At 57.2% G+C, this 140,696-nt stretch overlaps 2 protein-coding genes across 8 annotated transcripts; both read right to left on the minus strand.

Moving 5' to 3' along the window:
- Positions 1-7,359: 7,359 nt before the first annotated feature.
- Positions 7,360-76,749, minus strand: SPSB1 (splA/ryanodine receptor domain and SOCS box containing 1). 4 transcript variants are annotated; one of them, XM_047873257.1, is made up of 4 exons: positions 28,154-28,158; positions 23,571-23,574; positions 20,051-20,893; positions 7,360-9,430 (listed from the first exon to the last, which is right to left on the minus strand). In XM_047873257.1, the coding sequence occupies exons 3-4, from the start codon at positions 20,742-20,744 to the stop codon at positions 9,303-9,305; spliced, it is 822 nt and encodes a 273-aa protein (XP_047729213.1). In that variant the 5' UTR covers positions 20,745-20,893; positions 23,571-23,574; positions 28,154-28,158; the 3' UTR covers positions 7,360-9,302. The 4 variants fall into 4 exon arrangements, with proteins under 4 accessions (XP_047729213.1, XP_047729212.1, XP_047729211.1 ...); XM_047873256.1 differs by lacking the exons at positions 23,571-23,574; positions 28,154-28,158 and adding an exon at positions 76,588-76,749; XM_047873255.1 differs by lacking the exons at positions 23,571-23,574; positions 28,154-28,158 and adding an exon at positions 76,561-76,749.
- A 21,314-nt stretch (positions 76,750-98,063) lies between these two features.
- H6PD (hexose-6-phosphate dehydrogenase/glucose 1-dehydrogenase) lies at positions 98,064-127,748 on the minus strand. Of its 4 annotated transcripts, none has more exons than XM_047870882.1 (6): positions 127,693-127,748; positions 126,107-126,256; positions 117,007-117,643; positions 115,837-115,954; positions 103,794-104,063; positions 98,064-102,674 (listed from the first exon to the last, which is right to left on the minus strand). In XM_047870882.1, exons 1-6 carry the CDS (start codon positions 127,731-127,733, stop codon positions 101,311-101,313), a joined length of 2,580 nt encoding a protein of 859 aa, XP_047726838.1. In that variant the 5' UTR covers positions 127,734-127,748; the 3' UTR covers positions 98,064-101,310. The 4 variants fall into 4 exon arrangements, with proteins under 4 accessions (XP_047726838.1, XP_047726837.1, XP_047726839.1 ...); XM_047870881.1 differs by lacking the exon at positions 127,693-127,748 and adding an exon at positions 126,710-126,835; XM_047870883.1 differs by lacking the exon at positions 127,693-127,748 and adding an exon at positions 126,672-126,718.
- Positions 127,749-140,696: the final 12,948 nt, after the last annotated feature.

Genomic DNA, 140,696 nt, shown 5'->3' on the forward strand with positions numbered 1-140,696 from the left:
GGGCCCCCTGCTTACGATCCTCTCTCTTTCGGGTTTCCTGGAGGACTCTGAATGGGGGGGGGCAAGGGCTGGGGGTGGGTGGTAGGAAGTCGGACTCCTTAGGGCTGCCGGGAAAGGCGCCCCAGGGGGCAGGGTCCCAGGGCCGGCATGCTGTTCCTTCTGTCCTGCAGCCACCAGGCCCGGCTCCTCCCAGCGTGGCCCTCAGAGGCGGCTCCTTCCAGGGAGAGCCAGACTCCAGCCTGCTAGCAGAGAATGTTTTCCTGAGCAGTGGACAAAACATTTCTGGCACTTTCAGGAGGGGACTGAACAGTCTGTCCACTTCGGCTGCGTTCGGGGTTCCTGGACGGGCGCAAGTGTGCTTTCACAGGCAACAAGATTAATCACACAGCAACCTCCCTCCCTCCCGGCTCCTCACCTGCCCCGCCCCGTCCCCTGTCACCCGCGCTGTGCTCCGGAGCAAACTTCTGAGAAATCATTCCAAGTGGACTCAGGAAGTGAACACTCGAGTCACGCGCCTCCCGCCACAGGCCTCCTCGGTGAGGGGGAGGGGCTGGGAAACACCCCCGACCCCGAGTCCCCCGTGAACCCCAGCCGTCTCATGTGGGGCACGTCCCATCCCAACTAACTGCTTTGGCCTCTGACCTGACGCAGTGGCCTGGATCCGACGGCCGTTCCTCCTGGTGCCTCTCTGGTGGAAGTTCATCAGAATTTCCAGAGGTTTGGGAAGCTTCCAGAACCCCCGGATGAGATGTGGTCCCAGCCCTGGTTCCCTATGTCCTTCCACGCTCCATTCAGAAAGGTCTCTGAGGCACCTGGGTGGCTCAGTTGGTTAAGCGATCACCTTCGGCTTAGGTCATGATCAGGTTCATGAGTTCGAGCCCCGTGTGAGGCTCGGAGCCTGGAGCCCGCTTCCGATTCTGTGTCACTGTCTCTGCCCCTCCCCCGCTCACGTTTTCTCTCTCTCTCAAATATAAATAAACATTAAAAAAAAATTTTTTTTTTTAAAGGCTGGTCTCAAGTGGCCAAAGTGAAATCAGTGGGTAGGGCCGGATAGATCAGGAGAGAAAGGGAGAGGTCTATGTCCAGAACTCCTGGGCCACGCCTAGGGCTGGGTGGGGGGTGTGGTGGGGGGACAACCCTGGCCTGGAGGGCCCGGTCCAAGGGACGCCTCGTTGCAAAGCTGTTCTCAAGGTCTCGAGGTTTGCTCTAGACCCTGCCTGTCCCAGAGGGCCCAGCAGTAAACATCAGACAGAACATTCCACGAGCTTAGGGTCCTGGCAAGACACCCCGAGGCCAGGGCCACACGGCCACCCCAGGCAGGTCTGACGCTTTGGAAATTGGGCTCCCACCCTGGCTGCACTCGAGGCAGAACAGGTTTGGGCGGCACGGGGGTGGGGAGCAGCGAGACCACTCCGCAGAGGCCCGTGGGCCGGCGCCGGGGCCCTGAACCCGCCGGGGCGAGCTGAACTCCGGCGGGAGGCAGGCTGCTAACCAGTAAGCAAGTTGTAAAAACCCAAGTCAGACACAACATCTGGCAGCTGCTTCAAATAGTTCTCCGTCTGAAGGTGGAGTCGCTCGCGGCCTTCCAGTAAATCAAACCATGTGCGACGAAGGGCCTGTGCCGGCCTGAAGCACCCTGCTTGGCCGGGCCCCAGCCGCGCCTCCGGTCTCCCTGGCTCTTTAAATAGCCTGGGGTTCACATTCCATTTCCTTGTACGATCACTGTGGAGCCGGCCTGGCCAGAGAAGCTTCAGGATGCGGGCCGCCTCCTTTGGTACCCCCCGAAAAGGATGGAGGGAAACGGGCACCGAGACGCCACCCAGTCCCCCGGCTCGGCCTCCGAACAATGCCCGTGTCTTCCTAGACCCCGGGACCCCTCACCGTGGCTGGTCAGGGCGAGACCCAGCGAGGGCCCGGGTGCCCTGTCCGCCGCCAACTTGCAAGGCCTGTGCCCGGCCCCGTGGCTTCCACGCGCTGCCTGGGCGCCCACCCCGCGGAAGAATGGTCATCAGTGCCGGAGCAGACGTGCTCCGGTGGGACCGGCCCTGAGAGGCGGGGGCAGAAGGGAGGGCTGCCGTAGCCGATGACGCTGGAAATCCTGTCGTGTTTCCAGCACCTACCACACCACGGGCCCGGCGCTGGGGTCTGTCTTCCATGCGCGTCATTTCGTAAATCCTCACGGCCGCCCTCAGAGGCGTAGAGGGTTGACTGTGGCCCTCAGAAAGATTAAGTCTACGTCCTAAGCCCAGAACTTGTGAATAGGAGCTTATGTGAAGAAGGGGGTCTTAGCCGAGGCCATTAAGGATCTCAAGGTGGGTTCATCCTGGAATATCTGGGTGGCTCCTAAATCCAGTGACAGGTGTCCTTGCAAGACAGCCACAGAGACACAGACGGGAAGCCCGTGTGATGACAGAAGCAGAGGTTGGAGCGACGTGACCGCTAAGGGCGGCGTGGAGCCACCAGAAGCTGGAAGAGGCAGGAAGGATTCTCCCCTCCGAGCCTCCGGAGGGAGCGCGGCTCTGTCCACACCTTGATTTTGGACTTCTGGCTTCCAGGACTGGGAGAGGATGAACGTGTGCTGTTTTAAGCCACCCAGCGCGTGGTGATTTATCGCAGCAGCCACAGGAAACTGATACAATGTGGAAACTGGGGGTCAGAGAGACGGAGCACGGCCACCTCTCTCCTCACTGCCTCGGACTCTGCCTCCCTGATGAGGAGGCTGATTTTGAGAAAACTAATCTCATTCCCATCCAGCAGGACAGAGGTTCCGGGACCCAGGCAACTTCCGGGCAAGATGCCTTCCTAGGAAAGGCTTGTTCACAAGACTTCCGAGCACACGAGAGTCTGTGTGGCATATGAGTCATTACATAGCTGCTTTTTACTGACCAGTTACGATGGGCCAGGCTGCACTCTAAGTTCTTCATGGAGACTGAATCCTCACGGTGACCTCAAGAGAGGAAATTTTCTCTCCGTTTCATAAATGAGGAAATCGAGACCAAGGGAAGCACTGGGGGAGGGTGTCGGGGAACACCCCCCTGGGGAAGCAATTGGAAGTGAAAGCAGCCGGACACAAGAGGTCCCACAGGGGGTCCGATCCACCTGACATCAGCTGTGCGCAACAGGTGAATCCATCGAGTCAGAAGGCAGATTGGTGGCTGCCAGGGGCCGGGGGGCGGGGGGATGGGGAGGGACTGCCAATGGGCACAGGGTTTCCCCTGGGTGGATAAAAATGTTCTGGAACCAGACAGAGGTGGTGTTGCACATTGTGAGCGTGCTCACGGCACTGAAGCATACACTTTAAAATGGTCAGCGTGACGTTACGTGAGCTTCATCTCAACTTTTAAAAAAATATTCATTTAGTTTGGGGAGAACACCAGCGGGGGAGGGGCGGAGAGAGGGGGACACAGGATCTGAAGAGGGCTCTGCGCTGACAGGCTGACAGCAGCGAGCCCGATGCAGGGCTCAAACCCACGAACTGCGAGATCATGACCTGAGCTGAAGTCAGACGCTCGGCCGACTGAGCCACTCAGGCGCCCCAGCTCAATGTTGTAAAAAACCAGTGGAAAAGGGTGAGGTCGGAGTCCTGGCACCAAGGACCTTGAAGCGCCCAGCCCTAAGCTCCTAGTGTCTCAGCAGGTCCCCCGGGGAGAAAAGTGCTCCTGCTGGGTCACAGACGGGGACAGCAGGGCGCCTGAGAGCCTTGCTGGAAGTTACCGTCCCGCGTGGGTCGGGGAGCTGGGCGTGAATCGCAGGCTGCCCCGGCTCCAAAGCCCAGGACCCTCTCCGTGGCCATGAGGACGACGCACGGACGAGCTCGAAAGTGAAGTTCTTTGCTTTTTGGCTGAAGTTGGTTCTAGGTGTGGTGGTCACAACCCCGATGGTGACTTTGTGGAACAGCAATCAAAGGGAAGGAACCTCACAAGCGTGGTTTGCTTGGAATATCTATCAAAAGGTGGAAGGGAGAAGGGACGGTCTGCTCTTCACGCTGTAGACAGTGGGAACACGATCGGGGAGAGACATGGTCCTGGGTGATGCTGAGGTCGTGGGAAATATCAGGGGCAGCTCCTGGGTGGACAGGCCTGCTGCAGGGTGCCTGGGCAGTGGTCTAGGACCTGCAGGCCAGCTCCGAGCTCCTGCTTCAGCTTTCCAGGACTAATTGCCTTGGGGAAACTGAGGCTCGCTCGGGGGACCAGCCCCAGGCTGAGGTTTCCTCCCCCCACTCTGGTATTTTCCTCAGACTGCCTGGCTCATGAGCACTTCCTCACCTGGGAAGGTGCTGGCCACGCAGCCCCCGCTCTCCAGGACATTTGCACGCGCTCTGAAACGAAGGGTACGGAGAGCTGATTTCCACCCACACCAGTGGTCTCCACGCTTCTCTGAGTCACAGCCCCAGTGAGCCTCTGAAGGGAACGGGGAAGGTCAGGGGGTCTGCCTGGGTCCAACTCTGCCTTCACCCCAGGGCAGGGCGTCAGACTCGGTTCCAGTGTTTCGAGATGCAGGTTCCTGGGCTCTACGTGCTGCATCAGAGTTTCTGTGGGTTTGCTTTTTCCCGAAGGTGCCCTAGTGATTCACGTGCAGGTACCTGTGAACTTCAGCTTCGGGCCCCCAAGCTGGGTCCTGCTATTCGTGAGCCTCTACAAGACACAATCTTAGGGACGGCTGGAAGGTCCACCCTCAGAAGAGTCCGGGGAGGGGTAAATGAGGTCTTTGCATTTCCCGCCTACAAGGTGGACCCAGGACGGGCTGCAGCTGGGTCGAGTGGGAAGACAGACCCAGGGTAAGTCAGCACCGACTCCATCCTGCCAGCTGCCCTCAGCCTGGGCTTTTCCACCGGGAACATTCCCTCTGCTCAGCAAAATCACTATCAGACTGGCAGCGGCTGCTGCGTTCTGGCCCGGGAAGAAAGGTTCCAAAGAAGTGTTAGCTTTCTGTTCTCTTAAAACAAGAAAGGAAACGAGAAAGAAAAAAGGAGAGAAAGAGAAAAGGTCAGGGCCCCGCCGAGGACACGGAGGTCCGAAGCTGGGACAGGATGCCGCTGAGGACACCGGGAGGACCTCAAGGCCAGCCCGGCTGCTGGCGGCTGAGCCCCGCGAGGCCCTCAGAGAGCCATGAGCGGCTTCCTCTGGGCCTCCTCGGCCAGGACATCATTTGTTGATTCTAGAGCCCAATTCCTAGCTCATGATTTCTCTCTGGTTGCCATGGCCCCGTACAGAAAACACAGCAAACTCCTGGCCCCGGGCAGCTCATTTATTTCAAATATTCCCTGCAGCTGGACTCCAACCATGTTTGGGTGTCTGGACTGGAGCATGAACTAATTGCTCTGTCTTCGGCCCCCTCCCCAGCTCCCCCGGCATACTTTATGGTTCAGTAAAGTCCGCATTCCACATCTCGCCGCCGAGAAGGCGCGGGAGGGAGGGTGGGTGGGGAAGCCTTGTGCAGGAGGAGGGGGGGGGGGGGGCTCTTCCCATCCGTGGCCAAGGCCCAGGCCGGCTACCTGCTCGAAGGCAGGGTATTAATTACAACCACATGGGCCGCTCTGCAAGATGGTTTTATTAAGACTGCTCCCTTCCACGCGAAACCCTGCTCCCCCAGAAGTCTCCAGGCCGTACAAAGGCCCTTATTTTCCCCGGGCATCCACAATCCCCAATCCCACCCCTACCCCCGCCCACCGCCTGACCCCGCTCCTCCCCCTGCTGTGTCCTTCAAAGCTAGCGGAGTCCCGACTGCAACCCACACGTGAACTCTCCGACCGAAAAAGAACTTCAGACCACCCCTTTCCTCCAAACACACCCGGGGAGGGTCTCTAGGGCTCCCTGTCCCCCAGTACCCACCTGGATCTCTGGAGACCCGAGAAGAAAGATCGGGAAGCTGGTTTCGGGCTGGTTGGGCCATTCTCAAAGACCGATTCCGGTCCAGGAACTGCCATTTTCCAGAACAGAAGTGCACGAGCTTTTAAAGCGTTTGTTAGCGCCCTCGCTAGTGTGCTGGGCCCTGTTCTAAAGCCTCATTTCATCCTTGCTACCCTCCCACGAGACGGGCAGGGTGAGGACTGCCATTTGATGGAGGCTCATCCAAGAGCACGCAGTGAGGGAGAGTCAGAGCCAAAATTTGAACCCGGGTCTGACTCAGGAGTCCCTGTGCGCGTTGCTGGGACAACCCACCGACACACTAGAAGAATTTCCCTTTCCTCGGCGACCTGTCCTGCAAAAGAGCTGATACAGTCACAAACAGTGGTCTCCAAACTCTCTTAGGCAAGGTCGCTTGGGGAGTTCGAGACAACTGCAGATCCCTGGCCTGGCCCCAGGAACGTCGATCTGGTTCATCTCAGGCGGGGCTCTGAGCAAACGTGCGTTTCAGCCAATACCTCCCTTGTGGTGCCAGTGCTGGTGGTTCGAGGAGAGCTGACCAGGAGGCTGACAGAGGCAGGGACACGGGACTTTGGTCCTGAGGGTCTTGGGCCCTCAGACCAGGGCACTTTTCACAGCACCGCGAGATCCTGACAGGCCCCCGGGGAGCTGAAATTCTTTCTTGCCAATTCTTTGGAAACTAGTCAGGACATGAGATGGTATCTAGTAAATTTCTTGCAGATTCACGGATCACTCACCGATCCTCTGAATAAGCCTGAGTCTCCTGTCTTCTCTCTCTTTTTTTGTTTTAATTTTTAAATATTTAGTTTTTGAGAGGGAGAGAGACAGAGTGTGAGTGGGGGAGGGGCAGAGAGAGAGAGAGAGGGAGACACAGAATCCGAAGCGGGCTCCAGGCTCTGAGCCGTCAGCACAGAGCCTGACGCGGGGCTCGAACCCACGAATCGCGAGATCATGACCTGAGCCGAAGTTGGGTGCTTAACCCACTGAGCCACCCAGGCGCCCCTCCTGTCTTCTCTGCTAGGGGATGAGGGGCGTGTCCTGCCCTCAGCAGCTGGCCGGACGAGGTTCACGGTGAAGTCTCATTAGCGTCATGCATGCTCGGCACGGGGGCACAAAGTAAGTGCGGGACAGGTTCCTTCTACCGAGTGTGCAGAGCGGGGACTCATATCTTGCCCCTTAAAAAGCCCACGCTGTCAACTCAAACCATAGGGCACTGATGAGCCAGGGGCTCTCACTGATGTGCAGAACCCTTTCCATCAGGCTCAGAAAGTCTCAGTCTGGGCTGCAGGCTCACAAACCTCTAAAAAGGGATGGGGACATTCTAGGATCACCTCTCTAGGATTCTCCTCCTCACTGGGCCTCGGTGGGCATCCCACCCTCTGCCAAAGGGTCCTGGGGATCACCTTAGTATCTACTGAGAACTGGACGCACGCAGGGAGGGCTTGGCCACAGCCCCTTCCCTTCCCCCGAGACACAGAGAGGGAGTCAAAAGTGGCTTTGTATTTTTAATAAACTTTCCTTTATTAGGTTACTGACTATTATTAACCATCATAAAATAGAACGGGAGTTTCAAAACTGTACAGGTCACAAGGTTCTGGGCTGAGGGGGAAGAAGGGTGGGGCCGGGGTTTGGGAAGCTTGGGGACAGAGGTGCAGAGAAATGACAAAGAGCCCGCAATTCATCCAGCGTCGGTGGGAGACGGCTGGGCCAAGGCAGTAAGGCTGGGAGCGGCAGAAATAGAACTCTCTCGTGTGCAACATTCATGAGAACATGACCCACCCCGAAACAGGAGTGAGGAAAAGTCTTTAAAAGTCTTACAGGTAAGATTTCCTCCCCACTCCCCCCCCCCCGCCCCCGCCCTTGGAAAAAAACCTCAAAATAATAAGGGGGCAATTTACATTCCTCACCCAGACTTGGTACCAATTTTGTGCTTTAAAAAATATACTCCACTGGAAGACTTTTTGTTTTTTTAAAGGTACCCTACAGCAGCTGTTTAAAACATAATTCTTACAGACAAATATATATGTATATATATTAAACATTTAAACAAATAAAGTCATCTATTGTACTGGTACAGAAATGAACAGAAGTCCGATTTGAAGAGAGTTGACCTCAAGATAGAAGGTGGTGAATGCGGCGGCAGGGGCCGGGGGCTGCTACGTGGGGGGGGCTGTGGCAGGGCGCTCGTGACCCTCTTCTGTTGGCTGCCCCGTCCCACCCCGCCCTGCACCTCGTGTGGCTCTGGGTGGGGGGGGGGGAGAGTTGTGGTGAGCTGAGGCTGTTCCACTCGGGCGCAGAGCCCAGACAGGGGCACTAAGTGGGGGCCTGCGCTGGCTTCCGGTGGGGCACCACCTCTCTGTGGTCTCCCCAGCCCGTCCTGCCCCTGGTTCCTCTGGGGATGGAGACCCACTCAGCTTCCCTTCTTGGTTGAGGCTCCAGAAGGCCAGGGCTTCTGACGACGCACATGGGAAATCTCAGCTAGGAAAGGAAAGGCAAAAGCAGCAACACCCTCCCCCAGAAGACTGAAGAAATAAAACCACGTGCAAAGATGTCCGAGTCCGAGGGGTGAGTGGCTACCTGGAGAGACACAGGGAGCTGCCACAGCCCTTGCAGACGGGACCCCCAAGATTCTTGTATTGCACGTGAGGCGAATGTTCCCTGAGGGGCGAGCTCGGGAACTCGGAGCAGAGCCCCCCCGGAAACTGTAGGTCCAGAGCCCCAAACAAAGACACCCTCGTGCCCCTGTGAGGACACGGCCCACCGAGAGGGGCAGGTGAGGCACACACATATCCCGGGGAGGGGCAGGTGGAAGGGACCACCAGAACACTCCAGAGAGAGGGTACTGGAACAAGGTTTCCTTTCTAAATGGAATAAATAAGTGGCTTTTGTTATTGTTCAAAGAATAAATAGAGGGTACCAAGGGACTGACAGCCGGGGCTGATGCTGGGTGCTGCGGAAGGTCCGATCTTGGTTTGCTTCTGCCTCGGAGTCCGTGGGGAGTTCCTGACGTCCTGAGCGTTGTCTGCCGTGGCGTGGCCCCACCGGCCTCAGCACCAGCCTTTATCTGAGCACCTCTTAGCACCCCTGGGATCTGCGCTTGGCGCTGGGACCCGGCAGGTGGCAGGGGTAGCCCACGCCACCCCGAGGGCAGATCGGAGCTCAGCGCAGGGCTTCCTAGGAGTCTGTTTTATGTGTCCTTTTCCAAAGAGGGACCTTGTGCGGCATGCAGGGGACTTCTGCCAACGTCAGGACGGGGGACAGGGGGGCCTGGGTCGAGCTGTCCGTGTCCGGCAGGGGCGCTGGGCAGGATGAAGAGGGAGAGCAGGGGCTTCCTCCCGCGGCCAGATAGATGCCAGCCCGCGGCGCGGGGCACGGCGGTAGCTCGGTGAGGTGGCACCAGGTGGCTGTCGTGCTGGCGATGCCGGGGCTAGAGCGTCACTGGTAGAGGAGGTAAGCCTTGAGGGAGGCGGGCAGCGGCAGTGTGTGGATGTCACCCAGACGCTCCTTCCCCAGGGCCAGGCGCACGGAGCGGCGGCAGAGATCCATGAGTGGCAGGGGCTCGGCTGGGGGGGGACAGAGCAAGGACAGCAGGTTAGCGCAGCTCTGGGTGGCTCCAGAACGAAAATGCTGACAACGCTGGCGATACTCTCACTGTTCGTTTCAACACACAACTGGTGAGGAGACCATTCTACACGTTAAGTCAACTGTTATTAGCTGATGCAGAGAACCTGCCCGGGGCCGGCCGCCTTTGTGAGCCCTCCGCAAACACCAGGTCCCTTAGTGGTTTGTTATTTATTTTTAGTTTTCAAATGCAGCCCCGTACTTTGGTTTTTCTTTCTTTTTTTTTTTTTTTAAGTTTGTTTATTTCGAGAAAGAGACGGAGAGGGCGAGTGGGGCAGGGGCAGAGAGAGCGGGAGACAGAGCGTCCCAAGCAGGCTCCTTGTTGTCAGCGCGGAGCCCGACGTGGGGCTCGATCTCATGAAGCGTGAGATCATGACCTGAGCTGAGATCAAGAATCAGATGCTTAACCGACTGAGCCACCCGGGCGCCCCTCCCTTGATGGTTTATTATGGTTTGCTTGCTCAGAGGGGCTTAACAAGCACAGGGAGGCATTATTATCATCATCCCCATTTCATAGATGAGGACACTGAGGGATAGTGAGTCCAAATAACCTGCCCAGGGTCACGGTGCTGGTAGGAGGTGGAACTGGGTCAGAACCCAGGCCGTCCCTGCTCTTACCCACAGGACGAGCAGTAGCCTTCACAGCGCGTCCGTCTGGGCACACGGAAGCCAGCCCTTCCCCCCACACGGCCCAGCTCCAGACCCCACGTGGGCATCCAGGAGGGGAATCATTCTAGGTGAGCCCAATGCTCGTGGGTCCTGCAGTCGTCCCCCTGCTCACTGCTGAGGGCACCGAAGCAGAGGGGGCCTAATGTGCCGGGTTACGCTCTGGGGTCCAAATCCAGGCAGCCCGGGCTCAGCAACCACATCCTTTAGGCTCCAGACCCCGCCGCCAATGAAGACAGATGGTGAAGAAAGGGTGGAGGAAACGCAGCCACCCTGCAGCCTGGAGGTGTGATGTCTGCAGAAACCCCTCTGTCCCAGCTCTTCTCTCTCTGACGGAGAGAAGCTGAGAGCCCAGGCCAGGCACAGTGGAAACATCAGCCCAGGCTCGGCAGCCGGGACCCTCGAGACCGCCCCGGCCACCGCCGGGGCATCTCATCTCGCGGCCAGGGAAACTGAGGCTGGGGCTCACGCCAGTGCCGCCTCAGGCACCTGGATTTGAGAGGGACCTCTAGCTGCAGCCTGAAGGAGCACTTCTGTCCTTGTGTCCCCAGACAGCCGGGGCCCGTCTTCCCGCAAGGGAGGCTCCATGCATGCAGCCTGTGTGCTCCAGAAGGAGTGTGACAGTCACTCCCTCCCAGGCCCTGGAGGCCGCCGGGGGCAGAGTGGGCCTTGCTCTCCCCGCCTCCCTGGAACTGACCCTTCCTGGCCCTCCTCCCAGAAGCAAGGAGGAGGTGAGCCCCCTTGGAGCTGCTCAGGGCCACCCTGCAGCGTCCCCGACACGGGAAGAGCTGAAGTGATGGCATCCGTGGCTTCGTCCAGGGTCTCCCCCTGACACCGAGACTCCTCTGTGACCAAAAAAAAAAAAAAAAACCGCGAAAAACCCAGCATTTCCCTTGAGATCCCCTGCCCCCAATGAGAAGCAGACCACCGTTCTCTAATACTCACGAGTGTGTCCCAGAATATGAAAAATAACATGAAAAAACCTCAACTCTTGAAGAGCAAACCCTATGGCTGGAGGTGTTGGGGGGAAATGGGGCGTTGATGAGTACGGGGCTCGCTCGGGGAGACGGAAGTGTTCTAGAACCGATCACAGTGATGGTTGCACAACTGTGACTACACCAGAGCCCATGGACTCATACGCTTTAAATGTGGGGATTGTATGGCCTGTGAATTACATCTCAACAGAGCTGTTATCAAAAAACAGAATCCATCCGAGGCTTGAGAATACATTTGCTAAATTCCTGGCTTTAAATGAAGGCGAGCAACCCCCACGGGTGGCCAGCCACAGCGAGACGGCAGAAGGAGCTGAAATGGTAAATGTTTTTCGTGAAAAGCTTTCTCGGTTCCTGGACAGCACAGGATGATTAAAGGCAGCCCTGCCTGGAGGCAGGAGAATGCACTAAATGCTTGGGGGCCAAACGTTCCAGACTCCCCGGGGAGCAGGGCCCGGTTCCTCCCACCTGTGAGCCCACAGAGACAGGAGTCTCCCCGGCGTCGTAAAGCGTCCTGTGCCAGTGGCCTCACATCTGGTCCTCACTTCTGCCCTGCACAGCAGCCTGACCTCGAGCAGACCACTCCCTCGGCCTGGGCCTCAGTTTCCCCATCTGTACGATGAGGAATCCAGACCAGATGCTTCCTAGAGTCTCCTGCAGCTGAGATCCTGACGGCCAGAAATGCCTCCCAGTGGTTCCTGACCTGGAAACGCGCTGAGTGGCCCTTCTATGGACCGAGTGGGGGATTTCGGTGGCCCTTCCTCTCCTCCACTCAGGAGCTCTCTCCATCTGCCCCCATCGGGCCAGTCCCTTCTCCCTCCCGGATGTGGCTCCGCTCCCATGGGGAGCCCGAGGGGCTTCCCCTGGGGGCTGAGGGCACTTGAGAAAGTAGTTAAGAGCCATGCATGTGGCCAGAGAGCTGTGCAGGGCTGCAGAGGGAAGACTGAGAGGGAGTTCCCATCACACCCTCTTGGCTTAATGGTGTCCAAGGCATCCCACGGGGACTCTCACTGAGAAACGTTTCTAAACAGCAGAGCTCTGCAAACCCGCAGTCCCAGCTGCCTACCTGAAATTAACATCACAGCACCAGCAGCGGTCATGGCTTGTGGAACACGTATCGTGTGCCTGGCGGGGACCGCACCCCCCCTCAACCTACCGACGGGGAAACGGGCTCAGGGAGGGGAGAGCCACGGGCTAGAAAGTGAACATACACCCAGGTCCAGCCTATTCGGCAGTCGGGCTCTCTCTAGGCCAACGGGAGGAGGAAGTTCCCAACGGCCCCCTGCAGTTTACCCAGACGGATGAGGACCTACGTCTACCTCCTTCCACCCCCCACGCCCCCCACCGAAAGCACTATGTGATATGGGGAAGCCTCCTCTGCCTGACCATCTTTGGACCACACTGAATGATCCAGTTATGGGGGTTGTGAAACCAGAAAGATGTGTCCTTCGGACATAACCGACCTGCCAGGACCAGCTGCGGAAGCTGCAGCTGACAGGAGCCAGTGATGCGTTAGGACCCGTCACCCGAGCATCCCCCGATGGGCCCACTCTTGGGGACCGTGAGGGCACAAACAGGTCATTCCCCGCTGGATCTTGTAGGAGGTCAACAATGATGCACAGGGCCACAGTCTGATGGCTTTCCAAAGGCCGGGCAGAGACCAGGAGTGCACTGGCCACGGAGAGGGAGATGGGCACCGGGCCGGGGAAAATATACATCCTGATTTCTGTTGGTCACTAACAGAACCCAGGAAGGCCTCCCCACCTCAACACTTTTGACGGGGGCCTGCGGGCTCTGCCTCGAGCTCCACGCACAAAGTAAGGGACCCAGTGAAATCCCACTGAGGAAGCTGCCCGGCAGGGAAGGCAAGAGTTTACTTATTTGATGACCGTGCAAGGTGCGTCGGCCGCCCTGCCCATCTCCAGGAAGCTGAGGGGCTCGTCACAAACTTTACATAGTTTGTATGAATGGGAGGGGCGGGCACTGAGGGCACCCAGTCGGGAAGTGAATCGGGTGCTTTTATGGGAGCAGAAGGTTGAGGAACTGGACGGTTTGTGCGCCAACTTCCACATTTCAAGGAGCAATGGATACCTGGTGGCCTATCTGAACCCGCACGGCCCAGCACGCCGACCGGGAGCTCTCCTGCAACCCAGCTCACGCCTCCAGAGCCCGGGGCTGTGATAGCTCACAGGCTAAATGGACACACTCTGCGTCCGGGAGGTCAAGGACAGTGTCTCGCTTCAGGAAGTGCCCCTGATTCACCACGTTCCCATTCCCACCCGTCACCTTGGCCGCCCCTGTGACTGCAAGCAGCTTCCAGTGCAAATGCTCTGTGAGCTGGATTCTAGACAGTCGTGGCTGGAGGATGGCCATCCCAGGGCATGTGGGCACCTCTCCTTAAGGTGAAGCAGGTCTCACCAAACAGAGGCAAAACAAAACCCCAACCCCTTGTCCTTGGCCACCAGGGAAGGAGGCCTGACCCCTGGCTGGGTAATGAGGCACCTTTGGTTCCCGGCTCCCCCGACTCTGAGAGCCAGTTGTCCTCATGTGACCAGCGTTTTGGGGGACAGGGCGTCTAGAACAATCCCTTCCCTCCTAAGAGGTCTCTCTCCCCCAGAAGGAAACTCTTGCAGGTTGGGTGATTAGTATCCTTGACTAGGGCTCTTCTCTGCAGTCCAGCTGGAATGGAGATGTGGGAGGGACCCTCCAGCGGGTGAGGCGCCCCGGGAGGGGACCCAGGGAGGCCAGGAGGACCCCAGGAGGAGGTCACCAAGTCAAAAGTCTCCTGAGGAAAAGAGTTGAGCCGTCTCCAGACCCACAATCACGACAGACCTCACCAAACTTACTTATCCGGGAGCAGTAAAAGGGAGACTTTGAAAATGCTGGAACCGCAGGGAAAATGCTTCCTTAGTGGGAGACGCTAAGTGGGAGCAGGGAGGACCCATGAGGCAGGGACTCTCCCTTGGGGGACGGTCAGTCTGCGGCTTGCAAGTAAGTCTTTTCATTTTTGCATCTCCGGGGGGGGGGGGGGAGGGGGAGGGCGTGTGGCGGGGGGAGGGGGTGGACAGGCAGGCCCAGGGCCCAAGCTGGGTCCTGTCTCCCCAGGAAAGAGGAAGGGTGACACTACAGTCCCTCTGGCTGCAGCTTCAGCCCCAGAAAGGCTCAAGGCTGGAGGAGTCAGAACAAATGGGCTGTGGTCAGAGGCGGCTGGACGGTGGGGGAGGTCACCCAGGGGCAGGAGGGCCGGGTGAGCACGGAGGGCGGCCACGCTTAGCGACTTAGGCTGACGGGCTCTGCAAACCGCTGGTCCCTGTTGAGGGCAGGACCTGGTGGCTGGGGTGCGGTGGGGTGGCGTTGGGCGGGGTGGGGTGGGTGGGGAAGGAGGGCTCAGACAACTTCCCAGACTAATAAGTCAGACCGCCCCAGAGGCTGTGACCCTGAGAAGACGTTATCTAGCCAGCCCTGGCTAGACCTTCTGCCCCTCACACTCCGCTCCCCCCATGGACCACGGACCTGGGCTGCCATGACAGTCTCCCTTCCTCAGTTGCCTTGGACGGTAAAGCAAACCCTCCTGGCAGAAGACACAGGCGCCCTTTGACCTTGCCCAATGAGCACCCCATCTGAGTGCAGTCTCACCTTCCCCTCAGGTGGCAGGTAGCACGGGGGTCTCGTGGGAATGGTCTGGAATTGCCGCCTCCACATCTACAGTGGGCGGAATAGTGTCCCCCCCACCCCCAATTCAGAACCACTTGGATCCTCAGAATGTGACCCTCTTGGAAACAGCATCTTTGCAGATGTAATTAGCTAAGATAAGGTCATGCCGGAGTTGGGGGGGGGCCCTGAATCCAATGGCTGGTGTCCCAATAAAATGAGGCCATGTGATGACGGAGGCAGAGATGGAGTGATGCGTCCACAGCGAGGACAGTCACCAACCAGCCGAAGCCAGGAGGGAGGCCTGGGAAGGGTTCTCCTTGGAAGACCCAACCCTGGGCACCTTGATTTTGGACATCTGGCCTCTGGAACTGTGAGAGATTACATTCTGTTGGTTTAAGCACCCGGTTGGTGGTCATTTACTCCAACAGCCCAAGGAACTGAACACACCGTCCTTCCTGCTCCTCTTCTGAGCCTCCCCCCACCCCAACCCTGACGACTTCTGTCAAGGTCACCGGTGATGGCCTTGTTGCCAAAGCTGATGGACAATTCTCCGCCGTCACCATACTGGACCTCGTCCTTCCTCAAGTCCTTCCTTCACTTGTTGTCCAGGATACCACTCACCTCCCAAGCCCCACGGCCACTCCGCCTCCTCACCCCTCCGTCCACCTGACCCCGCAACACTGACGCGCCCCAGGGCTCCGCCTCAGCCCTGCCCGCTCACTCCCTGGGTGAGCTCAACCCGGGGTCCCAGCGTCACACACCGTCCAGCCGTGGATGACCGTCCCACCGACTGTCTAGACTGGCAGAGCCATCTAGATATGTGCGGTGAGCACCTCAAGCTCAACTTCCCTACTCTGGCCCAAGCCCCGGTCCCCTTTCCCCTGGACAACTGTCATGGCTCGACCCTGGCCTCCCAGGGGCCACTCTCGCCTCCACTGTTCATTTCTACGCAGCAGCCAGAGTGGTCCTTCCCTAGAAGGAGAGTGTGAGGTGCTCTGTCGGTACGGAACCGAGGTGTGGGTGAGCGGGTCGAGGCTGGCACTTATCCTATTCTGTGTGCGTGTCGGGCTGTCGGCGTTGTACCAGCCTCATGGGTCTTCCTATCTGCATCCTCCAAAGTCAACCGGTTGTGCAGAATGGGGCCCATTCATGACGGACTGGGACTGGGGGAGCCGAGAAGGCAAAAGGGCATCCGGATATTGCCTGGCACCAAAACCCAGGAACCAAAGAGTTCGTGGACTGATCGCAGCTGCACACTCACAAGCCGGCTCAACTTTTTACCCGGACCTTTTCCTCTTGCCTTTAAATTTCCCTGACTCTCCCTTCAGGGAGGCGGATTTGAGGCCTGCCCTCCCGTCTCCTCGTCTGACTGCCTCTCGAGTAAACCCTTTCCTTGCCGCGTCCTGGATGTCCCAGGGATGTCTTCAATGCCCATCGGGGAGGCAAACTTGGCTTTGGCTACAGCATGGCATTTCAGGGGAGGGAGGGGTGCTCATCATTAGTCAAGAGAACCCAAGGTAGGCTCCAGCCACCTGGTACTTGGGGGTCTCCACCCGAGACCTGGCTCACAAATGCAACTCTCAACAACACATTCCAACGCCCGCTCCCCACTCCCCTCAAGCCCTGTACATTTCCCCAACAAGAAAAGTTACAGAAGCATCCGACTTCCCACCTGAGGCAGAGCTGACAGGGCATCCCCTTTACAAGACGCCCGTCTGGGCCTCCAGGACTGTTTTGGGCCTCGCCCTGACTCAGCAGAGGAACAGTTCGGGCTGAGTGTGCCCTGACTTGCCAGGGTGAACAGGCTAGTCCCCTCCGGGCCACTCAGGGGTCTGTGTTCTGTATTAGAGCTGGCCACGGGAACAGTGGAGCCCTGCAAACACACAACACTGATGGACCTGTTCCTGGAGGGCACCGGGGGGCTGGACAGCTTCATGGAGACCAATAGCCCCAGTGGCCTGGGGACAACACAGGGGGCCCAGCAATTCATTCATCTGTCTGGCTGCACAGAATGGGCATGAAACGATCTGGGGCTGTGGTCATTCTTCTGCCAGGGCCAGGGCTCCTGAGATCCTAGGTCCTGGGCAGGATGTGCCTGGTTCTCCCAATCCCTGTCTTTCCCGGCCCAGGGCAGATATGGCTGTAGACTTTCTACTACCATCACCTGGGGAGACAGACTCACAGAACTTGCTCTCCTGGTTCCCTAGACCAGGTCTGAGATAACATCCTGGGGGGAGGTCACCTGCTGGACGCACACCTGACTGCTCCTGCCAAGAGTCCCGTGACCTAGGGGTACTGGGTTGCACAGGTGAGTTCATTGCCATCACCCAGCCAAAGCCAGGGGCAAGGAGCGAGGGAAAGAGGCGGTGGAGACTTCCAAAGAGAAGTGTTTAAAACTTCCCTCTGCCTTATGTCCCCGGATATTTTCTCTGGTATCTTCCAAGGCTGAAGTAGGGAAGGGACGTGGGAGAAGCTGAAGGTTTGGAGGCAGCATGACCAGAGTCAGCGTTTGTGCTTCTGACCCCAGCAGGGGCTTCCCCCACTGCTCACCTGGCCTAAGGGTGGGGTTAGATCTCGGGGTGCCAGGCCAAACCTGCCCCTTAAAAATGGTCAGCACGTGGGGGGGCAAAGCTTTCTGTATTGCCCCCTTTCCAAGGTGGGGTTTGCAGATGGTAGAAGGGACCCATGAAAGAGGGAGGGCCAAGCATGGGGATGGACAGTTCTGGAACTCTGGGACCTCCTGCCACCATGGGGTCCCAGCCACAAAGCCACCCACGGAACCCTCTACTTCCTAAACCAGGAGAACAGTGTGGCCACATGTGGGCTATTTAACATGTGGTCTGAGAAAGGCCATTACCTTTTCCAAAGGACCTGTGGGAATCACTGCTGATTCAGCCTCCTTCTAATCCACATGATCCTCCCCCAAAGGCCTCCTGACATCCTGACTGAACAAATCCCTCCAGGGGACTATGTCCCGAAGGAGCCAACTCAGAAGACCCCAGCACCAGAAGAGAGTGACCCTACACCTGTTTAATGAGCAACAGAGAACACTGGTTTTCATTTCTGTAAGAGGTCCTCATACTCCGAAGACTGCAAACCCCAGCTCAATAATAACCCCCCAGCTACTATGCCAGATTTTGGTCAACTGCAGATCAAAACTGGAGACAGACCAACCAGAAAAAAAGAGCATCTATTCATGCATGCATGCATCCATCCATGCATCCATCCATTCATCCAACCATCCACTCATCCATTTATCCATCCATCCATCTATCCATCCATCCATCCATTCACTCATCCATCCACCCACCCATCCATCCATCCATCCATCCACCCACCTATCCATCATCCATCCACCCATCCATCAACCATCCATCATCCATCCACGCATCCATCTATCCACCCATCCACCCATCCATCCACTCATTCATCCCTCCACCCATCCAACCACCCATCCATCCATCCACCCACCCACCCACCCATCCATCCACTCATTCATCCATCCATCCATCCAACCACCCATCCACCCACCCATCTACCCATCCATCCACTCATTCATCCATCCACCCATCCATCATCCATCCATGCATCCATCCAACCACCCATCCATCCACTCATCCATCCATCCATCCATCCATCCATCCTCCATCCATCCATCCACCCACCCACCCATCCATCCAACCACCCACCCACCCATCCATCCATCCATCCATCCATCTACCCACCCATCCACCCACCCATCCATCCAACCACCCATCCACCCATCCACCCATCCAACCACCCATCCACCCATCCATCCATCCACCCACCCATCCATCCATCCATCCATCTACCCACCCATACACCCATCCATCCACTCATTCATCCCTCCACCCATCCATCATCCATCCATCCAACCACCCATCCATCCATCCACCCACCCATCCATCCACTCATTCATCCATCCATCCATCCATCCATCCAACCACCCATCCATCCATCCACCCACCCATCTACCCATCCATCCACTCATTCATCCATCCACCCATCCATCATCCATCCATGCATCCATCCAACCACCCATCCACCCACTCATCCATCCACTCATCCATCCACTCATCCATCCATCCTCCATCCATCCATCTACCCACCCATCCACCCACTCATCCATCCAAACACCTATCCACCCATCCACCCATCCAACCACCCATCTACCCATCCATCCATCCACCCACCCATCCACCCATCCATCCACTCATTCATCCATCCACCCATCCATCATCCATCCATGCATCCATCCAACCACCCATCCTTCCACTCATCCATCCATCCATCCATCCTCCATCCATCCATCTACCCACCCATCCATCCAACCACCCATCCATCCACCCATCCACCCATCCAACCACCCATCCACCCATCCATCCATCCACCCACCCATCCACCCATCCATCCATCCACCCACCCATCCACCCATCCATCCATCCATCCATCTACCCACCCATCCACCCATCCATCCACTCATTCATCCCTCCACCCATCCATCATCCATCCATCCATCCATCCATCCACTCATCCATCCATCCATCCATCCACCCATCCATCATCCATCCTTCCATCCATCCATCCACCCACCCATCCATCCATCCACCCATCCACCCATCCATCCACTCATTCATCCATCCAACCACCCATCCACCCATCCATCCATCCACCCACCCATCCACCCATCCATCCACTCATTCATCCATCCATCCATCCAACCACCCATCCATCCATCCACCCACCCATCCACCCATCCATCCACTCATTCATCCCTCTACCCATCCATCATCCATCTATCCAACCACCCATCCATCCATTCACCCACCCATCCACCCATCCATCCACTCGTTCATTCATCCACCCATCCATCCATCCACCCAACCACCCATCCATCCATCCACCCAACCACCCATCCATCCACTCATTCACCCACCCATCCATCCACTCATCCATCCACTCATCTACTCATCCATCCATCCATCCATCCGTCCATCCATCCATCCATCCACGAGGTGCTATCAGGTAATCTGGCCGACTCCAGCTAGAATTCTTCATTTAAGCAGAGGAAGGCAAGAGTGACCTCCGAGGATCTGAATATGCTGGGATGTCTACCTAAAGACAATTTAGTTCCAATGACTGTGAACTTTTGGCCAGGCCCAGCCAGGATCCCGGGGACACAAGAAATCCAGGAATGCTGCCACACTGGACAGCACAGAGGACACTTACGGTCGAGGCCATTCAAGTAGCGCATGCGGATCTCACAGTGGCCCCAGACGGCACTCACTACAGGATACAGTTTTTTGCCCTTGAGTCCTCGAAAAGCCACTCCCATGTACTGTCCGTCCACAATGAAGCTCAGAGTCCCGTCATCCATGTCCAAGGCCACAAGGAAAGAGTCAGGGACAATAAATGTCTCATCCGGCTCCAAAAAGGCCGGGTACGTTTTGCTCGGCTGGTTTTTGCCATCGTGATAGAGCCGGTTGCGCCCCAAGTCCCAGCCCCAGGACTCGTGGTTATTCCCCACGAGAGTCGTGTACCCAACGGAGTGCAGGGGGGCGTCCGCCGTCGCCACTCCCACCACGGCGTGCGTGCCCCGCTGCCTCATGGCCCACGTGATCTGCCACACGTGCAGCCCACGCGTGTACCCGACTTTGCCCCTGATGGCGTCCGTGCTCTGGGCCACCGGATGCCGGTGAAAGATCAGCTTGTCGTCCTCCTTCACGAAGACGTTGAGCGATCGGTCGTTGTTGTTCCACGAGTGGAGCAGCTGGATGTCGTAGGACACGGGGGGCATGTCCAGCAACAGGTCCAGGCGGGTGGGCTTGCAGTAGTCCAGGCCCTGGAGCTCCTGCTTCAAGGGCCGGTACGTGGGGTCCCTCATGTCCACAGTCTTGATGCCTCCGGTGACCTTCTGACCCATGTTCGCCTTTGGTTTCACCTTTGCACCGACTCCCAAGGCAAACTCATCAATCGTGGGGTCTCCCGTCCAGTTTTCCAACGAGGCCCAGACAGACGTCCCAAGGAAGGTTTCCAGGCGGCCTCTGTGGACTGCGGCGCGCTCAGTGTTGCCTATTGGATGGAGAGAGAAAGAGCGGGGTGAGCAGGGCGTGTGGGAAGAAGGGGAACCTGGAAACCAGGAGCACAAGGCTACCCACATGGACACGTCCCAGCCACCTGGCCTCTGTGCTCCCAGTACACCTGATGCGGGCTCTGGCCTCATGACTACACCGCCAGGAAGGAGAGGGGCTGTTCACCAGCGGTTAGCACGGGGACGCGGGCCTGGGGACCGGGCACCATGCTCGATGGTGTCGGCTACACGACACTCTCCAAATGCCTCATCACGGTTTCCCAGGGCAGAAGGCCAAGTTGGCAGGGATCCTGAAATCAGCCCTGGGGCAATGGGCATCTTCCTTGGGCAAAGCAAAGGGAGGCTTGTGTCCCTTCCCTGCTGTCTGCAGGGAAAGTGAAGCCCTGACAGGCAGCAGAAGCTTCCAGACTCCATTTCCCAGCACCTCTTTTCTAGCACAGTTGTTTGCAGGGGTTCGCGCTAGGGGACGCGACCCGGGCGTAGGCGGAAAGCCCCCCTCCCGGCCTGCTGGTCCCTGAGGCTACAGCGACCTCCCCAGCAAGTCCTGTGTCCCTCCTGGGCCGCGGCCACCAGTGACACTCTTCTCATGGCCCCCGGTCAGGTGAGAATGAAGACTCTCGCCCCCCACCCCCAGGTAGTTCTGGACCAACACTTAGAGGACCGTCACTTTTCCCCGCCCACACCCTTCAACGAGCAGCCGGTGTTTGGCCCCTTGGGTCCCAACAGCCCATCTGGGGAGGAAGCCCGACTCCAAGACTTCACCGTGTCATGGGGTTGGAGGAGAGACCTCACTGCAGGTGTCCCGTCCGCTCGGCTGGCAGTGCCAGGAGGGTTACGACCAAGGAGGAGCGTGTGACACGTGGGTGCCCGGGGGCCGGCAGGGCCAGGAGTCGGGGAGGGCGGGGGCCATCCGCAGTGGGCCTGCTGTCTCTCCTGGGCCTTCCAGCAAGCCCGGAGTTGCCTCCCTCCCCTGGGACCACGTCTTCAGGGTGACCTGGCTTCTAGGAGGCTGGCTCTCGGCAGAGCAAATGTCCCTGTGTGGGAACACTTGGACCCGACCCCCTTATCTCAGCGAGCACACCAAGCTTCTCGCCCTCCCCTTTCTGGTGTGGAATGGAAGGCTTGATCGCTCCCCGACGCATGGTCATTTCTTCAGAGACAGGCTAGGACTTCTTATGTCGAAGGTATGCAAAGCTGGTATAAAGCAGAGGTGTCCCTCTGCAGCCAGAGGGCCACCCTGGTTCTGGAAAGTTCTGTGGATATCGTGACCTGATGTCCCGGATCCCCCAGTTTCAAGCTTTCAGGCCCATTGAGTCCTGAGAGCCATCGAAACCCCCAGGACTCACCTGTGGTCCCGCGGAGGGTTTGGCACCTGCTTGCCAGGCTGTGTGGGGGTGGGGGTGGAGAGAGCCAGGGTTTGGGGGTGCAAACATGGTCCTGGTAATTACAGAGACTGGGGCCCACCAGGCTGCAGCCTTCCCTGAACCCCCTCTTCCATGTCTCCCCAGACTCCATTCGAGTATTTTCCTGAGCTGGTCCGGGGCAGTTCTCCAAGTCGGAAGCACCCAATCCATCTCTGCCTGGGCGCCTCCCTCGGGCTGGTGCCCAGTGGCCTCCCCGTGCAGGACGCTGGTGGGGACCCCAGTCAGCCCTCTGGAGGACGGGAGGGAGCTGACCTCCTCAGAGAGCTCATTTCACTGCTTCCTGGAGCACAACGGCCATGGCCCTTTGGTGGGATCTATCCCAGCACCTCAGCGTTCCCATGCCGGGCACAGATGGGGGAGTGAGGAAGGGGCTGGGGGTCAGGGGAGACACTGGGCAGGCAGAACATGCGGGAGAGAAATGTGGCGGGGAGAAGTCCCTCCAACACATTAACTTCAACTACTTGGAGAGACGGACTCCTGGGTGGCTCAGTCGGTTAAGCGTCCTGACTCCTGATTTCGGCTCAGGTCGTGATCTCACGGTTCATGAGTTCGAGCCCCATGTCGGCTCTGCACCGGCAGCGCGGAAACTGCTTGGGATTCTCTCTCTCTCCTCTCTCTGCCCCTCCCCTGCTCTCGCTCCCTCTCTCAAAAGAAATAAACCGTAGAAAAATAATAAACTACCTGGAGAGAAACAGGTGGAAATGGAGCATGGGGGAGGTGGGGAGAGCTGGCACAAGTCAGGGGTGGAGCTGGGGAAGGGATGGGGGTGACAAAGGGAGAGAGGAAGGGAGCTCTCAGGCCTGTGAGCCGGGGCCTGCACACCTATAACTCCTGCTTCAGCGAGACCAGGGATCAGCAAACTTCTCGGATAAAGGGCTAGATAGTAAAAATTTTAGGCTCTGTGGCCAGGCAGCCTGTGATAACTACTCAGCTCTGCCTTGTGGCGTGAAAGCAGCCCCAGACGGTGCGTTGATACACGAGCATGGCTGAGTTCCAATAAAACTTTATGAGAATAAGCTGGTCCCTATTCTTGGCCGAGCTCGGCCAACCTCTGGGCTAGACAAGGGGCCTCGCACCTCATCTCCGCCGAAGACGGAGGGCCGAAGTGGAAGGCAGAAGATGTACGTGGGAGGGGATCTGGCGGCCACAGCGTCAGGCCGGCCTCAGAGCGAGCCAACAGAAAAGACGGCATAAGCTCGCAGTGGCAGGGGGCGACCTGTTCAGGTCAGTCAACCGCGCTCTGAGATTCCACGGCCTGCCGGCAAAGTCCGTGTGCGCGGCCCTTGTGCTAAGCTCCCACCCTCCCGGGCCAGCAACCCAGGGCACCGTCCAAGAGGGAGGGTCCTTTCGGGCCCCCGGACCTCGTGACCTCGAGCAGCGGGAGTCTCTGGGAGGAAGAGGGGCAGGGTAAATTGTCTGCGGCACCGCGGGGTGGCTCCCGCCCAGGGGACGTGGCCCACCCGCTCTGCTGCCTCTGGGCCGGCCCGTCTTCAGGGTCACCCCCAGGTGGTCAACCACCATAGCAACCCTGGAGCCATTCTTGATTCACCCGTCACCTGCCTGCCCCCACCCCGTGTCCAGGCTATGGTCCAAGTTGACACTTCCTTCTTGTAGAGCTCATGCTGTCCACGCCTAGCCACTTCCTTGCCTCCCTTTCCTTCCATTTTTAAATGTGGCCGCAGAGATCTGCCCTTCTGGGGGTCTCCAGAAACTCCACTAGCCCCTTCTTGGGAAGAGCCAGTAAGGTTCTCCGCCCCCAACGTGCACTTCCCTACTCTGCTCCCATCAGCGCTGCCCCTGGGGCTTCCAGTCCTGGGGGGGGCACTCACGCACCTCGGGCCACTGCCTAGGACTCGCCCTTAGCTTTTCCGAGGCTCTGTTTGCTCCTGGGACAGGGCTGTCCCAAGCTCACCTCTCCTCAACAGAGACAATGTTCCAGAGAGGACCTAGTACAACTGGCAATTTCACTTCTGCTTTTGTTTTTATTTTTATGTTCCAGGCTGTGCTCTGCACACTGAACAAAGATCCCTGTTATCCATTTTCTTGGTCACTGCACTTGGTCCTATGATGGACGCTGGCCTTGAGCCAAGACCCAGGTGTCTGAAATGTTGAGCAAATCAAATTTAACGTCCCCCCCGCCCCCCCTTTTTTTTTTTAACTTTTATTTATTATTAGAGACAGAGAGAGACAGAGCATGAGCATGGGACGGGCAGAGACAGGAGACACAGAATCCGAAGCGGCTCCAGGCTCAGAGCTGTCAGCACAGAGCCCGATGCGGGGCTCGAACCCACAAACCGCGAGATCGTGACCTGAGCTGAAGTCAGACGCCCAACTGACTTGAGCCACCCAGGAGCCCCTAACGTCCCTTCTAAGCCAGGGGTTGGCAAACTTGTTCTGTGAGGGGCCAGATCGTAAATATTCTAGCCTTTTCAGAGGATATGTAAATGAACGGGCATGGCCATGTTCCAATAAAACTTTATTGCCAAAAAACAGTGGGCCAGATTTGGCCCGAGGCCACGGTTTGCTCACCTCCATCCTAAACCCATGCCAACTGCTGACGTTATTTCCAAAATGCCTGGACGCGGTTCTGGGGGGCTGGGGAGGGCACGGAGTAACAGAGGCACCGGCTTGGCCTGTGCAGCAATCGCTAACACTGGGCCAAGGAGTCGGCAGGGGATGCCAAACTTCAGGGAGGAACCAGAAGAAACAGTACAGTCCCCAGCTCTGGGACCAGTCCCCTTTCCTGCCTTCTGAGAGGCAAACGCGGATGTCCAGGCCTTTCAGGGCCTAAAGTTGTCACGGGAGTGTCAGGGCCTGGAATGGCCCAGCGAGTCCCTAGTGAGTCTCCACGCATTGGGAGGACCCAGACCTTGTCCCCCTGGGAGAGAAATAAAGCTGCAGCAGGTGTGGCCGTGTGTTGAGCTACCGGGCTGGAACAAGAGAGGCCGAGGACAGAGACGGCCCGCGGCCATCGCCACCACCCACTGGTCCCACACACGGCATCGACCGGGGCTAATGAAAAGCGGTGCTGGGCTGCGGCTCCTTCACTCTCTCTGCGGGGTGCTCGTTCACAAAGCTCGTACACACAGGGGCGCCTGGGCGGCTCAGTCGGTTAAGCGTCCGACTCCCGGTTTCGGCTCAGGTCATGATCTCACGGTTTCACGAGTTCGAGCCCCGCATCGGGCTCTGTAGCTGGCAGCTCGGAACCTGCTTGGGATTCTCTCTCCCCGGCTCTCTAGGCCCCTCCCGGACTCACACTGTCTCTGTCTCTCTCAGGATAAATTAATCAATTAAAAACAAAAAGCACCGGACACGGGGTCCCCAAGACTACTCCAGACCGTCGCGAGCCAGCTCTCAAGACAAATTCCTCGTTTGCACCCCTCCCGCCCCACCAGCCTCTGATTGCCCAAGTAACATACTGTCCCCACTGTCCTCAGTCCCTGCTTCTTCCCCAAGATCAAAGACATGCCTGGAGCAGGGGTGAGCAGGACTCCAGGGTGACCTGGGGCGGGGGCGGGGGGGGGGGGGGGAACCTGTGGTTTTGGTGGGTGGGGTGTTGCCCTTGTAACGGGCATAAATACAGCAGCAGGATGGCCCTCTGAACCAGGAGCAAGAATGCACGCGTACCTAGAAACACGCGTGTGTGCGCACGCGCACTTCAGTGGAAGCAAAGTAAAATATGTCCAAAGGAGCTCTGACCGTCGGACTGTCCCTCTTGCCGGTTCCGGGGAGTCGACAAGTCATTCTGGGTTGGGAGCTCCTGGCGACATCTTTTTCGACAGGTAAAATCAGATTAAAGATCAAACAGGGTCAGAGGAGAAAACTAACCACAAAAGGGTGGGTCGGAAAGCCCGCGAGGGAAAGGGCCCCCTTCACACAAAGGGCAGAGAGCGTGCAAGTCCTAACACAGAGCTGCACCTCCTGTGGGGTCACGTTCTCGAGCCGTGGCTGGCACGGGGCCCCGTGTGGTACAAGTCACTGGAGGGGGTCCAGGAAAGGCCGTGTGGACGGCTTTCTCACCTGGAACAGCAGGCGAGGCGCCCACCCCACTACGTCTCCCTTGTCGGGGACCTTGACCTCGTGGTCAAGTTCGCCCACGCTGATGAGCGGCTGTGGCGCCGTCCCTGAGACCGAGGGTGCTCCTGGGGCCTCAGTCTTCACGCTCCACTTCCCTCTGCTCAGCCGGGGCCCTCCTCCCACTCACCAACCTGGCACAGCACTGGCCCCAGTATGCCGCAGGGGTGGGGGGGGAACAAAGGGGGGAGGACCCGCCCCCAACATCAAAGCCAAGCACCTGGTTCTGTCTGGTGCACTGGAGGGCTGCCTGGGGGCGTCAGAGAGGAGCGGGGCAGTGGGAGGGAAGCAGGAATCAGAGCCAAGGGGCAGGGACACTGGCCCTGTCAACTGCCTCGTCTTTCCCGGAAGAGGGACACAGAGGGGCATGAGCAAACACACCTCAGAAGCTTTAAGACTCTGCATTTACTTAACAATCGCGTGCACGAGATTAAAGGCTCTGGGGCCAGGGGTGGGGGTTGGGGGTGGGGCACAGAGGGCGAGTGCCTGCTGTCAGGCCAGATGTCGCCGAGCCCTATGGTTTGACTTGGGGAGACCCCTTTCCCTCTCCTGAACCCCGCCCCCCAATTCTCCCCCACTAATGCTACGCACACATCATCTTTGATGGGTCAAAAGCCAGCTCATCCACTGCAAAAGGGGACGCCTCTCAGACCCTCTAAGGGGCAAAAGCATCCCACTTCAGGGAGCCATGCGGGATGCACGGGGTTTAAAAGCTTGAGGTGGTCTAGAGAGAATGTGGGGGAAAGCCACCCACGCACAGGTACGGGGTGCGTCCGCAACACGCACCTGGGCACGTGGGGCCACGTGGCGGCCGCCATCCAGGCATACGACACCCAGCAATCACCCGCCAGCTGCTCTCCCAGGATCTTGCCTACGGAACCCGAGAGCCCTGCACGGGGACACGGGGACACGGGGACAGAGACGCTCACGGCCCTACGACGCCCCCGGCCTTGGAGAGGAGCAGACAGCCCCTCGGACGGCTGACTTCTGCAAAACCTCACGTGACGCTGTTCCATGGAGAACAAGATGCAGGACGGGATCCTATTTCTGTAAGAACGGAATTTAAGAAGATTCTATCTGCACATGTTTATCTGTGGGCAGGCACAGAGAAAGGTCTAAAATGAATAAACACCAAAGCTTTCACAACGGTTAACCCCGGAGGGGGGCGGGGTGGAAGGAACGATGCATTCACCGTGAACACTTTTTGAACTGAGTTTTTTTGTGTGTGATGCACGTATTACTTGGGTAACGGAATGATTTTTAAGCACACGGAAACGAATAAAGGCTGGAAAAGAAAACTGGCTTTACACTTCCACAGAGGAGTTGTTTCCTAAAGTAACTCCTGAAGGCTCTCCACGTGTGTGTCACTTCTTCTAAAGCGGACAGAGGATAAATGTTTAATTCAGCCGGCAAAGACGCACAGGAAGGATCCAGAATCGGGAGGAGGGCGAGAATCACCGGGTACAGCCCAGGGGGCCGTCCCAAAGAGGGACGTTATTTCCACAGTGATTGCTCCCAGGATTTCCAGTGGCACGGTTTCTAACTCATAATTTGAAATTGCCCAGTAAAAATGGGGTGGCTCCTGTCCCCCCTGGACCCATACGAGCTCTCCTAAAAATCATCCCTTTGTTTTGTGGTTTGAGGAAAAGTCTGTTGAATGGGCGGAGGGACGGCTCTGATGGAGACACATCCAAGGTGACCGGTGACAAATGGATGGGGTGGGGGAGGAGGGAGGGCACACACCCAGGAGGGCCGCCGGGGAGAAGAGTGGCAGTCACACACTCACCTCCTTTTAACTCAAGTCCCCCTCAGCTTGTCCGATTGACCCCAGAACAGTAAAACCATTGTCCTGACCCAAGATGGGGAAAGAATGAAATGCAGGCTATGGAACAAGGTGACCCATTTATAAAGCCTCCTTTCACCTGAAGATCAAATAAACCCCCTCCCTCCGCCTCCCCACCTCACACATCGGTGTCTGCAGCCCAGAGTTTTGCAAGAGAGGCACGCCCTGAGCGGTCTGTGATTCTTTCAGACAACTTTGCAGCTTGTTGACTTGCTGTCCGGCTCTGCCTGTCAGTTAGGGTTTCACGCTCCCGTGAGCCAGGACTCGGGGACACGCTTTGGTGGTGAGCGCGCTCGGGGCGTGCTCCGTGCGAGCCTGGCCACGGAGCCCCTGGCAGAGGGGTTCGCACCAGCAGGATAAGGCCGCGCGGCAATGGTCCCCCGCACCCCCCGCCCCCCCATTCCACCTGCCCCTTTGAGGAGACATCCCCCGGAACACCCAGGAGAGAGCCGTGTTCTTCTCAAGCGGGGATATAAACGTGAAGTCTCTGCGCCTAGAACCAACAAAACGTATCGGTCCCTTCTGGAAAGTTCTGACGGGTGACTTTGGAGAGAAAAGCCCGCATGGTCCAGAGCTCTAGCCTCTGACCTCAAAAGACCAAGAATGCACCTGCTGTAAACACCTACGGAAGGACCCAAATTACTCACGGCACTTTCAGAAAGGGCTCACGTCAGTTGAACCCTGCCCCTGGGAAATCGGCACTACATTCATACAGAGACTGAAAATTAAAATAAAGAGCCACGGCTGCACCCAATCAAGGTTGTGACGGCAAGCGCCTGCACTCCGTTCAGATGAGAACCCCTGTTCTTGGAGGGACCTCGGTGACACACGATGATGACCCACGGACACCTCGTCAGAAGGTTGCCGAGACAGCGGCCGAAGAGCCTTTGAGAGGAAGTGGGAACGGAGCCCGTAGCGGGGGCTGGGCAACCATCAGATGGCACCTGCCTGGTGCCCTCCACACAGGGAGCGGGAAGCCGGGCAGAGAGCTTAGGCCACGGGGACAGCCCGCGGGAGCCCAGGGGAAAGGCTGTCTGTGGATGAACCACCTCAAAAACTCCAAGCATAAACTCCCCGAGTCCAGAGCAGCGGTCGAGGTCCCAAAAACTTGCTCCGGGAAGAAGAGGCTGTTCTCCTGGATGATGCTCACAGGAGTGCTCCTCCAAGTGGGGTCCCCCGACCCCTTCATCACCTGCCGGGAGAAGCGAATGCCTGGCCTCCCTTCCCCGACCCACTGAATCAGGGGCTGCGGTCCAGCGGTCTGCATTCTAAGGGGCCCCCAGCAACATCAGGACACTGCTGGTTCAAAGGAACGACAGCTCAACGTTCTAGAACCTCAAATCCACGCGAAAGGAGAACCCCCAGGCTGAGATTCACAACAAGGATTTTTAAAAACCGCGTGTTCAGTCTTGATGTGAGATCTTTTAAATGTTACACATGCTCATCAGAAATCTCAGTCCAGAGGGGCGCCCGGGTGGCCCCGTCAGTTAAGCAACCGGCTCTTGGTTTCAGCTCAGGTCGTGATCTCGCGGTTTTGCGAGCCCCGGGTTGGGCCGGCTCCACGCTTGACGGCGTGGAGCCCGCTTGGGACTCTCTCTCTCCCTCGCTCTCTCTGCCCCTTCCCTGCTCCTGCTCTCTGTCTCAAAACAAGCAAACAAACAATAGAAATCTCAATCCAGAAATGTATAAAGTATAAATTAAAGTGTCCCCCTCCCACTGGGGACAGTCCACTTTGAGCAAAGGATCACCCCCAAATACTACTCACCAGTTTGCTTTCTCCAAGTCATAAGAGACTAGTCCCTGTGCCAATTTCGTGTGGTAGGAGCCGCATAATATCCCACTACGGGAATTTCTGTCACTTGCCTTTAGAGATGAATGTGTGAAGGTCACGCGTGGGGTGAGGGATTCTCCCTAGCGGGGTGGCCTTGAGCAGCTTCCTCTCATTAGTTTGTGGCCACCTCGTCTCTCAATACGCCCCAAATCTTGGACTTCAGAGCCCCCACCCTACGGTCCACCTCTAGTAGAAGAGTCTACGGCCGTAGCACCCTGAACGCGCCCGATCTCGTCTGTCCATTTTTAGTAGGACAAAAGCGGAGGTCACGGGAACCTCCCACCAGGCTTCCTGGTCTTTGAACTGGCCACAGTGGCGGCGAGGTGCCCAGGTTCCCGCACAGCTAGTTGGACTGAAGGCTTGTCACCCGGACCTTGAATGGACCACAGCCAAGGAACTTGGAAAGGATTCTAAAAGGAATCAGGCCTTGTGTGCAACCTAATCACCATTCCTCGTGTGCGATTTCACAGAACTGAACAGGATGCTGAGGGAGAGGTAAAGCCCCACGCCTCGCAGGCCGGTCAAGAAAAGGACTTAACCCTACTTCTAAAGCCACAATAGCTCACGGACCTCCTCCTCCTGTCCTGTCAACCTGGAAAGTCCTGGACACTGGGCCGCCAGCCCGATGGGAGGGCCACCTAAGCAAGTCCAAAGGTAGCAAATCACTCAATCCTAAATTCCCAGGCAAGCAGAAGGGTCCAGCTGCCAGGTCCCCATGGCACCAGCTTGTCACCGGGGGGTACGGCGAGGAGGCAGGAAGTGGCCTCCCCAGCTGCGCCTTCTCCTTTTTTTTTAATGCTTTTATTTATTTTTTGAATTGTACTCTTTAAAAATGTTATATTATGTGAATTTCACCTCGACAAACAAAAAACCATAAATGGATGAAAAATGTCCACCTGCCCAAAACCCACACGGCAGGAGGTGGGTGTGGAAAGGGCTGCAGAACGGAGGGGGGCCCGGAGCTCAAAGAGGTCTAGGGTCACACACAGGGACCCGGCCAACGACGTGCCTCTGTGGGGAGTAAGGAGCCTTCTAGAAATGGGCCACGGCCGTGCAGTTCTCCACTCTCCACCCCACCCCCCTTTCTTTCCTCCAAAAGAAAAAGCGCAGAGCTGTGCGCCTGGAAACGGCACCCGTAGATGGAGTTTCTCTGGAGGGATCTGGAGTGCGCACCTGCACCTCTGTGCCCGCTCCCTCTGTCGATGACTCTGGTGCCGGATCGGTCAGCTGCGACCGTACCTCGGGGCTTCGGCCCCGGGCTGACGCACGGTTTGACTGGACCTGTCGCCACATGAAAACCTGTTCCGATGGGCTGCTTCTGAGTTCTCGTGAGGATTACTGCTCACAGATCTGGAGAGATCTGGGCCTCCCGCGTCGGTCACCACCACCTCCCCCCGACCCTCTCTGGCCAGACGCTCTCTCGTAAAACCCGGCAAGTTGGCCAGGCGCTCAAGGCCTGTGTGCATCTAGCAGGTGTCTAAAAAAATATCGGGGTCGCAGGCTCGCCCCATCCCACCAGCACCTGCTGAACCCTGAGGGGCGTGGCATGGGCTTCCCCAGACCCCGTCTTTGTCCCTCAGTCCCTGAGTTTCCCAAGCAGGTGGACAATTCAAGAGCATGGGCTGCGCACGGTCGGCGTTCAGGGAAGTAGGGGGCGGTGCTCCACCTCGGCTGCCAGAGCGCGTCTTCCCCGGGGGGAAACTGGCAAGAAAGTCAGCAAGACAGTCACCTGCAGAAGTGATCCACCCCGAGAGGTAGTCTGTACGCGTCCAGCTGACGAACACTTGGAAGACACCCAAGTCCCAATAAGGTGCCTTAGGGTTGGAATGCGGTCCAAAAATATTAGGTCCCTCCTGTATACACACAGGTAGAAATCACTGGGGGAGACAGGGAGCAATCATTTGAACAGTTAATGCAAACTTCAGGGGCAGAAATTTTTTAAAGTTTATTTCTTTATTCTTGAGAGAGAGAGAGAGCATGAGTATGTGAGCAGGGGAGGGGCAGAGAGAGAGGGAAAGAGAGAATCCCAAGCTGTGAGCACAGAGCCCGATGTGGGGCTTGAACCTGCGAACCGTGAGATCGTGACCCGAGCCGAAATCAAGAGTTGGAGGCTTAACCAATTGAGCCACCCAGGCGCCCCTTCAAGGGCAGAAATTTTTATCTGTTGTGTTCCCTGTGGCAGCCCCAATGCCTAGCACAGTGCCTGCAACACAGTAGGTGCTCAATAAATGTTAAATGACTCTATCTCTAATACAGGGCCAAGTAATAAGTGTCAAAGAAAAAACAGAGTAGTGAGGACAGAGAAAATGATGGGAACAGGCTTCTCTGATACCGCAATTTATGGACGGAGACCGAGATAAATGGAGGGAAAAAAGCACGAGCCTACTCAAGAGGAAGAGCGTTCTGGGCAGAGGGAACAGGATGTGCAAAGGCCCGAGGTGGCAGCACGCTTGTGCTGGGAGAGTAACAGAGGAGCCATGCAGAGGGGCAGGCGCACCGGCCTTGCGGGCCACAGTAAGGACTCTGGATTCTGTCTCCAGTGTGATGAGAAACGGGCATAGGGCTTTGAGCGGGGGGAGGACACAGTCTGACATCTGTTCTAACGGGATCCTTTTAGGCGGCTGTGTTGAGAAGAGGCTGTTGGCAGCCAGCGTGGAAGCCGGGAGACCGGCTGAGAAGTCAATGCGAGGCTGCAGCTTGAACCTGAGGGTGGCCGTAGCGGGAGGATCCAGAACGTAACCCGAATAAACTATAGACCCAGAGCCCGGGAAGCCGGTGGCCTAATCCGTGAACCCAAGGACTCCAGCTCTTACCCCCTATGGTGACAGCAGAGATATCGGGTTACAAAACAGGAGGGCCACTCGACCGGTTTTCCTGAGCTCTGGTTCTGGGCTTCCCACGTGTCACTTTTGGAGGCGAACACAAATCTTTTGCACACTTGGCTGTCTTACTCCTTACTGTATGTGAACGCATCACCTCAGGTTTATACCTCAGTCTCCTGTGAGTTTGGTAAAGATCTCTAAACTGTGTCGAAATTGGGACGCCGGGGGAAAAAAATCCAGTTCCCGAATCTACAAGACGTGGGTAGACCATAATGACCCCGAGGGCTCAGCTGGCCCCCTTGGGATCCCTATCGGAGCAGCCCGGCTGCCTCTACCTAAGACTTCCTGGGGCTGAAAGGGGGTCAGTCAAGGGTAACTTGTTTACCAAGTGCCTGCAAACACGGAGAAGACACGCGAAGTCTGGAGTTGGACCACTTGGGCTTAAGCTTCAGCTCCACAAGCTGGGCGACCTTGGGCAAGTTGCCTAACCTCTCTGAGCCTCAGGTGCTTCTCCACTGGAATGGGGGTGGGGGTGGGGGGGGTGACTGCCTGACATCATAGGTTTGCTTTGAGGATTAAGTGAGAAGCCCACAGAAAGCCCAGCCCTTCATAAAGACCCACGCTGGTGATGCATCTGTAATTTAGTGGTTTGAGGAGAAGGCAGGAAGGCAGGAAGGAAGGGAAGCTGGGAGGGTTTCTTGAGAAGGCGTCTCTAGTGGAGGAACAGACAGAAGAATGGTCACTTCGGGGTGTCCGTGACTCAGCCAGGTGGCCGCCTCTCGTCATCTCAGGCTCATTCCTGACGACAGAGAGGCCCCCTCGGGAAGCCCGCAGGTGCTGGTGCCACAGGCAGGCAGTGGTCTTGCCCGCCTCTACCGGATGCTCCCTGGTGCCTCCCCCACGTCCCCCGCTGTGCCTGCTGCAGGATGCGGTGGCAGCTGTGGCGGTGGGCCCGCGGTGTCCCGAGTCTGCTGTGGCCTGGGCTCTACTGAGGCCAGGTGGCAGGGACACACACATCTGGGGAAGTTTCTCGGGAGAGCAACTGGATTTGGGCTGGGTCTATCCCACTTGGGAAAGCAACTCGGATCTGGGCTGAGTCCGTCCCACCTATCACATCTGAGAACACAAAAGGAAGAAAGGGGAAGTGGGGAAAAGGGAAATTGGCCCAATATCCATTTAATGGGCTAGTCCCGGATGGCCATCAGGGCAGAGGGAGGAAGAAGCCAGAATGAATGAATGCGCTCGCTTCTCCAGCAAACTTTGGAAACGTCGGCAGGCGCGGGACCGGCCACTGGAGCTGGGCCAGGTCCCCCTCCACCCCCCCACCCCCTCCCCCGGGTCCTAGGTACACGTGAGGGCCGCGAACGCACGCGGCACCTGCTCGCCTCGGCCACATCAGACAGATCGCGTTTGGAAAGGTGTTTCCTCCGCACGCTGGACTTGCCATGAAATACAACCACCAGCAGGTGACCTTCACGGGGAAATGGGGCCACCCCAGGCCAAGCGGCCCACGCTCCTCACGGTCACGGCCGTGGGCCGTGCAGACCTAGATGCGGGGACCCCTCTACAGACCCCCCCCCCCCCCGGCGCAGCGGTGGGCCCCGGGACTGCCTTCCTGGCCGGGCAGCGAGTTTCCAGGGCCGGAGGAAGACCACAGCTCCTCTCCCGCCCGACACACCGAATATTTCTAAGGCCGTCCCAAGTTTCCGTTCCCATATCAAGAGCGCCTCTTTTCTGCTGAGGCAGCGAGAGCCGTCAGCGAAACGAGCTGCCGGGACCCACGTTTTCGTAACATAACGCCTTCCCTTGCAACGCACCAGGGTGAATCACTGAGGTTTAATAGTATCGGCAGCTGGGCTGGTGGAAGGAATCCGCGCCGAAGCCGGACGGCTCGGCTCCGGCCGGTCCCCACGCGCCTTGCCCCGCCCCCCCCCCAGATACCCCACCTCTCTTGATTGACAGCACCCCCTTTCCAGGCCCCCCAATGGAAAGGCGCACGTGACTGCGGTTCTGCACGTGCAACAATCCGACTCCTTCCTTGAGAACAGTCCCTTTAGGGGCCAGGGGACGGTCACCCTGTGCCCCGCATCTAGGCATGCCTGGAGCTGGTGGAAAATGCAGAGTCCGGGCCCTTCCCGGCCGATCTGGGCCCAGGGGGGTGGGGACCGTGGAGCGGGCCCTCCCCAAGGCAGAGAGAAGCCTGGAGGGAACACGCATCAGAAAGAAGGAAAACAGAGGGGCGCCCAGCCCTCTCCAGCAAGCAGTCCTGAAACATAACTGGCCCCGAACGAACCAAATCTAGAAGCTGACAAGCTTAGCAGAAGTAATGCGCAGAGCCCGTCAGGGCCTCATCCTCTTGCCAGACCCCCCGGAACAGGGGGGGACTTAGAACGGGCCGTAGATTCCCTGGCCCACAGCTTCCAGAAGCCCCCGGCCACTCAGGGTCTGGGAAGACCATGGTTTTGGCAACAGCATTCCAGACCTCTCCTCCTCTCGCAGCTCATCGGGGGCTCCCTTCTGCCCACCCTCCAAGCCCTCCTCAGCTCTCCCTTCTTCTCCAAATACCCTCCATTCGCCGGCTAGCCACGCCAGCCTCGCCACTCTCCGGGAGCCTCACGCGCTCTCGCGGCCACACCTGCTGTAGCACCGACCCTTTCACTGCAAACAACCCCACCTGCTGGAATCCCGTCCATCTGTCTGTCCCGGCACCCCTGTCTCCCGCAAAAACCTCCCCCAGAATCACCTCGGGACGCCGGGTCCTGCCAGAACCTAGAATGCAGGTCCCTTGTGGCCCCAAGTAGCATCCTGGCTGAGGCCCACAACCTTGCCCGAGACCCGCCCCTCACGGCCGGCCAGCAAGTGGCCTCACGGTCTTCCGGACACCTACCGCCGGATCCGGAGTTCTGGAATGTTTCGGGCCAGTGCCTGGGGAAAGCGCCAGGAGAGGAGTCCACGGGCTCTCGGGCTGGGGGCAGATCTGAGGAGGGGAGGCTGCCTCCCTGCCAGTGGCCGGGCCTGCGGGTCCCCCAGGCCTCCTCCGCTGGGGCTAGATCAGCCCTGGCCTGAGCGAGCTCCGCCGTCACCAAGGGGAAGCGGCCCTTGGTTACCACTGGCCGGGAGAACACAGAAGGCAAAACAAACAGTGGGGCCCGCTCCTCCACGGACTCACTCCTCGCTGCTGGGAACGATTACAAGGTAACAGGCCAGTTTTTAAAAGCCCTCCAGAAGGGAGGCTGCGGCCCAATGGGAGGCCACTCTGTAACCCGTTCCCTTCCTCCTGCCACCGCTGCACCCTCCCCAGGACCCAGGGGCCCTGCGTCCACCCACTCAGGGAAGCCCAGGGCAGCCAGGCTGCAAGTGCAGAGGAAGCCGGGGGGGAGGCAGAGTCTCAGGCAGCCACGGCAGCCACGAAGCCAAGGTCTCAAAACGACAGGTGGGCCCACGTTGGCAGGTGTGGAGGCGACTTCCCCGAGGACCCTGGCCGGGCCTGCAGGGGCAGGCTCAGGATAGCACTGTTCCCTCAGCCCCCTTCCCAGCCCCCCCCACCCTCCGGAAATGACCAGCTCTCTCCTCCCCAAACAGGTTGCCATGAAATTAACAGAAACTCACCAGTTTAAGTTGCCATGAAATTAACAGAAACTCACCAGCTTACCGGGCTCACCAGCGTGGCTGGCGGGTGATGGGCCCGGACTGCCCCCGGGCCACAGCCAGCCCCCCAGGGCTCTATCCTCAGGCCCAAGCCTGGGCGCTGACCCCCTGTCTGCCTCCAGCCAGAGCAGACCTGGCAGCCAGGTCTCCCCCATGCGGAGGCAGCTCACGGCCGGGGCCTGGGCTGCGTCCCAGGCCCCCATGAGGGAGACTCCAGTGGAAACCAGGAAGGGTTAGAGCCGAGTGGCACTCCTTGCCCCCAGGTGGCGGCGGGGGTTGGGACACGTTCAAGGCGTGCAAGGAGAGGTTTTCTGGCTGCCTGCCGCACCCCCACCCCGGCCCCCGGGGATTTACACCTGAACCTTTAATATCTTCCTGCACTGATTCAAGCCCTGCTTGCTCTCCCCTGCCTCCACACTGAGCAGGTGGGAGCGTCCCGAAGTGTCCCCCTCAAGGGACAGACCGCTAACTCTGGACAGGGAACGTGGTGGCAGCAGGTCCAAATCCCCAACAGAAGGAAAAGCCACCACATTGCCTGTCTTTCCCTCGGGAATTACCCCATCAAGCACGCGGGTCAGGTTTTCCCCGTCTTAGAGAAGTCATGCTGATCACGGGCTAGAAGAGCCCACCGTGGCTCAGGAGCCTCCCGGTGACAGAAAGAGAGACAGAAAGACAGAGAGAAATTCAGAGACACAGAGAGAGACAGAAACACACAGAAACAGTGAGACAGAAACAGACACAGAGAGACAGAGATAAACACACAAAGACACAGGGACAGACACACAGAGAGATAAAGAGAGATAGAGACACAGAGACTGAGACACAGACAGAGAGACACACAGAGAGACAGGAAGCACAAGGAACAGGAGGCGGGAGGGTGCAGGCCCTGAACCCTCCACAAATGTCCACTCGGGGCCCCAAGAGGCCAGAGTGTCCTCGTCAGGAGGGCAGGGCCGAGGATGGGAGTGGGGGACCCTTCCCCAAGCCAGGCAGGAGGGTCAGAACTCACAACCGGAGGGGAGAAGGGTCGCAGAGAGCTGGGGAGCCCCTCCGCCCACCCCCAGCGTCACCCTGCTCTCACCCCCACAAAGAGGGGTTTCTGTCCCCAAACCGGCAAAGTGTTGAAGTTAAAACGAGCCAACGAGCTCAGTGACCAGGCAGGCCAGGGGCTCCAGGGCCAGAGAGGGGTTACCTGGGCAGGTGCAAGGTTCCCGCCTGGGCCGTGCTCTGGGCAGGGGCACCGGTGGCAGTCACGCCTTGAAGGGTCCCCTCCCTCCTTTTAAAAGAACCCAGTACCTTCGGAGGTGAAGCCCTGGCTCGCCTGAGTATCAGGAGCCAAACTCCCGGCCCCCCTGTCCCCCCTGGCCAATCCCTGCTTGTCTTAGAGGGACCAGGGGCCAGCTTCTGCCCCCACCCTGTCCCTGTCACCGAGCTGTTCTTTCTGGGGGGTGGGGGAGCTGAGCAGCGGGGGTGAGTCTCAGACTCCCACTCTGACATGCTGGAAACTGAAAGGGAGCATTTCTAGGGCAGCCAGACAGAAACTACTAGAAAGCCCCCCTCCCCAACTCACTTGAGTTGACGGAGAAGTTTCTTCCAGAGCTTCAGGCGTGGACTCTGTTCTGAGGGGGAAGTGAAGGGGCCAAGAATCCCTGGACTAAGACCCCAGACCCTCCTCGGAGCCCCTCTCCCTTCCTCCCTTGAGGACTCCCCGCCCGTTGTGATTAGAACAGCGGGGACATTTAGGGCGATAATTAGCAAGCATGTGCAGGAGACAGGGTCTGGAGCTGGATGGCCTTGAATGCCACCACACGGAGTCAGGACTCCGACACTGGGACCAGGTGACACATCAGAAAGTTCATCCAGCCCCTGGGCTTCCAGAAAGCGCTCCAAAGGGAAAGCTCATGAATGTCCCCTGTTTCCACGGAGCAGGTGAACTTGCTCTGCTTAATGAAAAGTGCCGTGAGGGGCAGTGGTTCTATAAACACAGCAACTGATGCCCCTTTCATGCCTCAAGCCTTGGGGCCTGTTGGGGGGGGAGGTGGCCTCCCGTGTGCCACTCCCCCAAACACTTCCTTGAATGCTCTAAGAAACACTCTTGCTTGCTTGGTTTTACTTTGGGGGGAGGTAGATTAAGAACCAGGAAGGAAGAATGAGAACATTCCTTTTAGGTAAACAAAGTTTGCAGTGGGTTAACAACACGAGAAACACCACTTCCAACAACAGCATGAGAAAGCGTCGCTAGTTTTTCACCCAGAGAAACACGAGCAATAAACACATACGGTCTGTCAGAGGGCTGAGAGAAACAGAGGCAAGAATGAATACACACGGAGAGGCCAACAGCTGCCCGCACATAGTGGGTCCTCAAACAATACTGGATGCTCACACGGCCTTCACTGTGAGAGGTCGGTGGGGGGCACTTGGGGGCACTTTGCACATATTCCTGAGTTAGGTGATGTCATAATGATGGCCCACGTGATGTTCAGGTGGTCAAATCTTAACTCCAAAGATCATCTTCCAGCCACTGACCCCAGAACCAGGGAAACCACCACCTTCTTTTAAAGCACAAAGACACCATAAAGACCATTCAATCAAAACGCTTTGTTTTGTGAAATGGGGCCTCCACCGCGGGAGATAGTAAGGTGAATCCTCAAAAAATTAAACACGGAATTACCATTACCAGCAACTCCACTTCTGGAGTTGCTCAAAAAAATTAAAAAATTAAAAAAAAAAATTAAAAGCGGGGCCTCGAACAGATGTTTGCACATCCACGTTCACAGCAGCGTCATTCGCAACAGCTAAACAGTAGAAGCCACCCAAGCGTCCGTGGACGAGGAGTGGATAAGCAAGCCACGGAGCATCCATGCCACAGAATATTATTCCGCCTGAAAAAGGAAGGACATTCTGAGGCGCCTGGGTGGCTCAGTCGGTTAAATGTCCGGCTTCGGCTCAGGTCGCGATCTCGCGGTTCGTGCGTTCGAGCCCCGCGTTGGGCTCTGTGCTGATGCCTCGGAGCCTGGAGCCTGCTTCAGATTCTGCGTCTCCCACACTCTCTCTCTCTCTCTCTCTCTCTCTCTCTCTCTGCCCCTCCCCAACTCGTGCTCTCTCTTCCTCTCTCAAAAACAAGTCAACATTAAAAAAAAAAAGGTCTTGGGGCGCCTGGGTGGCGCAGTCGGTTAAGCGGCCGACTTCAGCTCAGGTCACGATCTCGCGGTCCGCGAGTTCGAGCCCCGCGTCGGGCTCTGGGCTGATGGCTCAGAGCCTGGAGCCTGTTTCCGATTCTGTGTCTCCCTCTCTCTCTGCCCCTCCCCCGTTCATGCTCTGTCTCTCTCTGTCCCAAAAATAAATAAACGTTGAAAAAAAAAAAAAAGGTCTTTAATAAAAATAAAAAGGAAGAACCCTATGACGTGTGCTACAACATGGGAGAACCTTGAGGGCATGAAGTAAACCAGTCCCAGAAAGACAAGTGGTATATGATCCCACTTACAGGAGCTACCCAGAGTGGTCAAATTCCCAGACAGAAAGCAGAACGCCAGGGGCCGCGGAAGGGGGAAGGGGAGTGAACGTTTCATGGGGGCAGAGTTTCAGTTTGGGAAGACGAGAACGTTCCGGAGGTGGATGGCGGTGACCACAACCCAGCAATGTACGTGTGCTGACTGCCTCTGAACTGTACCCTTGAGAGTGGTAAAAACGATAAGTTCTGTCCTGTGTCATGTGTATTTTACCGTAATAGAAAATGCTTCGTTTTCTACGCAAATCAGGAAGAAAAACCTGAAGCCTAGAAAAATTAAGTGAGGGAAGAGGGGTCCCCGCTCCCCCGAGCTACCAGAACCAGTGATGAACGAGGCAGACGCCCTTGGCCAGCCATCCCTGTCCCCCCCACCCCGCCTCTCCCAGCCGACCGTGGCCAAGGTTGTCCACACACGGATCTGTTTTCCCAGGAGCCACGCGGGAGGGGGGGATCAGCCCAAGCAGCGATAGGATGTCACCACTGATTTGGCTAACGGGCTCCCTAGACCTCTTTGCCAACTTCCCTTCCTCTCGGTTAGAAGACCAGAAAGGGCTTGACTACGGGCAGGCCGCTTCCGGGCCCTGCGCACTCGGGGTGCTCACATGGGAGCCGGTGCTTCGACAACCTGCCCGGGCAGCAGAGCTGGCAGGAGATAAAAGTGGGCTTGCGAAAGAAGACAGCTTAGAAAGACCGAGCCCACAATGGCTAAGGGGCTGGGACAGGTTGCTGTCCAGGAAATGACTCGTGTCTCCCCTGGTCCCTTGGGGCCGCTCCGGGAACAGACACTGCGAGAGGAGACCAAGCTTCTCGAGCTTCTCACGGGAAGGCGGCTTCCGGCAGCTTCCCCCACGGGCTGGGAACCTGTGAGACACCTGAGCTGGCTGGTGGCTGGCGGGACCCAGGAGGGCAGCTTGGTCCTCACTCCCTGCTGAAGAATACTGAAACTGAGCTGGAAGCCACAGGGCCCAGGGCGCCCCGGGGGCTCGCTGCCGTCTCCTGCCACCACCCACACTTCCCGTGGCCTCTGTCACCCTCCACACGCTCAGGCTGCAGAACCTAACAAGCTGAGGTCAGGCCCCAGCCACTTTAGGGAAAGTGCTCTTGTACGGTCAAGACCTCCTAATGAATAAACTGAATGGCCTAAAACAGCATCTTCTCAATCTCTCAATCATGTGTGAGAATACTGACCGCGTCCTTGACCTTGAAGCGTCAGTTTCCCACTGGGCGAGGCTCCCACTCCGGCTCCTTTGCCAATTCTGCCTCCTGCCCCCTAAACACAGAGGTTTTTGGCAAGACTCTCCCTCTGCTCTCCGGGTTCCCCTTGACCTTGACCCAGCCGGCACACAGCATCTCTAATGGCAACCCCGCCCCCCACTCACACACAGCTGCCCCAACTCAAACGCGGGTTCCTCCCAGCCTCTACGCCTCTGCCAATTCCTGTCCTCGCTCTCATGATGAAGTCACCGTCACCTGCAAGGCTCCCCCCCAGCGTCCCCAGACTGGCCTCCCTGCCCACAGCGTCTCCCTGACCCAGCCCACACAACCGACCGTCCTCAGACACTCTCACTTAGACAGCTTTTGTTCCTTCTGAAAACCTGCAATCCACAAATGTATAAAAGGGACGCGTATTTTCGACACGTAAAGCGAACAGCTGCCAACAGCGTCGCGTCCGTTTCTGCGCTTCCTGCACGGTGGCCAGAAGGCCGGATGACTCGAACGGGCGACTCGGGGGAGAGGTAAATGCAAGTGGCGAACACACTCGTATGGAAGGAGGCCCCAGCTCCCCGGTAGACGGAGAAACACGGAACCGAAGTGATAATGCACTATAGTTTCGCACCCCCCAGGGTCTCTACATAGTCAATGCAGAGACAGCACCAACCGCTGGGTGTGGGGGGGGGGGGCACGAAGGGGCACCCGCATGGCTGGTGAGGGCTGAAACGGTGCCGCTTTCGAGAAACCAAATCGGAAGAGAAATCATCCTAGCGAGTGCACTCCTGGGGGCCCGGGCCCACAAGAACGAAAGCGCCCTCACCAAGGACGTCCGTATGGGGTGCTTATTACAGAGCCGCTGCCGAAGCCCCTGCTCCCGATCCCGCGGTTTGTGAGTTCGAGCCCCGTGTCAGGCTCGCGGCTGTCAGCGCAGAGCCCGCTTTGGATCCTCTGTCCCTCTCTCTCTGCCCCTCCCCCGCTTGTGCTCGCCAATAAATAAACAAACAAACAAACAAACAAATATGAAAATAAAAAAGCAACTAGAAAATAACAGATGTTGGAAAGGATGTGGAGAAATGGGAACCCCTGCACACTCCTGCTGGGAATGTAAAATGGTGCAGCCACCGTGGAAAACCGTACGGCGGTTCCTCAAAAAAAAAAACCAAAACACCTAAAAATCGATTTGCCGAACGAGCCAACGGTTCCACTTCTGGTTATGTGCCCCAAAGAACTGACGGCAGGGGCTCAGACGGGTCAACAGCAGCATCACTCACGATCGCCAAAAAGTGGAAGCAACTTGAATGGCCGTTGATAGAGTAACGGAGACGCAAACTGAGGCACATCCGTACCACGGAATACTATTCGGCCTTGAAAAGGAAGGAAATCCTGTCACTTGCTGTGACGCGTACGGAGCTGGAGGACACGAGGCTAAGTGAAATCAACCAGTCATAAAAAGGCAAGCACTGGATGGTTCCACTTACCTGAGGTTTCTAGAGGAGTCAGATTCTTAGGGACAAAAAGCACAATGGCAGCTGGGGGGGGGGGGTGGGAGGGGCGGGAGTAGACGAGGACGCTTGCCACCATGAAATGGAATGGAGTGAAATGTCAAAAATAAAATAAAATTATTAAAAAAAAAAAAAAAAGCTGTTCCATACCAAAAAATACAAAAGGAAACGTGTTGACAGGCATGAAGGAGCCCCTAAGGAGGCTGCTGTTATCAGGGGTGAGGGCAGTGGGCTATCACCCACCCCACGCCCAGAGGACAAACGTTCAACGTAAGCACAAGGGACTCCAGAAGAGTCTAGATCTGACAGTACACCCTAGAAGGCAGCAGAGGCCTGTGGGTGGATGCCACCACCCCGAGGTGACCTCACAGGGACACTCGTCTCCCACCCTCCCCCTGATCTCCCCACTGGCTGACCCCAGCTGGAAGCCAGAGGGAATGGGAGCCCCCCACAACGCTACCCACCCAGGAGGTGCCCCCAGGACAGGGGGCACAGCAGGGAGTGACCCGGAGGGGCAAGGAAGCCCCAACATAAACTCCAAGACTGTTTCTTTAAAGCAAGGTACAGGATATGATATAATGATTGGTATGATATATGATATGATATGATATATGATAGAATATAATATGTGTCACCATTTCCATGAGAAAGAGTAGATCATCCGCATGGTTATGCAGGCACGCCAAATCTGGATGGACCCCCCCTCCCCAAGAAAAAAGACTATATTTGACACGCTATGGAGGGGACGGGGGGAGTGTGGGGAACAGGAGTTGGCGGGAGGAGACTTTTCACTACCTTATTATACCTTCTGAATTTTGATACCGCATTATACCTTCTGAATTTTGAACCATACAAACGGTTCAAAACGTTAAAAGTTTCGTTTGGGGCCGCCTAGGTGGCTCAGTCTGTTGAAATGTCCGCTTCTTCGTTTCGACTCAGGCCATGATCTCACGAGTTCGAGAGTTTGAGCCCTGCATCGGGCTCTGCCGCGTGGGATTCTCTCTCTCTCTCTCTCTCTCTCTCTCTCTCTCTCTGCCCCTCCCCCACTCGTGTGCGCTCTGTCTCTCTCAAAGTAAATGAGCTTTAAAAAAAAAAGTTAAGGCGCCTGGGTGGCGCAGTCGGTTAAGCATCCGACTTCAGCCAGGTCACGATCTCGTGGTCCGGGAGTTCAAGCCCCGAGTCAGGCTCTGGGCTGATGGCTCAGAGCCTGGAGCCTGTTTCCGATTCTGTGTCTCCCTCTCTCTCTGCCCCTCCCCCGTTCATGCTCTCTCTCTGTCCCAAAAATAAATAAACGTTGAAAAAAAAAATTTTTTTTTAAAAAAATAAAAAATAAAAAAAAGTTAAAATTTGCTTATATTAAAAATCATAAATAAAATTGAATTTTAAAAGTGAAACAAACAAAGAAATTAGAAAGGTGACTGTCAGAGGCGGGGGGTGGGGGAGGCAGTGGGGGATAAGGAGCTGTTGTTTTCGTGGGGACAGAGTTCCCAGTTTACAAGATGAAGCGTTTTTGAGACGGGTGGTGTGATGGCTGTGCAACCCCAGGAACATGCTTCGCGCTTCTGATCTGAACACATAAAGACGAGGTGACGGTGCTCTGTGTTTCCAGCGTGCATCCCCCAGAAACATATGCTGAAATCCTAACCTCCAGTATAGATCAGGACTTTAGGAGGTGCTGAGGGCATGAGAGCGGAGCCCTGATGAATGGGATTAAAGTCCTTTCAAAGAAGGTTGGGGCGCCTGAGTGGCTCAGTCGGTGGAGCCAGGTCATGATCTCACGGTCCGTGGGTTCGAGCCCCGCGTCGGGCTCTGTGCTGACAGCTCAGAGCCGGGAGCCTGCTTCCCATCCTGTGTCTCCCCCTCTCTCGGCCCCTCCCCTGATCATGCTCTGTCTGTCTCTCTCTCTCTAAATAAGCATTTGAAAAATAATAATAAAAAAAAGAAGAAACACCAGAGAGATGATCTCTCTCTCTCTCCACCACGTGCGTAGCAATGAGACAGCGGTATTCCGGCCAGGAAGAGGGGCTCGCCGGCCTCCAGAACTGTTGGAAATACACGTCTGCTGTTGAAGCCCCCCGGCCTGCGGTGGTCTCTTAGAGCAACCCACGATGCCGAAGACAGGCGGTAAATTTTGTGAAGTGTATTTCACTATAACTTAGGAAAAAAAAAAAAAAAAAAAAAACGAAGGCAGAAAAGACATGCTCCAGGTTAACATCAGTTTGAAATGCGGATGAGAGAGACCAAAGGGGAGAGGGTTGTAGGCAAATTCGATGTACTCTCGCAAACGAGCCTGCGTGAAGACAGGAACGGGTGCGTCTCATCGGCCTGGCAAGGCCGGAAGGGTAACGTGGGGACCTCAGGATCCGGTGATTCCTCCTTCTCTGCATTTACATATCACGTATCATCTGGTGAGTGCACATTGTACTCAGGAGCAAGGAAGCTATTCTCCTCGTGGAAAAACTTACATACGGAAGGCACCAACCCCCGTATTTTTTTTTTTTTTCCGCGCGGAACTGGACAACCATAAGCCATGCGGGTTCAGATCAAGTCGTGTCTCCTGGGAGCATCTTGGGAACACGGCTCCCCCAAATATGTGCACGCGATCCCCTTGCAACGTGCGTGATGCTCGGCGTGGCTTTCTTGCTCTAAAGTGTTTGGTGGCTTCATCCTACCTGTAGGGTCAAGTCCAGACCTCTGAGATGGATACCAAAGGCTGTGCCCACTCTGTCACAGAAAGGCTGGCTCGAGCCCTCTGCTCGCTCTGACCGGTTACTCCCGCCCCTGCCCCCCACCCCCATTCGGCTCACACACCTTTCTCTTTCTCTGCACACTCGTGTGGCCACCCGCTCGTGGGCTACTCTGAACCAGCTCAGCTGTCTGTCCCTTGGGGCAATTTTCCTCTGGAGACTCTGGGAATCATTCCCGGAAAAGAGTCCAGAAGCCTCATGCCATCATTTCGAGAATAAATTGTCTGCAGAGTGACACTACCCATGGGATGTCCTCCACAGCCCTCCCCCTGAACCCATCCGCACTCAAGCTCACTGTCATTCTGGCGATTTGTCCAAGGTCTCCCAGACTCTGGCAGTGCCCTCTGGTTGGCTGTCGGGCTCCCCTCCCAGAACACTCTCCGCCCCCACTGTCTTGTGCCCTCCTCATGAGTCCCACTCACCGTCCCACATCACCTTCCTGAACATTCCATCGCTCCCTGGCCACAAGGTCATTCCCCTCCTGCGCTGGCGTGGAGTCCTCTGCCCCGGGGCACACACCCTCCATCCGGGTGACTCCTCTCCAGCTGTGTCTCCCCATCCAGGAACCCCTCAACGGGGGGCACCCGACCCTAATGGAGAACGGAACTACCCGTGTACTCTTTTATACCTTCAGGACTCTGCAAGCTTCCTGCCAGGGATGCCCCCTGCACCATGTGTGCCCCCCGGGGATGCTCTCACCCTCGTCAGAGCTCCCGCAAAACTGTCTACCCCTGACCAGCGATCCCAGCAGATGCAGGGGCCACACGTACTGGCATAACCAAGAGCAGTGGTTCTCAACTGGGGTGATTTTACCCTCCGGGGGACATTTGGCCACGTCTGCAGACATTTCCGGTGGTCCCAATCAGGGGTGCGAGGTGCCACCGGGACATGAATACCCCACAGCGCAAGGGCAGCCCCCACATCAAAGAAAACGATCCTGCCCGGCACGTCAACAGTGTCGCAGCTGAAAACCCAGAGCTGAACGGATGCAGTGATCCCTGGACAGAACTGTCTTCACGTGGCCGTGGCCGTGGCCGGAAGCACACCCCAGAACGCCAGTATGTGTGGCTCTGTGTCAGGCCGAGGGGGTGGCACCTCAACCCGTGGCCGTCCTGAGCCCGGAGGGGAGCGGCTGAGGAGAAACTCACCCCAGCATCATCCCCAGCCCTCTGTGTCACCCTGAGCAAGACACGGGACCTCTGTGGGTCTTAGGTTTCCCCGGCTATAAAAGAAAATGTCAAAGGAGATCAGCTCTTCAGCGGATTGGGCTGGAGAGGTTCTTAAAGCACTTGGAAAACTCGTTTCTGGTTGGCGGAATTATGAGCTGCCCTCCTCTGGAGTCGCAGAGCCCATTCGCATCTTCAAGGCTCAGAAAAGTCCTACAGGACAGACAGCGGCAGGTGCTGCTTAACCCTGATGCTTTCATGCCTCACAGAAGGGGACATTCTCCCCGCAGCACACTTGGCCGTGGCCCTGCAAGGGACTCCGGTCCGCAGGGCTTCCGGATCTTTCAGCGCCTGCCGCTTTGTGATCCTGCGACGGGCAGTGCCCCTGCCTCCTGCCACGGCCACGATTATCTGGCCCTAAAGCAGTCGGTGCCAAAGTGTGCAAACTCTCTGTGGGGTCCACACCGTGTCCCCGAATCCCACAAGTGTATCTCAGCGGAGTGCTCATTTATGAATCCGAGGTCAGGGGCTTGCTTTTTGGTGGGTGATAGCCGCTGGCTCTGAGCCACGTTGGGCCCCATCCTCTCAATCCGGTCCGGGGGTTTTGGCAAACGGTGACCCAGGGGCCAGGGTGGACTGCTGTCGGTTTTTGTAAATAAAGTTTTATTCGCACACAGCCGTGCCCTTTTGTTGACATACTGTCTCCAGCTACTTTCCTGCTTACTAGGAGTAGTTGCAACAGACAGCACGTGGTCCACAAAGCCTAAATATTTACTATCTGGACCTTAGAGTTTGCTGACCCTTGGTCTAGACCTTAGGAAATGCTGTCTACCGTGGAAGAACCGGGCCAAACTTCTCCCCCACGCTCCTCCAAAAGACCGTTCCAGCAGGCCCCGGGCCCCACATCCACCCGCACAGAGATGACACATGGTGCCCCAGCACAGAGCACGGCCAGGATGCTGCTGTCTGTCAGCCCCGTGCCCGCCCACGCCCTCCTTCCCCGGGCCCTGCGCTGCCCCCCCCCCCCCCCGGCACACTTCCCCACCACAGCCTCCCTGGATCCTGGGGGGGACCCTCTCCCTTCACACACCAGAGCCCCATTTACAGCCCAGTGTACCAGCCTCTTCTGGTTATGCACCTGATTAGCCAACTTTTAAGTACGTATCCCCCAAAAGATACATTATGTATACATCATGCTCTCGCGTTTCTGTACGGACGGGACCTACCTTAGGAAACACACATCAAAAAATAGAAATTAAACAGGAAGAGGGTAAAAAAATAAAGCTCCGAATTTCTTCCCACACGCTGGCCGACCGGAGTCTGGAGGGGGGGTCTGGAGGCTGTCGGTTCCCAGCTCCCACGTCGGCCGGCACCCTCAAGGGGCTCGGGCCTCGGGGGGCAGGGGGCTGTGCCGGTCTTTCCCAACAAACGGCAGCAGATTAATCAAAGGACGAGTGACCATCCTGATGCCCGCCCAGCCCCGAGCACCTGTCCCAGAGGACCCCTGGGTGGGGGGAGGCTCAGGGTCCCCGGACCCAGGAGCCACCTGGCCGCAGACAGGAAGGGAGGGATGAGGAAGCCCCCCCTCCCCGCCCCCGCCCCAGAGGAGGCACCAGCTCCTCCCTGGACAGCAAACACTGTGGCACATCCAGGGGGATTTTTGTGTTTTGACTCAGAGGCAATAAGTCTTTCAAATTAAGCCAAATGCAGACAGAGCTACAGTAACGAGGAAAGCCCCTTGGAAACAGCCGGCCTGGGGTTTGCACTCCTGCCAGGCAGGGGAGGGGTGAAGGCCACTGAGCGAGGGGGAGAGGGCAAGGCTGCCTTGTGGGTCCTCCCGGGAGGTGGTTCCTCGGGGCCAAGCGGCTTTGAGGGGATCTCAGGCCCACCCCCAGCTCCCGCCCTGGGTCTCCAACCCTCACTCCCGTCCTCCCAGGCCTGCCCACCAGGAAGGCACTAGGCCACAGGCAGTCGGAGACCCCATGGCTCCCCTTCTCAGTGCCTTTAGTCACTGTTCAAGGGGCACCGGCTTGGATGTCCCCCACTGACCTTCTGTGGACACTTCAGGTGGTTCCAGGTGTCCCCACAGGGTCGCCTGGGGGCACTCCAGACCCCCTGTAGCATCTTCTCTGCTCCCGGGAGGAGTCAGGGCAGACACCGGGGACACAGATACATCTTCCCTCGAGTTTTATAAAGAGAAAAAAAAAATTCAACCACAGGGAGCTTAGTGCCAGCCCAGGAAGCAGAGCCGCCCAAGTAAAAAGGCGGCCCGGCCTCCCTGGGCACCTGGCTGCTGTTAGAAACACACCCTCTCGTACCCCCGGGGACACCGGCCTGCAGCTTCACGGAAGGGGGGATGGGGGCAGGGTAACAGCCCCCCGGGAAGGTGAGGGCTGAAGATGCTGGACAGAGCTGATGACAGGATTCGAATCTGCCCCCTGAACCGGTCCAGAGGGCCTCACATGGAGGGGGCCTCAGGGGGAGGGCCCGCCACCAACGACGCGGAAGCAGGGACGGGGCCGCCCCTGCACCGGCGTCTACGCGGGAGGGCCCGCTCCCAAAGTCCTGAGTGCACGCCCTTCCAGCCGGCCGCCAGCTCCTCCGACACTCCTCTCACTGGGCCGCTTCCCTGCCCCAGACCGTCTGCTGGCATCCACGAAACACACAGGTCCCCGTAGCTAGTTTCCTGAGTGACCACGATGGACCAGGCACAGGGCGCCCTCAAAGACGACCGTCAAACTTTCACACAGGAGAGCGTTTCGTGACCTGGACCTGACTACCTTTCTGGCCTCGCTCCCATCCCTTCCGGGCCTCCAGCCTCGCCCGCCAAAATGCAAACACCCGGTAAAACCACGCAGTGTCCCCAACAAGATGGGCTGAGGGTCTGACTCCTCTGCCCACCCCTGGCTTCTTGTTCTGGTGATGCACCTCGGTCCTGTCTAGTGGGGGGCTCCCTCTTCCCACTCCCGGCCCCGGGCGGGAGTAGGTCGTGCTCTACCCCGGGCTCTAGGGGTAGGTACCGGGGCTCAGCCTACGGCATCAGGGCACCACCCACCCCTGTGACAGTCCGAACCAGTCCTGGGACTTTCGCTTAAATGACCTTCGGAGAACACGGCCAAAAAGGAAGAAGGCGGACGGATGCTTACACAGAGAGGCAATTGCTGATGCCAGGATCGGAGCTTCTGGATCCAGCTACGCCTGAAACCGCCTGACGTTTTGGCTGCTTCATACAGTTCGGCGAATCAGTTGCTTTTTGCCTAAGGCATTTGGATTGGGTTTTCTGTCCCTTGCAACTAGAAAAGTCCTACTCGACTCACAGGCCAAGCTTTTTAAAGGCCGCTTTTTTGCTCACACTGTTGCTTCCACCTGAACACCCTGGCTTTTCCAGGCTTCTTTCACGGAGACTTTGAAAGCGGACTCAGGTTCCCTCTGGAAAGCCTTCTGACCTCCTCCCAGTGTCATTTTGATGCCCCTACTCTGTGCCTCTCAGTACCTGTGCGTTCTTTCCGTTTATTAACCCGTCCCTCAAACATGGGCTGAGCACTCGAGCCCTGCCCCTCGGTCGGCTCAGTCCAGGGGGAGACACCGTGGCTTCTGGTTTTCTTTCCTGTCTCCCCATCCTTGAAGCAGGGACCAGGCTGTTCTAACAGCCAGCCCAAAGCCTGGCACACAGCAGGTGCCGGATAAATGTCTGCCGAAGGAGGACACAGCAACCCTGCCTTATCCACGGACACGTTATACGTGAAGGATGGGGCAGAGATCCAAGCCTGTCCAGGAGCAAACCTTGTCGGTCCTACCTTCAGTCCATCCAGAACCCAGCCACCCTCACCACCTCGCTGCTCCCGCCTGGGCCCAGCACCAGCCTCCTCTGCCCAGACTCTCCAGTACCCCCGGGCCTTTGCACTTCCCGAGCCCTCTGCATGGTCCCGGGTGCACGGGGCCTGGGCACCCAGGTGGCTATTCCCTCACTTCTGCCAAACCTCGGCTCGAAGGCCGCCTCATCACTGAGGCCTTTCCCAGCTACCCTACTTTAAATGGCAGATGTTCTCTCCCCGCAGCACCCCTGCCCCTGTAACCCGCTCGGCTCTTCCCTCAGCACTTTCCAATGACACTCATTTGTTGATCTGCTTAAGACCTGCTCCCCGGCGCGCCTGGGGGGCTCACTCGGTTCGGCGTCCGACTTCGGCTCAGGTCACGGTCTCGAGGTTTGTGAGTTCGAACCCCCCCCCTGTCGGGCTCGCTGCTGTCAGCATGGAACCCACTTCAAATCCTCTGTCCCCCTGTCTCTCTGCCCTTCCCCTGCTCATGCTCATGCGTGCACATGCCCTCTCTCTCTCTCTCAAAAATAAACATTTTAAGAAAGAAAAGAATGGAGTTGAAATCTGAAGGAAGAAAAAAAAAAAAAAAAAGACCCGTTCCCCTATAAGAACACGTGCTTCACAAGGGCAGGTGTCATTTCACTGGAACAGTGCCTGGCACACAGTAGGTGCTCAACGAACACCTGCTGAATGAGTCAGGGGCTCTGCGTTCCACGGAGCCACCTCCCACACTGCCGAGCTGCACAGAAATGCCACCTGCACGAAGCAGGGCCTAGGGCCTCTGCTCCCATACCCCCTTCCTGGAGGCGTATCAGGCATCCTCCTGTCTGTCCCCCCTCTGCTCTGGAACCTTCTGCCAACTGATCGGCGGCTTCTCTGCCCCAAGTTGCCTTCCAGGCCCCTCATCCCTTGAGAAGTCAGTCTCCAAACACGTCAAGAGCTGACCCCTAAACAGCCCAGCCATCCCTGGTGTGCAGGGCAGGCACATACCCAGACAGCAGGGGGCAGCCTTGGCCCCTTCCCTGGCCCCGCAGGGGCTGCTCTTCCCCCGGAACACCCCCCCCCCCCCCGGCCCCGCCCCAGGCAGCAGTGGGAGCAGAAGCGGGCTCGTCAGCTGCTCCGTGCTGAGCCCTGGGGTCCCAGCTTCAAGTAGCCAGCCAGACAAGCCCTCCATTCAGCGGCAGCAGCTGGCAGGTGGCTGTGCTTCCAGACGGGACTCCTGCAGCCCCCACGGTCTGCCTGGCACAGACCCGCTCGTAGGGCACCTCCCATCCCAGCCTCGTCCCCACCGCCCTCACCCACTCGGTTTCCAAGAAAGAATGTGTCTGGTCTGGATCCGACAATGCTGGCCCCGTGACACGGAGAACAGACTGATTGTCCCAAACACGACCGTCTCGCCAGTGTCGGCCCAGAGAGGTCAAGGATCACAGGAGTTATCATCACAGTGAGCTGCGGCTCCCAGGCGGTCACACCCGCTCCCGGGGAGAGTCTGGGTGCTGGGAGGCAGGCTGGCCACCTCCTCCTCCCGCCGGGAGCCACACACAAAGTTCCCTTTATGGGAACACGGCGGGCCGGGCACTGGCAGTTTCAGCCTCAGGGAAACCAGGTTTGGGTTTTCTCCGAGGGCACAACCAGGCCTTTGTCTTGCCTCTGCCCCATCCCCACCCGGCTGGCTTGCCTGTCGGGGACACGGCGTCCAGGACCCAAGCCCTTCCAAGCGGACCCCTCTGAGGCTGGGCACGGAGACACCGCCAAGGACAGCAAGGGATGTGCAAACGGCACCCGACGCAATCCACGTTCCCCACCAAAGCCTCCCTGAGCACCTACTACGCGGTGAGCCGTGGGATCACGGCGGATCCTGCCGCAGAGGAGGGCGACGGATGTGACCACAGCCAGTTCGGACACAGCTCACTGAGGCGAGGAATCGTGTAGTCCTACTATGTGCCAGCCCAGCGGGACCCCACGGTGAAAAGAACAAAGTGTTGCCCGCCTGGAGCTTACTCCAGCTGCACTGAGCACATCAACTCGCTAAGAAAAGCATGAACGTGTAATAATCCACTGGGATTTGGTCCCCTACTTTGGCACACATAAAAGATAGGCCCGGGGCGCCTGGGTGGCTCAGTCGGTTGAGCGTTCGACTTCAGCTCAGGTCACGACCTCACGGTCCGTGAGTTCGAGCCCCGTGTCGGGCTCTGGGCTGACGGCTCAGAGCCTGGAGCCTGCTTCCGATTCTGTGTCTCCCTGTCTCTCTGCCCTTCCCCGACTCATGCTCTGTCTGTCTCTGTCTCAGAAATAAATAAACATTAAAAAAAAAAAAAAAAAAAGATAGGCCCTAAAAACTGGAGGAAAAAGATACGGCAAAAAACCCCAGGAGCTCTGCCCGAACAACCAGGGTGCCCGAGAAAGGATTCCAGAGCTGGATTTCAGGTGGCCAAGGGGGCGGGACCTGGTGTGCATGAAGTCTGCCCGTGACCGCTCCTTGGGGTCCGCATCCCGGTTCTCCGTCCTGCAGGAAGAGTCCCCCTGAATTTCCCACCGGCCACAGGGAGGAAGGAAGGGAGGAGGCCCACAGCCCACAGCTCCCGAGCTGCACGGCCCTGCTGTCTGTGATATCGCAGCAGATCCTGACCCCCCGTCACCCTGGAAGCCCCGCAGAAGTGACAGTGGTGCGGACGTGGCATTGTCTCATGGAGGCCGAGGAGGCCTCAGGGACCCGCAAAGGCCACTTCCCCAGAATCTGCTCTGTGGGGCTCGAGCCACGGGGGCAGCCAGGTGTGAGACAGAAACCACTTCCTTGAGGGGAGATGGGTCTGGTGTTTTCCATTTTCTGCTTTGTGCACCTCTGGGTTCCACGGAGACTAAATATTAAGCCCAAATTAAGCCCTCCGTGGCAGACAGGGCTCCAGGCCCAGGCGAGGGGGCCACGCGGCCCAGTACTGCCTTCTGGGCATCAGGAGACGACGAGCGTGGACCTTTAGGGTCGTCATCCTTGGCACCTGGGCTTCGTGGAAGCATCTTCCAAGCTCCACCGCGATCTCCGCCGGCAGGCCCCTGGGGGACAGCTCCCCAAGCCAGCCGGGGGAGAGAATCGGAAAAACCCCACTGATTTTTCGGAAGGAACATCGCTTGCTGAGCACTAGGCAGAGGGGCTGGAGGGCCAGGGAGGGGCCAAGTCGAGCTGTCAGTCCCTCTTGGCTCCAGCCCAGCAGGAATTAGGCTGTTCCCTCTAGACGGTCAGAGCCGCCAGCCCAGCCAGGGCACTTGGAGGAGGGGAAAAGGTCGGACGCTCAGACAGAGGGTCGGGAGTGTGGATTTCCCCTTTCCAGCATGGCAGAGGGGAGGAGCGCTGCCGGTAGGAGCATCCGGCCGGCGATGCCGTTAGGTCCTCGAAGGCCAGGTCGGGGGGGGGGGGGGAGGGGGCGGCCACCTTGCCCCCAGACATTCGCAGCCCCTCTACAGACAGCATCAAAGAGTGACAGCCAGACACTGTCACCACGGGGAAGGTCACATGTGGGTCAGCGCGGGCAGCACGGGAAGGGAGTGACCAAGGCCACTCCAAGGGCCTCCAAGTGAATTCCAAGGCCCATTCAGGAACCTCCCTGCAAGCCCAGACGTCTGACGCGGCCAGACAACAAAGGAAAGGGGGGCTGGGCTGGGGGGCTGGAGGTGTCTGATGGCCCGACGTGTCGCTCCCCCCATCACGGGGGCCCCCGCAGCTGGGCCTCCACCCCCCCCCCCCCCCCCCGCTGACCATCGGGGTGGCCAGAGCAGGGCCCATCGTGTCCAGCAACCGGCCACCTTGCTCTCGGCTCTCCTGGCCCTCTGGAATATTCTGCCAGTACTCAACCTTGGTGGAACGCGAGGTGGTCCTGGCCTCCCCAGAATTTGGCCTAGGGCCCCGTAAGCACACCTCTCCCCAGGAATCACACCACTTCTCCTACAGCTTTGAGGAACACTCGTCACCCTGGGCCTTCATTCGTAGACACCCCCTCTCAATCAACCATCGATCAGGACTTAAATCCCATTTGCAGACAGGTCAGGTCACCCTGCGAAGCGGGGAGGGAGAAACCGACGCACATCCGTCGAAAACTCGTGCACATCCGAGACGGGCCTGGGCTTTGGAAGTAACCACCCTGGGTTCCAATCCCAGCTCTGACCCTTCCCCGGCTAGGACCTGAGCTTTTCCGGGCCTCGGTTTCCCCGTCTGCAGAACGAGGACAATAACCGTATCTGTGTCCCAGGAGTGGTTTCAGGGTTAGGCGATGCCTGTGCACACGCACCCCGGCGCCTGGACCGTACTGAGTGCTCCTTAAAGAGAAGCCACGGCGACCGGCCCAAGACAGAGAAGGAGCTCAGGAGGAACCAGGGACTAAGCCCCAGGGATCTGGGTCATTGCCAAGAGCTAATCAAGACCCGAATAGGATGCGAGCTCAGGGCAGCAGGTGCTGAAACTCCCTGCACGATGCTATCTATTCCCAGGTGTGAGTTAACTTGCCCCAAGTGCGCAGGCGGGTCCCCGACTGGGTTTGAGATTGCAGAGGCCGGCGGGGACTACGCCCAGCGAGCCCTGCCCACACGCTGCCACCCGAGATACCCACTGCGGCTAAACGAACCTCCTGCATGAACTCGGCCAGGCCTCCGGCCAGTCCGGTGCCCTCACCCTGTCTCTCATGACTCAGCGTGATTCACACTTAACGTCGCTGACATCAGGCTGGTCCCGGAGTCCTCGGCACGGTCCGGCGACAATCGGCAGCCTACGCGAGGAAAGCGGTGAGCCTCCCTCTCCGTGGGTCTCGGAGGCGACGACGTACGGCATTAACGAGCTGCCCCGTCTGCCTCCCTCACCGCGGCCTAAGCTGTTCCAACGGCACTCTCATCAATTTTTGGCTGAAAAGTTAAGTGTTCCCTGGAGGTCCGGAGGGCAGTACTGCTCAGACGCTTCTCCAGCAGGTACCAAGGTCTGGCCAAAGGTCGGGCAGGTTTACAAAAGCCGCACAGGGCCTGCTCTCCCCCGACAATGTGCCCTGGGGCTCGAGGCCACCCCGTGCCCCCTTTGCAAAGAGCCCTGGCTTCCTGCGCCACTAACCCAGAAACTCCACACTCAAAAGAAGCGGCTAAGCCCTAGGAATGCAAACGTTGAAGGCGCACGGCCTGGGATGCCTCTGCAGACTTGAACTAGAAAGGTTTAAGGGCTTCTGTCAGGTGTGGGGGCGGGGGCCAAGGAGGAGCAGGTTCAGAGGAAAGCAGGAGTATTTCCAGGGCCTGTAATTACGCACGGCCTTTTTCAGCCAAGGTCTGTCCCATTGCCTTGGCCTGGGGAGTCGGTCAGAGACTCAGGAATTTAGAGACGTGAACAGAGCAGAGAAGTTGAGATGCCTGGGGGCGCCTGTTAAGCATCCAGCCTTGATTTCGGCTCAGGTCACGATCTCATGGTTCGAGAGTTCAAGCCCCGCGTCAACAGTGCGGAGCCTGCTTGGGATTCTCTCTCTCTCCCTCTCTCTCTGCCCTCCCCCACTCATGCTCGTCCTCTCTCTCTCTCTCTCTCTCAAAATAAATAACTAAACTTAAAAAAAGTGAAGAAAAAAAGAAGGTGCCTGTTCCAAAGGAGGGTCTCCCACTGGAGATGGGGGCGGTGGTGACCCCTTCCATTCACACCGACCTTTCATAAGCAGAGAGCGTCCCACAAATCCGTCCCACCTGAACCAGCCACAAGAGCAGGTATGGCCTCAAAAACGCCAGTGACATAAGCGAAAAATCACTCCTCTACCCCCCTCCCCCAAGGAAACAAGAAGCACAGAGCCCACCCTCCAGGTCACCTTCAAAAGGAAGGTCACGAGCGGCGGGAGTGGGGGGCGGCCACCTGGGGGTGTGGTCATACCCACAGCTGGGATCGAGGCTGAAAAGCACTCGACCGATTCAGTCCTGCGTGTGCCAGGCACTGTCTTAGGCACCAGGGCCGCCAAACTAGACGGACAGAGCCCCTGCCCTCATGGAGACAGACAGACATCAGCAGGCAAGCACGGAATATGAGCCGACTGGGTCAAAGACGCTACCTAACTCTTCTGTTGTTGGTAAAGAGGTTGGCTAGCTCATTCGTTCGTTCGTTCATTCATTCGGCAAGTTCCCACGTAGGCCCCCCTGTGCTAGGCGGGCAGGGGACCGGACAGTGGCGAGCGAGGTCTCTGCCCTGGAGGGTGTCACGGCGACTCCCGCCACATCCCTCAAGACCCCACAGCGCCCCCTGGGTTCCTCACACGCCCCGAGCATGGAGACAAGTCCCAGCTCCGTATCACCAGCTCCCTCAATGACGCGGGGTGAACCATTCTTCCCGCTCCACGGCCTGAGTTACTTGCAAAACGGAAGGGGGCGGGCGCGGGCTTCCTCCAAGTATCAAGGGATAAATTAGGAACACGGAGCAAACCCGCCGGGTACAAAATGCCCCACCAATGGTGTGCTCTGGAGCCCCAAGACTTTACAAAGGGGCTCGTGGCTCTCCAGGACCTTCCAAGACCTCCCAGTCCAACAAGGGAGCAGGGACACCCAGGTCTGTAAAGGGCAGGGGGAGGACAGGTGAGAGGACGCTAAAGCCTCATGGGAGGAGGGAGGGAGGAAGGGAGGGAGGAGGTATCGCAGAGGGGCCCGCAAGAGAGAGATGCACCCAACTCGCGGAGAGAGACAACAATGGTTAATTATCCCCCTCCAGTCTGTCTTGTTTCTGCCTAAACAATGGCTGGCACATAGTGGGCGCTCAGTTAATATTTGCAGAAGGAAGTTTCTGCTAGGAAAACCCGAGAGGGAGGCAGAGAGACCAAAGCGGGGGGTGGGAGGTGCCCAGAAACTGAGAGAGACACCAACCTGGACATGGGGACCCCCCGGCAGGGGACTCTGGCTCCGTCCCGAACAGGTGAGTCTGGCTGCCACAACAGAAGTCACTTGACCCAGTGGGACTGAACGTATTGGAAAAGGACAGCATCTCCTGCCTCTGGCTCCGGGACCAGGCAGGCAGGTGGCCAGCCCAGGGCTAGACCTAGTTAGGGTCCTCCCGGGAGGTCTGGGGCTTGGAGGCTTGGGGACAGGCTCCCCACCTGAGCCCAGCTGCCCAAGCAACCACAGGACCACCAGGTATGGACTCGGAAGCTCTCTCCAAACGGGCCGTCCCATCTCCCACCACCAGGCTGGACAGTGACTTAAAGCCCTTCGAGAGGTGGCCCTGTCAATGTCACCACCGCACCCAAACCACATCGGGCACACTGGGGACCCGAGGGAGCCCACACCTCAGAGTCACGTAAAACCCATCACCGCCTGGCACCCTGATCCAAGTGCCCCTCTGCCCCTTTCCACCTCTGGGGTCGCCTCTCCGAGCTCCAGGCGGACACGGTAAGGCCTTCTCCCCACTCCACGCGAGCCACGCAGGCCGGGTGGCTTCACTGAGCCTCCAGCCCAAGATGGTCTCCACCTCCTCCTTTACTCGATTCAGTGGGGTCCCAAGGAGGGGGTGGAGCAGGAGGGCCCCCAGGACCGTCCTCATCCCTCCTGCCCATCTCTCCTCCTGTCCTTGTAACTTCAAGGCTCCAGATGGGGGGCAGGGGGTAAGCGCGCCAGGTGGAGCCTTGATCTGGTGGGGCGGGGCGTATTCACGGGCAAGGTGAACACCACGCGGCTGCGGTGGTTCCCAAGCCCACGCCCCCTCGCGCCGCCCCTCGGCTCCCACCTCTCTAGTCCCTACCTGCTCATTAGAGCTTGCTTCAGGACAGCCCTCCCCAAGGCGGGGGTCCTGGGCCAGGGGTCCCTCCTGTTGGCTTTCCCTGCACCGGTCACACTGTGTTGTAACGCCAGCTCAAGTGACCGGGGACGGCCAATCCTCACGGGCGGAGGCCTGACCCGCCCGGCTGCGTCCAGAGCCTGGCAAAGGCACCGAGCTGCGTGAGCCACCCCAACCGCTGGACGCGCAGGGGAACGGTTCTCAGCCCGCGAGGCAGCGGCCACACTATCTCCGTGTAGTCTTTGGGGCGATTCTGCAGGGTGAGTCTGGTGCCCGTTTTTACAGATGTGGAAACTGAGGGTTAGCCGATCTGTCCGGGGTCCAGGTCAGAAGCCAGAATTCGAAACTCAGAAGGTCTTCCCCGGACACGGGGAGCCTGAGAGCGGAGGTCGGAAGGGTGGGGCCCCGGCACCGAGGAACAGGGCAGGAGCTCAGCGTGGGCCACAGGTGCAGGACTCTGCCCTCCGTCCCGCCTCCTGTCCCCACGGCAGCCTGGAGGTGCCGCCTACGCTTCACGCAGCGCGGGCTGGGAGGGACCGGAGTGGAGGCGACTAAGCCACTGCTCTGCACGGCCCCCCGGTGCCCACGCCCAGCCTCACCCCTTGCCCGCTGTCAGCCCAGGCGCGCAGCCCCTCCCTCACCAGGCCACAGGAAACACCATCCCTCCCCGTGCCGCAGATTCCCAGAACCTGCCCGGAAAGGGAGTGAGTGCAGCGGCTTCCTGTGGTCCCCACCTGGCTGTCAGGGGCCGAGACCGTCCACCCCGCTTCCCCTGGCTCCCATGGGACGCCCGAGTCAGACCGTCTCACCCGGCCTGGGCTCTCCAGGGCAGGCCCGGGGCACTGGGAAGTTCCAGAATAGCACGGGCTTAAAAACCCAACAAGGGCAAGTACACAGGGTCGGGACTCCCCTTAGGCCTTGGCCTGTGTCCTTGTTTTCCGTCCGCATGCTCTGCTCCGCGGCCAGGACACAGGGGACAGCGCCTGGCACACACGGGCCTGTGGCAAACACGTGGGGTGAATTAAAAGGGAGGAGGGTCAGGGAAGAATTCAAAGCACCCATGCACGAAGCCTGTGAACTTCAGGGGCTCAAAAAAAAAATCGGTCCCCTCAACACAGGAAATCAGTTGCATATGGCTTTGAAACTGTCTTTTCCCACACGGTGACCTGAAGATCTCCATCTCGTGTGCGCACACACACACACACACACACACACACCCTCTACCCCTTCACCCCTTGGCCTGGGAAGGCAAGGAGTTTCGATTCTGGCTTCCAACCTGGATCCCAGACAAATTACTTGGCCTCTTTGAGCCACATCTATAAAAATAGAACAGAACTATAAAAATAAGTTCTCAGATACCTAAACTAAACATCCCAGAATCGTTGATTTTGAGGATATCTATTAAGGGCTTACAACACACTGGGTACCATCTGCTCTCCTGGTGGTTTTGTATGCGGACAGCCTCTTCCACCAGTGACAGATCTCTTCCCTTCTTCCTTCCTTCTCTCTCTCTCCAGTCCTTACACGTTCTAAGGTTCAGTTTCAACATCACCTCCTCCAGGAAGCCTTCCTGGACTCGCCTGCTGAGAGTTAACTCTGAGCCCCATCTTAGTACTCCAGAACTCTGCTCACCTCTCATTGCCTTTATTACTCTCTGCCTAACATGATATTGTTTGGGAGTTTTCCGTACATTTGCCCTCCTCCCTTCCAAAGAGCACACAAGGCAAGTTCTCAAAGGCCAGGACTAAAGATGATAAAAATCCAAGCCACGTTTCCTGGGAGCAGGAAGGCACATTGAAAGTAAGGCCCCCCCCCCCATCCCATCTCAGGCCTTGGATCCCAGTTATGGGAAGGGCAGTATCCGGAAGTTAACCCATATCAACTCACTCCATCCATGGGGTCCTTTTACGCCCCCATTTCACAGATGGGAAACTGAGGCCCAGAGCGCAGAGGCAGGAAGTACCGTAGCAAGACTCCAGCCACCTCCACCTGACTCCCAGGCCGGGCTCCTAACTATTCCAGCCCCGACACCCAGACTAAACACGGTTTCCCAATGTGGCTTCCTCCAGAGAAGGAGCCCGTGAACCCAAGATGTCATATAGGGATGTCTTCGTGCCCCCAGGGCGGCGGGATGCCTAGGGGCTCCAAGAGACCCAGAGCCCCCGATCGCTTGGTAAGGGGCGACTTCCCCGAGCCCCCCCCCCCAGGTGCCCCTCCATCAGTCAGCCCTTTGGCCACACAGCCTGCACCTCCTCACCAGCCGGCAGCTAAAGGAGAGTCACGCCCGGCACAGCTGAGGCCCCAGGATCCTGCCCAAGGCCGACAGGAAAGTCTGCCCTGCTGGGCCAGGGCTCATGCTAAACCAGCAGTTAATGTTATCTGGTCCAGCCCGTGCACACCCACACCCGCCCACACCCATACACACCCCTGCTCAGTCCCCTGGGGACCCCTCTCACCCCAGCGTGCCTGGGCACATCACCAGCTCCCACTCACCTGAAGCAGGAGGCCGGTCCAGCTGGGGAGTGTCCCCTTCCCAGGCCAGACCCCTGGGAGGGAGGTGCAGGGAGCCCCAGGGCGGGAGAGGCCGGCTGTCCCCTCCCCCGCCAGTCCTATTCCACCTCCCACTCCCCTGTCTGCAGGGCTGAGTGGGGAGAGCACAGGGCCGCCGCACCTCTCTGACCTCCCGCACCTGCTCCCTGCTCGTTCATGACTAAGCGATTTCCACCTCGGCGTCCGCCTGCCAAGGGGCCCGCTGGCCGCAGGGACCGGACCGCACCACGGTGCCCAGAGCCGCACACACTTCAACCCATAATTGGTGAGTCTTCTTCTTGGGAAAGAAAACCCCCTCCATGTTTTGTTTTGTTTTGTTTTCCCCTTAAATGAAACAAATCCACCCACGCAGTTACTGGAAACTCAAGCATGTGAAACTGAACCGTTTGCAAAGAGAATTAGTCAGCAACCTTGCGAACGGCGGAGCAGTCCCCTCCGCGGTGGAGGTGGGGCCGCCCGTGCTCTCGAGGTTCCCATCCAGGAGGGGACCGGGGGGCCCCTCGTGCACGCCCCGTCCCCCAACCTGCAGGTGACGCCCTGGGAGCGGCTGAACGCGAGGGCGAGTCCGTTCACACCAGGTCGAGGGTGAAACGCGCTTTTCTGGCCGCGTCCCGGTCCCGACTTTGTGAGACCTGATGGTTTCTATAAGCCCTGGCTCAGGGATCAGACTCGCATTCACATCCCGCCCCATCTAGTCAGGTGAACCTCTGCGGGTCTCAGTTTCCTCATCCATAAAATGTGGGCAACGGAACCTGCTAGGATCACCCAGTCTATGTGGAGTCCTTTGCGTCCGGCACCAAACAGGCAGCGACACATGCGGACTCTTGAGCAGGTAGGGGCGCCTTTCGTCAGGGAGCGACAGTGGGTGGACTGTTCTAGGGCTCTGTCCCTCCGGGTTCTGTCCCTCTGGCTGCAGTGGAATTTGTGGAGTCGGTTTCCAGCCCTGCTGCCTCGCCCAGGAGGTGGATGCGGGGGGGAGGTGGGGAGAGGGGCCAGGTCAGGGGGACGAGTCTAGTCCCGGAGCCCTGAGCCCCAGGCTCCGCGACCCACGGCTCCTTGGCCTTGCCTTCTCCACTGTACAGGGAGGCCTCAGACATTTTATTCTGTGTTGTTTCTTTAAACAAAACACCCAGGGGTGCCTGGGTGGCTCAGTCATTAGAGCAGCTGACTCTTTTTTTTTTTTTTTAATTTTTTTTTCAACGTTTTTTATTTATTTTTGGGACAGAGAGAGACAGAGCATGAACGGGGGAGGGGCAGAGAGAGAGGGAGACACAGAATCGGAAACAGGCTCCAGGCTCTGAGCCATCAGCCCAGAGCCCGACGCGGGGCTCGAACTCACGGACCGCGAGATCGTGACCTGGCTGAAGTCGGACGCTTAACCGACTGCGCCACCCAGGCGCCCCAGAGCAGCTGACTCTTGATTTTGGCTCAGTCATGATCCCACAGTTCCTGGGTTCAAGTCCCGCATCAGGCTCTGTGCTGACAGCGTGGAGCCTGCTTGGGATCCTCTGTCCCCACCACGCCCCCCCCCCGCCCCTCCCCTGCTCTCTCTCCCTCTCTCAATAAATAAATAAACTTAAAAAAAACACCTAAGTTATTTGCCTACATTAAAAAGAAAAAAAACACTGGATTTCTGGCTTTTGTTAGGGGGGAAAGAAATGGACACTCCAGGGCACTGGGCAAGAGGCCACACCCTAACCCAGGACGCACGCACCCTATTTTGCCACAGCCCCCCCCGCCCCGCATCGCCTTCCACTGGGTGCTTCCTAGGGCCTCGTTCCTCGCCCCTGGGAGTATCTGAGTTTGTGACCCAGTTTAAAACCCTAATTTTATGTAGGAGCGTGACCTCAGCCACTTGTCACTAGAAATATCCACAGGAACTGTCCCTAGAGAAGGTAATTAAAGTCTGATGCTGCGGGCTGATTTTTCTTGGAGAAAAACAAGACGATGTAAGAAGAACTACACCCCAGTCTGGCCAAGGGCAACTCGGGGATGAGATAGTAATTTTCTGAACTTCTTTACGCGATTTACTGGACAAAGAACAGAAGCAGGTGTCCGGGGCCCTGCCCTGATTTCTTTCCTCTCCTTTGGCTTGTGAACCAAGAGGGCCTCCCTCTTGGGATCTCGCCCCCTGGACGTGCAGAAGGTGGGCAGCCTGCTGAGCAGGCCCTTCTGGAGGGTTCCAGGACGGCTGTTTGCAGGACCGGAAGCCCCCCCAGCCCCAGCTCTCCCGGCTGGCCACCCGTTTTGTTGACTGGAGGGGGCAGGGGAGGTAGGGTTCGGCAGACACAGCCGGTTCTACTCCCAGCCCAGCAGAGACGTTGAAAATGTCAAGTGAGCATCTGAGGGCATTTTCGAGTTGTTTCGGTCACTCCTAAAGGCAAAAACACAAGCTTCAGGATCTCTGCTTTCTTGACTCTCCAACGGCCGTCTTCATTCGGTCTCCACGGAGCGCCTGCTGAGGGCTGGCCAGCGAGACACAGGAGGGACAGGCTGACGCGAACCAGTTCTCACCCAGTCTGACTTCTGGCGCCTCCCCCACCTGGGAGCCCCTCCTGCACCCTCCCCTTCACCTGGCTAAGGCTTCTCTCCTCCAGAAAGTTCTCATCCCCCCGGGGGGAACCCCAGGCACGCCCATGTCACATACCTTAACACCATGTGGCAGTCTGCGGGACCCACGCCCCATCCCACCAGATCAGGAGCCTCCACGTGCTCAGAGGCCTCGTGGAGCCCAGGCTGGGGCCGCATCCAGCCTGACTTCTTGGCTGTGTGACCCCAGGCAAGTGATTTGACTTTTTCGTGCCTCAGTTTCCCCATCTGTAAAATGGGCATAACCAACACTGCTCAGCAGAACTCTTGGGAGCAGTGAATAAGTTAAGGCGCGCAAAGTGCCAAGCATGGTGCCTGGCACATAGTAAGTGCTCAATAAACATTAAGCAAACTGGTCTAAACCCAGGAGGCAGAGGTGGTCAGTGGGCACAGTCCACTGGGGACACGCACAGCCTTGCACCCAGCCTTAGACAACTGGCACCCACTGTTGTGGCTCACCTCCCCCTCACATCCTCCGCAGAGCCCCAGATTCTACCCAGGCGGCCGTCAGCAGGTGCTTGCCAGGATCGTGCCGTGTCAGTGCAGCGACGAGGCACGAGACTGTCCAGTTCTCATAAAACGCAGCTCACGAGCTGCTTACCCAAGAAACCTCTGTGACTGTACTTCCTACACGGGTGCCGGCACGCACGGGGCTCAGAACCGCAATCCTCGTACCCTGGCTCCCGCCTGTAGAGCCCCTGACGCGGGGAGCGGTCATGAATCCCAGGATGGGGGCTGCTGGCTGCCCGACTGTATGGTCACTACAAATCATCAAAGTGGACATTTACAGGGGCGCTTGCGGGGCTCGGTCGGTCGCGCATCTGACTCTTGATTTCGGCTCAGGTCACGATCTCACGGTTCGTGAGACGGAGTCCCATGTCGTCCGTGAGGTCGAGTTCGGCGCTGTCAGCGAGGAGCCTGCTTGGAATTCTCTCTCTGCCCTCCCCTGGCTCTCACGTGCACGTGCGCACACACTCTCTCTCAAAATAAAGAAACATTTTTTAAAAAGCGGACGTTGGGGCGCCTGGGTGGCTCAGTCGGTTGAGCATCCGACTTCAGCTCAGGTCACGATCTCGCGGTCCGCGAGTTCGAGCCCCGCGTCGGGCTCTGGGCTGACGGCTCGGAGCCTGGAGCCTGCTTCCGATTCTGGGTCTCCCTCTCTCTCTGCCCCTCCCCCGTTCATGCCGTGTCTCTCTCTGTCTCAAAAATAAATAAACGTTAAAAAAAAAAAATTGAAAAAAAAAAAAGCGGACGTTCACGATGGGTGAGCTGCATGGCATGTGGATTACATCTCAGCAAGACTGCTCGGATCGAATCCTGCATTAAGTCCTGCTGTATACACTCTGAGCCTTGAAGAGACAGCATCCCCCTCTAATAGCCAGGAAAGCCGGGTTCTCCCTGCTTCTGTCTTTTTAAAAATTCAAGGAGAACAATTACACCAAGGCAGAAACTTGGGTCATCACAAGGGCTCCTGTACCTCCGCGCTGGCTTCTTCTCCGGCTGAAGGAGGGAAAGCCAACTCCATTTTTCTGCTTTGCCCAAACACAGCTACGTTATCTGGTTCCCCAGGGATGCTCCAAACCCACCTTCGCAGAAAGAAAACAGAGGTCACATCCCTAACACCCAAAAGGCGGCGGATCAAGCCACGCCTCGTGCCCGATACCCAGCAATTCAGGCAGAACCATCCTGCCTGGCCCCTGGCCTTGACCTTTATCTGCTCCTGCCGGTTCACCAAAATGTTCTGGGAGAGGGCAGTCGGGCCAGGGAGCGGGGGGTGGGGGGTGGTGGCGGAGGGAGTGACCGAAAACCGCTTCCAGTCTGCTTCTAGGACAGTGGCCCCTAAGCTTATTTTCAGCAGTTCAAACAATTTCCCCCAAAGCTGAGTCTTGCACAGAACCCTGCACCCCTCAAAACAAAAAAGAAAGATCAAAGTCGGCCTGTTCTGGTTCCAATGACCGTCTCCCCACTCTGGCCCGGCCCGAGGCTCTGAGGGAAACCAGCAGCCAGGGGATGTGGTGTCCAAAGCCACAGGATCCCCATCCGGCCCCTTCTGGGACTTTGAGGTTATCCCCTGGAAAGCGGGACCTCTCCAGAAAGCAGCGTGTCCCGTGCACATGAACAAGACGCAGGAACAGCAGTCACGTGGCACCGGGTCACGGAGATGGGGGGCTCACGACACCAGCCTCGGCTCCTGCACGTGCCCCAAATTTTCCATGAAAACAACGCACGTAAACGCTGACACGGAAGCAAAACCTCAGGAGTGGGGAGACACCCTGGGGGATGGGGGGACCCGGCCTGGGTGCAGCCCTCAGCTCGGACATGGCCCCTGGGTCGGTGCTGTCCGGGCATCTCCCTCAGGGGAGGCACCGTGACAGCGAAACAGCACCGGCATTCAGTGCGTATTGGCTGAATAACGAAGGAATTAAAAAAAAAAAACAACCTTATCCCGAGCTGTCTAGACACCCCCGAGGGTGACACGGTGGTGAGGAAGGCAGGCTTGCTGGGACCCTGGGGTCCCAAATGTGGCCCGATAGGGTAGAACCAGGAGAGCGGGGAAATCCCTATTGTTTTGAACATCACATTTCTCCAAAGAAGATGAAGTTTGTTTCAAGGGACCCTGACATTTAGATATAATTTATGCATAATTAAACACATCTCACACTGGTGTTGCCCCTTAGGGCTTCACAAATGCAAGGTGACCTTTCTCATTAGGGCTTCTCAAAATCTCCAAACCGCCAAGACCCTCAGACAAGCAAACACCCTCACGCGACTCCCCCTGCACCCCCCCCCCCAGCCCCCTGTCCTCAGAGTAATTAAGCAAGGAGGTTCTGAGTCCCAGGTCCTCCCGATCTGTCCAGGGGCTCGTCCCCCAGAAAGCCATGTCGGTGCCCCAAGACCTTGGCACGCTCCCCCCAGCTCCCCCTGCCCCCAAACTGCCGTCCTCTGAATCCTGTGTTTTATGTCAGGGCCTCATGAGGCCCCCTGGGATCAGCCTAGCAGACAGATCCCTCCACCACGGCCCATTTCCTGGGCGGCCGGAAGGGAGCCCCGGCAGGTGCAGAAGCCTTACGGAGCCTCCCCACTGCCCTGCCCCAGGAGAGGTCCAGGCCATGGTGCAGCACCACGCCAGCCAAAAACTCCAGCCTTGGCCAGACCTGCAGCCAAGCTGCTGATGGTTAATGGTCTGCCGGGAGAGTCCCCAGAGCGTCCAGGCAAAGGGACCAGGGCCTTGACTGGGGCTCCTATGAGGACCTGGCCAGAGTGTTCAATGAAGGAGGCAGAAGCGGATGGAGACAAACATTTCTAGTTTATCCGTCCTTCTTAGGAATAGCTTTTGGGGTGACTGGGGTGGGGAAGGCCCAGGGTACCTCCTACCCACCCCTGGGCCTGGCATCCGGGGCCTCCCTGCTACACAGCAGCTTCCCGTGATCCTCCTCCTAATGGCCAGCCCCTCCTCCTTGGGGTCACTCTACCTCCCTGCCCCCTACCACGAACCGCCCCCCCCCCCCAGCCTAGAACAGTGCTCCTGCACAGTCACACGAGGCTCTCTGTGCCCAGCCAGCACCCCCAGCAGGATGGCCAGTGTTTCCTGCACACGCCTGTCACCTGTCATCTCTACCTGCTCCGTCACAGACGCTTGAGGGCTTAGGGCCACTTCGCACGACTCCAGCGTCACGCCTGGCGACAGGAAGTGCTACACGATGTCAGCGTGTTCACCAGAGCAGAAAGAACACAGGCCAGCTGTATGTCACCCACGTAGCCGTGTCCCCTCCAGCAACTTAGAAAACATCTCTGAAGCTCACTTTGCTCCTCTGTTGAGGGGGAGGTCATACCTAATCCCTAGGGCTGTTTGAAGAATTAGAACTCGGTCTATAGCAGCAGGGGCCTCAGGCCTGACACACAGCAGCCATCTGATAAAGGTTAACACCGTTTCTGGAAGATCGTACTTCGAGCAGAACAGGAGCGGACACGACCTCCCCGAAATGCTGGCCGGAGGCTGGGAGGGAAAAGGCGGGGAAGAAGCTGTCAGGGGCTCCAATGACGGAAGAGCCAACGTTCCCCGAGGCGGCGACAGGTCAGGTCTTGTCCCGAGCCAGGGCCCCGCTGCTGGAGTGCCGGTGACCCAGCCAAGGGTGGCCACAGAGCAAACGGTGCCCCCGTCAGGGCATCCCTGCTCCAGAGCTCTGGGTCCTAGCTCAAACGAGACAGAGACAGTCCATCCCCTTGGGGCCCGATGGTCAGGTCTCAGCCACCACTGGGAGGGAAGGAGAAAGCGTGACTCACGAGAGCTGCGGCTCTGGTGGCAGACGGGCCGGCAGGATTTGAAAGTGGCACCAAATTATATTGTCAGTGATCCATTCTCGAAACAGCCGCCAGCCCCAGGTGGCCTGGGGGGGGCGAGAAAAAGCTCTGTGAGATACTGGCCTCCCAGCCCCAGAGCCGGTCCACGTGGGGACACATGTGGCATCGCTGAGCAAGGTGGGGGATGGCTGCACAAAGTGAGCTTGAGGCCAGGTCATGCCCTGAAGGCCACATCACCGATCTGGGGAATTTTCCCTAAGAGCAATGTCCCTGTTGATGGGCTTTGAGAAGGGAGTGGGCATCGTCGGGTGTTCGTTTTAAAAAGATCACTGGATGGGGCACCTGGGTGGCTAAGTGGGTTAGGCGTCCGACTTCGGCTCAGGTCATGATCTCGAGGTCCGTGAGTTCAAGCCCCGTGTCGGGCTCTGTGCTGAGGCTCAGAGCCTCTGCTCAGAGCCTGGCGTCTGCTTCAGATTCTGTGTCTCCCTCTCTCTCTGACCCTCCCCCGTTCATGCTCTGTCTCTCTCTGTCTCAAAAATAAATAAACATTATAAAAAATAATAAAAAAATAAAAAGATCACTGGAAAAAGTTTAACACAATGAAAAGGATGGCTGGGAGCAGGAGGGCGGTGGCTGGGTCTTGGGCGGCAATGGATGCGGAGAGGAAGGCAGGTGTTTAGAGTTCTAGGTGAACGTTTTAGACGAGCTGTCTGAACAGAACCACCCCCACCTTCAAGCGGCCCCCACGTGAGCCAGGAAGGGAAACGCAGCTTCCATTCAGGAAACAGTGAACTTTCCACGCCAAACGTAATTAGCCAGAAGCCAGACACAAAAGGTCCCAGAGTCGATGATTCCATTTATAGGAAATGTCCAGAATACACAGATCCAGAGAGACGGACGAAGGCAGACTGCTGGCTGCTGGGGGGCTGGAGGAGGGGGCGGGCGGGGGGATAGCCATGGGCTACGGGGTTTCCGTTTGGGTGATGAAAATGGTGGGAACGTGGGGTGCCTGGTGGGGGGGGCTCTGTCGGTTAATAGTCTGATTCTTGATTTCGGCTCAGATCGTGACCTCACGGTTCGTGGGTTCGAGCCCCACGTCGGGCTCTGGGCTGACAGTGTGGAACCTGCTTGGGATTTTCTCTCTCTCTCTCTCTCTCTCTCTCTCTCTCCCCCTCTCTCTCCCTCTCAAGATAAATAAATAAGCATGTTTTAAAAAAGAAAAAAAATGTTGAGAACTAAGAATGCTTAGTTTTAGGTTGTATGGAATTCACCTCAATTAAAAAAAAAAGCAGTCGGGGCGCCTGGGTGGCGCAGTCGGTTGGGCGTCCGACTTCAGCCAGGTCACGATCTCGCGGTCCGTGGGTTCGAGCCCCGCGTCAGGCTCTGGGCTGATGGCTCAGAGCCTGGAGCCTGTTTCCGATTCTGTGTCTCCCTCTCTCTCCGCCCTTCCCCCGTTCATGCTCTGTCTCTCTCTGTCCCCAAAAAAAAAAAAAAAAAAGCAGTCAGTATCGCAGAGCATATTAAGGGGCCTCCTGCAGCTAAGGGCTCTCCAATGAGCCGCCAATCCCATTTCTGCTGCGGGCGCCATCGTATCCCCACAAACCCGGGGTCCCTTCTGTCACTCTGTGACCCCCTATGTCAATTTCTCAGGCCACGGTGACATCCAGTCTTCCAGCCTGTCCCCTCTGGCCACTCACTTCCGCCGCTCCCCTTCTTCATGGCAGAGCTTGGCGGGTGAGGGTGTAGACCCCGGAGCCGGGCTGCGGGGCTGGGCTCCCAGCTCCTCCCCTCAGGCCCCGGTGGCCCTGAACGTCTGTCTTCCCGTCTGTAAAATGGGGCCGCGCCGCCCTACAGGCCTCACCGATGGCATGAGGACTAACTATACGCACATGGGGCATCGGAGGGCCCACCGGGACCGCCAGCCTCCCGCCAGCCTCCAGTGGTCACCGAGCCCAGCACCGGGCCTGAAGTTCTGAGACCAGCCCTTCAACCTGACCTCTCTGCGGGCCCTTCCTCCTCCGTTTCGTCCAGACCGCCCAGCTGGGCTTTCCGGTGGCGCTACGCCAGGCCCCTCTGCCTACCCTCGGGCCCCCAACACTCCATCCGCCTCTACCTCTCCCGTCTGAACCGGAGGAAAACGAGTTTCCCTCCCACACCAGCTCTGCTGTGCCCAGATGCTCTTTGTGGTCGAAACCCGGCTATTTATAGCGAACGTGTGCCCGACGAAGTACCGTAGGAAACAGCGTCCACCACGAGGAGGCCGACGGGTTCTAGGGACCCGTGGCTGAGACGGTAAAGACGACGGACCCAGGCGAGGAGTCGCCCCGAGGCCCTCAGCCACCGCCTCGAGGAGCCCAAGTCAGAGCTCACGTTCAAGAAGCATCCCGCGCCCGGGCCCCTCTCCCCACGGGCCCCTCCCGGCGTCCTGCGGCCTCTCGGCCTCACTCAGCCCTACCCCAGCCACAGGCCAGCCCGTGCTCGCCTCCTGCCCTGCTATCCTCCCACCTGGGGTGCCCACCCGCCTCCCCCTGCCCTCTCCTTGTCACCCTCTCCGCGACGCCCAGGCAAGGTCAGCAGGGGAGACAGGCCGGTCTCCCCCACTAGACAGACAGGTCTCTGAGAGTGAGGCCCGCCCCCCCCCCCCCCTTCGGATCCTCTGCCCAGTAGACTGGCCACACATGTAGGGGCTTAAAAATGTTTGAGTGGGGGGCGCCTGGGTGGCGCAGTCGGTTGAGCGCCCGACTTCAGCAAGGTCACGATCTCGCGGTGCGTGAGTTCGAGCCCCGCGTCGGGCTCTGGGCTGATGGCTCGGAGCCTGGAGCCTGTTTCCGATTCTGTGTCTCCCTCTCTCTCTGCCCCTCCCCCGTTCATGCTCTGTCTCTCTCTGTCCCAAAAATAAATAAACGTTGAAAAAAAAAAAATGTTTGAGTGAAAGAATGAATGACAAGAAGTCCAAAATAGCTCAGACGGCTTGTTTTGGACTTCTGGACCTCCCACAGGGTCACGGGGGACATTCTGGGCAGTCAGGGGGCGGGTGATGGGTGAGTCCGTGGGGAGTGAAGCCACCAGCCCCTCAGGATGTCGGGGCTGTGCACTGCGGCCAGTGCTGATGCACGTCACCGCCCTGAAACCTCACGGCCACCCCATGAGGCGGCTGTCACACCGCACAGTCAGGGTGGCCGACGCTCTGAGGGAAAGCCGGGGTCTGGGCCGCCCCTGAGCCCAGATTAGGTCTCTCCAAGCCCTGCTGGGAACCACTGAACCGCCAGCCCTGCCCGCACTCACCCGTCCAACAGGTACCTAGGAGACGCCTACCGTGTGCGCTGAGCGCTGGGGACAGAGCGGTGAGCGAGACCCCGTGTGGCCTGGCCCTGCCCACCCCACCCCCCACCCAGGCTGTCCAGCGGGACAACTGCCAGCTGCCCGCGGTGCCTCGAGAGGGTGAGCGTGTGTCTGGCTGGGTCTCTGGGTGGAAGGTGGAGGCAGGCCTCCCGCCACGGGAACACCCCGTGAGCAAGTGTCCCTCTGGGAGGGACACTTTTACAAGCGGGGGGCACCTGGGTGGTTTGGTCGGTCGGTTACACATCGGACTCTCGGTCTCAGGTCAGGTCACGATCTCACGGTTTGTGGATTCGAGCCCCTCGTCCGGCTCTGCGGCCCCCGCCCTGAACTGACACCGATGGACGGATAAGCAACATGAGGCAGATCCATACAATGGAGGATTATTCCGTTTTGAAAAGGAAGATGTTCTGACGCAGGCTACAACACGGACGACCCCCGACAACATCAGGCTGAGGAGACCGGCCAGTCAGAGAAGGACAATCCGCAGGACACCGCCTAACTGAGGGAGCGCTGGGAGTCAAACCCGCAGAGACGGAGGCAGAATGGAGGCAGCCAGGGGCCCGGGGACCCTGTTTCTAGAAGAAAATGCCAGAACGAGGGTTCTACCCCAGGCATGCCTCGGCTCATGCCAGAATGTCTTCTAGTAACCCCTTGGAAAAGAAGGTTCCAAAGTTTCTACTTCAGCCCAGGCCTCCCACAAGAGCCCCAGGCCTAGCTGCCGTCCCGACACACCCACAGGCCGTTTCTACCTGGGACAGGTGCAAGGTACCTCCACGCCCCTGGCCCCCAGCCCTCGCTATGGGGTCACCACCCACTGTGACCCCCCCAAACTAGCGAGGAGGCTGACAGACGTCGGCATGTCCAAACAGCTCTCAAACCTGTGGATTTCACCTTGAAAACACCGCCAGCCTCCGTCCCAACCAGCAGGAAACAGATGCACAGACACAAGGAAGCATTTTGAATAATCACAGGCCCCCAAACAGCCAGCAGCTGTGTGGCCACAAGCAGCCTGTCTGACAAGGGCCGTTCACAGCTGGCACAGCTGTCAGGACCTTGTCACCAGGTAGACCCTGGATTCCTCCTCCGTGTGGCATTTACGTGTCACATGCCCGGAGTCTTGGGCCGAGACCACCCGGCGCCTCCCCCGTTTTCCCAGAGGCACCCCGAGGGTGGCAGGTGCCCCCACACTTCTCCGCCTGTCCGTCACCCGCACGGTGACTTCAAGATGGTCAAGGTTGGGTTTAAGATTGGGCCGGGTGCCATGTTTGTTGACAAATGACTCCCACGTTCCCTGCTACCCAGGTGCGATCTCGAACGCCCGTGCCTGCACGAGGCCCAGCCTCCATGGGGGCTGGGGGGGGGGGGGGGGGGGCAAAGCAGGGCTGAGTCTTTCAGGGTCTCCTCCCCATCTCCACGGGAGGCCCAGGGGAGCTGATGTGGTTTGTCCGATGGCCAGCGGACTGATTCATTTGTCATGTTGAGCCATGAACAGGATTTTTATTTAAAAATTTTTTTTCAACGTTTTTATTTATTTTGGGGACAGAGAGAGACAGAGCACGAACGGGGGAGGGGCAGAGAGAGAGGGAGACACAGAATCGGAAACAGGCTCCAGGCTCCGAGCCATCAGCCCAGAGTCTGACGCGGGGCTCGAACTCACGGACCGCGAGATCGTGACCTGGCTGAGGTCGGACGCTTAACCGACTGCGCCACCCAGGCGCCCCTGAACAGGATTTTTAAAACACAAAACAAGCAAGCGGCTTTCCCCAAAACTCTGGGGTTGGGGGACAACAAGACGGATCCCCCAGTGAGCCGTCCTCACCTTGCCACAGCCAGGAGGGACCCTCAACTCCAAGTCGGGAGGAATACACTTCCCCCGACTTGCTCCCAGGGAATCACACTCCACCTCTATGAGACTTGATATTTCCCCTGACACGCTTAGGAACTACTTACAGATGACCTGAAGTTTGCTTCAGAATGGTCCAGCCTGAGTGTGCATACGTGTATGTAGACGTGCGTGTGGATGCGTGCACACGTGTGTGAGCGTGGGCGTGTGTATGTGCTGACCCTTGAAGCTGGTGAGGGCACCTTATACTCTTCTCCCAACTTTGGTAGGTGTTGGAAATTTTCCATCATAATAAAAAGTTTTCATTAAAAAAAATAGCAGGGGCGCCTATGTGGCCCGGTCGGTTAAGCGTCCGACTTCGGCTCAGGTCGTGATCTCCCGGTTGGTGGGTTCGAGCCCCGCGTCGGGCTCTGTGCTGACGGCTCACAGCCTGGAGCCTGCTTCGGATTCTGTGTCTCCCTCTCGCTCTGCCCCTCCCCCACTCACGCTCTGTCTCTCTATCTCTCAAAAATAAATACACATTAAAATTTACAAAAAAAAAATAGCCCACGCTTCTTGGAGAAAAGGCTAAGGTGATGGCGGTGGCATGCTGTGCTGAGTAAAAGCTTACGCACCAAAATTAGTGTTAGAGTTTTGTTCCACCAGCCAGTAGCGGCAAGACTTTGGCCAAGTCATGTGGCCATTCCAACCCCAGGAAAACCAGCTCGCTGCCCCGGTTCTTAGGAAAAGCACAGGGCTAATGCGTCCAGGACTCAGATCACAGCCTAGTGCTAGCATGTTCTACAAAACCATTTCTTATCACTGCCATCATCATCAGCAGCATCATCATCCTCTCCAATAACATCCCGCCTGTAAAGCACTTAGTAGCACATGCCCGGCACCTGCCTATGAGCTAGACTTTTACTCTTAGATCAGGAGGAACTCCCTCTATCAGATAACTGGGAAAAGGGAAAGCATTATGTTTCTTGAAAGGAACCGGTGTGGAATTTCTGGACAAAACTCTGAACACCGTAGAGTCGGAGGTTTTGCTGAATGTGCAAATGCATCGGCAGGCAAGTCTCTGCTCCCCCGAGGAGAGGGAAGGTCCAAGAAGGGACCAGGCTCAGCGAGGAGAGCACAGAGAGCACCGCATCGCCCTTAGTGAGCAGGGGCAGCGCTGGCCTCCACCGGCTGGACCCCCAGCCCATTCCCAGGCCCCAGTGGAGAAATTAAACATCTATGCCGATTGCCCAGGGGTCCACAGAGTTTTGGAGGGCAGCCCCAGGAGCCCACTGAAGGGTGGTTTTAGCCTTGCTGGAGCAGCCCAAGGAAGGCAGCCTCACCCAGCAACAGAGTGACATCACCCAGGGCCCCTGGCAGGACCACTCCTTCCTAGGAGCCCTGCAGCCCCCACCAATCGCCCCCGCGGCCCTGACCTCCCTGAAGCCAGATCTGCCCCTGCTCATGACTGGCAGAACCACTGCGGTCCACGGGCCACGGCTTTTATTCTTCTTGCTTCCCTGGTGGTAGCCAGGCTGGGAGAGAAAAGGATTTGTGAAGTTATTGCATTAGGCCACCCCACACCTCCCCATCTGCAAACACACACACGCACTCTCTCTCTCTCTCTCTTTCTTTCTGTCTTTCCCTCTCTTTACTGGGCAAAGCCCTGTCTGCAAAAGAAAAAGCAGTTAAGAGAACGAGAAGTGCTTAAAATGATCTAATCGGGCCCATCACCTGACAGCTGGGCAGCTGCGAGGTGCCTGGCCCGTGACCTCAGCACGGGAGGCAGTAACCGGCAGCCACAGCCAGGGGTCTGGAGACCGTCCACAGCCCTGGGTCTGCTGTTTGCGTAAGCCAGCCACCCTCTCTGGACCTCTGCTGGGAAGGGAAAGGCTGGCCTACGCAGATGCCCTGCAAGTAAGACAGGGCTTCCCCAGCTCCATGATTCCTTAGCAGGGTGGGGGGGGGGGGGGGGGCGGACGCCTGTCTATGCCTCTCATGCTTAATCTAGCGCTTTCCACCACCCAGAGGGGCAGTATCAGATAGGGATGGGACACAGAAGGGAGGAGCACCCCCCCGCCCCCCCGCCGCCTTCCTTGCTCGCTGTCCTCAATAATCGGGGATGAAGTTCTGGGCCCCCTCCCCAGCTGTCCTACCCCGGGAGAGAATTCTGCCAAAGACACCAAACTGGAGTCACCGGGGGATGGCGTTGTTTTACCATGGCCACCTGTTAAAACTCAGCTCATGACCAGTTTCTGATGCTACAGGCTGGAGTGTTTCATTAAATATTACTCACTCAGGAAGCAGGCCCTGCCAACTCACCCCCAAACCGTGCGGCTCATTTTCGGAGAAAAAGAGAGGGAGGGAGAAGGAGCCTGGGTCCTCCCGAGCCGGCACCACGGGCAGGGTGTCCCTGCGCCCGGTCCCCGCACAGCCCACTTTTGAGAACCAAGCAAGGGAAGTCAAGTAACCAGCCCTCAGTAACCAGCAGCCCCACTGCCAGGTTACCATGGGGGGCATGCACACCCTCACTCGCAGAGAAGCACACTCACCCCGCACCGACACACTCACACTCACCCCAGGCACACACGCAGAGACACATGCCCTAACTCACCCACAGACATGCAGAAACATCAGAGACACACACAGACCCAGAAGCACAGTGCAGACACACACTTAATCTCACACGGACACACCCTCAGACACACCCACACAGGCAGGCTCAGAGACACACATTCACACTGTCACCAGACCTCTCGCACACAGACACGCTCTCAGGCGCGCGCGCGCGCGTGCACACACACACACACACACACACACACACACTCTCTCTTGTAGCCTCCCATCAGGGCAAGCCACGGCGCCAGGGGCCAGTTAACATTCCAGGAACCTTTGCCTTGAACTTGAACAGGACAACTACCAGGTCCGCACACACCCCGGGCGCGCAGACTGAGCCATCCCGCCGTTCCACCGACCCACCCAGACTGCTCTGGTTTTTCTGTTTTAATCGATTTGCTGACACAACACTCGGCTCCCCCTTGGCTCCCCCTTGGTTGCCGGGAGAAGCTGCGGCGGCTCCGGGACGGCGGAGAGGGCGGCGCCGCCCGGGGTTGTCGCCCGGCGGGCTCCCCGGGGGAGGCGCGGAGGACAGGGCGGGGGGAGCCCCGAGGGGGCCAGTAAGGGCCGCGCTGCAGAGCTGGGTCCCGACTGGCGGGAAAAGCGAAACTAACTTCGCGGAGCGGGGTCGCGCTGCCCCCGTGTGGGAGGGGCAGGTCAGCGCCCCCGCCTCCACCGCGGGGACAGTCGCGGTCGCAAGAGGCTCCCCCCCGCCCCGGGGCGCCCCGGCACCTGGAAGTCGGCGGGGACCGCTGCGCGTCTGGGGTCCCCTCCCCGGGTCTGCGGTAGCTGAACCTCGACCCCCGGCGAGACGGTGGCCGCGGCCGCCGGGGACCACCGCCCTGTCTCGCCCCCGCAGGTGGGATCCGGGGCCGCCGCGACCCGCAGGCGTCCGCAGCGGCAGCGGCGCTGGGCGGCGCCCCGGCCCCCTCGCCCGGGACCTGTGGCGAGAGGAGGGCTCCCCGCGGGACCCTCAGCCACCAGGTCCCCAGCGCCCAGCCCCGCGCCCACCACTCAGTCCCCGACCGCCGCCATGCCCGCGCCCACCCCGCCCGGACCCCCCCACCCACCCGGTGCCCGTGCCCGGCTCTGCCTACCGCGCCAGGGAGGGCCGCCTGCGCCGCCGCCGCTCTCCGGGGCCGAGGAGGCCGGGGCGCCCCGGGCCGCGCCCGCCGCAGGGAGCGAAGTCGTCTCCTCCCGCGGCCCCGGCGCCAGCGCCTGGAGCCTGGTTCCTGCTGCGAGCGCGCGGGCAGCCCGAGCGCGACTTCTGTGCAAAGAAGAAAAAGCAGGCGAGGGCTTTAAAGTGCAGGGAGAGAAACGCGCCGGGGGGCGGGGCGGGGCCGCTCCGCCCCACCCCTCCCACCCCGCCAGCCCCGCCCCTCGGCTCCCGCCCCGCCCCTCGGCTCCCGCCCCGGCCCGGGCTCCCGCTCCCGCGCGCCGGGCGCTGTGCGCCGCAGGGGCGGCCGCGGGGCGCCGGGCGGCGGGGGCGCCCCCTGTGCCGCCCCCTCCTCCGCCCGCCCCACCGCCCCACCCGGAGGCCATCGGGGCGCGCGCGGGGCGGCACCGGAGCTTCGGTCCCTCCGGAGGCGTCTTCGGGAAGCGCCGGGCAGCCTCCGCTGGGCGAGAGGCCGGGGTTGCAACACCCGGCGGGCCGCGGCTGGGGGCAGACGGGGGGGGCGGGGGGAGGGGGGCTTACTAATAATAATTTTTAAAACCTCTTGGGAGGGTGGGGGTTGTTTCAATAACCTTGGGAGCAAGGCCTTGCTTGCCTCATCCGAAATTCCCAGCAGTTTAAAGTTCCGCAATTCGAAGGCACAGAAGACGCAGGGACCGTACTCACAAGGGACCGGGCTCTCTGGGCTCCCGGACCTCGCGGGCCCCCGGGCACGTTGGCTCAGGACACACAGCAGGCGGCACTCCGTGAGTGTTTGTTGAATGAATGGGCGAGCGATTGCCTGCTGTAGGACCTCCACCCCCGAAGAAACTTCTTACAGAGTCTTGGGGCTCTTGGCTCGTCCCAGGAATTTTCCTCCTCAACCCTAGAACTGGGAACGTCCTAAAGAAATTAATGTGTTTTTTTTAAATGTTTTTATTTATTTTTGAGACAGAGAGAGACAGAGCACGAGTGGGGGAGGGGCAGAGAGAGGGGGAGATACAGAATCTGAAACAGGCTCCAGGCTCTGAGCTGTCAGCACAGAGCCGGACGCGGGGGGTGGGAACTCACAAACCGCGAGATCATGACCTGAGCCAAAGCCTGACGCTTAGCCGACTGAGCCACCCAGGCACCCCAAAAGTTTGTTTATTTTGAGAGAGAGAGAGAGAGGAAAAGAAAGTGTGAGTGGAGGAGGGACAGAGAGAATCCCAAGCAGGCTTTTCGCTGCGAGCACTGGGGCTCGAACTCACCAACATGAGGTCCTGACCTGAGCTGAGATCAAGGGCAGAGCGCTTAACCGACTCAGCCACCCAGGCGCCCCTGGTTTTTTTTTTTTTTTTTTTTTTTTTTTCATTAAGAAAATTACTAAGCCCCCACTGACTGCTGTGGGCCGCGTGAGCCTCCGTGGGCATTCTGGAGGCTCAGTTAACATTCCTGCTTCCAGTTGTCTGGGAACCCAGACCGCTGGGGTGGGCAGCCATTGTCAGCAACCCAGGGGCCCTTGGAATGTAGAGCATGGGACTCCCTCTCGCCATTTTGCAATGCGAGGACGTTAGTTGGCCCAGGGTGTAATAGCACTTGGGACAACTGTGAAAACATCCAGGAAGGCTGGGGCTTTCTTAGTTACTGGTATACCTGGGAGGAGTCTGATTGCTGCAGAGCACAGCCTCTTCTGGGTTCTGGGTCTCTCCCCTGGAGGAGTAAGCACGGAGGGGTGTGTCACACAGGAGGTGTGCACCCCTCCCAGCCGCTGTCCTCTCCTGGGGCTGTTGCCCCAGCCTCAGGAGTCGAAGTCCTCCAGGCTCTGCCTCTTATTCTGGAGGAGACCTTTGGGGACAGACTGGAGCAGATTGTGTGTAATTCCAGTGGTGAGATCTGTTCATTTAGGGCCGAAGACCTCACCTTTGATGTGTGGGCCCTGAAATAGACGGTTCCCAATTAGGAGTCCTCAGCACCCCTACTCCACCCTCCTTCAGCATTAATCTTGAAATCTCAGCTTTGAGCCAGTTGGGTAATTAATTAGATCCTGTTGACCTAAATTGCCCAAAGGAATCTCTGGGGGAGTGAGCCTTCCTTCTCTCCTCCAGGACTCCGGGCAGGTAGGCAGGACCACGCTGGAAAGCTGGTCATCTTGCGGTGACCCTCTGTGGTGCGGGACGCTGTTGAGCAATTGTGGAGACCAGAAAGGGATATATGCTCATCCTATCAGTGCTGATACTATTGTTTGCTAAAAAGATACAAAACCTTGCAATAGTGTGACATCAGCTGATAAACATGCAGGAATTTGAGGACTGACTCAAGTCTTAACCGATCTGTGCTCCACTGGGGTGATTAGGGAGGGGAGGGGCTCTGGGCCTGGTGATGCCACCCCCCAACTCCATTCCCCTGCCCCCCCCACCCCCTCCCCCTTTCATCATTGGCATTGGCACATATAATTCATTCCCTTCTGTAATCTGCCTCAGGAAAATGACAGGAAGAAATTAGTAGATATGGGGCACCTGGGTGGCGCAGTCGGTTAAGCGTCCGACTTCAGCCAGGTTACGATCTCGCGGTCCGTGAGTTCGAGCCCCGCATCAGGCTCTGGGCTGATGGCTCAGAGCCTGGAGCCTGTTTCCGATTCTGTGTCTCCCTCTCTCTCTGCCCCTCCCCCGTTCATGCTCTGTCTCTCTCTGTCCCAAAAATAAATAAACGTTGAAAAAAAAAAAAGAAATTAGTAGATAGCAAATTAACATCAGCTGTTTTTTTCTGACGATGGAAAATCTGTCCAGGGAGACCTTGGACACCTTTGAGCCCTTAGAACAGAATCTCCTACCCTCACAAGTTCTCATCTCCCAGGGCACCCACCTTCTCTGGGTCCCTCTTGCTGCCTGGAGTGAATGGAGAAGGGTTTTAAAATTAGACAAACCCCAGCTCTGCCATTCACTGCCTGTATGACCTTGAACAAATTACTTAACCTTTCTGAGACTCAGTTTCTCCATCTGTAGAACAGCTCTATGTGTTTCCCATGATTTGCTGGGGGAGGGGCAAGCATCCCACAAATACTGAGTACAACATGTGCAGGGCAATGTGTTAGAATGAAATCAGAGGTTTTTGAGGAATTTCAGAACAAGAGACACATTTTGGATATTATTAGTGACAAAACAAACCAACCAACCCCAAAACAAAAGCAAACTTTCCGGGGAAACGGATGGGATCCATACACGAAAGGGTAGCAAGATTCACCAGAACAGAAAGAACACTGAAGCATATTAATAAAATGTAGGTCCATTCTGCATCCCTAACATAAGATACACTTATCTCATGAAGTGAAATTGAAATCCAGTGGACCTAATCTTACAGAACTTTGATCTTACAGCTTTCGTGAATTAGTACATATTGATTCATTTCCTAAACTCTTGGCCTTAACTGGCTTTGGGTTTCACACAGAGGCATGTGTTGTTAGACAGTGACACCTGCTGGTACATTATGGTATTGCAGTGTAGCTCTATCAGACATTATTAATCATCAGTATAAAGGGGAAATGTGGAGAAAAATTGGGGGAACTTTAAATGAGACACTAGGTGATAACCAAGCTTGAGGAGACTTCCTGTGACCTTGCGAAGAGATGATCTTGGGCTCATGATACCAATTATTGCAAAGTTCTTCAAAAACACTTGCAGTGAATTAAAAGTGAGCAGGCTATGGTCTTGGTGCCTGTTTTAACTCTTTACCAGAGACTTTCAGTGTGTTTTTTCCCCGTGGGATGACATCTTCAATATTACAGGAAAACCCCATAATAGAAGTAAAGCAATCCTTGAAGTATTTATTCACTTAATCCTTCAGTATTTTTAAAAATTAAATAGTGAAGCACTGAATGAATAAATATTAAACAGCACTACTCTGTACACAAGAGAAAGAAGAGTAAAAAAAAAAAAAATAGACCAGGTTCCTGACCTTAGAAAATTTCAATTTAAGTGGGAGAGACAGACAGTAAATGGTAGGCGAGATCATTTCAGATAGTAATAAGTGATCATAAATAATCACTTATTATGTAAGTTTGCTCCATGGTCTATTTTTCCTTTGGACAGAGATCTGTATTCGGTGGCCTCAGTTCATACTCGCTTCAGACTCTACATAAAGATTCTAGAAAGGTCATCCTTCTGTTCTCAGAATGACAGATCAGAGACCTCCAATAGTCAGGAACGTGTTTTTCCTTCCCGTCCCCCACAGCAGGGCTTGGTAGACACCCTGAAAATGAGCCCAAACTGACTGGTCCAGCCTCTCTCGGGGTCCCCCAGCCCCAGCGAGGGGGTCAGCTGCCTCACTCCCTCAGCAAGCACTTACGGGGAACGAGCTATGTCCTCCTCTGTGCCAGGAGCTTGTGAAGTTAACACTGGTCTCACAGAGACCAGTCTGAAGACTGAAGATGGACCAGTTCCCATCCTGAATCCTGGAAGAGCATCTCTAAGATCTTGGAACATTGGTCCTGCCATCCTTCTGCAGAGAGCCCGGCACATTCTGGCTGGGATTGGTGATGCCCGTTCTGGCTGGACTGTTTCCTCATCAGGGGTGCCCTGAGCTGTTCTCCTTAGGGGACACCAGGTTGCAATAAGGAAGGATTAAGGCATCCAAACCCATAAGATGGTCACAGATACATATATATTTTTTAAGCTAACGTTTGTTGAATGCTTATAATGTGCCAGCTACTGTGCTCTGCACTTTACACGTATCATCTCCTGTGACCCCCCACCTCCCCCCACGAGGTAGGTACTATGATTATCTACATTTTACAAATGGAAAGCTGGGATACAACGTGGCGAAGAAGATCACCCAGAGTCGCCCGGCCGGCAAGTGGCAGGACCAGGACTTGAATCTGGAGGGACTCAAAAGCCCCAGCCGTCCGTTGGCCCCGGCTGGACCGACGCCTGTGAACCCAGGGCGCCAGGAGCACCAAGGGGCAGAGAGAAGATTAAGTGCCACCGTATCAGCCTACGGAAGGGGTCAGGCACAGAACCACAGCCAAACGGGAGACAGACCCGACGAGGAAATGAGTGGACGGCCCCTCCCGGGGGTGGCTCTGCGGCCAGGTGGAGGGTGAGAAGGGAGGTCAGAAGAGTGAGGTACCAAGATGGCCGGCAGTGGGCCCAGCTCCACGTTCCGTTCATTTGACGCCAACCCCCCCTCCAGGAACTCCCCACACCGTCCACTGCCTACCACCTCCTCTACACATCCATCCTATGCCATGGGGACTGGGGTTGAAGAGCTTGCCCCCCAAAATCCTTGCCCACACTCAACCTGGGAATACGACCTTATATGGAAATAGGTCCGTACTGTCTTCAAGTTAAGATGAGGTCATGCTGCGTTAGGGTGGGACCTAACCCAATGGCACGTGTCCTTATAAGAAGAGGGAGTGTGGACACGGAGGAGAGTGTGATGTGACGGCAGGGATTGGAGGGGGGTGTTTACAAGCCAAGGAGCGCCAAGGATCGCCAGCAACCACTACAAACCAGCAGGGGCAAGGAAGGATTCTCTCCCAGAGCTTTCGCAGGGAGCGCGCCCCTGCTGACAGCCCGATCTTGGACTTCCAGCCCCCAGAACTGTGAGAGAATACATCTCCTGTTGTCCAAAGCCACCCGCAGGAAGCGATGCACATGGCCTTCATCACCTGTCCCCTGGATGGCCGCCACGGCCTCCTCACCCGTCTCCGAGCTGGCACTCACGGCTCCTCCGATCCGTTTCCCGCTTGGCAGTGAAAGTGATCTTTGCAACATACCTACGGCACGTGGGCCCGACTCACGCTCTTCCCACAGGGCCCAGGATTCTTACCGTCCCACCCACCCCCAGGCTCGAGGTGGTCTGGCTTCTGCTGCCCCATCAGCCAGCTCTGCGTGGCGCCCCGTTCCCACCTCTCCGGGCTCTGCTGCTTTCCTCCGAGTTCCACGCTCCCTCCTGTCTGGGAGCATCGCCCCACAGCCTCTCCACCTGGATTTCCATCCCATGTGTGCTTTCTGCAGCCGCCACTGGTTTCTCCACCTGCTCCCAGCTCCCGCTCTACCTGACCTGATCATTGTCTCCTACTGCCCCCTCTCCCATTTACCCCACCCCACGCTCGTCACAGCGAGAATTTTATACTTACTTATCTCAGACCTTGGCACACATGGGCCCTTGTAACGGTCAGCCGTTGCTGTGTAACAAACCACCCCAAAACTGGGGCTTCCAGCCACGATCATTTATGCTCGCTCACATTTCTGCAGCGGGGAGTGGGGAAGCAGCTGGTCCTGCTGGGCTTAACCGGGTGACTGTGCTTTGGGTGACTTTGCCTCGTTTGGCTCATTGATCTGCTCTGTATGCTCATCCTGGGACTCAGGCAGAAGGCACACTGGAAACCCCTGGGAAGCCCCATGGTGCCAGCACATTTCAGTCTCTGCTTGAGTCATGTCTGCTCACCCCCCTGCCCCGCATTGGTCAAAACCAGTCACACGGCTGAGTCCAGTCCTCAATCAGGATTTGTTGACTAAATACATTTGCTTGAACAAGATTAGTCATACGGAAATGGAAGGATAGTCATTGGAAAGCAAGGGACAAGGGAGGAAGAACTCCTTGGGAGGGTCCTGAATCCTTTGCACGGTTGACATGCCCCGGTCTCCAGGATGGACTTCATGAAAACATCTCTAGGAGACCCCACAACTGTCAGCATTATGCTCCCGTGGGGAGAACACAGGACACTCCCCACCTTCCTCGCAGGGTGAGAAGCACCATCCCTGCTAGGCCCTGGGGGGCATGCTGGGAGAGGAACCACTCCCCCCTTCCCTCCCGCTATCTATCCTTCAGTACACCGGCCCCTCGTGCCTCACTGCCCACGGCTGCCGGCCGGTCAGGCCTGGGCGTTGCTGTCGCCCCGCTCCCCACCCCCAACTTTTCTTGGGAACAACTGCCCAAGAGATTCGGAGGGAATTAGTGATAAGGAATTAAAAGACAAAGCACTACTTGGCTACAGAAAATACACACACACGCGCGCGCACACACACACACACAGATACCAGAAAGGAAATGTAATCTTAGCATACTACGCGGCTCAGCTGTTAAGAATATTTAGATAATCGTAATAACGGACACAGCGAATACTGACTTACTCCAGTGTCGTGATTTAACTCCAGTCTGAAGCCGGGAGGAGACCACGGAGCGGAAGATGGTGATGGTGATTGATATAATAATATTAACGGCCAACGCTCATTGAGAGCCTATTATGTGCCAGGCCCAAAGCACACGGGCAGGTCCACTGCCTGCTGACACGACCCCGACGGGGTGCATACCAGCACCCCACACCACAGCTAAGGAAACCGAGCGCAGATGAGGTAAAGAACTTGTTCAGGGTTGCTCTGCCGTAAGTGGCAGAGCCTGGTTTCGAACCCGGGTAATCTGGCTCGAATTATTCTCTTCTAGGTAGTTCCTTAGATTTTAGACATTTAGGTGATATTAAAGTGAAAAGACATAGGAAACCGTGGTATGAGCAGGCTATTGAGAAATGTGGCGGTAGATATCCAAAATAATGGCCCAAAAGAATCACAAGTAGTCACTTCTTGGGTGAAGCATTTGGGCGTGGGGGTGGGGCAGGAAATGGTTTGGGTTTGCTTGTAGGTAGCCCTCTGGTATTTTAAAAACTACTTGCGTGTCTTATTTTGATTCAGATACAAATCAAATCGAGAAGGGCGCCTGAGTGGTTCAACCGGCTAAGCATCCGGCTTCGGCTCAGGTCACGATCTCGAGGTCCGTGAGTTCGAGCCCCGCGTCGGGCTCCGTGCTGACGGCTCGGGGCCTGGAGCCCGCTTCGGATTCGGTCTCCTCCCCACCCCCCACTCTCTCTCTGCCCCTCCGCTGCTAGCACTCTGTCTCTCCCAAAATTAAATAAACATAAAAAAAGAAAAATGAGTGAAATTCTAATTTCCTTCTAGGTTCATTCAAGTTCCTGACAACACGAGTCTGAGTTTATTTACTATTATTATTTTTTAAAGTTTTATTTTTATTTAAGTAATCTCTACATCCAACATGGGGCTTGAACTCACAACGCGGAGATCACGAGTCACACACTTCCCCAACTGAGCCAGCCAGGTGCCCCAGCATGAATCTAATTTTAAAAAACAACTTCGGGGCCACGGGGGTGGCTCCGTTGGTTGAGCGTCCAACCTCAGCTCGGGTCATGATCTCTCGGTTTGTGAGTTTGAGCCCCGCGTCGGGCTCCGTGCTGACAGCTCGGGGCCTGGAGCCTGCTTCGGATTCTGTGTCTCCGCCTCTCTCTCTGCCCCTCCCCCACTCACTCTGTCTCTCTCTCTCAAAAATGAATAAATATTTTTAAAAATTAAAAAAAAAAATCAAATCAAGAAAAGGAGCTTCCAACGGTACAAAAGGGATCCCCAGTCTCCCCCCACCAACCTCCAAGAGGTAAGCCTCTGGCCGGCTTCCTGTGTGTCTTCTAGACCTGTCTGGGCTCTCTAACATGGGGGCTGCACACCACACCCACCAGATCTCCCTTTTGTATCTCTCCCCTTAATGGTCTGTCTCAGAGATGGCTCCCCTCGGGGTCTCTCTAGAGTTCCACTGGATGGTTCCACGAGCATCTAGCCAGGTCTACCAGCTGCAGGGGGACCTAGGTGAGCTCTTCCCCAGGTGCCTGAGGACCTAAACGGAGTCAGCCACCAACATGTGGGAGCAGAGCCATCAAGCCCAGTGGCCTTTTGTCCCAGGGAGAGTTCACACCCAGAAGGAGAGCGCCTGTCCCGGCCACTCGCTACCATTGGCACAGGCCCACGGAGGATCTCGGGGGAGGCAAGGTCAGCAAGCCAGGTGGCCTTGAACGTCAGAGCCTCCCTGCCCCCTTCTTGGTTTTGGGGTCATCTGGCCTCCCTCGTCCTGTGACAGATGCCCAGTACCTCTCTGGGTGAGTGGTGCTCTGGGCTCCCGGGTCAGCCAAGTGCCAGCCTGCTCCTCCCAGACGCCTCCAGGAATCGCCGCAGGAGAGAGGGAGCCCCCTCCCTGTCCTCCGCCCTGTCATGGCTCCACCGCCCCCAGGGTTGCATCTGCTCGGTATCCAGGAAGCCGAGTCTGGGTGAGGTCCCCGGGGTGCCCACTCAGAACCCAGAAGGAGGAGGACTCGGGCGGAGTGAGCTGAATTTCCTTTCTATTTAAAGAAAAAACCCAAGTCAATATTTTTAGGTGCCAGCTAAGAAGTTGCTTCCTTTGCGCAGGGTCATTGTCTGTTGCGCGGCTGGGTGGTGGCTGACCCAGCCTGCAGAGTTGGGGAGGGGAGAGGAGGAAGAGGAGGAGGTGGAGGGAGTGGGTGGGGAGGGTTTCCGTCTCCCTGAGCTGGTTCAGGACAGATGCTGACATCTGGTTTTAAGGGAGGGGTCTGTCCCCGCCCCCTCCCCCCCCCCCCCCCCTCAACCAGTGGGTTGGCCCGGAGCTCCAGAAGAAACTTGCAGGAAATTGGTGGCAATTCGAACCCAGGCTCCTTCTGGCCTCTGGGTTGCATTCGGATACCAGACCACCCAGGCAGCTGGCACTTGGCAAGAGTGGACTGAGCTCTGTCTGGAAGCACATCTGGGAGACGCTCCACGGCGGACGCCGAGGGCCAGGGCCATCTGCGGGGCTCTCAACCTGTGTCTTTCTGTGCCCAGAAGGGCCCGTTGCAGGAAAGCGTTCCAGGTGCTTCTGCAGCTTGTGTGTGTGTTGGTGGGGGGCGGTCGGGAGGGAGGAGGTCACCTCTATTCTCCCAGAACAGCTGGGAAGGACGCAGGACCGGCAAAGGCCCGGAGAGAAGCTGTCTGCCCACCGCCCCCCCCTTAGAAGATTCTGGGCTTTGGGGCAACGGATGGGGGAGGTAGAGGCTTCATTCTGCTGAGACGGGGCCCTTCGGAAAAGCGAGGGCAGGGGAGAGGCTGAGCGGGCGGCCTGATGGACAACTTTGCCTCGAATGGCTACGGTGTGGACAGTTAAGGGGGCACCGAGAAGACTGTGCTCTCCAAGGGCCCAACGCATACTTGCGGGGCAATGTGAAATCAAAACAGCTCATTGGTGGCTCCCAGGCCACCTCTCCCTGGAGCCCCGAGGTTCCCTGTCACCCGCAGCACCTAAGAACGCTCCGTTCATTTCCTCAGTGCAGGGCCGGGTCTCATCTGAGGGCCAGAGTGGGCCGTGTGGGCAGAGCCGGCAGACCCAGTCCTCGGCCCCTGATGGAAAACACACGGCGACATGGACTGACAAGCCGCTACGCTGACAGAATCAATGAGCACCTAGTGGGCGCCGACTGTATACCAGGTAACGGGGCCATAGCGATGGGTAGGTGGCCCTTGCTGGGCTGACGGGGAGGGTGCCCAGTGACAGATCACAGCTTGGTGTGGAAAGGGAGGCCCCTGCTGGCCTCGCTCTCGGCTGAGTCCCTGGTGCGCCCCCCCCCCCCCCCCCAGTCCCCGCACTCATAGGTATCTGTAGACTGAACAAATGACTCCTTGAGTGAGCTGTTTTGGCAGCTGGACTCACCCCCTTCTTGCTGGGCCCTCACGCCACGGCCACCTGGTGGGACCCCTCCAGGGCTGGAAACTCCTCAAGGACCCCTACCGCCCAGGAAGTGATTCGCAAAGTTTTCCCTCAAACCACCCTCACCCACCTCAAGCGGGACTATTCTTGAAGTCTCAGGTTTTATATTGGAAAGGGATGGAATTAGGCTTTTTTTTTTTTTTTTTTTTGCTCCAGGGGTTGTTTTAGGGTGAAAATAATATCTTCCAGGGCGCCTGGGTGGCTCAGTGGGTTAAGCATCCGACTCTTGATCTCGGCTCAGGTCATGATCTCAAGGTTCATGAGTTCGAGCCCCGCCGCAGGCTCTGTGCTCATGGTGCGGAGCCTGCTTGAATTCTCTCTCTCTCTCTCTCTCTCTCTCTCTCTCTCTCTGCCCCTCCCTCACGTGTGCGCATGTGCTCTGTCTCTCAAAATAATAAACCTTAAAACAATAATAATATTTTCCTTCAATTCTGGGAGCACAGTTTTTTTTTTTCTAGAACATGGTGCTTCGTTTGTCCTGTGTCTTCAAGTCTCCCCAACTCTGTGTGGTGATCCAGTCTGAGAAGTCGGGAACGACCTGGGAAAAGGTCCACACTCCTTGGTTGGCCTTCGAGGCTTGAGGGTCTGGCCTCTGTCACCTCTGCTGCCCGCACTCACCACTGGGACTGCCCTCTCCAGCGGCAGAGGACTGCGTGTGGCCCCGTACCCAATTCGGGCTGCTTTAGGCCTCCTGCCTGGGATTCCCCGTGAGGCCCCCCACCTCCTCTCCAGGTCGATGTCCACTCAGCCTTCAAGACTCGACTCGGCACCTCCTCCTCCAGGAAGCCCTCCTGACCCCCAGGTGGGGCCCAGTGCTCTGCCTGTGTCCTCCGTAACGCCCTCTAGTATCAGGCTTCTAATTTGGTTCTAGAACGATGCCTCCTATCCACGCTGTATTATCTAGGATCCTTTAATTGCAAATGACAACAATCCAATCCGATTGGTTTAAGCTGGAAAACAAGTGAGACTGATTGGCTCAAAAAAGTGGAGCGGGGACGAGAGGAGCAAGCCTCGGGGGTGACAGGGACGTTGGAAACCCTCTGTGCCTCTTGTCTAACTGGCTTCTTTCTCTGGGACAGGAGCCCTGGCTGCCTGCTCCCCAGGAAGACACACAAACAGCTCCCAGCCACAGGAGAGAACGCTCTTTTTCCGCCAGCTCCAGCCCATGGTGGAAAGCGTGCGGGCTGGTGCAGGCCTGGGCTGCCGACGGCGTCGGGGCTGGGGGGGCGGGGGGCATTCCCACCCCCGGGCCTGAAGGGCCAGTGGGAAGGAACAGGTACTGAAGCCCCAGGGAACAGACGGAGGCCATGCTGCATGCACCCTGGGACCTTCCTGCAAGGACGCGGCCACCCTTCTCAGCTGGGCGGTAAGTTACCCACCCCTCTCCCGTCCCATTACTGATGGACCGGCTGGGGCTGGAGATCGGCCCGTGTAGACCCACATCCTGGGGCCCAGATTGGGTAGGGGGGGAGCCGATGGAGAGGGGAGCAAACCGAGCTGTGCTAAAGATCGGGCTCCAGAAAGGGGCTCGGAGGCCGCTCTGCTGGGCTGGGGGACCTGCCGGAGGGGAGGTCCTGAGTGGGTTCCGGGGCTGGAGCACGAGGACGGGGCGGCCTGGAGCCGGCAGGGGGAGGAGGGAGGGCGACGAGGGAGTCCCTGGTCAGGAAGAAGGAAGCCTGTTGGTGGAGGGGTCACCAGGGCGCTCTTTCTCCGGAAGCTCGCCACCAAGAGGCCCTCCTGTGTGGCCCTCAGAGGGGAGGCCGCAGCCACAGTCCCCCGCCCAGCCGCATCTTGGGGTCTGCGAAAATTCTCCGTGACGGCACCCTGAGTTATAACACCTGCAAGGAATCGAACCGTGGCGGAGAATGAGAAGCCGTGGAGGCCGCATTTTGGAGCCACTGAGGGTCGTTCCGGCAGTTTCCTGTGGCGGGGGGCGGGGGGGGGGGGGGGAGCTGCGTCTGTGTGCGAGAGACCCGAGGCCACTTCTGAGTGTCTCCCCTGGAACTCTGCGCTCAGCAGGGGTGGGCGTCGAGCAGGCCGCCTGCCTGCGAGGCTGGCAACCACCACCCCTGGGTTTCCCGGGGCGGGGATGGCTGCATCTGCAATAACTTCAGAATTAGCAAACCTTCGTGGCGGACGTTTCCTTCTCCGGAACACGGGATAACTGCGAAGATGGTTATTGCTATTAACGAGGCGGCCCCGATTTCTAAGGACCCAGAGGCGCCGAGGAACGGGAAGCTTTTCTAGCACGGGTTCGGCCCGCGTGATGGATCCACGCAGACACCTCCTGGTGCTGTCATCACAAGGCCCCACACTGGACACAAAGTCCTCCCCAAGGTGTCCCAGGCGGAGCCACGAGCCCCACGCCCTCTCTCCCTCTGGCATCTCGAGCCAGTCGGTGCCGCGAGCCGTAGGCAGCCCCGGTTCCCTTACAGGGAAGCCTATCTGCACACACAGGACGGGCTGCCGTGCTTGAAATCAGAATTTCAACTCAACAACGAGTAACGCTTTAAGCGTGACATGTCCCAAATGTTGCATGGGACACAGGTCCACCAACAGTGCATTTTTGTTCTTTATCTGAAATTCCAAGTCACCTGCAGGTCCCGTAGATTTAGCCGCTGGGTCCGGCAACCCTAACGAAAGCCGGCTGAAGCCGGCTTCCTGGCCACACCGCCCGACGTCCCTGAATCCAGCCTCGCTGAAACGGCTCCCGCTCCGGGCCTTCCGAGGACAGGAGCCCGGCACCTCCTTGTTCTTTCGGACCTAGTTTGAAGTTGGGCTTCCGTCACTTGCAACCCAAGGTTAAAACAGTCGGTGACGAAGGGGCGCCTGGCGGGTACAGTCGGTCAAGTCTGATCTCGGCTCAGGTCATGATCTCTCAGGCTCTTGAGTTCGAGCCCTGCGTCGGGCTCTGTGCTGATGGTGTTGAGCCGGCTCGGGATTCTGTGTCTCCTCCTCTCTGCCCCTCCCACACGTGTGCGCGTGCTCTCTCTCTCTCTCTCTCTCTCTCTCAAAATAAATAAACTTGGAAAAAAAAATTTTTTTTTTTAAATTAGAAAATAGCCCGTGATGAAGCCACAATTCGGATAAAAAGTAACCCGGTGGCCCGGGAATCTCAAACTCCCCGGAAAACTCAAAATGTAGCACCAGGGGCTCAAGACTCTTGAAGGAGGGTTTCGGGATCTGGTGCCCTGGCTGCCAACTCTCCCCTCCTTTTCTTTCTGGGCCACTGGTTATTGCCGTGGTTATAATTACTGTCCTATCGGAGTTTGTTTTCCGATTACAAAGTAATTCATGTTTACCGGGGCATTTTAAACCCCACATTTCTGTAAATTTAAAAGAATAAACAAGTTGGGGTTTTTTCCCCCCGCATGAATACCTCCCGTTACAGCGTTGTCTCCAGCAGGCAAATGTTAGATTCAACATCCGTGTTCAGTGACAGAGGACGGGGAACGTTCATCCGGACGCCACTGTCCCTCGGGATGTGACGCACGCGTGGAAACGAAGTCCGAAGACCGTGAGGAAACACAGAGAATGCTCATGAAAATACACGCATAAAATAAAGCAGAACACACACCCCTGTGATGGCAAAGGTCACGTGTCCCAGGAGGGGTCCCCGAACGCGAGAACAACAGATAGAGCGGCAGGCAGGCATCGTGGGTAATTTTTCCCCATTTCATGTCTTTTGTGTGGTATTTTTTATCCATAACTAGAAATCCAAGGGGGAGAAGTTTCACTTTTACCAATTTACTTCCCTCGCGGTTGGAAGCGGGAAAGGGAAGGGACCTCAGCTTTGCAGCCCCCGTGATTCAATTAACACAGGGAATAAACGAGGAGCAAATAATAGCAGTAGAAATGGGGAGTCACCCTCCGGCCCAGCCCCGGCTTGGCCGTCAGGCAAAGTCGCCCCGGTTTGGTGCAGCCTGCAGGCTTTGGTGGTAACCCTCCCCACTGGCTACCACCCTGGCTTAACGACATTCTCTACTGTGGATCACGCTCTCGGGGGAAGCAGGCAAGAGCTGAGCCGGCCAAGGTGGGGCCCCCCTATCAGCTGGAGCCCGCGTCTGGGAGTCCGACGGAGGCTGGGGACTGGTCGTGGGTCGGCCACTGGCTGGGAGCCGCTGGTTTGCCCAATGGCAGCATCTTCTGTCCCCGGAGCACCTGCTTCTGAGACGACCCAGTAGTTAAGGGTGTAGACTTGGGCCGGACAGACCTTGGGCTTTACCAACTTGATAGCCGTGACCTTGGGCAAGTTAGGGAACCTCATCAGAAAAACGAGGCCTCTCACTCGCGCTGTGTTAGCTGCTGTGCGGTGGCAATGGCCTCTTAGCTTCCTGTGACCACGAGCTCCAAGCTGGTGGAGGTCACTAGTGACCTTCGAGAGCACTTTTAACAGAGCAGTGCGGGTGGACGTAGCTAGGAGGCCACTACGAAATCCATTCCTTCCGAACGGTCTGTGTGTTAAAATGGTGAGAGCTGACAGAGGAGGTGGGGGGGCTTCCCAAAGATGGGCGTACGAACCCCCCAGAAAAGGAGAGGTGGACGGTTCAAGAGAAGGTGGAGCATAAACTCCATGAAGAAGAGGCTTTGGTCCCTGTGGGATGCCCTGGGCTGGAACAGAGCCTTGAGCCAGTAGCTGCCTGGTATCTAAACTGAGCACCCCTTCTCTGGGGCCTGGCACCCCGAGGCTGGGCTGTGCAGGGCTGCGTGGTCAGCCGGCACCCCCCGAAAGTGCTGGCAGCACACGGGGGGGCCCCGGCCTCGATGAGATGGGGCACAGAGAGGGAGGATACACACTCAGGAGACACACACACACACACACACACACACACACACACACAAATCAGTGAGGACTCCAGCCTCTTAAACATTTCACATCCTTCTAACGTTAAAGAGACTTTTGTGGAAAGTGTAGGTATTGTGTGGAAAAAAAAATATTTATGTGGATTCAGTAAGCCCTTGGGTTTGAAGTAAAATTATTAATGCACTATTGAAATTGAGATGAGCTCCAAGAAAAGGACCTCATTTTTCTAGAACATTTTTTATGTTTATTTATTTTTGAGAGAGGGAGAGCACAAGTGGGGAAGGGGCAGAGACAGAGAGAGAGAGACAGAATCCGAAGCAGGGTCCAGGCTCCGAGCTGTCAGCACAGAGCCCGACGCGGGGCTCGAACTCGCAAACCTCGAGATCATGACCTGAGTATGCTTAACCGACTGAGCCACCCAAGCGCCCCTTAAAATATTTTTTATCTCTTCTATTTGTATCTGTGTCTTGCAAGAAGTTCACCTCGAAGCACTACCGCTCGTTTCTGGGGGATTGAAATGAATTTTGTCCCCCTACATTTCTTTGGGTACTTTTCGCCACTGTTAGAATTCAGTTACAACAAGCATGCGGTATTTATACAAAAATATGTGTGATTTTGTTTTTCTCTAAAAAAAGCCAATATGCAAAGATCTTACAGTGGTTAATGCTGGGTGGAGGCGATCTGTATGGATTAGCATTCTTTTTTTTTTTTTTTTTTTTTTTTCAACGTTTATTTATTTTTGGGACAGAGAGAGACAGAGCATGAACGGGGCAGGGGCAGAGAGAGAGGGAGACACAGAATCGGAAACAGGCTCCAGGCTCCGAGCCATCAGCCCAGAGCCCGACGCGGGGCTTGAACTCACGGACCGCGAGATCGTGACCTGGCTGAAGTCGGACGCTCAACCGACTGCGCCACCCAGGCGCCCCTGGATTAGCATTCTTATCTTTGTGCTTTTCTGTATTACTTTTTCTTTCAGTTAAAGATAAAAGCATATGGGGCACGCCTGGGTGGCTCAGTCGGTTAAGCGTCTGACTCTTGATTTTGGTTCCGGTCACCATCTCGCGGTTCACGGGTTCGAGCCCTGCGTCGGGCTCCACGCTGACAGTGCAGAGCCTGCTTGGGATTCTCTCTCTCGCTCTCTCTCTCTCTCTCTGCCTCTCCCTCCGCCACTCACGTTCTCTCTCTCTCTCTCAAAATAAATACACTTTCAAAAAATAAGCAAAAAAAAAATAATAATAATAAAAGCACATGGAGTGGAGGGAGGGCGTAACTGATTATTTCCAACAATGCTTCGTCCAACAAAAAATACATCGGCAGTTGCCACAGGCCCAGGGCTTGGGATGAGAGAGGGGAGGGGCCGTGTCCATGCAGGACGCAGGGGTGGGTGAGGCGGAGCAGGCACATCACACCTGCCAAGGCCCGGCAGCCGCACGGACCTCCCGGTCTTGCTCTCCACCTGCAGTAAGTGGGAAAGGGCCAGGCGTGGGGTCAGCCCGTGCCCGTCTTCCCTGGTGCCAACACGAATGCTGGCCCCCGTTGCGGCCGCTGCCACTCCGGCCCACTGTGAACGGAGGGGATCCGGTCCCCCCTGGAGATGATGACACCCACCAGGCTCCCTTCTGCCTGCCACACCCACCCAGGAGCCCCGTGCGCTGGACGCACCCTGTGGCAGCCTCGCGATCCCAGCCGCCAGCCCTGTTCTCCTCTCCTCACCCACAGGCACCTGTCTGGGGCCCCACAGCACAACTTCCCGAGCCTGTCTCGGTGACTCTCCCCCAGGCCCCTGCTGGGGTGGCCCCCTGGCATTACCGAGATGACCCCGCCCAGCACCTCCTTTCGGGGGGAGGCACCAATGTCTGGTGACCTGTGGACGATGACGCCTGGACAAGCCCTGAACCCTTCCAGCTGATGATTCTTGCCCTGCTTTCCTGACTGCCCTTCATTCATTCATTCATTCATTCACTCATTCACTCATTCACACACCGCCTGCACGGTACACACCCAGAGCCTCTGCGGTCTGGGTCCTCAGCGGACAGGTCAGGGACGGGTGGGCAGATGGGGGAGAGGACAGAGTGCAGTCCCCTTCTGTCGGGGGCCGGGCAGGCAGGCTGACGGCCTCCAGGGCTCTGGCAGTGGCTCCGCAGAGCCGGTAGGGGCCTCTGGAGGAGACATTTAGCCCAGCACCTCCTGAGCGTGTCCACCAAAACCTCCTTTTGTTGTCTGCACAGCCCTCCCTCCCGCCCTTCTGACTTGCTTTCCAAAAGCTTTGGTCAATCAGGGGCGCCTGGGTGGCTTGGTCGGTTAAGCATCTGACTCTTGATCTCAGCTTAAGTCGTGGTCTCCCGGTTCGTGAGTTTGAGCCCCCGCCACAGGCACAGAGCCTCCCTGGGATTCTGTCTCTCCTTCTCTCTGCCCCTCCCCGGCTTGTGCGCGCTCGCTCTCTCTCTCTCTCTCTCTCTCTCTGTCAAAACAAAAATAAATAAATAAACTTACAAAACAAAACAAAAAAAGCTTTGGCCAATCAGGAGGAACGGTCCAGATGAAGCGCTAACCAACAGCCAAAGCAGCACAGCGCTGGGCCAGCCAGAGCCGGGTCGGGCACCCCGACTGATGAAATCCTGGCCCCACACGGACGGATCTGCCCTCTTGCTTGGCCCGGATCGCCTGTCGGGTCGGCGTCGGGCCCCCGCTGGGCTTCCTGAGACACCCCCCCACCCCCACCCCCAGCTGCAGTGGCTCTCGCGTTCCCCGCCACAAGTGACAGCCCCGTTCTCGCGAGGTGAAGCCCTCGGCCCCCAGTGGTCGGCAGATGGCTGCCAGCAGCTCCAGGGCGACACGCCCTCAGGCTGGGGTCTAGGGACAGGAAGTCGCTTCTGGCCATGTCCTTGGACGCACTCTGATTTGACCGACTTGGGCCACAGGACCCCCGGAACCAGTCGCTGCGGCTGTGGGCACTGGATGTCTTGAGCCGCCAGGACCCCCCGACACAGTCCAGGGAGGCTCCCCGGGGGGGAGGGGGAGCAGGTACGGGTGACTCTCCAGGACCGCCTTCACGGACACTAGCTGGGCCGCGAAGCCTCAGGTGTCAGTAGGCGGGGAGCCTGCCTCCCCGTGTTTCTGGAAGGACGGCACCACCTTCCCTGCAGAGAGTGGGAAACCGACACTGATTTGTCCCCCAGCTCAGGGCCACCCCCCCACCTCAGGACGCCTGTTCTCTGCGCACTTCCCAGGGTAAGTCACGGTCTAGAACTGACTACGGCCTCTGGTTTCCAGCCTTCATTACCGCCCACGGGCCTTCCCTTCTTCCCCTGGGGACTCTGGGCGTGTGTCTGTCCCCTGTGCCTCTCGCTCCCTGGGGACCTCGCCCCTTGTGGATGTGCCTGCGGCTCCTGGTGCCGCCTTGTGAGGTCACCAAATCTGCCTGGGTCCCACAACCAGCAAATCTCTGGCTCCTGGACCCCCAGTAGTTCTGGAGTTTCGTCTGACTCCCCCAGAGTCCTTATGTTCCTGGGAACATGGCACGGGTTGGAGGTGAAAATCAGGCAGAGGGCACGAGAAGACCAACAACGCCATCAGGCCCTGCGGCCTTCAGAGATGCTCCCTCCTGGTGCCGCCCCCTCAGACACCACAACACCGCGCCCTCTGGGCAAGGTCTTCCCCACCTGTCGCGCTGCCACCAATGCTGGGGGGACCGTTTAGGGACCTATGAAATCCAGTCACGGGGGGGCGGGGCTGAGGGCCCTCAAGCAAATGGGATGTAGCTGGTGGGGCCAGACAAGCCCGTGTCTGCAGTGGGGACGTAAGGATGTAAGCAGGCCCTCACCCCCAGGACCTAACTGTCCCTCCCCCACCGCCAGAACAAACCCAGTGCTGTACCCAGTACCAGGTCCGTAACCCGCCCCACTCCATCTCCCAGAGGAAAGACGAGCACCAGGGTTTTGGCAAAACGATTTTATTGTTTAAAAAATAAGTGTCACGTCTGACATACAAAAAGTCATTTTAAAATTTTTTTTTTTTTTTCCAACGTTTATTTATTTTTGGGACAGAGAGAGACAGAGCATGAACGGGGGAGGGGCAGAGAGAGAGGGAGACACAGAATCGGAAACAGGCTCCAGGCTCTGAGCCATCAGCCCAGAGCCTGACGCGGGGCTCGAACTCACGGACCGCGAGATCGGGACCTGGCTGAAGTCGGAGGCTTAACCGACTGCGCCACCCAGGCGCCCCCAAAAAGTCATTTTAAAAACTCGGTTCTGAATGCGTCTCACGGTCTGAGACATCTTTAAGTGGCCACTATTTCCATAAAAGCCAGGGGCAGTTTCTCTTTGCACAAAAAGGCAGGGCACATTCCTGCTGCTTGGCGGAGAGGAGCCTTCGTGCCCGCGGTCTCCCCACCGCACGCGGGGCGCAGTCCCTCTGGGAACGGAGCTCCCGGCGGCACAGAAGCCCAGGACCCAGTGTCCCGGTGTGGGACAGAGAGCGCCCGGACACGGCCCAGACTGCATCACGCCCTGGTTCCCGCGCCGGCCCCACACCCCCTCCAGGTCTCTCGCTGGCACCGGACCCACTTGGCCTTCCCGGCTGGAAGCACGCGGCCCTGCACTCCGTCCGGGGCAGCGACTGCTCTCGGGCCCAGCGGAGAGGCCCTGCCGGCTGCGCTCAGCCCTGTTCTTCCAAGAGGACGGGCCCGGGAGGGGCAGGCGGTCAGGGCACACCTCATGGCGGGTGCCCTCGGGGCCCTTGATCAGCGCTAACCCAGGGTCCTGGCCTCTCCCAGTTACGAATCTCATGACGTTTTACGACTGACCTTTCCAGGCTTACGTAGCGGTACAGCTAAAGACCCAGACTGGACAAATTTGTGTCTGTTTACGCTTCCGCTTTCAAAGCTAACATTCAAATATGCTCCCCTGGGCTCTCGGCCAAAGAAAATGCGTTTCCTTGGCCCTACACCAGAGGGGCAGACAAGGTGCAGAGGCTTCCTTTCGAACACCTGAGAGCAGCACGAGAGGTCTGCGCAAAGACCGGCCTTGGGAACCAACAAGTGAGCAGAAGCACAATTAATCTAGACCTCCTCCGCCCCGTCCAGCCTTCCGGGCAGACACAGAGGCGCGGACGCGTCCCGGGCGGGGGCGGGGGATCTGCTTTGCCAACAGATGCGCCCCCGGAAGCCGGCTGGAGAGGAAGTTCCCCCCAAAGGGATCGTTCTCCCCAGCTTGCTAGGATTTCGGAAATGCCTCCTCAAATCTCTCGCTGCCCCTGTCTCGTGCTGGTGACAGCATTACTGAGCTTGCACCTTGCGTAGCAACGGGCCCGGGGCCTCAGGTGCCGCGCTCACCCCCCACCTCGGGCTGCCGGTGCGGGAGGTGGGAGCGCAGGCCCCGGAGAGGACCTCGGCCACGGCCACGGCCGCGGAAGGTCCTCGGGAACACAAGCTGCTCCCCGGTTCCTGCTCCCCAGGGGAGGGAAGGCAGCTCTAAACGGGGGCGGCGCCCTGCTCCAGCTGACCGGGCGCCAAGAGGCGGGGGATCCAAGACCATGCGGCGCCCACCTTGAGCCCCGGGCCGGCAGCACGAGGCGGACGCCGGACCGCGGGGACTGTGGCTTGGGTGACCCACCGGTTGGCAGAGGGAAGACGGCAGGCAGGGCCCTGACCCTCTTCCTCCAGGAGGGGCCACCTGGAGGGTGGCCAGGGGGGCACGGGAGGGGGACAGGCAGCAGAGGCTACAGGTAAGCATGCGGCCGGCCGGCGGCCGGCCTGGCGACACTGGGAGGCGGCCGCCCTCTTAAGGCCCTGGCCCCTCCTGCCTTTGTGTTTCAAAGGGTGAGCGCGTGCGGATGGCGCTAGCCTGCCACCGAGGGCGCCACTGGCCTTTCCTGTGCCTTGCTCCTTCCCGAAAATGCTGCCAGGTAGAGCTCCTTCCGGAACACGCTGCCAGGCAGCTTCTCTCAAGTGGACTGAGTTCTGCAGGGTCCCGGGTGCTGAGGACAAAATCGAACTGGATAAAACTGATGCCGAGTCTGCTTATGTGAGGCTGCATATGTTTTTATGGGAACAAATTGTTCCGGAAAACTGAATTGCACGCAACACCCCGCCCTGCCACACACACACACACACACACACACACACACACACACACACACGGTTCTGTGGAAGCTTCTCCCTTTCTCTGTCACACTGTCCTCAGCTCTCTGTGCCAACGGGGAGAGGAGGGACCCAGGCAAAGCAGGAGCGCGCCCTGGGCCCGGGGACACGAGCCTGTGCCTTCGGGAGCACTCCCCTGGAGGAGCGTTCCCAGCCAGGTCACTGGCAGAGCTTGGATTCTGCGGCAAAGGTGGGGGGGGCGGTGGGAAGAAGCCGCTGTCTGCAGAGACAAGCAGCAGGGAGGGTCACCAAGACGCGACTATTTTCACGTGCGGTTAGCAGAAACCTTTGCTCCCAGATCAAAATCAGACTCTCAGCCTACAACCACCTGGAAAGTCCCTCAACTCTTTCCCCACAACAAATGGTAATATGCTCGTTCTAGAGATGCTAATTTGACGAGGAGGGGCCCTTCCGCCTCACCTCGTCCAGGTCCACAGCGAGGGCACACAGGCCGCTGACTGTCTCCCCAGGGAGCCGCTCCGAAACCGGAACCGCCGCTCTGGGCAGGAGGGGGCGCCACGGGGCCAGCACTCCTGTGGTCATCAGAGGCCTCCAGCTTCAGCTTCCAAGCCATCAGTAAACAAGGACCCCTCCACTTGCCTCACGGGGTGGCTGACAGGGTAGTGGAGACCCAGCGAGCAAAGCCTGAGTGAGTGATGGCTGACTCCCGAGGGAAGGTGTGTTTCTTGCTGAGGATCGGGGTCCAGAGAGGGTGAAGGCCTTCACCCCCCGGGGGCCCGGTTCTGAGAACGGCTTCTTCCCAGCACAGGGACAAGGCAGGGAAAGGGAGACGCAGACGCGGAGTTACTGGCTGTGTCTCCTGGTGGCCTTTGCTGGTGTGATTTTTAAGACGGCACTTGACCGTGGAGAGGAGGATCCTGGGGCCCTCTGCCCGCCCCCATCCCGTGCACACAGGTGAAGGGGGGCATTGTGAGGCAGGGCCCTCCTCTAAGCACCGGATGTCCTGGGCTCACCCCCGCACCGACTCACTGTAATTCAGAATGGTGACATCAGAAGCCTGCTGGCCCTACATCCCGGAGGCCTCCATGGGCACGTGGGGGGCCCTTTCTCTCAGTGCTGCAGCCGCAGAGGACGAAGTTCCCAAGGAACACACGGGCGGTGCTCGGAGCCAGCAGCCCAGGGAGGCAGAACGTGAAAATGGGAAGAAACGCACCCGGGAACTGCTACGAGGGGCTCCTCTCCGGTCACCCGTGGAGAGGGCAGGGATGGCGCGAGAGCGCCCCCATGTGGCCACAGGTGGCACCCGGCCTGCAGCCACCCACGTCCTCTCATGCCCGCTGGCCAGCCAGGTGCCTAAAAGCTAAAATGCCGACCCTCCAGAAAGAGAGACCTCCCGACCCGGCACTGGGGTCCTGCCTCGCCAAGGGGAGCTCTGTTGGTGCGAAGAGAGGTGTCCTGTCTGGACGGGTCGCTGGAGGTCAGGGGAATTTTAAGAAGAGAGCCTTCCACATCGAGAGCCCCCCTCCCAGGCACCAGATTCACACGCACACATCTCAAAGCGAGACCAGAATTCTTTTAAATCCATCGCCTTGAAGAAAGCGTAAACAATCAAAAGTAGAGAAATAGATTTGGCCGGGCTCCTCCTCCCCCAAGAAAGCTCTCTGCGGGGCACCCACACCGGACGCAACGTGTGACTTTAAAACAAGACAGCAGTCACAGAAACATCGGTCTCATTCCTTTACAGTCCTGTCTTGGGGGCATGACTCTGCGGGAAGCTGGAATAAAAATTCAATATGTGAGAATATTTTTTAAAAGAATTTCAGACTCACCGCCGTCCCCCTCCCCCGCCCTCCCCCGGCCGGAACCTTGGGGGTTTCGGAAAAACGGGCATTACTGACCCGCCGCTGACCAGGAACAGAGCAGCCACCCTCCTCTTAAAGAGAAGCTGCCTATTTCTTTTCCCAGCTCTTTCACAGCGTGTTAGCGGGAGGGGCCGGTGGACAGCAAGTAGGTCGCTCCATCCGGCATCATCCACTGGGAGGGAGCACAGTCGGTGGGACGCCTGCCCCCTTCCCCCCGCCCCCCGTGGCCCTGCGAACCCGCCGTGTCCCCCCCGAGAAGGCCGCAGCTGCCCCACCGAGGGGGCCTGACTCCCGTCTGGTCAGGTCAGAGCACCTGGATGGTGGAGACCGTTTGCATGGGGTCTCTCCCCACATATGATGTGTCACCATCAGAGAAAGACTTAACTGGATCTTTCCTGGTGAAGCTCGAGGGTATACTGAGAGTGGAAACGCCCACCGGAAGTCCCCCACGGTACAGAGGACCCTCATAAGTGAGGGATCCCTGGAATGGCCGAATCGTCTCTGCGCACCGTGCATCGCGAAGGGGGCAGGGGGCCGGCTGGAGGAGGGAGAGCAGGCGGGGACCTCCCCCACGCAGAGAAAGCCGCGAGATTTCTGGGACCTTTTAACCTCCTTGTGTTTGTTGCTGTGTAACACTACCATCCTTCACCCCTCTGGGGGGCAGCAGAGAGACCGAGCGATGAGAAAAGACCCCACCACCGTCAGAGTCAGAACCGAGAGGAAGGGAACCCAGAGGGCGCAGGAGAGACAGCCACCAAGAGGCCAGAACAGAAGGCTAAATGTCAGAGGCTCGGGAAGAAGGGGGGGAGGGCACAGAAGAAACGGGGACTCGGCCAACTCGAGGTCTCCGGACAGTTCCCAGCAACCTGCTCTGCGTGGGCTCTGCACCCGGTGGACACCTGTGTCCCCTCTCTCTACCATCCATAGTCTGTCTCCATGGGAGCCAGCTCAAGGATCACCCCCTCCGGGAAGCCTTCCTGGGTTAACCTGATCACGGCATTCTTGCCGGAGTCGGGAGCCTTCCCCCCTGCCCGGTTCTGTGCTGCTGGTGTTCATGGGGAAAGGCCACAGGTGTGCTCTTAAGGTGGATACTTCTCTCCTGAACAGGACCGGGAACTTCTCGAGAGCAGAAACTCCGTTTTTTCCTTGCATCTGTGTCTACCCACCACAACTAGACAGGGACCGTCAAAGGGATTGGGATAAGGCCTCGTCCTTTCCTCCCTGGCGGCCTAACCCTGAGGCATCGGGTTCCGCGCAGCCAGGGCAGGTGGCAGGACAGAGGAGAGGGGACAGTACGGGGAGAGCGGGACTGAGCGGAGGCCGCTGGGGCCCTCATCCCAGAAACGCCTCATAGTCCATGTACCAAACCAGCTGGCCGGAACTAGGCAGGACGCCTGAAATGGGCCATTTCTTGGGCTCGTGGCCCACGCGGCTCACCAGCATGGTGATCTCACGCTTCACCCTGCCCATGACCAGGACCGCCACCTTCCTGGCGCGGTTGATGAGGGGCAGGCTGAGGCTCATGCGCTGGAACGGCCTGGAGGGGCTCTCGGTCAGCACGACCAGCTGCTCGCCGTCCAGGCCGCTGGGCGACTGCGGGAAGAGGGAGGCCGTGTGCCCGTCCGCGCCCATGCCCAGCAGCACCAGGTCGAAGCTGCCGTTGGCCACCAGGGCCGAGATCTCGCTGGCGTACGTCTGGGCGCCCTGGTCCTCCTCGGCGCACAGCCGCCGGTGCAGATGCACGGGCATGGGGTGGATGTTGTAGTAGGGGACCCTGATGTGCTGGAGCAGGTGGGTCTGCAGGTGCTGGAAGTTGGACTCGGGGTCCCAGAGCGGGACGCAGCGCTCGTCCACCAGCCACAGGTGCGTGTGGGCCCAGGGGAAGCCGTAGTGCCTGGTGGCCAGCTGCCGGAACAGGGGCACGGGGCTCGAGCCGCCGGACAGCGCCAGGTGGAACGTGCCAAAGCGCCGCACGGCCCGCTCGGCCGTGGCCTCGATGTCGTCGGCCAGCTTCGCGATCAGCTCCTCGGGCCAGGCCGAGATCAGCGGGCTCTCTCGGTACTTGGCCTTGAGAACCCGGAAGCCGCTGGGCATCGGCGCGGGGCCGGGCCCCGGCACCAGCCGCTCCGGCGGCTGCTGCGAGAAGCCCAGCTGGGCGCCGCCGAACTCGAAGTCCAACAGGTGCCCGTTCTCAGCGCCTCCCGGGTAGAGGCGCGGGACCTCGTGGGCCAGGCTGTCCAGCAGGGGGGTCCAGAAGCCCCAGGAGGCCAGCAGGTTCTCCGTGGTGACGAAGGAGTCCTTTCGGCCGTGGAAGATGCAAGATATGAGGACGGAGTAGGCGTCCTGCTCCCTCACGGGGCGGTAGGCGTAGAAATCGGACAGCGGGCGGCCGAAGAGGCGGAGCCCCGGCCGGGCCCCCAGCTCCTTCCAGCTCTCGGAGGGCAGGGAGGGCCTGAACAGGTTCCGACTGACCAGCACGGCAGGGCTGCCCAGCTCACCGTGTCCGATGTAGAAGACGATCTGCCGAGGGAGGCACTGGCTCTGGTCGGCGACCCAGCGTTCGTCGTTCTGGACGCAGTAAGCCTGGTTCCTGAACAAGACGCGAACGTAGCCCACTCTCTCATCCAAGGCTTTGCCGGACATCAGGATGAAAGGGACGCCCTCCCAGCGAAGGTTGTCCATGTGAACGAGGACGCCTGAGGTGACAGGGGACGGCAGGGCTCACGCTCTGGCACAGAGAACCGAGGACTTCCCGGGGCGCCGGCCTTCCCTTCCTCACCTCCGCCAGCCCTTCTCCTTGCTGCCCCCTCCTGCAGGCAGCCTGTGGAGCACCCGTGACCTTGCTATGCTCACCCTTTCCAGCATCTTCTCCTGCCAGCCAGCGCTCGAAATGCAGCCTCTGGGCCATCTCGGACTCCCACCTCCGTGAGTGAGGTACCCTAGAGTCCCAGTCCCCCTGAGAGACAACCAAAGTCTCACGGTGGGGGCGAGGTCGGGCCAACCCCGACTCCTGCCGGGAAGGAACGCTTCCCTCCAGTCCGCAGAGCACCCGGGAGTACCTGAGGCAGGGTGGTGTGCGGGTGAAGGGGCCTGCAGGGCGCCGTCACGGCCGTAAGAACCAGAAGCTGAGCGTGCTCCCGACTCGTGTTCCTAGCCTGGTTTTCCCAAGTCCCCTCTCTGCACGACCCTGGGCAAGTCTGTGCCACCCTCACCGAGCCTCTCATTTCCTGACCTTTAAATGGGGATGATAATCGTACCTGCCTTGCGGGTTTGTGCATGCGAGGATTTAACGAGGTAACGTACAAGAAGTGCCTGGCACGTCGTAAGTGCCCAATAAACAGCCACTGCTCTTGTAGTGGAGTTTACTGCCCGCAGCATTAGGGAGCCAGCCCTCTCCAGGAACGCTCTGGGCCCGTGGAACTGTCCACGGGACGTCGCCGGTGGACATCTGTCTGAGCCGCAGGGTGGCTGCCTGCTGGAGGGGGCCGGGGCTGGGCCCGGACACAACCGCAGCCTCACTGGGGGCTGGGCGTAAGGGGGGGCCGGGTCTGAACCCGGCTCAGAGAGCCCTGCGGGTGTGTGCGGACGTGGCCCAGACCGAGATGACTACCGGGTGCCCTACCCCCACACGGACCCAACAGGTGACCTACCGCTTTAAGACGGGGGAGGCCGGAGAGGCAAAGGAACCTCCTCCTTGCCGACAAGCACCCTCGTGAACACCCCACCCGAGGTCCCTTCCAACCCAAGGCGAAGCGTGTTTGAGCCTGGAAAGCTGCCCCCGGCGGCGGCTGCCCACGCCCGGCCCCCGAGCCCACCTGCGAAGGTCGGCGTCAGGCTGCGGAAGCTGTCCGGCTTCTGCTGCTCTCTGCGCACCTGCTCGCTGTATGCCCGGTACTGGCCCAGGACAGCGCTGCCCCTCTGCAGGCCCCGCAGAGCCCGGAAGGCCCGGAGCTTGTGCTGGAGCACAGACTCTGAGCTGCTGATGTTGTGGGGCAGCTCCATGGCCACGAGGGTGAGGACCTCGGTCAGGTGGTTCTGGAGCACGTCGCGAATGACGCCGTACTCCTCGTAGAAGCTGGTGCGGCCTGTACAGCAGAGACGAATCAGAGGCTGTAAGGAACAGTCAGCGGGGCGCCCGGTGATGGGGGCGGCGGTGGGGGGGGGGGGGGGGCTTCGTCGGCTGAGCGTCCGACTCTTCGTTTCAGCTCAGGTCACACTCTCACAGGGATCGGGCCCCGCGATGGGCTGTGCACTGGCAGTGTGGAGCCTGCTTGGGATTCTCTGTCTTCCTCTCTCTCCACCCCTTCCCCACTCATGCTCACTCTCTCTCTCAAAATGAATAAACTTAAAAAAAAAAAACAAGAGGGCAACGTGCCAGACTTCCCCAAGGCACACCTGGCCCCCGGCCCCTGCCGCCTGCCCCTGCCGTCTTCATCCCCCAGCCCGTAGAACTTCCAAACATGACTTATGTCAGAGCAAATCTCAATTAAGAGAAGGAAAGAGGGTGTCTCTGAACACTCCAAGTGAAGCTGTCAAACCTTTGGGCCTTCCCGGGAATCTGCACGGGGAAGGGTCTGGTCCCGGAGAAGGCCAGACTGCATTCACCTGCAGATCTGTGGCCGGACTCCCGACCCTCCCCAGGCGTCAGCTGGGAGGGAGGTCTGGCGCCGCAGGAGGCTGCAGCATCGAGGCGAGCGCCTGGGCTCTGGGCTCTGGCTGCCGCCTGCTAGCGTGGTCCTGGGCGTTACCCGACCCCTGGGTCTGTCCCTGCGTCCCGCCATTAAGTGGGGCTAACAGGTGCCACCCCGTTACCAAGGGCACAAATGTGCCAGGCAGGGTGCAGGGGCCGAGGAGGTCCCTGTCCTCAGCTTTCGGTGGGAGGGAGGAAAAAATAAGTCAACGAAGGAATTACAGACAGAGAGTCAGAAGAGGGCAAAGGGCGGGTCCTCTGAGGGCAGGAGAGTCAGCACTGCCAAAGGCAGGGAAAGACTGGCGAGGAAGCCTTCGGGCGCAGACAGCCCGAGGCGGGAAAGAGCTCGGCTGGGAGGGCCTAACGGAAGGTGAGCAAGACGGAGAGGCCAGGAGGGCAGGGGCTGGTGGCACGTGGGTCTACAGTCAGAGGAATCGGGTGGGGAGAATGATGCAGGAAGAGACAAGATCCTGGCCCACTGCGGGGAGAATGGTGCAGGCCAAGGAGGCCAAGGAGGAGGCTCTGCGGTTGTCCCAGCGGAAAGGCAACCAGGCCGGGGCTGATGTAGCAGCAGAGGAGCCGGAGGGAGTGGACGATCTGTTCTGGGGGCAGAAGTGACGGGACCTGCTGACCGCTGGGGGCAGGCACAAGAGAACTGCTAGGTTTGGGGCCTGAGCCAAGGACGGGCAGCGGTAGGGGGCCACGGGGAGAGGAACAGTCTGGCGGAGGGGAAGCCATGAGTTCCCCTGGGTGTATTGAAGACTAAGACATCCAGGGGAGGACGCCGAGTTGGCAGGTGGACAGGGTGACAGTGAGGGTGAAGGAGAGTGACACGGACAACACCGAGCCCCACGGCGGCAGCCCCCCGCCTGCCCACAGGCTCCCGAGGGGCAGCGCCCACGATTATCCCTGTTCCACGCCGGAGGGAAGAGCCAGCCATCTAGGGCTCGTCCCAGCAGAGTCGGGAGCTGGCCGAGCCCACGGTCGACTCCACAATATCCTCCGGACGCAGCACGAGGTCTGATTATCGGTGCCTCGGATACACACAACCCAACAAGCGTAGAGCTTCGGATTCAAATGCACAACCCCTCACACGGCATGGTTCATATTCCGCCGACCGGCCAACACCCAGGCCGGTTCAAAGCCTTGGACAGAGAGAGTCTGCCATCACGGCAGGAGGGGCAATCGTCCGTCAAAGGCTTTGTGTGAATCATCTAGAACTCAGGATTGCTTCTTTTGCCCGGCAACTCCTAATGCCCTACAAGTCTCGGCTTCTGGAGGGTTGTACTGACCCCTTAGCCTGCACCCCCGAGGGTGTCCGGGGGCCCTGTCTTCCGCAAGCCCCGCTGACTGCCTCAGTGCCCGTCCGTCTCTCCCCCTGCCACGCACAGGAGCTCCCGCAGAGTAGGCGCCGCACCCGTCCGCTCACTGCTGCTGGCCTCGCACCCGACACATCCCTGCAGCCGCACCCACGGGACACCGGGCAGCAGAGAAAACGGACATCTACACGTCATCACGAATCAATTGCAAAGGTATCACGTCAAGAGGAAGAAACAGGACTGCTTTGATAAAATAAAAATTTTGAAAACAGGCTAGGAAATGACTAGTATAAACACAACATCAACAAACGAAAAGTACGGTTGGAAGTCAGAAATTCAACGGATGGGTTTTATGGATAAGAAACATCTGAAAAGAGTCAGTCATGAGAAGACAGATCTGACGAGACTATCCTGAGTGCAGGATAAAGGGGCAGAAAGACCCACACTCACACACAATCTCACACACACACACACACACACACACACACACACACACACACGGTATGCCTCTCCTTCAGGATAAAACAATATATTGTTTACGGAATCAGACTTACCCACAAACAACGAAGACAGTAACCTATCCCAGATCTGGAATAGTGAAGGGGAGGAAATGGGACAGAATTTGGGGAAAGACACAATAAAGCTCTTTTTAAAAACAGGGCGCCTGGGTGGCTCAGTCGGCTAAGCAGCCAACTTCAGCTCAGGTCATGATCTCAGCGTTTGTGAGTTCAAGCCCCACATCAGCCTGCTTGGGATTCTCTCTCCCTCTCTCTCTGCCCCCCTCCCACTTGTGCTCTCTCTCTCTCTCTGAGTAAATAAACTTAAAAAAATTTTTTAAATGGCTTGGTTGGGGGGCGCCTAGGTGGCTCAGTTGGTTAAGTATCTGACTTCAGCTCAGGTCACAATCTCACGGTTTGTGGGTTTGAGCCCCATGTCAGGCTCTGTGCTGACAGCTCGGAACCCGGAGCTTGCTCCAGATCCTGTGTCTCCCTCTCTCTCTGCCCCTCCCCTGCTCACTCTCCCTCTCTTTCAAAAATAAATAGACTTTTGAAAAAACGGCTTGGTGGGTACACTCGATGTGTTATATCATAGTTCTTACACGTCCTATGTATATTTAGTATGAATTCTTTTTGATCTAGTTAATATTGAATTCAAACAAGCAAAAAGAGTGGCCCCTAATTCAGACCTGGCTGGCCCCGCACGCTCCCTCACAGGGGCCACCCAGGGTCCTCGGCACCAGTCCTGAACCACCTGCCCCAACCGGGCTCGTGGCGCGTGCTCCCGCCAGCTGGGCGGCGAGGAGGGCCAGGCCATGACTGGCGGAACATGCCCTGAATTCAGCCCAATGTGCCACGTCCGACGGAGCACCTGTGTCGCGGGGCAAGAAATGGACCCAGGAGCCTGCTGGCCAGAAGGCACCTCTGTCCTCAGGGGCAGGAGTCTGACTCTTGCTCTCGGCCAGAACTTGAGGGTGCAACCCTGGCCACGCTAAGCCCTGAAAGGGTGGGAGAATCCAGCCCAGCTGTGCCAACCGAAATGCCCAAAGTGCCCCCCCCCCCCCCGCTGAAACGGTGCCTGGGCTCCTCCAGCCCCACAGGGCTCTGGTCTTCAAAGTTCTTACGATACGGCTGAGAAGAAGGACATCAAGAACAGATAGTAACTATAGAATAACAGTGTTCATCAGTCCCTTTACTCCTCACAATACTGATATATAAGCAGGTCTTACTTTTAAAATACAAGTTTTAAGGGACACGTGGGTGGCTCAGTCAGTTGAGCGTCCGACTTCGGGCTCAGGTCGTGATCTCGCAGCTCGTGAGTTCGAGCCCCACACAGGGCGCTCTGCGGTCAGCGCAGAGCCCGCTTCGAATCCTGTGTCCCCCTCTCTCTCTGCCCTGCCCAAAAATAAATACACATTTTTTAAAAATACACATTTTAATTTTAAAAATACAAGGAAACGAAGGTTCAGAGAAGTCAGGTAACTCGTCCAAGGCCACAGAGCTGACAAAGAGGTACAAATGCGATCAGACTTGGGCCGTTAGCTCCGGAGCCCGCAATTCTTACCACGCACACTCCTCCTTTTTAACTTCCTACCACTCCCAGTTTTTAACAACCATACAGGTGAACGTGCAACTCGGGAGGGGGCTGAATGGCATGAGCACCAGCGGATTTCAGGAGTGGAGCGGAGGAAGCCACCTGAGCCGGGCTCTGGAAGCATGGATCTAGGTCAAAGGTCAGGGACCCGATGCCTGCTGGGGCCGGCCCACGGAGGCCCCAACACACGGTTCATACGACGACGCAAGCCCGGCCTGGCAGAAGCAGCCAGTCTGTGACTCGGAACAGCAGAAATCGAGCGAGAGCAGACAGAAGGGGCCTTGGACGCTAGACTGAGAGGTCTGAGGAGCTATCAACAGTTCCTGACCACAACCAGTTAAGCAGAATCACCGTAGGCTCCACCAATTTCACTCCTACGTGTGCACCCAAGAGCAGTGAAAACACACGCCCACACAAACACTTGTACGCGGACGTTCACGGCAGCATTATCACAATCGCCGAGAAGAGGCAGCCACCCAGACGTCCATCCACCGGTGGACACGTAAAATTTTATCATTCACGATAAAAAAGAAATGAAGTCTCGGTACACACTGCAACGTGGCTGCACCTTGAAAACACGTCACTCGGAGAAAGAAGCTAAACACGAAAGGCCACCCGTTGTGTGGTTCCATTTATACGAAACGTCCAGAAGAGGCAGCTCCGTAGACACGGAAAGCAGATTCGTGACCGCGTGGGGTAGGGGCATGTGGATGAGGATAAGGGGCACAGGGGTTCCTTGGGGGGTGGAAAATGCTCTCAAATTGACAAATCCACCGCCCTGGATACTTTAAATGGGCGCATTGTCTGACATGTGAATTGTATGTCAAATCCGACCCTTTCAAATAAGTGTGAGAGCAGGAAGGAGAACCGTCACAGAGGCGCCGTGGGACAATCAGGCCGTCTCCAGTCTACCTGCGAGACAAACTTTCAGGGAAGGGGACTCGTCCGATAAGGCAGCAGCGTTCGGGCCAGTTAAGGCAAGGAAGCAGGGCCAGGGCAGATGACGTAACGGGAAAGACAAAGACGTTATTCAGGGGAGGAGTACACGCTTCATGGTGACTGGCTCCGGAGTGGGGTCCGTGGAACCAGGAGGTACGGGTTCGAACACCTGTTCTGCCATCTTTCAGCCCTGCAGGCCCACGAGAGCCGCTCTGTCTCACACATAAAAGAGGGACAGTCCCATCCCTCCCTCACAGGGCTGCTGCGAGCATTAACGAGTTAACACATCTACGAGGCTGGGAACGGAGCCCAGCACACGGGAAGTGCCGGGAGATACCGGCTGGTATTTTTACTATTATAGGAGCTGCAAAAGACGGACGAGCAGCCGGCAATGCAGAGAACAGTCACCGTTTGGAGATAAGGAAGTTAGACAACGCAAGTGGTGCTTCCTGAGAAAAGTTCGACGGCGGCTTAAGTTCTGAATCTGCTGAGTCTGAAAGTGGTGACGTTTGGTGCAAATATCAAGAAGACAGCTGGAGGTTTAAGACTAGAGCTTGGGTAGGCGATGGGTGCCAGAGACATGTTGGATCTCATCAAGTCCAAAATGCCGACGATGGCAAGAGCATCACGGTTTTACTACCGCTGAGAAAGAGACGGGCTGCCAACCACGTCAGCTATGGTGCCCCGTCAACGGCGAATGCAACTTCAGAGATGTTCAAATATTCCCCCAAAAATGTGCGCCCTGCAATCAATGGATTACAGGTTTAAGGGTATAAAGAGGATAGTTAAAGCTTGGAGAACAGATGAATTTTTGATGGAGGGAACACAGCAGAGTCCTTCGAGGGCCCTGTTATCTGTTTACTATTCATTAGTTTAGCAAATCCCTCAGTAGCCCTCTTCCTATTTTTATCCTCTCTCAAGGCCAGGGAGAATGCACTTCACAGGCTTACTACCCGCTGTGTAAAAGAGAGCTTCCTTTATTCCTTAATTTCAAGCTTCAGGGGCGGCCGTGTTTAGCACCGCCCAGAGACTTGCAGCCCCTCCCGGTTAAGCTCTGCCTTTTCGGAACCGCCTTTCCGGGACAGACCACACAGCCGACCGCAGGACAGGGGTCCAGCCGGGGCACCAGCTCCCCTGCGGATGCCAACCACTCCGGTTTTCCACCAGTTACTGTGGACTGATTCTTCCTGAAAACGATCTCTATTCACTCCTGGTATCCTTTCCTAGATCAAAAGTTGAGGGTTAAAAACCCACTGGTGTCTGAATAAGGACAGAAAAAAGCTCAACCGGGTTGGACAACTAGGACCAAGACCACAAACCTGGCTTCCAAACGGCTCAAGGCCAGCGCTACCCAGGATCACAAGGTCACAAGCGCGGGAGACCCACCGCTTTGCCCCTCAGCCGGGCTACCCCTCAGACCCTCGGGGGGCAGCATCCCACGGCAGGCGAGACAAGCTGTGTCCCATGTGCTTGAAAAAAGCTCCCACAGGCCCACCACACCGGCGAGGACGGGAGGGACACTGGCACCAATGCAGGCAAAGCTGTAGGAACACGAGGTACGAACACCACTGTTGGATACGTTCTGGAAAACGGTCTCATGAGATGTAATGAGCTGTAACGTAGTTTCCACCATTTGGCTAGTAATTCCACTTCAGAAGTACACTCAAAGGAAAAAATATTTTTTTTAAGGCTCATAAGTGTTCTAGGATGACGGCGGTCAAACAATTTTGTGAATAAATTAAAAGCTACTGAATTGTACACTTTAAAAGGGTAAATTTTATAATATATGAATTATATCTTAATTTTTAAAGCCTGCAAAGTACTATTTAAAATAGCAAAAAGGGGGCGCCTGGGTGGCTCAGTCGGCGAGGCATTCGACTTCAGCTCAGGTCATGATCTCATGGTTCGTGGGTTCGAGCCCCGCGTCGGGCTCTGTGCTGACGGCTCGGAGCCTGGAGCCTGCTTCGGGTTCTGGGTCTCCCTCTCTCTCTGCCCCTCCCCTGCTTGCACTGTGTGTGTGTGTGCGTGTGTGTGTGTGTGTGTGTGTGTGTCTCAAAAATAAAGAAATGTTAAAAAAATTAAAAGTAAAAGTAAATAAATAGCAAAAAGTGAAATGCCTAAGAACACAGCAATCCATATTCTGTGACAGAAACCGAAATTTCACAGAAATAGTTACTACAAGGTATACACTCTACAGATTGTTGACAGGTGGAAGCTGAAACACATGTTCACATCCATATGTGAGAGAGAGATGAACCAGGCGAAGGCTGGACGTAAAGGAGTATCACAGACCAACTACGGGTGTTCGCGTAACCCGGCACGAGTCACGTGCGAGTCCCAGGGAGCCCCAGAGAGAGAGGCAGCCTCCTCTCCTTGACGACTTGCAAGGAGAGCAGCATTTCCACTGGTAAAGCATTTCCATGTATGTGATTTCATTTAAGCCTCCAAACAACCCCAAGAGAGAGGCAACAGAGATCGTCATCGTCATTCAGAGATGTGCTGAGGATCGCACCCGTCAGAACGGGGACCGCAATCCCCCTCCCCACTGCCTCCACGCTGCGGGAGATCCAGATTTTCCCGGGAAAACACAGATTTAAGAACCACAAAACTGAAAGCTAGCCGTGATCCCCACCCGTACCTTCGGGGAGAACTAAAAATAAAGAAGAGGGAGGGCCAAGGAGAGAGCAGGTCTGCCGGCGCTCTCCCCGGTCAGGAGGCCTGCCAGCCGCCCTGAGCTCACCTTGCAGATGGCCCTGCAGAAAGGGGGGCCCGGGGCTGGAGGGCAGGACAGCTGGTGCACACCTGGGAGGACCCAGGCTGCCTCGGTCCCTGCGTGAGGGGCACTGAATGGCCACTCCAACCCTCAGAGGTCAGCGTGCCCTGTGCTCCTTTCCCCGGTGTGGGAACGGGTGGTTGGAACCCTCCCTGCCAGGGGCAGTTACGGCACCCTCGCGAAGTGTCCCTCTTTCTGCCCGCCTGGGTGGCTCCATCAGTTCAGCGTCTGACTCTTGATTTCGGCTCAGGTCATGATCTCACGGTTCATGGGATCGAGCCCCACGTCGGGCTCTGAGCTGACAGAGCAGAGCCTGCTTGGGATTCTCCCTCTCTCTCTGCCCCTCCCCTGCTTGCTTTCTCTCTCAAAATAAATAATCTTAAAATAAATAAATAAATAAATAAATACATACATACATACATCTATACATCCATCCATATATACATAAATGAAAAGAAAAGAAAAGAAAGGAAAAGGAAAGAAAAGGAAAGAAAAACCTTCCACCAAGAGGGGAAAGCAGGGCAGCAGAGGGGCGCGGAGATGCCCTGAGCACATCCTGGCAATAAGGCCAACTGCCAAGGGCCTGCACGGACTGCGCCACAGGCACAGGGGTGAGAAGCTTGGGTTCTGAGGTGCCACAGAACTTGGATCCCATCCCGGAGCCCCCAGAATAAAGGGCAGCCCGGCCTGGACGGCTGTCCCTCGGGCCGTCAATGACGCAGCCCTCCCTTCAGCAGAGCCTCCCGGCGGCCACCATGAGGGCCAGCAGGGGTCATCTCCACACAGCCAAGGTCACTCCTTGTATAGCCCATGGTGCTGCTTCAGGAGATCCGGCCCCCCAGGCTTTCTGTGGCTCTGAGGGGGCGGGGCACCTTGGGTGCGACTGGGGAGGGGGCCCTGGGGCCAGGGAAGGAAGTGCTTTTCCTCTCCTCCTCCCCTTCTCACTCTCTCCCTCCTGCCTGTGCGGCAGCCTTCACACTGCAGCAGACTCCTCTGGGCCAGAGGCTGCGGCAGGGAAGGAGAGAGCCACTCAAGGGCCAAGGAGAGAGGGAGCTGGGGAAGCCAGCCTCAACCACTCGGATGACTGGACTGGGGCCCAGCAGCGGGGGAGGGGCGGGGACGGGACACCCAAACGACCTTGCCACTCAGAAGTCCCTTTCCAGGGCCCAGGCCCGGCGTGCGGCACTGGAATGGCAGTGTAGCCTGCCATCCCTGAGGGTCCCGGAGCTGGGCCACCCCGGAGGCTCCCCACGCCGCACAGCTGAAGCGGCACCTGCCCCCCGTGAGGGGAGACCGCCCCTGCACTTTGGCCTTCTGAAGCCTGACGTCGACTGCTGCGCTCTGAATCCCACCTTGGAAGCTCCCAGGCCGCCCTCAGTCCCACCGTAGCAGCTGGCCGGCCATCCACGAGGACCCACGGCAAGGCAGGTGACCTCCAGCAGGAGGCCAGCCCCTCCCTCCCCCTGCCCGCTTCCCATCCTGACGGCGGAAGGCACGGCCAAGGCCCAGATGTGCTGGCCACGGGACTCACTGGCCACGGGGGCACAGCCTCGGGGCCCACGTCTCCTGTCCTCTCTCTCCAGCCTGAACTAGTGTGACGGCGACTGGTGGGCGGACAGGCCGACCAGGGAGATCCAACCCCCAGGATGGCATCTCTGATGAGGATGGGGCAGGCCACACCCTTATGGGTTAGAGAACCTGGGGGGGCGGGTATAGAATCCCCCCATCCCCCCCCCTCCCGCCCCAGTTGCCTGCCCTGCCCTGTGTCTCTGCGCCTCTGGGCTGAAGGCACAGGGCCCAGCTGAGGGCAAAAGCCTTGTGCTCCGGGGCGTGGCAGCAGCACCCCCTTCCCCTCCGAACCCACGTCCTGAGGCTGCTGGGCCTGGGCCTTGGTCCCACGCGGCAGCCTTGACGGCAGGGCCACCGTGCCCACCCTCCTGGGCCGCGGCTGTCTGTTACTGTCCGAACCTAGATTCTCCCCGCCTCCGGCCGTGCTTTGGCAAACAGTCCTGCCCGGGCCTCTGTCTGCCTTTGTGCCTTGCCTTCTCTTTTCCTTTCTCCAAAACCCAAAAGTATCTTTGCTGGGTAAGCAGGCCTCTGGTTTGCTCAGCCCCTGGCTCCCTAGGGATCCCGCAACGAGACCTGCAAGTGACCTCAGGTATCGAAAGGGAAATGCGGTGGAAGGTTGGAAGGGATACGGGGCGATGGTGCCAGCTGGTAACCCCAGCCATCACCGCTCCTCCCCAGCGCAGGGTGGGCACAGGAAGGGGCCTCAGAAGCGAGGGAGGCGTCCCGGTGTCCCGGCCCTGCCGGTGGCTGAGCCAAGTCTGGGCAGAGGCTGGTGCTGGGCTGCAGAAGGTGACGGCGGCACCCTGTCACCATCCCACGCCCTCAGCACCAGATCTGAAGTTCAGCTCCCTGCCGGTGAAGCAAGAGCCGGGCCCAGCCCGCACCCCCACGAGCGCGGCGGACACACAGCGGCACAAGGAGGTGACCCACAGCCTGAGCCCCTGCTGAGGACAGAACGGGAAATAACGGAAACGCTGGGGCGGGTTCCCGAGGCCCACGAAGGCTCAATGCGGCGGGGAGAGGGTCAGTGTCCTGACAGGGGCTCCGGAATGGAGAAACCCGGCTCCGCTCGAGGACGGCAACGCCCTCAGAGGCTGGGTTCACGGGGCCCTGCCCGACTGCCCCAGCCCGGCACCCCCGCTCCTGCCCGCCTCCCACGGCACTGTCGGCCTGCATCAGTCATTTCGGAGTCTGTCCTAATAGACCCTCTCCCCCCAGCGAGAGGTGTCGGGGGGGCAGAGGCTGTGCCTCACGGCCCTCCATATGGCCATGGCCCTCACGCGGAGCCTCCAGCACCAGATACGTGTTTGAAGAGGAAAGGAGGGAAGCTGGAGAGAGTAACCAAGGGAAGGAGAAAGGAAAAGAGAAACAGGCAAACAGGAGACAGACCTCCTGGACCCCCAGCCAGGCCCGAGGGGTCTGCCCTCCTCTCTGCCCAGGGGCACACCGTGGGCCGAGGACAGTGGCCTCGGCCCCGCAGACGGCAGCCAGCGGGATGAGCTAGACGCACCGCTACGGAGCCTGGGTGCCAAAGCCAGACCTCTCACCCCAAGGACCCGGCCCCACCGCTTCCTGCCGCGTGACCTTGGGCACATCACCAAACCGCATCCGTAAGTGGAGGCTAATAATAGGACCCACCTCAGATGGCCACTGCGGGGGACGGACACAAGAAGAATTAGCTTTTATGGTCTTGGCTGAGAACCGCTGCTCTGACCATAATACAGTCAAGGCTCAAAAAAGTGGAGGGAGTCACAGAACGCCAGCACTCCGCAGAGCCTCCGCAGCGCTCTTCTATATGGCCCGCCCATCTCGCAGCTGAGGGGAGTGATGTGCTGAGGTCACCCAGCAGAGACAGGCCGGAGGCTCCCCGGTCAACGCTGCTCATTCATTATTCGTTCAGCGCTTGTGACGTGCACGCCAGGAGCCTGAAAGGAGGCACCTGACCCCTCGGTCTGGTGGGAGAGGCACACTGGACCCGGACAGGACACAGAAAAGACTGGAGGGCGGACCGAGGAGGCACGTGGTGCTCCGAGGGCGTGAGGGGAATGGAGCTCGTCAAGAAGGCCCCCTGAGAAAGTGATGGCCGAGCTGGGAAGGAACAGGAGGGACGGGAGGCGAGGAGGGGGTGAGGAGAAGCATCTGGGCAGAGGGCACCACCGGTACCAGCCCTGGGGCAGCTCTGACGGGCCCCACCACACCCACGTAAGGTCTTGGCCACGAAAGGCCAAGTTTACTCACCCAGCCTGCGTTCCCTAAGGGCAGCGAGGCCCGGGCGGGCTCTGCCCTGGGGGTTAGCACAGGCCAGAGCTGGGCCACAGCAGGCCCCGCAGGAACACCACACATACCGGCGGAAACTTCCCTCTGAGAAGCACCAGCCGGGGCGCAGAGGCTGGGCAGATCCCCCGGCCCTCCCATCTCACCGGGCACAGGGCCGGCGGAGGCCGGGGAGCCGCGGAGCGCGGGGGCCATTCACTCACCCTCGGCATCCACAGTCTCCTTCATGATGATCTCCACCCGCTCCACGTGGTGCCGGCTCCAGAGGCCGTCCAAGGCCTTGCGGTTCTGGTCTCGGAAAGGCAGGATCTGAGCCACGGCCTGCCGGGGAAGGAGGCCAGTTGGGCGCTGGTTCTCAGGGTGAAGAAGGAATCCTGACTCCCAGAAAGGGCCCACGCTTCTCTACCCTCTGCTCGGAGGAGTCGCTCCCAGGATGCAACAGTCCCTGGGCTTTGGGGCCTCACAGCTCTACGCGCACTCCAAAAACTTGTAAGTGACCTCCGCAGGGTTACCTGCTTTTTATTTTGCGAGGAAAAAAGTACTGCAGATTATTTATCTTCTATGACCATCGACTTTTAATAAAAGAAAGAGATCTTTTTACCACCAAAAATGGAGCAAGAAAAGCTTTAAATTCTTTTCTCATTTTCCCAGGAACAGGTGAAAACCTCACCAGGTCAGACACTGGTCTGAGGACCACTCTTTGGGGATGCTGCCGCTCCAAACAGGGCTGGGCAGAAAGCAATGCCTCCGTCCTGGAAAACTATGAGGTGCCCACCCACGTGGCCCTGGGCTCACCAGCCTGGTCAGCACCAGAGGGCGCCGTGCTGTGTGCTCTCTGCTGGGGTTTCTAGGGAGAGATGTTCCAGAGGCGCTCCGAGGGCCTGCTCAGAGTGAAGTGGCCAGCCAGCCTGCATCACCCAGGAGGCCACCCCACGCTCCGCCACAGAACCCGGCTGAGGAACATGGACTTAGGGTCCCTACGCAGTGCGAGACCTTGTTACCAGCCTTCGGCTCAAACCAGAACTCAGGAAGACACGGATACTGAAAAAAGGCAGCCGGATGCGGAATAAGTTAATTCTAATCTCCCCACCGGGACCCCCTGGAAGCCAGGCCGACACCAGAGTCCTGGGGCCACCCGTGTAGATGATGCAGGGCAGCGACGAGAACGCGGCTGCACAGGCGGACCAGGGCCACGCAGTCCTGCCCCTTGCCGCCCTGCTTCTCCTCCAGCCTGTCGCCGCCTGCCCGCCCTCGGGACGACCACGGCGCCTCGGATTTCACGACGGCTCAGGCCTAATCCCACCTTAGCAGTGTGGCTCCGCCGGTGGGGTCTCCCCGCGCCCGGCTCACTCCAACTCCTGGCTGCAGCTCACCTGCTTGCCCAGGTAATGGTCCACCCGGTACATCTCCTCCTCTCGGAAAAAGCCCCCGAGTTCCGTGGCCAGCTGCTGGGCTGAGAGGTGGTCATGACCGAAGGGCTTCTCGAGGACAACCCGCAGCCAGGCGCCCGGGCCCGGGCGGCAGCTGCTGTTAATGTTGCGGGCAATGTCTGCATAGGCAAAGGGTGGCACCGAGAAGTAGAAGATCCTGCCGGCCTCCCGGAGGCCCCCGTGTTGGACCTGTGCCTCAATGTCCTTGCTCAGGGCCATATAGTCCTCACTCGTCGCCAGGTGGCGGTACGCACTCAGCCGCTGGAACTGACCCTTGAGTTCGGCGCAGCGGTCGGGTGCCATGTCCTCCGGGCAGGAGAGGGACTCCAGGACCTTGGCTATGAACGCTTGGCCCTGCTTGGTGGACGTCAGGGCAGCCCCATGGAAGCTGAAACTGTAGTCCTTCCCTGCCTCATCCAGGTACAGCTGGAACAGCCCCTGCCATAAGTATTTCCTGGCCAGGTCCCCGGTTGCTCCCAGCAGGATGACAGAGACGTGTCCCCGGAGCTCCTGGGCCTGCAGGCACCCCAGGAGGGCCATGCACATCACCACTGTGAGCATCTTCCAACAGCCAGGGTGCCTGGGCAGAGGTGAGACAGACAAGGAACAAGGAAAGATCAGACATGGTTCAGGTGGCTGGGACATGGAGGTAAACACACTTCCAGGCTCTCAAACATTTCCTGCCTGGCAGGAAACAACCACGTTTCTCAGAAAAATGTTACAATCCCACGGCTTCCCCGCTGCTCCCTCCTCAGCAACTTGGCTTCTGTGCCAGGAAGCTGGTGCGTAGGGAGCCTGCCCCGTAAACAGGGACTGTATGCGGGGAGGGGGTAGGCCAATTGCTAGAGACGGACCGCGGTGCCGCAGGAAGCTCCGGGGAGGCCCCCAGGGCTGCCGCAGGATTTGGAGCTGCCCACTGGAAGATCGACGCCAACCTCATCCATGAGCACAGGCCACCAGGCCCACGAGCTCGGGAATGGTAGACGGCCCTCGGGTGACGGCTGGAACTACAAGAAGACAGGATCACCCCCGTCACTCCTCGCTTGGCTTCCCTCGTGTCTGCTGGGCTCCAGGCCCAGAACGATTACTAATATCTCCTACGGCACAGTGAATAACAACACGGACTCTGGAACCAAACGAGGTGGAATCCTAGCTCAACTCCTCCCTGTCTGACCTTGGACAATTACTTAATCTCTCATAACCTCGGGTTCCTCATCTGAAATGGGGGTGACAGCGACCTATACCACAGGGTCATTAGAAGGAGAAAATGAGTTAATATTTATCAGATGCTTAGGACACCGCCCACCACCCCCCAGCGCTATGTAAGTGTCACTAGGGTATGTTAATGACAGCAGCGGCCCTGAACGGAGCGCTTCCGTGCATAAGATCCCACTGAGTGCAGGCAAAAGAGCCAATGGAGTGGGTGCCGTGATAGTTTCCCTTTGCAGAGAGAAAAGCTGAGGCTCAGACGGTGAAGGAAGGTGAGGAAGGAGGGAGCCCAACAGGCACCAGGCTCTCTGGCCCCCGCGCTGACACACAGCAAGTGCGTGCTGCATCCTCCCTCGTGTCTTGGCTGCTTTTCAGGCCAATTTAAAGCCGCTGACACGTACGAAAGGCAAGAGGTCTCGGACCCGCCACGAATGCGCCGGAGGATCTGCTTTCACTTGCCTTCTGTTCTGACCAAGGTTGTAGGGCTTACTGTGTGCAATTCTTACTCCGCGGCTCTCCCGTTCTCTGATTTCCCACCGAGGCCAGTGCTTTGGGGGAAAGGGAGAAGTGAGGGGGGAAAGTAGGCGTGGCCAGCTACTCGGCTCTGAGAACTCGAAGGGGCGAAGGGGCGACGGGGCCCAGCCCGGGGCGCTGGAGCACTGAACAGGGAACCAAGATGACTGACAGCAGGTGTTCCCGGATGAAGGGTGAACAACACCCTCCACCACGAGGTTCGAGTCTGGCTGTACGGTAGGGACACGGAGGTGTGAGGCGATACCCGGCCCCCTTACCTTCCTGCATCCCTGTACCATCCCCCATCTTGAGAGGGACCTGGCCACCCTCTGACAGCCCACTCCCCAGCCCCCCCTTTTCCCTTTGCCTCCTCCTCGTCTCTTTTGATGTTGCAGTTAGCGGCCAAACCAAGATGAGGCTCCAACGACAGGATGTGCGTCAGAATCTACAGGACACCAGACGTTTCCACTATTCAGCTTGATGTGGAGGGTAAAGAGACCAGCTGCGAGGCCTCCAGCCTTCCCCTTGCACTCTCCCTTAACCTGTGCACTCACTCCCGAACCAGATGGGCCACACGACCAGTCTTTCCTCTCCCGCTTCCCAATCCCTGTCCTTGGCCCTTCATGCATTTACGCATTTCCTTCTCGGCTGGCAATCGCCCGTCTGGAGGGAAGACAGAGCTGCAAGGTCAGTGCGGGAGAGAGGCGGTGAGAAATCTGAAGCCCGGAGAACAGCCTGGAGAAGGAGGAGCCTCCAGCTGGCGAGCTGCATTTCAGAGCTCCTGATCCCACACCCGGAGCCAGGGCTCTGGACTGACAAGTGCCGGGGACAAGAGGAGGAGTCAGGAACCTCAGAGAGCCTGGATGGGCAGGTGAGGGAGCCCCAAGGACCAGTCCCTCTCCCCCAAGCCCAGAAGACTGCAGAACTGTCGTGTCCCCAAGCCCGAGCCTCCAGTCACTGTGCTGAACGGCTTCCTCAGTCAAGTGGAAGAATGTGGCATTTGGGTCAGAGGACCAGGGCTCAAGACCACCTCCTGGCTGTGTGATCTAATGAACTCTCCTAGTCAGTTTGGGTCCACGTTTCCTAACTATAAAACAGGGCTAACACCACTGAACTAAATGAGGGGCTTGTGACGATTAGCCGAGATGATGCAGGCGACAAAGCCCTATGCGGACATTAACTAACCTAGCTCAGTGCCAGGTGCTTCCTGGCTCCTGGGGGGGCATAATGCCACCGCTGCCCGACAGAACTGCGCAGCTCAGCGGCTACAGAGCTCAGCCCCGCAGGCAGCCCCGAGGAACCAACTCGGGCATTGACGGCACATTCCCCAGACCGGTCCTTATGCCCGGCCCCGAGGGGAGGGAGACAGTGACCAGTACGGTCATCCTCCTTGCTGCCCCGACAAGGAAATAAACAGGATCCCCGAAGCCCAACAAAGTCAAGAACAGGGCCCCAGCTCTGGAGCAGGGGTGAGGCAACAGGGATACCAGACGGTTCCAACACACCCACCGACGGTCTAAACCACCCTCGCGCGGCATGGCTCGGCTTTTGCGGGGTTTTTTGAAGCACTTCCCCCTGCCTTTCTGCCTGCTCCAAGAGGAATGGGCCTACAGGCGCCTCCTAAAATCACACACCTGAAGTGAGCCAAAAAGCCTGGACGTGACAGTCCAACCGCTAATACTGCCATGAACCGTTTGTATCTTTCATTTAAAGTAAGTTTCATTTGCAGAGCTCCGGCGCAGGAAGGGCAGCCTGCGGGACTGCGTGTTGGGCTGAGTGGTGGTTCTTCTCCAGCTCCTGCCGTGAATCACCACGCCACCTTGATGACCTCTCACGGAGGCGTCTGTCCTGGCCAGGCCCCCCCTGCCCCACCTACGGGACGAAGAGACTTAGCGGAAGGATCGCTACTTGACTGCTGCCCCCCAATCCCGGGTTTTCCAAGGAAAGGAGAGAACCCCTCTCTCATCAGGGAGAGGCCCCAGCTCCGCCTTCCTGTAGGGCAGCCGGGTGCCCACCTTGGGGGAGGGGAGAGGGGCGCTGAAACGGGAAGCAAAGAGCTGATGACCACATGCCCTTCCGAAGCTAAGGCGAGACTCTTGAAGCTTTAACCGACTCTTGAAGCTTTAACCGAAGTGTGTGAAGGATGCAGTGTCATTTATGACACTCAGATACTTGCCAGACACACACTACCCCACCACGTGCGGTGCCGCGGGGCCTCGTCTAGGGAGGCGCAGAGGACCTTCTCCAGACAGGCTCGTCTGGGTGTCAGGACTGCTGGGCCCATGTCCGCAGTCCTGCCCCCCGAGTCCGGTCTGAGGGGTTCCCGCCCGGCATCCTGGGCGGTTCACCTTTGGAAGAACAGCTCTGCCAACGCTCCCAAAGCTGTGAACACCGACTTGGCGGGCCTGGGGGTCCGGATCAGAATCTGCTTCCGGTCTTTGTTTCTGCCCAAGCGAAAGAGGCGGGTGTGGGGCGCAGCCCCGCAGCTATGCCTGACCCGCTCCAGTGGCAGGGTGGCTGCTGGTAAACCACAGGGGGAGTGGCACTGGTCTGCTATTCCCAGCAGACACGGGGCAGGGGCAAGGAGCGGAGAGGTAAAGGTCAGTGGCTGCGGCGGCCTTGTCCCCTCTCCCAATGCCACATTGACACCTTTGACCTCCACCTTCTGTTTGCCAAGCGGGAAGGAGGGGCCTGTCTTCTTCAAATCATAGCCCAGGAGTTTGGAATTTTTGAAAGAATGTGTGGGGGTAAAACAAGAGTTCAAACTAAAGATCATTTTTAACCAGAGTGCGAGGGGAGGGGCCCAGCGCCCTCTCCAGTCACTAACCCCAGTGTTTTCCCCGAACTCTCCCGGTCCCGGCCCATCTGCACAGGACACACCCAAACCAGTCAAACCCTTCAGCTACTCTGCGGCCTCGACTCCTCCCTTCCCGGGCCCCTTGGGAAGGGTCAGGGACAAGAGTTGCAAGATCGGGCTCTGGGGCCAGTTTCCTCCCCAGATCTCAGAAAATCCTTATTCCTATCACCTTCTCAGGGGTCTTGGGTCCCTATGACCCAAAGGTGTGCTAGAGCCGCCCTGTACCTGCACGCAAGATTCACCTGCTGAATTTTTAGGAATTTTTCAAGCCAGTTGTTAAACACAGCCATTAAATTAAAGACCAAATCAGGGCGCCTGGGTGGCTCAGTCGGTTAAGTGTCCGACTTCGGCTCAGGCCAGATCTCATGGTTCATGAGTTCAAGCCCCATGCTGGGCTCTCTGCTGTCAGCACAGAGCCCGCTTGGGATCCTCTGCTCCCCCTCTCTCTTTGCCCCTCCCCCACTTGCATTTTTGCTCTCTCTCAAAAAAATTTTAAAACCAAATCGCACCAATTTATAACCCAAAAAATTATATTCAAAGGTAATAAATACTTTCAGTTTACCATTTCCTATTTTACTGTATTTAACTATTAACCTGGGTTCTTGACATTGTTTCCATCTACTAAGTCTGTAAGGTGAAGATATTCTACGATGGGGTGCTTGAAACGGCCCGGGAAGGGATATTTCACCACAGATACCGGCAAATGCTGTAAATCGGGCCCCCCCTCCCCAAGCCCCACCCCTGCAGAATTGTTACACATTTACCAACATAGGACACCAAATCTGCCTCTCCAGTCTGGGTTTTCTGCTCCTCAACTCCAGGCTCATACAATCAACTGCTACTCTGACACCATTCACTGGGTGTCTACAAGACTTACTATGTTCAAAACTGAAGGGACTTATCCCCTGACCTGCTCCACTTCTCCAGCCTCCAGAAATGGTAACTCTATCCTTGCAGAAACTTTGGGGGTCATCCAATCTCTCGGCAGATCCTACAGTTTCCATCACCAAAATTAATCCAGAGTACAACTACTCCCCGCCTGCCACCACTCCACTCTGGTCCCAGCCACCATCACCCCTGTCTGGGTTCCTATAGGAACCACCTAATTGGCCTCCGGTTTCTTCTGCCTTTTCCTGAACATGGCACTCGGTGCCCTTTTTATGGCCCCCCACCCATGACCTCTTTGATCTCTTCTGCCACTATGCCCCTCTCTAGGCTCCAGCCACCCATCGTCCTGCCTCAGGGCCTTTGTACTTACCGTTGGCTCTGCCTGACCTACTTTCCCCTGCAGATGTCCACATGCTTCACTCCCTCGCTAACTTGAATTCTTTGCTGAAATGTCACCTCGGTGAGCCTTTCTCAGGCGACTCTGGCAAACTGCAAACCTCCCACCTCCACCTCAGCCCCTGCTCTATCTAGTTCTCTCCGCAGTGCGTATCATTCTCTAATACGCCGTCTGTGAAAAGCGTATTTGTTTTATTGCCTGCCGCCCCTCCCCGTCAGAATGCAAGAGCCAACGGGGGCAGGGGGCTTTGTGCTTTGTTCGCTGATTACCTTCAGTATCCAAAACAGGGCCTGGCACACAGAAGGTGCACTATAAATATGTGCTGAATGGACAAATAAATCCCATTCTGTAGGAGACCACTGTCGCCTGTGTGCGAGCTATCTGCATCAGAATGATGGCACGAAGGAAGAAATCTCTACTGGTGACTTCAAGCGCTACGGCCCAGTACACGGGCCCAGCAGCAACACCAGTAATGATAAAAGAAACATTTACAGAGCATCTAACTACATGCCGAATCCTAGAGCTTCACATGCATCGAAGCTTTTAAATTCCTGCCACAACCCAGGAGCTTGGTACCATTACTATGCCCATTTATAGAATGGGCACAGGGGAAGCCGAGGTGCACGGGGAGGGCGGCGGAAAGAACTTACTGAAAGGCAGGCAGCTCAGAGGCGATCGGCTATAAACACGGGCAGTCTGGCTTCAGCACGTAGGTCCCACGTGCCAGTAAAACATGTGACTACGACCCCAAGCAGTGGGATTTAAAACACCGCATTGGTGTGGACACGGATTCTGCCCCTCTAGGAGACGCGCTCAACGGTGGTGCCAACAGTCTGTTTCTCTCGTGTCTCAACCGCGGGGAAGGCAAACAAGTCAATAAGAAGCACAAGATGAGGCAATCCCCATAAAGCACTTGGCACGAGTTAGCCGACGGTAAGCACCCCAGAAATGTTTGTTTCTATCATTGTGAAACCAACAGCATCGTGAGTAAAGGTACTTTTCTTGCCAGTTTCTTGGAACTGCCGCAAAATGAATTAACCATCCCACAACAGAAAAAAGACATACCAAGAAACGGCTCATCAACCGTTTTCATGACCTTCCAGGCACACTGGGGGGGGGGGGGGGGGGGGGCGGGAATCAAAGAAAGAGAATGCTAGAAAGAGAATGCTTCAAAGTCCCCAGCCCAGCCCTTGAGGGATTTATAATCTAGCCCAAAGAATAGGGGCGTGAACCCCAGCTGCAAAATGCGGATCATCCACCTCATTTTAACAGTGGGCCAAAAAAAAAAAAAAAAGATCACAGATGTGAAAATAGTTTAGAGGGCAATGGTGGTAAGAGCTCTCCCAAAGAGCCACCAGGCTCTCAAAAAGCAAAAACCGAACTTCCTGGGCAGCAAAAAGCAAAACGACACTTCCTGCTCTGCCCGCGGGTTAGGGTCTCTCTGGCAGAATCCACCGTGAAATGCTGCATCATGCAGCGACACCTCACCTTGCTCAAATTCCATCAAGAAAGTCAGAAGTGGCTCGGCCACCGATGACCTAGAGGTTTCCCTTTCAGATGGCCTAAAACTGTCGGACCCGAGAGCAACTTAGTAAACTCCGGTCTTTGTATAAACATAACTTGAATGTCTGCCTAGAGGGGTTACTTGTTGGGCAGTCGCGTACCTCAAAGAAAAGTTACTGTCTGAGGAATGAGCTCTCTTCATGCCAAGCAGGGAGCATTTTTATCTCGAGTGTTCCTAAAACTAACCAAAAGATGAGCCTCAGAAACTCAAAACGTCTATCCGCCTTCGATCAGGGCAGAGAATGTGGAAACTAACTGAAAATCTGCCCATTCGACACCAATTCCCCCTAATTCGCTACCTTCCGACGAGCCATGGGCCCCGTTGGGAGGACAGGCGGCCGGGTGGGCAGAGAATTTAGGTTTATGACCTTTCCAGAAGTTCTCATTTCCAACCAAACATTCAGGCTGAAGTGACCTGATTCTCAAAGAGGCGGACAGGTGTACTTCTGGAAAACTCTTCGTTGGATGGGTGTGTCGCAAACGCTGATGGAAACCGGAGGGAGATCAAGCTGATCTCGGGAAAGAAAGCACGGGGTTCCTCCTCTCACCGGGCTGACTTCCAGAAAAGCCTAGAGAAAGGGACGCCGTGGGCCCCTCCAAACTAGCCGCCAAGGGGGCTGGCCGGTCCCCGCCGCCACGGGCTCTGCGGAGGAGGAAGTGGACAATTTATTTGGAGGAAGCGGGGCTGGGAGGCAACTCGGGCCGGCGCTGAGCCCCCGCCGGAGTCCGAGCAGCGGCGGGCGGGCGGGCGGGCGCGCGGTGGCCGCGGAGACGCTGCCCGGCCGAAAGCCCGAGGCGGCCGGGCCGCGGGGCCGCCGCACCGACCTCCGGCGCGGCCCGGCGCGAGCGCGCCGCCGCCGGCCGACTGTCAACAACGCCCGCGGCCGAAGGAGCCGGAGACCAAGCGGGGGAGGCAGCTTACTTCATCTCGCCCGTCAGAGCCGGCCGCTTCTCCGGGACACGTCGGCGGCGGCGCGGGGCGCGCGGCGCTGCGGGCCGGGCTCGGGCCAGGCCGGGGCCCCGCGCATCCTCTTCCGCAGGCGCGGCGCGGCCCGCCCCGACAGGTGCGCGTCACGCGGCCGCCGCGCGCTCTGGTTTCGCCGAGCGTAGCCGGGGGGCCAAGTCGGCCGGCCCAGCCGCCCCTTCCCTGCCCCACCCGAGTCGCGTCCGGCCTGGGAGCGCGGGGGCCCCCGCGGGCTTGGGCCCCAGACCACCGCGGCCTCGGCGCGCGCGCCCGCGCGGTCAGGCCGGCTCAGGGGCACGCGCGCGCGCGCGCGCGCGCGCGCGGTCAGGCCCCCGGCGAGAGGCGGAGGCGCAGGCGAGACCACGCCCCCCGGCTCGGGGTCGACCGAGGGGTGGGGGGAGGCGGAGCCTCCCGGATGATTTCTTGGTTAGCGTAGAGGGGGCGGGACTTCAGAGTGAAGTGGGCGGGCAAGCGGCCGGCCGCCCCTCCGCACCGGGTTCTGCGGTTCTGCGGTGCATCTTTAGGGGCTGCCCTCTGAGACACCCGAATAGTGGAAGGAAGTGGCGGTGTCGCGGAGGAAGCCTGGGAGCCGGGGGGCCGGGTCCTCCCCAGCATCTGGCAGAAGCTGCCGGACCTGGAACAGGTTACTTGCCTCCTCGGGCCTCGCTCTTCTCCGTCTGTACAATGAGCAGCTTGGTCCGTCTCGCTTTCAGAGCCCAGAAGTCGTGATATAGGGGTCGGAGAGCACGCTATTGCCGGGCCTCCACGTTCAGCTTCAAATCTCTGCTTACACCCGTGCGACCTTGAAGACACAAACCGGAGGCTCAGTTACTTCGTCTGTACAATGGGACGACGAGAGCACGGCCTTTTCTCTAGGGCGGTGGTGAGGTGGATACGTGAGCTAACACGGTCAGCTGCTTCTGTCAGCACCCAGTCGATGGCATGTGAGCCCTCTACCCCCGTCCTCGCCAGTGTCATGCAGTATCTGACCCTCACCCTGCAGCAACCTCGTACCTACTTTCTCCCAGCCCTACAGGCTGTCAGGGCCCCTAGTGGCGCCCCAGCCATTAGAGAGGCACCTGCTCCTTCCTGAGAGTGAAGGTCCTGAGTGACCTCGGGCTAATTAAGGCAGGGCTACCCAGGACCACCTCCTGGATGTAGACCGCCCCCATCCCTACTCCCAGAGCACCTTAGCTCCGCCCCTTCCCCAGGCCCACCTTCCTCCCACCGCAGGGACAGGAGAATGCATGGTCACCTCTGCTGAAGAGTGCAGAGCACCCAGGAGAGGGCATTCTGACTGCAGAGAAGAAAGCTTGTAGCAGCTTTTTCTTTCATGAAGGTTCCGCGAGAGGTAGAGCATTGAGAGCAAAGCAGAAGGAACTTGGCAGTGGCCAGCAAAACTGTGTGGGGCCAACAGGCCTGATTACCACACAGGATATTGGGCAAGAGGGTTCCAGGAAGGCTGGGAAGCTGGAAGGGGCTGGGCCCCACTGTCATCAAGGCCGGGGGCCATCTGGGGGCCTGCAGTGAGCTGACAGCTCACTGCAGGCCCCACAAAGAATTCGGGTGGTATGCTGGGTGGGACCTGGGCCGGGGCATGGAGGAGCCAGGTACCCACTGGGCTGCCTCCACAGCTGGATGTGGGCAGGAGGGTCTAGGGGAGGGGCCAGGCAAAACAGTCTGGGAGAGGCCAGGACTCTTGGCCAAGAGCCCTTCCCATGTTCTGCAACCCTAGGTGCACCGTGCCCTCCCACAACTGTGCGAACCGGGGCTGAGGGAGCCATTATGGAAGATGGCAGGTGCCCAAAGACTGAGATGAGCCAAGGGGACCTTTCCTGAGTCCCTGTACAGCCATCATAAGGGTGATCTGCAAGTACCTTTAAAAAATTTCCCTGGGGCGCCTGGGTGGCGCAGTCAGTTGAGCGTCCGACTTCAGCCAGGTCACGATCTCGCGGTCCATGGGTTCGAGCCCCACGTCAGGCTCTGGGCTGATGGCTCGGAGCCTGGAGCCTGTTTCCAATTCTGTGTCTCCCTCTCTCTCTGCCCCTCCCCCGTTCATGCTCTGTCTCTCTCTGTCCCAAAAATAAATAAACGTTGAAAAAAAAAATTAAAAAAAAAAAAAGAATATTCGCGTGTCCCCTTAGGTGTCAGGGGGGCGGGGTCCGCACCTAGGATGAAATGAGCCAAGGATGTTACAACTGTCCTCCCCACCGACAGCTGCTCGTCCCAACTCCATACCTCCTAGTCTGACCTGGACCATCGCTTTGCCTTCTTTCCATCAGGAAAACACTTTGGTCTCATCCAGCTGTAAGCGCATTGCCCCCGCCAAACCCACAAATCTGCAGCCTCGTCCATTAGGGCCGGTGATTGGCTTCTGCTCGTTTGCCAACCCGAAGCTTTGCTCATTTCTGTGCTGCCAGCAGCTACGAGACGCTCCAGGCGACATCACCGGGGACCAGGTGTGCCCAGAACCCTCCGAAGGAAGCCGGAAGAGAAGAGCAATACCCCCCCCCACCCCCCCCCACCACCACCGGCATGTTGCGGCCCAGACGGTGTCTGTGGCTTCTGACTTGTCAAAGAGCACCGTGGGGCTCTCTTCGCCAAGCTCTTTTTTTGTTTGTTTTTTGTTTCAATCTTCCTAAACTGTGGGGTGGGCAGGAGTCAGGGTTAACTCAGCCCGCTTCACTTCACGGACATGGAAAGTGAGGCCCAGAAAGATGAATGACTCACGAGAGAGGTCTGTGGAGTTAGAAAGAAAATCACGTGGTGGGTTCTATTTTCCGAACGACTCACCAAGTCAGCTCTGCTCGTTCACTCGGCTCTTTGCACCGGGAGGGGAGGGGGGAGAACAGGTGTTGTGGATTTGCAGCCACAAGTCGAGTTTTTCACCCCCAGACAGGAGAAAGCTCAGCGCTTTTTCTCTCCTAAAGACGGGCTTTGTGACGTCCGCGTGAAGTAGCTACAGACAATATGTTTGTTTTTCTACTGCTGCGGTGACAACTTACCACCATCGAGTGACGAAAGCAATGCAAACGTATTATCTTACAGTCCTATGGGTCAGAGGTCCAGCGTGGGTCTCCCGGGGCTAAAACCACAGGGTTGCAGGGCGGCTACGTTCCTTTCCAGGGCAGCCCTCTTCTGGCTCATTTGGGTGCCTCCGGAAGTCAGTTCCTTGTGGTTTAGGACTGAGATCCCCGTTCCCTGGCTGCCTGTCCGCTGAGGGCCATTCGCAGCTTCCAGAAGCTACCACAGTCCCTGGCATATGGTCCCCTTTCCTCAGTCTTCAAAGCCAGCCACAGAGGGTTGAGTGCTTTGATCTCGCCTCCGTTTTGGGGTTCATGTTTCTGACCCTTCTGGGAAAGGGCCTCTACTTTTTAGAACCCATATATTAGATTGGGCACACTTGGATAACCCAGGATCATCTCCCATCTCAGAGCCCGTATCCTTAGGCACATGCGCAGTCTCTTTTGCCGTGTAAGGTGACATGAGCACAGGTTCCAGACATTAGGGCCTGGACATCTTCAGGGAGTCATTATTCTGCCTACCGCCAACTAGAACTTTCCAGACTCCTAAACCCTCTTGATTGTCCAGGATCTTTACCACATGACTTTTTACACATACCTTTACTAAAATATAATTCACATACTATATAGTTTACTCATTTAAAGGGTACAATTCAGGGGCACCTGGGGGGTTGGGTCAGTTAAGCATCTGACCCTTGGTTTTGGCTCAGGTTACAATCTCACCATTTGTGGGATAGAGCCCGCCATCAGGCTCTGCGCTGACAGCGTGGAGCCTGCTTGGGATTCTCTCTCTCTCTCTCTCTCTCTCTCTCTCTCTCTCGCTCCCTCTCTGCTCCTCCCTGGCTTGTGCTCTCTCTCTCTCTCTCTCTCTCTCTCTCTCTCTCTTAAAATAAATAAACTTACGTTAAAAAAATAAAGTGTACAATTCATCTGCAGCCACAGAGTGGAGCAGCCATCACCAAGATCAATTTAGAACATTTTTATCACCCCAACAAGAAACCATGTACCTGTTACCCCTCACTCTCCATTTCTCCCCCACCATCTCAACCCTAGGTGGCCACTAATCCACTTTCTGTCTCTGTGATTTGCCAATTCTGGACATTTCATATATGTGGAATCATATAATGGGTGGCCTCTTGTGTCTTTCTATGATACACACACACCCCCCACACACACACACACACAAATAACGTGTAGCAACATAATGTTTTCAAGGTTCATCCCTGTTGTGATATGTATTGATACTTCTTTTTATCGCTAAATAATATTTGATTGCATGGGAATGCAACATTTTGTTTATCCGTTCATCAGCTCATGGACATCTGTGTGATGGGGATTTCCACTTGGGGAGCATTGTGAATAACGCTGCTGTGAACATATGTATCCGTGATTTTCCGTGGACCTGGTTTTATTTCTCTTGGATACATACCTAGGAGTGGAATCGGCCAGTCGTATGGTGACACGACCATTAACTTCTTGAGAAACTGCCCGAATGTTTTCGACGGTGGCTACACCGGTCTGTCTACATTCCCACCAATAACGTAGGAGAGTTGCTATTTCTCCACCTCCTTGCCAGCATTTGTTATCATCTGACTTCTTGATTCTAACCATCCTCGTGGGCGTGAGTTGGGATCTAACTGCGGGGTTGATTTATGTGTTCTCGATGGTTTTTGTCATTGAGTCTCTTTTCATGGGCTTATTGGCCACGTGTTTATCTCCTTTGCAAAAATGCCTAGTCAGGTTCTTTGCCCATTTGTCAATTAGGTTATCTTTTTATTATGGAGTTGGTAGAATTCTTTATATATTCTAGATACAAGTTCCTTCCCAGATGGATGGTTTGCAAAAATTGTCTCCCATTCTGTGGGTTGTCTTTTCACTTTCTTGATGGTGGCCTTCGAAGCATAAGGGTTGTAATTCTGATGATGCCCACCTGCTCTATTTTTTCTTTGGTGGCTTGCCTTTTCAGTGTCCTATTCTACAAAGGCTTTGCCTAATCCAATGTCATGGAAATATAGGCTTGCATTTTCTTCTAAGAGTTCAATAGTTTCAGCTCTTACACTTAGACTCTTGGTCCATTTTGAGTTGATTTTTGTATATGACCTGAGAGGCAACGAGTCTAACTTCATTCTTTTGCGTGTGGACATCCAGTTTTCCCAGGATGCTGTGTTGGACTGTCTCATAAGATGCTCCGGAAACATCTGTTTGGATAGCTGTGCAATGCTGACGTGACCAAAGTCCCTGCCCAGTCCGGTGAGACAGACCCTTGGCAGACCGATGCCTGGCAAATAATAGTCCCTTAAAAAATGCTTGCCAAGTGAATGTGGTGGAAGGTGGGGAGCCAGCCCTACCAGGTTCGGGTGTTGGCGGCCCCTCCACTTGGCGCGTGGCCGTGAGTCACTCTGAGGGTGTCTTCTCGAAGCAGCCACCTGACAGGCGGCAGTCAGCAGTCTGAGGAGGTACATCAGTGCCCTTGAGTAAGAGAGGTAAACCAATGATGTCACTAGTGGCTGAGCCAGGTCTCAGGAAAAAAAAAAAGTCCCAAATTTTGTTTTGAGGCTGCCTGGGAGGTAAGGGGTCGAGGGAAAAGAAGAGAGAGGGCTGGGGAGCAGCCGGCCTGAATGTGAACCAGGACGGGGGACCTTGAGTAACAAAGCGAGGGGCTCCGGTGCTCAATCAAGGTCAGGGTTTCTTGCCTCAAGCTTCAAGAGGCAAAAGCACAGAAGAGCTCTTGGCTGGCAGATGAAATGAAAAGATAAGGCTGCTGGCAGCCGCCCCAGACATCTCTGCACCAACAAAAGCTGCATCGCATCCTTCGGGCCAAGTGGGGTTGCAGCGTGGGGACGGCCAAGCTTCTGGAGCGGGCGCCGGAGGAGCCTGGGGTCTGGGGAAGGACAGGGCACCCTTGCAGGGGAAACGTGATGGTCAGCAGGACCTCACGAGACAGAGGCCGGCTTCCCGTTGGCCTCTCCAGGAAGCAGGCACCGTCTGCCTTTCCCAGCCCTGACGCTGCAGTTGTCTTGTCTGGGGCCGGGAGTTTGGAAGCCTCTGGTGAGCCAGCAGCTCCCAGGAGGCTACAGGGTCACAGCAGGGGATACCTCCACAGTCATCGGGCCCCCTCCACCCCTCCCCTCTGCAGCCGCGGAAATACAGGTAAGGCGCCCCTCATTCATCTGTCCGGTACTCACGACATGCCAGGAGTCTAGGCTCCGGGGAGGCAACTGTGACCAAGGCCCCTGTCCTCGAGGAGCTTCTATTCTACTCCAAGCGGAGGGGTGTGGTGGGGAGGTGTAAAAGAGAAAGTACAGAGGCCCCCGAGACAGGAAACAGCGTGGCATCTCGGAAGAACCGGGAGGGATCCCGTGTGGCCAGACCACCGAGCGAGAATTGGCCTCAGACTGGTGGTAGGCGCCCGTGAGGAATGTGGATTTTCTTCTAACTTACAGCAGAGGGCTCCGGGAATCGTAAGGAGGAGAGCAACACGATCAGTGTTCGTTTTGGAAGAGTCCCCAGGGTTCCTGGGCCACAGGCTTAGAGGAGAAGCACATTGAGAGGGTGTGGGAGGGGGGGTCATCGAAGGGTCCAGACAGGCTGGGGGGGGGGGGCACAGCTCCAGGGGGTTTTGAAAGGCGTGATTAGTGGGGCGCCTGGGGGACTCCGTTGGTTAAGCATCCGACTCTTGATCTCGGCTCAGGTCGTGATCTCACGGTGTCGTGGGTTCGAGCCCCACATCGGGCTCTGTGCACCGACCACGTGGACGTAGCCTGCTTGGGATTCCCCCTCTCTCCTTGTCTCTGCCCTTGCCCCCACCCCTCAGAGCTCTCTCTGTCCTTTTCAAAATAAATAAATAAACTTAAAAAAAAAAAAGTGTGATGAGTACTCAGGTATGACGAGGCCAACCGATTAGGAGGTTATTGGAAGGGTAGTTTGTTACGGTTCCCAGGAAGGAGGACCCCTGTGCTGTCCACACAGGGCCACGTGAGGAAGCCCCAGGGCCAGTCAGAAGGCAGAGGGAGACAGGGAAAGTGTGCACAGGGCCTTCCCATGGGAAAGCATAGGCAAGGCAGGCTCCACAGGCTTAGCACTGGCTAGTGTGAATAGTTAAGGCAGGTTCTGGGGCATGGGGGCTGCCCCCTCGCTGTGTACCTGGTTCCCGGTGATTCGGGAAGCAGGTGGCCTCAAGTGTGAAAGCCTCACGGAGGAGGTGGATGGGAGTGTAGGCTCTGGATTGGTGGGTTTGTGTGTGCAATGCACACTCCAGGGTAAATCGTTTGCGATCTCTAGGAATTGGCTAGCCTTGGGAGGGCAGTCCTTCCAGAGCCAGCCAGGCTGCAGATGTCAGAGCATCAGGGGGGCTCCTCTGTTTCGTAGAGAGGAGCTTGGGAGAGGACACTGACAGGATTGGCTGATGGGTTAGACACAGGGATGGGAGAGGAAGGATCCCCAAGGATAGGGGGGCTTTTGGTGTAAGCAGTTGGGTCCCTCACTGTTGAAGCAAGTCTTTGGGGGGCCACGAGACATAGCTATCCCCCAGGGAGCTTAAACTCTTGTAGGGAAGGCCAGCTTCAAGTAGGGAAGGTTGACAGGTCAAAGTCAGTGGCATTAGGCTCCCTGAAGTATGAGCGGACCTTGCCTTAAATCACAGAAATGTTGCTAAAAAAATATTGCATACTACATAGTACCTATGAATACATACGAATACATAGTTCATAGTAACCATTTAGAAGTCTTTGCTCTCCATAGACTTATATCCATTTCAGAGACCGTGACTCCCATGGCGGGGGCCTCTGCTGCCATAGTCCAGGAATATGATGCTTCCCCTAAACCCACCTTATCTGTGTTAGAAAATCTCTTCATAGGAATTTAAGACGGAGCCTTTCAAACATATGCTCTTTTGACCGTGTAAATAAATGCCCTTTCACTTTCTTGTTTTGTAAGACCGTATTTCATTAAGTTCCATTACATATAACAGTAAATCACTTCTCATATTATTTTTTTTTAATTTTTTTTCAACGTTTTTTATTTATTTTTGGGACAGAGAGAGGCAGAGCATGAACGGGGGAGGGGCAGAGAGAGAGGGAGACACAGCATCGGAAACAGGCTCCAGGCTCCGAGCCGTCAGCCCAGAGCCCGACGCGGGGCTCGAACTCCCGGACCGCGAGATCGTGACCTGGCTGAAGTCGGACGCTCAACCGACTGCGCCACCCAGGCGCCCCATTATTTTGAATCAAGAGTTGAAGGACAGCACCCGTGACATAAAATAATTCCTGTGTGGTTTGATTTGATGGTATAGGCTGATGTATTTATACCTGTCACAAAGCTAGAAAGGAGTCTCTCCCTAGAATAGAACCTCGACCTGGTAAGGGACCAGATGAGTGGGGGATGTTATAACACCTAAGTGAACATTCTCCAGTTCTTGATAATTTAGATGCCCCATGGCATCGACTGTGAGGGTGGAAATATTGACTGTTGGTGACAAATTTGATTGTGTGGTTTGGGCCAGGTGATGAAGGACTTGAGTGGCTTTCCCTACCCAGCCTCCCTTGACGTTTGAACAGCCCCATCACATCAACTGGAATTCACATATTGGAAATAATCATACAGGGGCGCCTGGGCAGCTCAGTGGGTTAAGCATCCGACTCTTGATTTCGGCTCAGGTCATGATCTCACAGTCATTAGATCGAACCCCACGTGGGGCTCCACGCTGGGCGTGGAACCTGCTTAAGATTCTCTCTCTCTCTCTCTCTCTCTCTCTCTCTGCCCTTCACCCCTCACTCTGTCCAAAAAAAAAAACAAGGCTGATCAAATATCTATTGTCATGTTTTTTAGCCTCTTTTTTATGGCAAGTGTCTTGTCAACTATACTCTAAACACTTTGAAGGTGAACTGTCCAGTGGCAACTCTACCTTAGGAACACAAATCTCTCCCCAACACCCAGCGCCAGGCTCTCCTCAGCACATATTTGTATTAAATACTCTCCGTAATACATGTATAAATGGGTGAATTAATTAATATATCACAGCAGGCAGCTGACAGACCTTTGTCAGATGAACCTTCTTTTCACACACGCAAAAAGTCACATTTGGTTGTGCATCAAAGGACACCATCAAGAGAGTGAAAGAACACCCTGAAGAATGGGAGAGAATGCTGCAAATCTCCTGTCCGATACAGAATCGGTATGCAGAATATAGAGAGAACTCTTACAACTCAACAACAACAAAAAACCAGACAACCCAATTCAGAAATGAGCGAAGGACTTGAACAGACATTTCTCTAAAGAAGATGGTAAGATGTATGATGGCCAATAGGCACATGAGAAGATGCTCAGCATCATTAGCCATCAAATCAAAACCACAGTGAGGTACCACTTGCACCCACTAGGAAGACTCCAACCAAACCAACGAAACAAACAAAGGGGGAGAGTAACAAGCATTGGTGAGGACGCAGAGAACACGGAACGGTCATGCGTTGCTGGCGGGGTCGTACAGCCGTGCACCTGCTGCTGTTCCAAGGTTCCGAGGTCCCTCAAAAAGTCAAATATAGAATTACTATATGATCCAGCAATGCCAATTCTAGGTACATCCCCAAACCAAGGGAAAGCACGGACTCAGACACTTGTACACCAACGACCACAGCAGCATTATTCACAACAGTCGGTCAATGGATGAACAGATAAATGAAATGTGGTCTATCCCTACACGGAAATATTCGGACACGAGAAGGAAGGACATTCTGCCACCTGCCACAGCATGGATGGATGTTGAAGACGTTATGTTTTAGTGCAAGAAGCCGGACACAAAAGGACAAAGAATGTATGGCTCTGCTTACATGTGATACCTAAGTCAGGCACATGCAAGGGGACAGAACGCACAATGACAGGTGCCAGGGCCAGGGGAGGGGGAAGTTTAATGGGGACCGAGCTTCTGTCTGGGGACAGGAAAAAAGTCTTGGAATTGGTTGGCGGTGATGGTTACTCAACATTGTGAATGGGTTTTTTTTTTGGTGTTGTTGTTTTGTTTTTGTTTTTAAAGTTTATCTACTTAGGGGTGCCTGGGTGGCTCAGTCGGTTAAGCATCTGACTTCAGCTCAGGTCACGATCTCCCAGTTCGTGGGTTTGAGGCCTGCGCCGGGCTCTGTGCCGATGGTTCGGAGCCTGGAGCCTGCTTCAGATTCTGTGTCTCCCTCTCTCTCTGCCCCTCCCCGGCTCGAGCTCTGTCTCTCTCTCTCTCTCAAAAAGAAATGAAACATTAAAGAAATTTAAAAAATAAAAAATAAAGTTTATCTCTTTATTTTGAGAGAGAGAGGGAGGGGCAGAGAGTGAGAGAGAGAGAGAGAGAGAGAGAGAGAGAGAGAGAATCCCAAGCAGGCTCTTCTGTCAGCACAGAGCCCAATGCGGGGCTTGAACTCACAAACCACAAGATCAGGACCTGAGCCAAAACCAAGAATCAGACGCCCAACTGACTGAGCCACGCAGGCACCCCAAGGTGGTGAATGTGTAATGCCACTGAATTGTACGCTCAAAAAATGATTTAAATGGTAAATGGTAAATTGTTGTCACAATTTTCAAAGTCACTAAAAAGAAACGTTAAGTCACATTGGGGCAGCGTCCTGTGGACAAGATGCTGAGAGGCACTTGGCTTATAGAGCAGCATTCAATTAGGGTGCCCATTTGTCTCTCCTGCACCCCAGGATTAGGACAGGCCAGCCACCCCCCTACCTTTGTCTGGAGAGGGTCGGGCACAGGGAGGTTTATCCCAGAGGCTGACATCGGCCAGGACTGGGACAGCATTCATGTGGCAGAAATGGGAACTTCTTCGAGGGCCCAGCCCCCGTCTCCCCTGCTCCCTGTCCCTCCCGACGCCCCACCAATGCCTGTCCAGCCGCAATTTTATTGTAAAAGGCGAATTATGTGTTAGTTTAAGTCAGACACTTTGCCTTGATGACCAGTCCAGTGTGGGAGAACATGTGAGTCCCTGTTACGAAATAAAAAGGCACGTGAAATTCAAGCACATGCCGGGGTCTCTGAAACACTACATTCCCAGAACGCAGGCAATTGGGTAAGACAAGAGTGATGTTCTCCTAATTCTTCTAGAATTAAGCACTGCATGGATGAGGCCCCAAATGAGTTTATCCGTAATAAGTTCCAGGGTAATGTTAGAGCGAGGCTCCCAGGTACTCGAAGAAATCCACATTGCAAATAGAACCCTAAGGGGTGCGGCTCTGCCCAAACAGGTATTTAGAGGTGAGGCGGGAAGCGTAAATGGAGCCCTACCTAATGCGCGGTGTGCTGATCGTGTTTCCCTGCAATTGCAACATTAACCCTGGCGTGTCTTTAAAGCTTTTGTGTCTAGGGGCGCCTGCGTGGCTCAGTCTGTTAAGCGTCCGACTTCGGCTCAGGTCATGATCTCATGGTTCATGAGTTCGAGCCCCGTATCAGGCTCTCTGATGTCAGCGGAGAGAGCCCACTTCAGATCCTCTGTCTCTCTCTCTCTCTGTGTCCCTCCCCTGCTCACATGCTCTCTCTCAAAAATAAACACACTCAACAAAAATTTTAAAAATTAAATTATAAAGTTTATTCATTTATTTTGCAAGAGAGGTGGGGGCCGGGGGAGAGTGAGCAGGGGAGAGGCAGGAAAGAGAGAGAATCCCAAGCAGGCTCTGAGCTGCCAGCCCAGAGCCCGGCTCAGGGCTCGCTCCCACCAACAGCGAGATCACGACCTGAGCCGAAATCGAGTCAGCCACTTAAGCTTAACCGACTGAGCCACCCGGGCGCCCCAGCAGGCGTTCGGTGCCACCAAACCGGGCACTTTGGAAGGGCTCACCCTTGCTGTTCTTTTGATTCTAGTGAAAACACTTTCTCTAGCTGGTCTTTTGTTATTGGCAATTCCACCCCTAGCCCCTGGAGATCCGAGCTCTCCCTCTGGTTCCCCCTCCAGGCTCTCCTATCTCATCTTTCTGGGAAGATCTCTGAACTCTCCCAGACCCACACCTGGTCTCTGGAAGCTCCCGCCTTGGACCAGCGGTCAGGGAAAGAACGTCACTGCCAGGGGCAGCTTTAGCCAGATGCAGATTCCTCAGGGGAGGGCTGCATCCCTGGCCCTGGGGGGAGGGGGGGGGGGCAGGTGCCTGCCCTGTGAGTTCTCTCCTAAAGATCCTTCCAGGCGGCGGGAGGGAAGGAGGAAGCCCCTGCTCCTCCACCAGGGGGCGATACTCACAAGACACTGATCCCTGGAAAAAACATTCTTTTTTTTTTTTTTTTTTTTAATTTTTTTAACATTTATTTATTTTTGAGACAGAGAGAGACAGAGCATGCAGGGGAGGGTCAGAGAGAGGGAGACACAGAATCTGAAACAGGCTCCAGGCTCTGAGCTGTCAGCACAGAGCCCGACGCGGGGCTCGAACTCACAGCCCTCACGGACCGCGAGATCATGACCTGAGCTGAAGTCGGCCGCCCAACCGACTGAGCCACCCAGGCGCCCCAAAAACATTCTTTCCCTGACCTCAAACGTGCTGCCTGCTCTTTCTTCCTCGATGTGGTCGCTGAAATACCGGGTGCAAAGAGGTCCAGCTGTCCACACCTCACGCTGGAATGGGGGGGGGGGGGATCGTGGCCTCTAAACACTGAATGGAGCCGGGGTCCCCTAGAACATCCCTCCACACACGCTTTTCATGACCAAAGATGGAAGGCAAAGCACGGATTTCTTTCCTTCATCTTTTAAGAGTTTTGCTTAATACTAAATCTAAAAGGTAGAAAATTCTCAGCAGAACTCCAGGGACCCATGCAGATCATGACATGACTTTGGGGGGTGGGGGCAGAAAATTGCTCCCAAACACCAGTCACCGGTAAGAGCGCTCGGGGTTAATGAAGGTCTGTGCGGCCCGCACGGGGCCTCAGTGGACTGGAATTCTGCCATGGATGCGTTTTGTCAGGAATATTAATGATTCCACCGGGGCCCTCCTTCCCAGGCACACAGATTCAGCCTCTTCACCCAACCTACTGAGGATGCAACCCAGGCACCCTCTCGGACCATTTCACACGCGTTTATCACCTCCGGGAATGCTCACCCGTCGTTCCAGCCCCCCATCCTCGCACCCTGCCCAGCACATGGTAGGATCTGGACGCAGCCCCAGTTGAAATCTAAGCACGGGAAGCGGGGAGAGCTCCGCAGAGACCAGGTATTTAGTCTTCAAAGAGTCTACTCTTTTCCTTAAGAACATCCTTTTTAATTAGATTTTAGGCATAAAAAAAAAAAATCAATCCGGTGTTTTATTTTATTACTCTTCTGATATATTAAACTGTGCCCTTGGTGGCTTAGAACGGTAACCAGAAGAGTCTATAAAACAAAACAGTAGGCAAGTTAAAATTGCCTATATTTTTTAAAAAGTGGGCCCTTAACAGCCTCCTGCAGAAAAGGCCAAGGGCCCTAACAGACAGGAGAGAGGACACAGTTTTCTATGGAGCCGTTTGCCTACCCAGTATCCATTCTCCCTTTCTTCTAGGAACAGACCCTTGATTTTATTCAGTGAGGCACCATACACAGTTATAACACTGCACTTCAAGCTTCTTTTGCAGCTAAAAATGGTCTCCTGACTGCCATGTGCTTTTTTCCTATTCTTCCTCCATCTGCTCCTTGCTTGTTGCCCAGAATGCTGATGTGACAACTGGAGCTTCAGCAACTCTTTTGGCTCATGAGGCACCTGTGAGACAGGAAGGCTAAGAGTAGAAGAAGAGAAAAAGAGGAGGAGCCCAGGTCCGTGGTCACCCTGTGGAGCTACCCAGGTATCCCAGGACCTTGAACCTCTAGAATGTTTTTTTTTAACGTGAAAGAGAAATTTCCATTGTGTTTGTTGCAGCTTCTGTCACTCACACAGTTCTTATCTGTTACACATGTCATAAAGGATCACGTAAGCACCAATGTATTTATTTTACCCATTTTGGGTTTTTTTAAATGTTTGAAAATGTTTATATTTATTTTTGAGACAGAGAGAGACAGAGCGTGAGCAGGGGAGGGGCAGAGAGAGAGGGAGACACAGAATCCGAAGCAGGCTCCGGGCTCTGAGCTGTCAGCACAGAGCCCAATGTGGGGCTCGAACCCACGAACCGTGAGATCATGACCTGAGCTGAAGTTGGACGCTCAACTGACTGAGCCACCCGGATGCCCCGGGTTTTGTTTTTTTTTTTAAGTTTGTTTGTTTGTTTGCTTGTTTATTTAGAATATATGGGGAAGAGGCGGAGAGAGAAAGAGGGAGAGAGTCCCAATGCAGGGCTGGAACCCACAAACTGTGAGATCATGACCTGAGCTGAAATCCAGAGTCGGACGCTTAACCAACTGAGCCACCCTGGCGCCCCTTTATTTTACCCATTTTGGAAGAACATCTTTCTGGAATGCATCGCTCTCTTGCCTTTTTTAAACCAAGCGTGCGGTGAACATCTAGGGTCGCTCGATATAACACAGGACGCCCGGTGAATTTGAATTTCAGATAAGCAACAGATAATTTTTTGGTATACGCATATCCCCAGTATTGTACAGGACACGCTCATACTAAATAATAATGTGGTGTTCATCTGAAATTCAGATTTAACTGCGAGTCCCACATTTTTCTTTGCTAACTCTGCCAGCCCTCACGGAACGGACCGCTTTCCTGCTGTTACTCATGCTGATGTGTGTGGTGACGCTGTGGGGGCCTATCGAGGCGTGTCGGGCTTTTAGCTCTTCTGTCGGCTGCCCTGTCTGTTGCTCTAACACGCATGTCTGTCCTACCCCTGTCCTCATTGGTGATGTGCCCTGGTAACCTGTGGACGAACACCGCCTTCAGAGGGGCGCGCCCCGGGACCGGAAGTCTGGGTTTGACCCCAGGTCCCCGCCCCCCCCCGCCAGCCCGAGTCACCGTGGGCAGCTCAACCAGCCCATGTGAGCTTGGATTCCTGCTTAGATAATATGGGGGGGGAATTAGAGCTGCCTCGTGGGTTATGTGAGGCTTAACTGTGGGAACTGCTGGGGCGGTGCCTGGCCCTCCCTGGGCCCTCAGCAGATGGGGTAATTGTTGTGCGGTGGGCTCAGCGACCGGCTAAGCAAACTGGAGAAACAGAGATCTAAGGAGAGAGCTTCTATGAGTAAAACACGAGCAACAGGGATGCGGAGGTCGCTGAGAGGGGGTGCAGGAGGGAGGCCGGGGGGGGCCGAGCGCTGAAGTCACAGGAGAGCGTGAGGACACATGCCCA

Source organism: Prionailurus viverrinus, chromosome C1 (assembly GCF_022837055.1).
Source record: "Prionailurus viverrinus isolate Anna chromosome C1, UM_Priviv_1.0, whole genome shotgun sequence".
NCBI lineage: Eukaryota > Metazoa > Chordata > Mammalia > Carnivora > Felidae > Prionailurus > Prionailurus viverrinus.

Coding starts and splice junctions, on each gene's coding strand:
- SPSB1 (XM_047873256.1), bottom strand. CDS start 20,744: ATGGGTCAGAAGGTCACCGGAGGCATCAAGACTGTGGACATGAGGGAC. Junction 9,431..20,050: donor CTACTTGAATGGCCTCGACC/GTAAGTGTCCTC, acceptor GTCCCCCCCCAG/CCGAGCCCCTGCCACTCATG.
- H6PD (XM_047870881.1), bottom strand. CDS start 126,789: ATGAAAGAAAAAGCTGCTACAAGCTTTCTTCTCTGCAGTCAGAATGCC. Junction 117,644..126,106: donor GAAGAGCGAGGCCCGAGGAG/GCAAGTAACCTG, acceptor ACCTCTGCCCAG/GCACCCTGGCTGTTGGAAGA. Junction 104,064..115,836: donor GGAGACTGTGGATGCCGAGG/GTGAGTGAATGG, acceptor TCTGCTGTACAG/GCCGCACCAGCTTCTACGAG.